Source organism: Hyperolius riggenbachi, chromosome 3 (assembly GCF_040937935.1).
Source record: "Hyperolius riggenbachi isolate aHypRig1 chromosome 3, aHypRig1.pri, whole genome shotgun sequence".
Classification (NCBI taxonomy): Eukaryota; Metazoa; Chordata; class Amphibia; order Anura; family Hyperoliidae; genus Hyperolius; species Hyperolius riggenbachi.
In genome coordinates this window covers 353413462-353539080 of record NC_090648.1, presented here as the reverse complement: position 1 = coordinate 353539080, position 125619 = coordinate 353413462, and the positions used below count along the sequence as shown (strand labels likewise).

General features: G+C 44.4%; 2 protein-coding genes across 2 annotated transcripts; both read right to left on the bottom strand.

Annotated features, from left to right (window-relative positions):
• Positions 1–36718: 36718 nt before the first annotated feature.
• On the bottom strand, positions 36719–37663 carry PFN3 (profilin 3). Its single transcript, XM_068272829.1, has 2 exons — positions 37565–37663; positions 36719–37315 (listed from the first exon to the last, which is right to left on the bottom strand). Exon 2 carries the CDS (start codon positions 37173–37175, stop codon positions 36774–36776), a length of 402 nt encoding a protein of 133 aa, XP_068128930.1. The 5' UTR covers positions 37176–37315; positions 37565–37663; the 3' UTR covers positions 36719–36773.
• Positions 37664–45635: 7972 nt separating this feature from the next.
• Positions 45636–124836, bottom strand: F12 (coagulation factor XII). The gene is made up of 14 exons (XM_068277097.1): positions 124731–124836; positions 105636–105684; positions 105412–105505; positions 100385–100455; positions 96338–96445; positions 84366–84497; positions 81565–81669; positions 81260–81434; positions 78707–78804; positions 76985–77471; positions 56970–57106; positions 48773–48913; positions 48533–48681; positions 45636–46782 (listed from the first exon to the last, which is right to left on the bottom strand). The coding sequence occupies exons 1-14, from the start codon at positions 124788–124790 to the stop codon at positions 46627–46629; spliced, it is 1962 nt and encodes a 653-aa protein (XP_068133198.1). The 5' UTR covers positions 124791–124836; the 3' UTR covers positions 45636–46626.
• Positions 124837–125619: the final 783 nt, after the last annotated feature.

Sequence of the window (125619 nt, the reverse complement as noted above, 5' to 3'; positions counted from 1 at the left end):
GGACAATCAAAGCCGATCACGGGACAATCTAAAGCCGATCACGGACAATCAAAGCCGATCACGGGACAATCAAAGCGATCACGGGACAATCAAAGCCGATCACGGGACAATCAAAGCCGTTCACGGGACAATCAAAGCCGATCACGGACAATCAAAGCCGATCACGGGACAATCAAAGCCGATCACGGGACAATCAAAGCGATCACGAATCAAAGCCCAATCACGGGACAAGCAAAGCCAATCACGGGGCAATCAAAGCCAATTACAGGGCAATCACGGCACAATCAAAGCCGATCACGGGACAATCAAAGCCGATCACGGGACAATCACAGACCAATCAAAGCCAATCACGGGACAATCAAATATGATGTCAGCACAAATACAATTACAGCACAATCAAATACAATGCACTGGGAAGGGGATTGGGGGGGGGGGGGGGGTCTGAGGGTGATCTAAGGGTGTGGGGGGTTGATTAGGTGCCCGCACGGGGCAGACTGGGTCCTGATCTGGTGGGTGGCAGACACAGGGGGTGACGATAGATCAGTGAGGGATTACAGGGGAGAATAGATGTAAACAATGCACTGGGGAGGTTATCGGGGGGGGGGGGGGGGGGGGGGTCTGAGGGCAATCTGAGGGTCTGGGTGGGGTGATCAGGTGCCCCCAAGGGACAGTTTAGGGTCTGCTCTGATTGGTGGCGGTGACAAGGGGTGATAGATGGGTGATAGACAGGTGATCAGTGGGTAAGGCAGCTATACAGCTGTATACAGTATACAGGGGGGGGGGTCTGGGGGGATCTGAGGGTAGGGGGGGGGGGTGATCAGGGGACCCTAGGGGGCAGTTCGGGACCTAACCGAGGGGATAGCGTCGCTAAATAGTGACAGGGAGTGGTTGATGGGTTTTATGGGGGTGCTTGGGTGCAAAATGTGGTGTGCTGGGGTGAGCAGGGGGGGTTCTGAGGGCTGGGGTGGGTGATCGGGGGGGTCTGTGTGTGGCAAAGGTGTGTTATTTTTTTTTTTTACTTATCTATGGGCTGCCTGTTCTCTCTGATGGTCGCACGACGAGTGACCATCAGTGGAGGAGGCAGCCAGTATAATACACTTTGTTACAATAACAAAGTGTATTATACTCTCCTATTGGCCCGATCGCGCTGTTTGAAACCCGCTGGTGCTGCTAATTGGCCGGCGGGTTACGGCGCAGAGTGGGCGGGGCCAGATGCCGGCGGTAGATCGCGTCATGCTGACGCGATCTCCGCCTAACCACGCCTGCCTCCGCCGATGGGCGTATTGCGGTCGTTTAGGCCCAGGTTTTGCCGCCGCCCATCGGCTGGGGGCGGTCGGCAAGTGGTTAAAAAAGGAACTCCAGTGAAAATAATGTAATAAAAAAGTGTTTCATTTTTACAATAATTAAGTATAAATTATTTAGTCAGTGTTTTGCCCATTGTGAAAGCTTACTTCTCCCTGATTTACATTCTGACATTTATCACATGGTGACATTTTCACTGCTGGCAGGTGATGTCAGTGGAAGTAGCTGCTGCTTGCTTATTTTGTTCAATCTGGAAACTGCTGTAAACAGCTATTTCCCACAATGCAACAAGGTTCACAGACAGGAAACTGCCAGGACCATGGTCCTCACAGTTTCCTGTGGGAGGGGTTTCACCACAATATCAGCCATACAGAGCCCCCGATGATCCATTTTGTGGAAAGGAATAGATTTCTCATGTAAAAGGGGGTATCAGCTACTGAAGTTCAGTTCTTGGTTACGGTTTGTCTTTAAGTCCTTAAATTAAACATAAAATTATGAAATTCAGTTCTATGTTCTACTTACCTTTAGTAAAACACATTATTATTTATTAGATTTATATAGCGCCAACATATTACGCAGCACTGTTACAATAAATAGGATTACAGACAATAACAGGGGTGACAGAACAATACAGGTAACAGACCATAGATACAGTAGCAAGAGAAAAAAAAGCAATCCCAGGAGCAGCTCATCCAATATTCTAAAAACAACTTTTAATCATCTTCATTAAAAAAAGACAAGGCTTTGTAATGGCATAAAAACGTAGTATAGAAATAATACACCAAGATTACTTATCCAGTCACTGCAGCAGCAAGGAAGTGCGGAGGTATAGTCGACGGCCGTTTCGCCCCCAAATCAGAGCTTTCTCGAGACCGAACACCCCATGTCGTAACAGTGGGACTTTATAGCGTGCATTCCACCCATTCACCAATTGCCACAGTGGTGCTCCACCCTTTAATTCAAACTAACCTATCATATAAGAGCTGATGAGAGGCAAGACAACGCTTACCTGTAATGTGGGAGGGGTTCCACTCACCCACGTCATCTCACCTGTACATGGGCGGTGACCACCAGCGTGGTCGCGTAATGAGTGACGCCACAGCGGGTCGCTGTGGCGATGACACGCATATCGCGGCCATATTGCTGCCCTGCGCTGGCTCTCGGGCGCTGTCACGTTGAACGTGACGTAACCCGGAAATGGCGCATCGATCGCAGCCACACCGCCGCGTCTCGCGCCGCGTCCCACTCGTGGAGCGCAGTGCGCTCCATGCAGTGACGTGCGGCAACGATCAATGCGCACAAAGAGATGGGCATGCGCATATGCGTACACTGTGGGTGGCTGTTAGCACCACCTGGTGGCCAAATGGTGACACAGCTTGGGGGAAGTGAAAAGGTATTTTTTGCAACACATAAAAGACCCACTTGGTTCGAAAAGGAACATACAAACAGACATACAAATTACAAAAGGAAAAGAGCATGTGTTAAAATAACCAGGCAATCAACCTGAGCGAACTGCTTCTGGAGTTATGCTGGTAATATGCTATACATACATCCCATATCATTATATAGGGTGTCTCAAAACAGAGACACACCCTGGATGCAACTCCAGGGGAATGTCTCCTATATCATAGACTCACCCCTAACATTTCATGGCAATGAACACATATGCATAGGTTAAGTGATACATAAAGGGACTCAAATGTGACCAAAATTCAGGGCCAGGAACTGGAACCCTGCGCAGGTCACTATCATTGTCCTACAAGCATATAAATACATACCAGTCATATATAAGGAGAGAAAGTCAAACTGTCAAGCTGTATAGGCTATCAAGAGCAGGCAGAACTAGATAACACCCTGGTGGACTCAACGAAGGACCTTCGGTGAGGAGAAAATTCCCCACCGAGTGCCCAATTTATCATGGTACCACCTATTGTAAGAAGATAGCCATATCCAATTTATCATTAAAGCCCATTGGGCCTTCAGTTTGAAGCCTCATAATCCACTTGCTTTCAATTTGTAAAAGTACACGGTCTTGATCAACCCCACCTCTGGAATTTGATATTATTTTATCCACTCCAAAGAACTTGAGACAGTCTGCGTTGGCATTATGCTTTTCCCTAACATGGTCTATCAGCCTCTTCGCTCCTCTCCCATTTTGAATAGATTTGTAATGTTCTGAAAACCTTTCTTTTATGGCTCTCGTGGTTTTCCCAATATATATCAATTCACATGGGCATGATATTGCATACACTACCATCTCTGTCTGGCAGTTAAAGTGTTTACTTCCGTACCATTTATTCATATGCATAAAACCTTTACCATTTTTCACATATCTACAGTAAATGCATTTACTACATGGATACGTGCCCACCACCCTTGACTGATTCAACCACGTTCTTTTTTGAGGGAACTTGAATTCACTATGCACAAGCTCATCACGTAAGTTCTTACACCTTGTATACGATATGCAAGGGAATTCCTGACATTTGTATTTTAATAGAGGATCGGTCTGTAAAAGACTCCAATTTCTTCTTATGGAGTCTGCAATGATGTCTCCTACTGATGAGTGTGAAAAGTGCATGAAAAAGCCATTTCTTTTCTTTTTTTGGCTAGGTTGCAGTAGAGTCGACCTTTCAACACTGTGTACACGATTCAAGGCCTTCCTCAATGTTTCATCTCCATATCCTCTCCTAGCAAATCTATCTTTAACTTCTGTTATTTGTTTGATTCCTTCCTGTGTGTCTGAATTGTTTCGTTTCATCCGGACCATTTGGCTGTATGGTAAACTATTTTTTAATTGCTTAGGATGGAAACTTTCTCCATGTAGAACCATGTCTGAGGCCGTACTTTTCCTAAAGGTTTTTGTAGTAATTTGATTGTTGATGACTTCAATTTTCAAATCTAAAAATTCAATACTATTTCCACCCCAGTTCGAGGTTAAATGGAGGTTCACATCATTCAGGTTCAGAGCCGATATCCAACTATCAAAACTCACTCCGTTTGCCTGCCCAGATAATGAGAATATCGTCAATATATCTGGCCCAGAGGCGGACCCGAGCGGCAACTTCCCCCCCCCCCCCCTCCCGGAAAATATATGTTCAAGTTCCCAGTGCCCCATGAAGAGGTTGGCATAGGTGGGGGCCACCGGGGTCCCCATCGCAGTGCCAACCTCCTGATGGTACCACTGGCCGTCGAAGAGGAAGGAGTTACCGGTCAGGACCGCCTCCAGGCCAGACAGGACGAATTTATTCTCCTCTGGGCTCTCCTGAAGCAGCGGTAGGAAGTACCGAACTGCCCCTAACCCGTCTGCATGGCGTATTCTGCTATATAATGAGGTAACATCTATGCTTGCTAATTGAAACTGATCTTCCCATTCTACTTCCTGAAGTTTGTTGAGCACTTGTGTGGAGTCGAGAGTGAAGGAGGGCAGTGCTTCTACCAATGGCTGTAGTTTAAAATCCAAAAAGCGTGACAGATTTTCGAAGACTGATCCGATGGCGGAGCAGATTGGCCGGCCTGGGGGGCAAGATAGGTTTTTATGGATTTTTGGTATACAGTATAATATAGGCTTTCGAGGGTTGAGGGGGATCAGCTTGTTGGCGGAAGTCCAGCTCATCACTCCTTCCTCCACAGCATTCCTCAAAATCGATCTTAACTGACTTAGATATTTCTCAGTTGGGTCCCCTCTGAGTTTAGCGCCAACATATTACGCAGCACTGTACAATAAATAGGATTACAGACAATAACAGAGGTGACAGAACAATACAGGTAACAGACCATAGATACAACAATACAGGTAATAGCAATAAGATACACAACACAAAACAAAAACGCATACAATTAATGATCTCATAAGTTTATATTCCCTTCCCTGTTCTGGACAATTGGAAAATGTTAGATACTTACTTAGGTAGCAGGAAGCAAGATGGATAGTCCAGAGGCTTGGCAAGGCCTGCGTGGCTGTACTGTGCCTGCGTGGCTGTACTGTGCCTGCGTGGCTGTACTGTGCCTGCGTGGCTGTACTGTGCCTGCGTGGCTGTACTGTGCCTGCGTGACTGTACTGTGCCTGCGTGACTGTACTGTGCCTGCGTGGCTGTACTGTGCCCCATGAAATTGTGTGCGTGAAAGGACTGACAGCTTCTTCTATATCTTCACACGCTGTATACATTTTTTGTATATATTGCAAATTTTCACGTTCATATTCTTACCAGAAAAAGGAACTTGTCATGTTGTTAATAGGCAGAACATGTAAATTAAGGCCTTTGCAAAAATTTGCATAAAAACGCATCTAAAATACCATGCTTTTTTTATTTTCAGAAAAATCGCATATGATTTTCCTGACATGAAAACGCAATGCTATAGTGGAAACGTTGCCTTAGAGGCAGATAATCAGCAGGACAGCCAGACAACTGGTATTGCTTAAAAGGAAATAAATATGGCAGCTTCCGTATACCTCTCACTTCAGGTTCCCTTTAAATCTTTAGTTTTATGGGCATTGGAGGTTCACGTCACCTCCTTATTGAATGATAATTTAGTCCATAGCCATAACCATGTTTGCCTGCTTTTACTCGTACCAACATAGTTCTGAATGTATTTACACATCACAGCAAGCCTGCAAATAAAGCTCTTTCATAATGTGGACTTTCATAGCATTGCTATTAGAATATCTAATGATTTGGCATGAGTTATTATTAATGCAGTGTGTCACTTCTTTGTTTTGGGGCTGGATAGCTTTAGACACTAATGCCAAGCTCTATGTGGCAAGCCTGGTGATGACTTTGAAGTTGACACACAAAGAAACATTAGAATGTGTTTTAATGAGTCATTATAATAATGTTTGCCTGGAAGTGCTAGTGATGGAATATTCACATTTTTATCATCTTGCTTTTCAATTTCCCGACATTTTGTACACTCAAAACAGATGGAGGATATTTCGGCCACAACGTTAAAACCACTGACAGGTGAAGTGAATAACAGTGATTATCCTGTTATTATGGCATCTGACAAGGGGGTATATTCATTAACTGTCGGAAAGTTTGCTTGGCAATTCTTACCGTTATTTACTCTGAGTATGAAGCACGCATTGTGCAATTAGCGCAACTCACATAACCTAGGTAATACAAACATCACTGGTGTAACTCATGTTACCCTAGTAACACTGAATCCAAGAAGATCGCACACCTTACGCAGGAATGTTGTCGGTGCTGGACCTAGTATCCATCCAATACAGTATTCCAAAGAACTGTCGGCGTGGTTTGCAGGAACTCACAGGTTTATTGTTCCATTACACACAACATGCCATCTGACTGTGTAATGCTGGGCATACACAGTGCAATTCTGCACTGGAATCGAGCTGCTGGCTCGATGCCGGCGCATCCCTGCTCGTCCGCGCGGGCGCTTGGATCGATTCCCGCTCGTCCCCGCGGGCAGTTCCTTATCTGCTCGTTTCTTCCATTGTCCGCCCGCAGGGATCATGCGCAGAATCGATCCGCCGCGGTGATTGGACAGGTTGAATATTATCAATCGAGCCATCAGCGGCTTGATTGATAACTATCGCGCGGTGTATGCCCAGCATTAGACAGTCCATCCTGTGCCTTGACAAAGGGAACCCGCAATGGACCTAAAACAATCGTCGTGTGTGTGTGTGTGTGTGTGTGTGTGTGTGTGTGTGTGTGTGTGTGTGTGTGTGTGTGTAATGGAACAATAAAACTGTGTGAGTGCGGACTCTCCTTTCATTTACTTTACCCTAGTAGCATGTGTGTTTATGTAGGTAACGCAAGTTGCACCAATTGCATAGTGTGTGCTATCTGCTCTGTGGGAGTTATAGTAAATTAGCTGAGCGCTCCCTGTCCTTGTACTGACTGTGAATACACCCCAAGTGGTGTTATATATAAGGCAGAAAAACTGTCTGTTCTTAAAGGAATTGTGATGGAAGGATTTCAGAGACATTGACCAGGGTAAATTTGTGAAGGCTAGATGATTCAGGTTTTTTTTTGGGGGGGGGCCCGTGTTCCCATTTTAAAGTGGTTAGTAATACCAAAGTGGTCAAAGAAAGGACAATCAGTTAATAACTTAAGCAGCAGGATCATGGGAGCCCAAGGTCTACTGAGCGTATGGTAGCCCATATGGCCCAATCCCACAGATGAACTAGCATACCACACACTGCTGAAAAACAATACAGGCTATGCGAGGAAGGTGTCAGAGCAAACAGTACATCACAGCATATAGGCTACAGAGCTGCAGACCAGTAACAGTGCCCATGCTCACCCCTGTCCACTGCCCAAAGTACATAAAATGGGCACAATGGACACAAGAGAGCACATGAGGGTCAGAAATGGACTGTGGACCCATAGAAGTAGGTGATCTGGTCTGTTTATTGTCATTTTCTTTGGCTCCAAATGCCATACATTTCTATCCCATGGAGGCCACACCTCATGCCTAGTGCTTCCCCCTCCCAATATAGTACTCCTGATGCCTAGTGCTTCCCTTTTACTCCCCAATATAGCTTCCCTGGTGTCTAGTGGTCCCCCCACCACTCCCATATGACCCCCCCTTGGGGGTCTATGGCTCCCCCCCCCAATTTAGATTCTCTGGTGGTCTTAGGCTTCCCCCTATATCTCCAAATATAGCTTCCATGATGTCTCGTGGTGTCCCCCTTTCTCCCCATATTGCTTCCATAGTGGTCTAGGGCTTCCCCCAATATATCTTTCCTGGTAGTCTAAGGCTCCCCCCCCCCCCATACAGCTTCCCTAGTGTCCTAAAAGTTCTCTGGTGGTCTTATTGGCCCTTGTCCTGTGGTTCCCTAGCTCACGCTATACAGAGTATCGGGCGCAATGATAATAGTTATTTTCTCCTCCTGGTGGTCCAATGATGTGCATCTTCCTCTCAGCGCTCACTTTTCACTCTAGTATCTGTCATCTCAATCTCCTTCCATCACATGTAATCTCACGGTGCAGCAGGAGACCCAAGCACTAGAATGGAAGGTAAGCTGTGATGGACACACATCACTGGAGCCTGGAAGAGGTGATAGAAGCACTTCTACTGCTGCACCCAATACTCTGCATAGACTGAGTTGGGGGAGCACAGGGCGGGTGGCGCACAGGACGGCGAGTGCCTTCGGACAGTGGGGGGGTGCCACAGGCCACTGGACCATACCTCCCAAACCAGGACATTCCCAGGCAAATCAGGATGATTGGGAGGTATGACATTGATTCACTACTTGACCTGCTTTTGCTAGTATGGGGTCTGTTAGGGTGGGGAGGCTGAGCCGCTTGGGTGAAGCAAAGGTTTCCACTTTTCATATTGGTTTTGGGGCTGTATTGAAGATAGCGCAATTCTCAGCAGAAATTGAAACCTTTATTAGAAGTAGCCCCACTTTATAGTTGACAAGATAATGGCCCTATTTGGTCGGTCCAAAAGAAGGATCAGCACAAGCCTACCATAGGTACGACCTTACACATTTTTTCTCTAATAGCAAGAAAAGTAATTGTGGACAGATGGAAAAAAGGCACTCATCCAGGCCTCTCAGAATAGAGAGCAGAGATAAATTTGTTTCTTACCATAGAATCTACTGTAGTTCTGAATCTGATCATAAAAAGATAAGACATAAGAACTTAAAAAAGAAAAGACTGGAGAACTTGGCGAAAATAAATTACTAACTACTTTAATGATTAATTAAACCTGCTTCTGGCTGGATAGTGTAATGGTTAAGGGCTCTGCCTCTGACACAGAAGACCTGGGTTCGAATTTCAGCTCTGCCTGTTCAGTAAGCCTGCACCTGTTCAGTAGGAGATCTTGGGCAATTCTCCCTAACACTTCTACTGCCTATAGAGCGCGCCCTAGTGGCTGCAGCTCTGGCGCTTTCAGTCCGCCAGGAGAAAAGCGCGATATAAATGTTCTGTGTTTGTTTTGTTAATTCTTCAGTACACCAGATTCTTTCTTTCTTTTTCGGATTTCTTTTTTTCCCCTTCTCTCCTTTGCTAGGTTTCATTTTTCTTCTTGTTCGTTTTTCTCCTAGTGTTTCTTTGTTTTGGCTCTTATTGATTGACTAATTTTTCTTTGCTTGTCCAGCATGATGCATTAAAATGCTTGGGACAATGTTGCAAACATTTGCCCAGGAACGCAGGAGCATGGCGGTGAAGTCAATTATTTCAAGAATGTCCTATTAAAAAAAGGCTTGCTATAAACCAGCGGTTCTGGATGCTTGCTTGGCTTCACAAGGGCAAAAAGGGATAATTTGCATATTCAGTAGGGCATTGTGGGTAACCACAAATGTTCACTTATAACTGAATTATTGCAAATTTCCTTCTGTTTTAAGAAGGCAATTACACCAAGCTTTGCTTTTTTAGTAGGAGGGCTTTTTGGTTCCTTTTATCCCCCTATACATTCCTAGTAGTTTGGGTCACCCTGAGCTGCTTGGTTACTCTGTTGTTCTCGTCCAAGCCCTATTTCATACAGCCTTATCAATCCCTGCCATGTACTGATGAGGACCAAAAGTCCGAAACAGGCTGTCTACATGTGGGTTTGGTATGGCTGTGTAAAACTTAAAGCTATAGGCTTGCTATAAACCAGCGGTTCTGGATGCTTGCTTGGCTTCACAAGGGCAAAAAGGGATAATTTGCATATTCAGTAGGGCATTGTGGGTAACCACAAATGTTCACTTATAACTGAATTATTGCAAGAAGGCAATTACACCAAGCTTTGCTTTTTTAGTAGGAGGGCTTTTTGGTTCCTTTTATCCCCCTATACATTCCTAGTAGTTTGGGTCACCCTGAGCTGCTTGGTTACTCTGCTGTTAAAAAAAGGGTTACACTCTTCAGTGCAATTTAACCTCCCTAGTGGTATGGAAGAGCCTCCGATATCCCCCTCTCCTCCCCACCCCCCTTCCACCCCGTCCCCGGCACTTAGAGGAAAGAAGATTCACTCACGTGGCCTCTGGACCCTCATACACGGCATACAGCTCTGGTCTGTGTACAATTCCGGGACGAGGCTTGTTGACATCATCAAGCCTCGTTCTAGTACTTTACACAGACCGGAGCGGTATGCGGTGGAGGAGAGTGTGGCTGCCGCTGGACAAAGGCTACAGTGAGTAAATCCTCTTTCCTCTAAGTGTCGAGATCTCTGGGGAGGGAGGAAGGGTGAAGCACCTGACTTCCTATGCGGCATGTATACCTGGCTATCTATGCTGCGCCATGTAAACCTAGCTACCTATGCTGCGGCATCTAAACCTAGCTACCTCTGCTGCGGCATCTAAACCTGGCTACTATACTGCGGCATCTAAACCTGGCTACCTATGCTGCGTCATCTAAACCTGGCTACTATGCTGCGGCATCTAAACCTGGCTACTATGCTGCGGCATCTAACCCTGGCTACTATGCTGCGGCATCTAAACCTGGCTACCTATGCTGCTGCATCTAAACCTGGCTACCTATGCTGCGGCATCTAAACTTGGCTACTATGCTGCGGCATCTAAACCTGGCTACTATGCTGCGGCATCTAAACCTGGCTACTATGCTGCGGCATCTAACCCTGGCTACTATGCTGCGGCATCTAAACCTGGCTACCTATGCTGCTGCATCTAAACCTGGCTACCTATGCTGCGGCATCTAAACCTGGCTACTATGCTGCGGCATCTAAACCTGGCTACTATGCTGCGGCATCTAACCCTGGCTACTATGCTGCGGCATCTAAACCTGGCTACCTATGCTGCTGCATCTAAACCTGGCTACCTATGCTGCGGCATCTAAACTTGGCTACTATGCTGCGGCATCTAAACCTGGCTACCTATGCTGCGGCATCTAAACCTGGCTACCTATGCTGCGGCATCTAAACCTGGCTACTATGCCTCGGCATCTAAACCTGGCTACCTATGCTGCGGCATCTAAACCTGGCTACCTATGCTGCGGCATCTAAACCTGGCTACCTATGCTGCGGCATCTAAACCTGGCTACCTATGCTGCGGCATCTAAACCTGGCTACCTATGCTGCGGCATCTAAACCTGGCTACCTATGCTGCGGCATCTAAACCTGGCTACCTATGCTGCGGCATCTAAACCTGGCTACCTATGCTGCGGCATCTAAACCTGGCTACCTATGCTGCGGCATCTAAACCTGGCTACCTATGCTGCGGCATCTAAACCTGGCTACCTATGCTGCGGCATCTAAACCTGGCTACCTATGCTGCGGCATCTAAACCTGGCTACCTATGCTGCGGCATCTAAACCTGGCTACCTATGCAGCGGCATCTAAACCTGGCTACCTATGCTGCGGCATCTAAACCTGGCTACCTATGCTGCGGCATCTAAACCTGGCTACCTATGCTGCGGCATCTTTACCTGCCCCAGTGCCTTCTTCCATGTCCCTTGGCGGATTTGTTTCTCTCTCAGCGATGACATGTTCCCTGGCGATCTATGTTGATGACACCAGGATCACGCAACGTCATCAACATCTTGTGGCAAACACTTTTTTTTATTATTGAATTCAATATTTAAAAAAATTGATTACAAAAAAAAATGCTTGAAAATTATTTGAAATTAATTGAACCTCTTTTTGCACAGAAATCCTGGGAGAATTAAATGCCAGGGAGGTTAAAGGATACATCCGGTGATTAAAAAACAAGCAAAAAACTTTTACTCACCTGGGGCTTCCTCCAGCCCTTGAAAGACTGTGTCTCTCGCCACAACTCCGCTTTCAGACAGTCTCCTGGGGCCCTCTCTGTAGCTCGCACTGCTCACAATTGCGCTCTTGTAGCTGGGAGTGTTGTGTGTCGGTGCAGAACACTGCCAGCTACTGGAGCACGATCACGCAGCGCAGAGGCCGCTGACCTGGCCCGGTTAGAAGCTGCTACAGAGATGGCCCTAGGAGACTGCCTGAGAGCGGAGCTGCGGCTAAAGACACACAGTCTTCCAAGGTCTGGAGGAAGCCCCAGGTGAGTAAAACTTTTTTCTTTCATTGCCAGATGTATCCTTTAAAACATTAGTGAGGAATAAAGTTAACTTAACCGAAAAAAAAATCAACATATTATATATGTTACTTTAAAAATGGAACGTTTCTCCACTTGCAGGTCCAATTCCAGTCAAGCAGTTCATAAGATATCCAGGTGAGATGCTGTTGGAGTGAAATGTGAGTTACCGTATATAAATGCTGAACACTGCTGTACCATTTAATGATGATTTTACTAGGCACTCGCGGTATACGGCTTTCTTTTCATAAAAGTGACTTGCATGGAGTTTCAGATATGCTCATGGGAAAGAGAGTCATGCGTTTGAGCTATGCTCTTTTGTGTGCATCAGTGCTGTGAATAGAAGTGATGGCAGATTTAGTGCTTCACAAACTGTCTGTTTTTTTATGATTTATTTTATATAACACATCTGGCTTTATTGTATATTTATACTGCCAGCAGCGCTTTTGAAAAGGGCAAAGCAGGCAACACATTATACAGAATAATAATGCAACTAGGATACAAAGCAATACATAAATGTCTGCTCCTTGACTGCTGCCAAACATCGTATGACTCACATCCAGAGATGAGCAGGTCTATTTCTCCTGTACTCAAATGCAGAGCAGGATCATCCACCATACCATTATAGGCCCGGCATTACCAGAGAAACCAAAGATAATTTACAGGAGACCTCAAAATCTTGGAGACAAGATAGTAAGAAATTGCATTAGGGAGCTAAAACCACCAATGTTTCCGGCTTTAAAAGGTTTCTTTCCCTGCAAAAAAACGAAAGTTTGTAGGATATGTGAATTTGGGGGACAGAAAGTTACCACCTCTACCTCAACTGGAAAAAGATTTGTCATTGATAAATTTATTACATGTAACTCCACAAACGTTGTGTATGTTCTGGAATGCCTGTGCGGCATGCAATATCTGGGCCTCACGGGCAGTCGTGTTAAAGAGTAACTGTCAGGCTGCAGAAGCTAATTTAAACCTCTATTCTCCTGTGTTAAACAGTTTAGAAGGAAGTTCAAAAGCCATTAGTGAAGATAAACATTTCAGTTACCTTTGATGTGTGCTTATCTTAAAGTCTGTTATAGACCCATAAAGACGCAAGCCGCAGCTAAACTGCAAAGCATTCTGGGGCCCTCCCCTCGGCTGCTAATGAGACGGTACAGGAGCTTCTAATCAGTCCAGCGTGATAACACTGATAAATCTCGGGGCAGAGTACACTGCAAGTCAGCTATTGTTCCTAGCCACATGGCTCATTAATATTCACTGCACACCGTGTTGTTCAAGAACGAGCTTATCTGTGATCAGAAGCAGGCAGGACATGACGACACATTTGGCTTCACAAACATGGAGCCTGCCATGAGCTGTCAGGAGCATCTATCTCTGCATATACTATATACAAATTCTGTGAAATCCAAACGTGGACAGTGAAATGCATATGTAATGTAAGTACAGCCAATCTTTAGCTACTGATATATGTGTTTATTTTCTCTGAGACCCTATACCTAACAGCTCCTCTTTAAGAAGAGGTGCTCTGAGCATATTTATAATATTGGACACCCCGATAAAAAAGTACATAGTGTCCCTGAGCATTTTTCAAAATTTTATAACAATAATCCTGCTGGGGTTAAGTGTTATGGAATAGATCTAATAAAACCCCATTGGAGGGGTGGCAGTGTGATCAAAGGATTATCGCAGCTAGAAACAGTTCTGTCTACCGCTGTCAGAACTGTCTACCGCTGCCATTGTCAAATGTTGCTTGGTCCCAAAGTGAACGGACGCTGAGAGATCGTGCCATGCTCAGTGTATGTCAGTGATCCTGTATGGCATTGCACAACAACCGCTGCCGGAAGCATTCTGGTGGGAAAGCTACTATACAGGGAGTGCCGAGTGGACACAGCATGCACAGCTTAATCAAAAGTACAAATAGGAAGAAGAGCAGCACAATCATGGGGAGCCCATCCAAACGGGGACCATAAAGGAACATGAGATAAATAGCATCTCAGGTTATATAATTACCGGGAGCTTGGGCCGTGGGCCACTGCTTTTGCATGCACAGTTTAAAAGATACTTTAGTCCTAATTTAAATCTAAAAAAGGCGAGCTGTGTGTGGGGAGGTGTGCGTGGCCCAGCATCTGCCTTCGTTCACCCGCTATTCCTGCGGTTGTCATGGTCAGAGCAGTCGGCGCCCTTGTGATTGCGCTCCCTGAAGACCCAATGTGCTGTGCGTGCACACGCGATGACGTACGCAGTGCACACAAGCTGCCTAAGAGGAAATACTACACATTCGCAGCGCACTATGTCCGGGTCTAAGAGCGCCGACCCCTCTGACCAGGGCAACCCCAGGAATAGCAGGCGAACATTGGAAGGTGCCGGGCCACGGGAGGTGCCGTAAGCCTATACATACACACGCACGCACACACACACACACACACACACTGAGTTATCCTTTATTATTAAGATAAAGCAGGTATTAACATTCGCAAAAACAGCATGGGTGGGGTTGGTGTACACAACATTACAGTTCATAAATTGACATTATGAAATGAATACACTTACAACCACTTTAGATCATCAGATGCTCCAGTGATTCATCCGTGATGCTCCAGCTGTAAGCTAATGCTGCTATATCTCCTCACAGGTCCTTCAGAACTACTGCCTGTCCTCTCCACTGCACTGTCCCTTGGATCGCTGGGATAATCTCGGGCAAAGTGCACTCTATCTCCTCCTGAGTCCCCCGCTTGTTCTTGGGGATCTTCCTGGATGTCGGCGGCAGGTATCCGTCACTGCGGCGCTGCTCGTGGCCAGGGGCTCTTAGGTTCTGGGGAATTGTTGACCCTTCCACTAGTAGACGGAGCATTACCCAGACGTGGGGTCTAAGTGACCACGGATCTTCACCACCGACCCGTGAGGGAAGATGGACTTAGCTGCCTAGTGCCCACCAGGTCACTTCTGGGATAACTCCAACTGGTGGTTTGTAGTGGCTGGATGGTGTGTAGTGGTGGGATGGTGTAATGGTTAAGGGTTCTGCCTCTGACACAGGAGACCAGGGTTTGAATCTTGGCTCTGCCTGTTCAGTAAGCCAGCACCTATTCAGTAGGAGACCTTAGGCAAGTTTCCATAACACTGCTACTGCCTATAGAGCACGCCCTAGTGGCTGCAGCTCTGGCGCTTTGAGTCCGCCAGAAGAAAAGTGCGATATAAATGTTATTTGTCTTGTCTTGGTTAGTAGAACAAGGCACCCCAATGTGGAAGTCCAGTAATACTGAAGATATAGGTAGTAGTATTGGAGGTTTGCAGAGTCCAGGTAGGATAGTGGAACTAGTAATATGCAAAGTAGTCGATATCTAGGCTAGGGTCGAGATAGGCAGCAGGCAAGAGTAGTCGGTATCCAGGCTAGGGTCGAGGCAGGCGGCAGGCAAGAGTAGTCAGTATCCAGGCTTGGGTCAAGGCAGGCGGCAGGCAAGAGTAGTCATTATCCAGGCTAGGGTCGAGGCAGGCGGCAGGCAAGAGTAGTTGGTATCCAGGTCAAATCGGGACAAATCAGAGAGGTCCAGAGTAGTCAGGCAGGCCGGGTCGCAGCAGGTGTATCAGTAGGTAGCAGGATAAGGCAACAGCAGGGAACCCACACTAGCGGTCAGAAAGAACAGCACTGGACTGAAGGGAGGACTGGCCTTTTATACTTCATGGACGGCAGATTGACACGTAGGTACGTGCGCCACGCATGTGTACAAGTGGACGCGATGCTCCGTGCATGCATACCTAGAGCCACGTCCGGCGAAATGCAAGCGTGCACACACCCCCCGCCACAGGATTCAAACTGCGGCAAGTGACGTGCGCGCTCACTATACGAGACGGACGCTAACTCCGTGCTGCAAGAATGTGAGTATGACATTGCCCCCCCTTAAGGGCAATCTCTGAGTGCCTTCTGGTTTGGGCTTCTCAGGAAAATTTATGTGAATAGTCGAGGGGCATGGATAATTTGTGCCGGCTCCCATGAATTCTCCACAGGATTAAATCCCAACCATTTGACCAAATACTGCACAGTTCTTCCCTGCCTCCTGCTATCCAGAATCCTCTCCACTTCAAATTCCTCACTGCCGTCAACCAAGACCGGTTGAGGGGGTTCTACAACTCTTCCCTGAAAGAAATCCTGAACTACCGGCTTCATGAAATACTGGATGTATTCGTAAGGAATCTGGCAGATCAAGCTTGAAAGCTACATTATTAATCTTCTTGAGCACCGTATAAGGCCCAATAAACTTTGGTCCCAGTTTCTTGGAAGGACAGCGAAGTTTCAAGTTTGTCGTGGACAACCAAACCTTATCTTCTGAAGAGAACACCGGAATCTCTCTTCTTCTTTTATCCACCTGAGTCTTATGCCGGGCATACATTGATACAATTATGCGCCGGATCGAGCCAGCGGCTCGATGCCCATGCATCCCAGCGCGTGCGCGCGGATCGATCCCCGCTCGTCCCCGCTGGCGCTCCTTATCAGCCGCTCGATTTCTCCGCTATTGTCCGCCGGCGGGGATCGAGCGGGGAATGTATCCGGCAGGTCAGCGGACCTGTCGGATATTATCAATCGAGCCATCAGCGGCTCGATTGATATGGACTACAAATGCCGTGTATGCCCAGCATAAGCCCTTGCCTGAACTTTCTGAAGATTTTCTTGCAGCTGCTGGAAATTCTTAGATAACCAAGTAAGTCTCTCCTGAACCGCAGGAAGAGAACTGTCTACTTTAACATCAGGAAGGGTTGTTGGGTGGAATCCATAATAAGAAAGGAAAGGAGATTGACCTGTAGAGGAACGTACTGAGTTATTGCATGCAAACTCTGCCACCGGCAACAAAGAGGACCAGTCATCTTGAGCTGCTGAAGAGAAACACCTTAAATGCTGTTCCAGAGTCTGGTTAGTTCTTTCGGTCTGTCCGTTGGACTGAGGTTGAAAACCTGAGTATAAGGAGGAAGAAATCTTTAATCTCCTGCACAGCTCCTGCCAAAACTTGGAAGTAAATTGTTAACCTCGGTCAGAAACAATATCCGAAGGAAGTCCGTGAAGTCTATTTCCTTGATGAATAACTCAGCGGTAACAGCTGCAGAAGGAATATTCTTTAGAGGAAGAAAATGGGCCATTTTTGTAAGTCTATCAACTACAACAAAGATGCAAGTATTCCCTGAAGACACCGGTAACTCGACAATAAAGTACATTGTGATCATATCCCACGGGTGGGAGGGAATGGGAAGCGGAGATAACAAACCCCAAGGTTTCATTCTCAAGCTCTTAGATCTTGCACAGACAGGACAGGCATGAACATAACTTATACAATCCTTCTTCATTTCAGGCCAACAGAATTTTTTCTGAAGAAGCTCCAGGGTCTTAGACACACCTCCATGACCTGCCAACAGATGATCATGACAATTTTGCAGAACTCTGACCCCAAGATCTTGGGGAACAAAAATCTTGCCTTCCAGGTAAGGTAATCCCTTTTGCCATTGTATCCTAGGGAGCTCATCTAAAGGGAGAGAAGTAGCTGCCTGTTTAATTTGAGAGATGAGATCCGTTTGGATCAACAAAAAGTTATGAGATGAGAGAATGGTATCTGGAGTTTATGGAGACTCTTCCCCTGGAAACATCCTTTAAAGTGCGTCTGATTTAACGTTTTTTGATCCAGGTCTATAAGTCAAGTGAAAACTCTGCCCCTTCTTTGATCCAGGTCTATAAGTCAAGTGAAAATCAAATCTTGAAAAGAACAATGCCCATCGAGCCTGACTAGGACGAAGACGCTTTGCAGTTCGTAAATATTCAAGATTACGGTGGTCTGTATAAATAAGAACAGGATGCAATGCTCCTTCCAAGAGATACCACCATTCCTCCAGAGCAAGTTTGATGGGGAACGGCTCTCTGTCTCCAATATCGTAATTTCTTTCAGCAGGGTTAAAGGATACCCGAACTGACATGTGACATGATGAGATAGACATGTGTATGTACAGTGCCTAGCACACAAATAACTATGCTGTGTTTCTTTTTTTCTTTCTATACCTGAAAGAGTTAAATATCAGGTATGCAAGTGGCTGACTCACTCCTGACTCAGACAGGAAGTGACTAAACAGTATAGTTATTTGTGTGCTAGGCACTGTACATACACATGTCTATCTCATCATGTCACATGTCAGTTCGGGTATCCTTTAAGTTTCCTAGAAAAGAAGGCTACAGGATGCAGCAAGGATTGAGGCCCAAAACGTTGAGATAAAACTGCTCCAGTAGCATTCTCCGAGGCATCAACTTCCAGAACGAATGGTTGACTTGGGTCCGCATGACGAAGGATAGGAGCTGAGGTAAACAGTTCTTTAAGGCGATCAAACGTCATTTGGGCTTCAGACGTCCACTGAAAAGGTTGATGTGCTTTAGTTAGCCTTGTAATAGGAGGTACCACTTAAGAGAACCCTTTAATAAATTTGCGGTAATAGTTAGCAAATCCTATGAACCGCTGGACTCCCTTCCTGTCTACAGGGGCTGGCCAATCCAGTATTGCTGAAATCTTCTGAGGATCCATAGATATTCCATCCGGAGAAATGTGGAGGCCAAGGAATTGAGTTTGATTATTTTCAAAATCACATTTTTCTGGTTTGGCATATAAACCATGCACTGTTAGTCGACCCAGAACCTTTCAAACGTGAACTCGATGTTCTTCCAATGTATTGGAATAGATCAGGATTTCGTCAAGATAAACAATCATGAATATATCCAAGAAGTCCCTGAAGATATCATTAACTAGATACTTGAATGTTGCCAGGGCGTTACAAAGCCTGAAGGGCATAACAAGGTATTCATAATAACCAAACCTAGAACGAAAGGCGGTCTTCCATTCGTCCCCTTCATGAATGCGTACCAAGCTATAGGCCCCTCGAAGATCCATTTTAGTGAAAATCCTGGCATCTCTCAATCTTTGAAACAGGTCAGGGATGAGAGGTTAAGGGTACCTATTTTTGATGGTAACTTTGTTTAATTCCCGGTAATCTACACAGGGGCGAAGTGACCATCCTTTTTTTTTTTTCCACAAAAAAGATGCCTGCGCCTGCTGGGGATTTGGAAGGCCTGATGAACCCCTTGCGAAGTTTTTCATCAATATATTGTTTTAAAGCCTGGGTTTCGGGCTCAGACAGAGGATAGGTATGACCGAAGGGAATCTCAGCCCCAGGAAGTAACTCAATTGGACAGTCGTAGATTCTGTGCGGTGGAAGAGAATCTGCCCCTTTCTCATCAAAGACGTCTAAGAAGTTGTGATAAATTGAAGGAACAAGATCCTTGGTAGTTTCATTACACAAGACATGACCAATGTCTGGGAGGCAGTAACGGGTACAGTAGCTGGAGGAGAAGGATACTTTGCCAGAAGACCAGTCAATTTGTGGATTGTGTGCCTGGAGCCACTGCATTCCCAGGATAACAGGAAACAGAGGAGTAAGAAGTAAATCCAAACTGAGGAATTCTTGATGACCAGATTGAGTGAGGACCAGGAGAGGTAAGGTTTCCTGGGTAACTGATCCAGTACTAATAGAAGATCCATCGGCAAGCAGAACAGGAAGGGCTTGAGTCTTATTGCGAAGAGGCAGTTCAAGTTGCTGGGCCAAAGAGATGTCAATAAAACAAGAACAAGCCCCTGAATCAATAATAGCTTTTTTTTTTTTTTAATATCTTTATTTGTACAAAATTTTTCAACAAGCAATACATAAAAACAAAATCTTACATTGAGGAGCCATTACCAATTTCTTTTATCTGAGCACAGGTGCACCACATATTTTCTTACTAGGCTTCATATCCACAATTCAATACTCCATATCTTCCTATTATTATATCTGCGTATTCTTCCCCCCTTCTCTCTTTCTCCCTCCCCCCCTCCCTACAACACTCAAGTATTCAAACAACCCTTTCATAATACTTCCTCATACCATTCTCCCCTTGCACATCTTCCATTCACTCATATACCGGGTCAGTCCAAATATGACTCATTCTACATTAAGATAGTTTCCAGTTTCTGTCTTAGAAGCCACCGGACCCTACACCATTTTCTCGCCCAACATTTCTTTTTCATATTCTTCTAGCTTCTTAAACTGCTCCCACGGAGCCCATATGTCATCATGCGCCCCTCTTGTTCCCTGCACATGACTGGTCAGTTCTTCCATTTTTTGTATTTCATTTATCTCCCTAAACCATTCCTGTATATCAGGGCTCTGTGTTGACTTCCAGTGTCTTGCTACCAGGACCCTAGCTGCATTAATCAGAAATTTAGTCAATGAGTTCCTGTATTGTTTGCTAGACCAGTCATTACAGTGGAGAAGGAAAAACGCTGGATCCTCCGGTGTCTCTGATCCACTAATCTGGTTGACCAAGCCCCTAACCTCCCCCCAAAATTTCTTAATTTTACTGCATCCCCAGAATATATGTAACATATTTCCATTACCCTCCCCACATCTCCAACACAACGAGGAGGCACCTGGGAACATACCCCTCAGCCTATCTGGTGTATAATACCATCTGGTAAAAATCTTATATCCAGCCTCCTGTCCTTTCGTTGAAACTGCCGATTTGCTAGCCAGAGATGTCACCTTTTTCCATTGTTCCTCCGTAAAGTTTCTCCCCAGTTCCCTTTCCCACTTCTCCCTCACTTTTGAGGTATTATCCCTCCTTCCTTTAAGGATCTTATAAATTTTCGACAAACTCCCCTTTATCAATCCTCCTTCTCTACATAATTTCTCGAATGTGGTTAGCTCCCTACCCAATTCTTCCCTGGTTCCACAGCTTCTCAGATATGATTTTATTTGAGAATATTTCCAATCATCCAAATATCCCTTACTCCTTATATCTACCAAATCTCTAATCGGAGTCCACTCTGCATTTACCACAATATCCTTGGCCCTTAATATCTGCTCCGTATTCCAGTGTGGGTAGTTCTTATGATCCAACCCTGCCGGGAAGCTTTCATTACCAAAAATAGAGATCAAAGGAGTGGGCCAAGGCGACATCTCTGGTATATTTCTCCATTTACGAAAAATCTTCAACGTATTCTTAATTAATTCAGTTCCCTTTTTGTGAATGCCACTACCACACTTCTCGTGAGTCCAGGGAATATTGAATCAATAATAGCTTTAACTTATTTCATTCCTCCTGGACCCTGTAAAGAAAGAGAGACACATGAGCGGAAGAACCCATCTTGATACTACTAGAAGTTTCATTAATTCCTTGGTCCTTACTTGAAGGTCTTACAGGGCAGGCCTGTCGAAAGTGTCCAGAGGCTCCACAGTACAGACATAGGTTAGTATAGATACGACGTTGACATTCCTCAGTGGACAAAGGAGCTCTGGCTAAACCAATCTGCATAGGTTCCACTGCATCATTAGAGGAAGAGGAAGAAGTAGGCACTGGGGCAGGAGGTAGTGGCAGGGGAGACGGATATAAAGATCCCCAAGCAGAACGAGGACCCACTGAACGTTCTCAACAAAGTCAGAGAAACTGAGAGCCCAATATAGTGTAGTATGTTCAGCATAAATATAGTAAAGATAATTAGTGAGAAGAGTATACTCACTCACAATTGTGGGTTACCACAAAGGCAACCACTGTATAGGCAGGTGAGGAGATTAGACCTGTCCTCACTCAGGATTAAGAAGTCGCTCTCTGTAGATCAGAAAAGGGGTAGATCACCCCTCCACCAGGGGTGGACACGGTACAGCAAACGGTGAACAGAGGCGCCAGCAGGGTAAAAATGGATAAAACCTTTAAAATTTGCTCAGTCCCTGAGGCGCTACTTTTGCTACTGCTGAAATTCTGTTTGTCCCCACGTTGATTGCCTGATGAAGCGGGTGTGGCCTGTGAAACGCGTTGCACTTTTGGGGTACTATATAATAAATGTGATTACTATTAGACAGACAGTCTTTCGTGTCTGTTTTATGGAGGCAAGTCCACCGCTTCCTCCAAGCAAAGGTTTTATCCACTTTCACCCTGCTGGCGCCTCTGTTCTCCTTTTGCTGAACGTTCTTGACGTCTTTCACGGAAACGACGGTCTATGAAAATAACAAGTTGGACTAAATCCTTCAAGGAATCAGGTATTGCGACCCGAGGCAGTTCGTCTTTCAACTGTTCACTGAGACCCTGTCGAAACTGAAATTTCAAAGCTGCATCATTCCATCCTTTGTCATTGCTCCACCGACTGAAGTCAGAGATATAGTCCTCCACAGGCAGCTTGCCTTATTGCAAAGAAGACAAAGAAGATTCGGCAGAAGCAACATGACCAGGATCATCATACAACTCTAGCTTTAAAAAATTCGGCAACTGAAACAAGGGCAGGATTATTCTGTTCTCGAAGCTGCAAGGCCCATGCCAATGGTTCAAATTGAAAAGAAAAGGTTTGCACACCTGGTTCACACATGAACAATCACATATAATATGTATCAAGTGGGTGCTGAGTCAGTAAACCAGACTGCTGAAACAGTCCTACAAATACATTTAGAGAAAATTAACTCGCACACCGGCCAGAGTAAATTGCATAAAGATTTGTATTGAAAAGATAGTGACAAGTAGCCTTGTTAGGGCAAATAGCACATGTAATACAACAACACAATAGTAGTATACAGTGGGGTATAGTAGGGTGAGATAACACAATCCCCTTTGGGACATATAGCCTGCATGGGCAGCGTAACACACAATGAAGCTATAGTAGCATACAAACAAAATAGCAGAAGTGATACAATCAAGGTATAGCATGTAGCAATGTAATGTCCCTTAGGGGTGAGTATACCCTGACAGCGCCGTTTCGGGGTGTCCCTTCGTCAGAGGGTATAGGTATGAGGCTCCTAAGGCTGCTGCCTTGCCAATAGTTCCCCTTGGAGAAGAGATATTACAGTACCCACTTTAATAAGTTCGGATGTATATGTCCGTGGCTGTAAAGAGAAATACAAAAGACAGGCTCCCTTGAATACTGCAAATTGACTGCGGTCCCCAGAAAACCGATCAGGGAGAGGAATTTTAGGCTGAGGAGCCGATTCCAGGACTGGAGCTGGCAGAGGAAGACTAGGAGCAACTGGAGGAGGAGCTGTCAGGGTTCGGATCTGGCCATGAAGTTGGTGATGATAACCTTGTTGAACTTCCTGTACGGAAATTCAGAGATCTGCTGACATAGTTGTTCAATGGGAGACAGTGCAGAGTCCGGACTTCCAGAGGCGTCCATTTTAGGGCTGTTCATATCTGTTAGGTTCAGGGGAATTGTTGACCCTTCCACTAGTAGACGGATCGTTCCCCAGACATGGGGTCTAAATGATCATGGGTCTTCACCACCGACCCGTGAGGGAAGATGGACTTAGCTGCCTAGTGCCCACCAGGTCACCTCTGGGATAACTCCAACTGGTGGTTAGGAGAACAAGACACCCCAATGTGGAAGTCCAGTAATACTGAAGATAAAGGTAGTAGTATTGGAGGTTTGCAGAGTCCAGGCAGGATAGTGGAACTAGTAATATACAGAGTAGTCGATATCCAGGCCAGGGTCGAGGCAGGCAGCAGGCAAGAGTAGTCGGTATCCAGGCTAGGGTCGAGGCAGGCAAGAGTCGTCGGTATCCAGGCTAGGGTCGGGGCAGGCAAGAGTAGTCGGTATCCAGGCAGGGGTCAAATCAGCAGAGAGGTCCAGAGTAGTCAGGCAGGCTGGGTCACAACAGGAGTGTCAGTAGGTAGCAGGATAAGGCAACAGCAGGGAACACAGGAACCCACATTAGCGGTCAGAACGAACAGCACTGGACTGAAGGGAGGACTGGCCTTTTATACTTCCTGGATGGCAGATTGACGCGTAGGTACGTGCGCCACGCATGTGTACAAGCGGACGCGATAATCCTTGCATGCGTACGTAGAGCCACCTTTGTGAGTATATGTGTATTCTTATATACTTTAGTCTCCCTATACCTAACGATACTGCACCATTGGACTCCTGATCTCTCTCTACTTCTCGTTTAGGTGCTCTTGGTGCCTACAAGAACCACCGATCCCCTTCTACAGATCAAATACAAGGATCTGAAAATAAGTTTTGATATAACTGAAACAGGATATGTTCATACAATAATAAAAAAAAAGTTTTACAAAAGACAAAGCTTGATGAAGTTACAAAAAAAAACTTTTTAAAGTGCTAATATCGCTGCTTTTTTCCTCCTATTGCGTGGAGGCATTGCACTGCTTTCACACTGACATATGCTTGCTATGCATGAGATTCTGTGATTGGGAATCCGCTTTATGACTCTTTTCAGATGAACTTTATATTTCAAGCTATGATTACTCATTAACCATCTATGTCAGGTTCATAACTGTATGTTGTAGCTTTACAGCCTCGCTACAGTTTTTTTCATCATAATGCTTGGATATATGGACTTGCCTCTATACTGATTCATGCCTGTCAAGTATGAGATTCTGCGAGTGGGAATCGGAACTCTTTTTCACAGCTTCCAATTTACTTAGTGGCATGCTGAATTTGTTGGATTTGCCATATTGTCTACTCCGTTACCTGTGCTCGGGAGGAATACAATCTGAACTTTATTGACACATTGTGGCAACAGGAGCTCCGTTTTTTTCGGAACATTTTTGACAATACATGGGTATCTGTGGACTTGGGGACTGCAGCCCGATCCACTTTTTTGCACATGCTTGTGGCCTCTTTTTAATGGATATTTATGTTTATGTATGTCTTGTATGAATATTTGTTGGTCTAATATTTCTATATTTCTAGTGATAATATAATAAAAATTGTCTCTATTTCTTTGGTTTGTTATTAGTCTCCTAGGTTATTGCACACGCCATATTGACTTTTTTTTTTATACAAAAAAAAAGACTTTCATTATACAAATGTCTGGAAGACACAAATATACAGTGCATCCAGAAAGTATTCATAGTGCATCACTTTTTTCCACATTTTGTTAAAGCATTATGCCAAAATGGATTAAATATTTTTTCCCTCAGAATTCCAAACATAACACTCCATGACAATGTGAAAAAAAGTTTACTTGAGGTTTTGGCAAACTTAATAAAAAAAAAACAAAAAAAGGAGAATGCACATGTACATAAGTATTCACAGCCTCTGCCATGAAGCTCAAAATTGAGCTCAGCTTCATCCTGTTTCCCCTGATCACCCCTGAGATGTTTCTTCAGCTTAGTGGGAGTCCACCTGTGGTAAATTCAGTTGATTGGACGTGATTTGGGAAGGCACACACCTGTCTATATATGGTCCCGCAGTTGGCAGTTCATGTTAGAGCACAAACCAAGTATGAAGTCAAAGGCATTTTCTGTAGACCTCCGAGACAGGATTGTGTCTCAAGGCACAAATCTGGGGAAGGTTGCAGAAAAATTTCTGCTGCGTTGAAGGTCTTAATGAGCACAGTGACCTTAGTCATCTGTAAGTGGAAGAAGTTCAAAACCACCACGACTCTTCCAAGAGCTGGCTGGCCATCTTAACTGAGGCAACCAAGAACCTGATGGTCACTCTGTCAGAGCTCCAGAGGTCCTCTGTGGAGAAAGTAGAACCTTGCAGAAGGACAACCAGCTCTGCAGCTATGCACCAATCAGGCTTGTATGGTAGAGTGGCCAGACGGAAGCCACTCCTTAGTAAAAGGCACATGGTGTCCCACCTAAAGTTTGAGAAAGGGCCCCTGAAGAACAATGCTAAAAAAATTCTCTGGTCTGATGAGACAAAGTTTGAACTGTTTGGTGTAAATGCCAGGCACAAAGTCTGGCAGAAACCAGGCACCGCTCATCACCAGGCCAATACCATCCCTACAGTGGGGTCAGCTGGATAGTTTAATCCTAGTCCTAGTGGCTGCAGCTCTGGCGCATTGAGTCCTCCAGGAGAAAATCACGAAATAAATGTTCTGTGTCTGTCTGTCAGTGAAGGTTGCTGGTGGCTGCATCGTGCTGTGGGGATGTTTTTCAGTGGCAGGAACTGGGAGACTAGTCAGGATAAAGGGAAAGATAACTGCAGCAATGTACAGACATCCAGGATGAAAACCTGATCCAGATCACTCTTGAATTTGGGCGATGGTTCGACTTTCAGCAGGATAATGGCACTAGGCACACAGCCAAGATATCTAAGGAGTGGCTTCGGTTACCATCCTTGAGTAGCCCAACCAGAGCCCAGACTTGAATCCGATTGAACATCTCTGGAGAGATCTTAAGGCTGGGTGCACACTTGGCAGTGCGTGCAAGGTCTCGTTTTCTGTCATGTGCGCATGTGTGTTTTTATTGCGTTTTGCGTGTTTTCTGGGGGTTTGCGTTTTCTTCATGCACATGCGCTTTTGTGCATTTTGCATGCGTTTTTCATGAGGTTTTTATATGCTTTTTATGCAAATCACTAGGAAGTGAACAGGAAGCAGAAATACATCAGAAAACATAGTAGTTTTTAAAAAAACGCATATAAAAACGCATACAAAATTCAATACATTGCGTCACCATTGACTTTCATTATGTGCAGTTTTTATGCATTTTTGAAAATATGCAACAAAACCCGTCTTTTAAAAACGCATACACATGCGTATTTTCATGTGTCCCATTGACTTAACATTATACGTGTTAATGCTGCGTTTTACGCAACGATATAGTTTCTGCTTAGTGTGTTCCCAGCCTTAAACGGCTGTGCACTGATGCTTCCCATCCAACCTGATGGCACTGCAAAGAGGAATGGGCAAAACTGCCTAAGGATAGTTTTTTATTTTTAATAAATTTGTCAAAACCTCAATTCAACTTTTTTCACGTTGTCATTATAGAATGTTGTGTATAGAATTCAAAGGGAAAACATGAATTTAATCAATTTTAGATTAAGGCCGTAGCATAATAAAATGTGGAAAAAATTATGTTTTGTAAATATTTGCCGGATGCACTTTAACCTTTTCGGGACCGGACGCCTACCCCCCCTTAAGGACCAAGGCATTTTGCGCAGGAGGGGGGTGCGCGCGTTCGGGGGGGTCAGGCGGCCGGATCCCTTGTGTGGCTGGCTGAATTGGTGTCCTCCCATGGTGGCCAGTGCCCCCCCTTCTGCCAGCAGCCTTCACTTACCTTCCAGGCTCCAGCGATGAGCCGCACGGGACCCTCTTCTCCGGCCGGCATTTCCGTTCTGTCTGACGATCAGTTCCGGGTCGCGGCTTGATGACGTCATCAAGCCGGGACCCGGCACTGACGTCAGATGGAGCGGAGATGCCGGCCAGAGCGGAGGGGGGTGCCGATCGTCGCGGGAAGTAAGTGGATCCTCTTCTTTTCCCCCCCTGCCGCCGCAGCTGTCAAAGTGATCACTACGATCCGACGGCGATCGTAGTGATCACGTGATCAGCAGCCATACGCGATGGCTGCTGATCACTCGGGGGAGATGTCTGCTGTCATATGACAGCTTAATCTCCCCCTCCGGGTGCGCACGATCGCGTCGGGAGCGGAAATTGCGGGCCGGCGTAGATTCTACGCCGCATCAGGCTAGAACAGCCACAAGTGCGGCGTAGAATCTAATGCATGCGGTCCCGAAAAGGTTAAGGACCGAACAAGGTGTTTCATTTCTCTGTAATTTACTATGTGATTCACAAAGTGATTGTAATGTATGCAAGCTTGGTATAGAGTAATAAAAACAAAAGAATCTTGAACCAGGTGTTGAGAAACAGAATGTCCCTGTGTGCCGCCATTTTGTTCAGGCTGGTCATACTGCATCTCAGCTGAGATGGATGGTGTTAGACTCTGTCCCTCCTCTAAGAAGAGGAGGAGATAGAGAAAAGGTATTGCTCCGCAAAGAAGTGGAGTGGATAAGAAAATTAGATTGTGTTAGCCCTAGAGGCTTGAATGAATATGTAAGTTATAAGTGTTTTCTGTGATTTCTTTTTTTTTTTTACAGGAAAGAATAACTGGTGGGATTACATATGCTGCAGGAAATATTGATGATCCCTTCACTGTTTTTGAAGGGTAGACGGTATAGTATTTCCCTATATAGGAATTGTACATATTGTTTATTTCTGTTTACTAATGATGTAAGGTCAAGCACTTGGGTGGGACTTCCTGTTGGGGCAGTCCTATATATGGGGTGAAGTTGTGTGGGATGGTACACTTGAGGAAGGGTCAGGTGACCTGTAACATGTATGTGTCCATGCTCGAATAAATCACAAACGAAAGTTTGAAGCCTGTGGAGTGCCTTTTTCTACTGTGTTGAAAAAATATACTAAGCCTGGTGCGTCCATGGTCCTGGAGCATCTTTTAGATGTTATCACCCAATTATTTGCCCCTTGTACCTCACGTGTTCTTCTATGCCCCCATGTATCCTCTTGTGCCCCCCATTTGTCCCCTTCTGTTCCTCATGTCCCCTCTGTTTCCCTTGTCCTCCTCCACTCCCCCTGCATAGATGAAAGCAGAGGCAGCACGTCTCATCTAATCCATTGGAGCCCATGACGATCAGAGACCTCTGATCGCGTGAGGAAGAGGTCTCTGATCACTGCGGATTCCGATGCATTAGGTGAGATGTGCTGCTGCTGCTGCTTTCATCTATTCAGGGGGAGTGGAGGAGGACACGGGGACAATACAGGGAGTTCCCAACAACATCGCAGTGGGTCGGGGGGTTGGAATCGGTGGGCGTTCGTAAGTCGGGGACTCCCTGTATTTGGCGTATAAGACGCAGTGACTTTTTCTCCCCATTTTGTGGGTGAAAAAGTACTTCTTATATTCCGAAAAATACGGTATTTGAATAATTATGTAACTGCAGACACGAGTGTTTCCAATTTGAATAGTAAGCTCTAAAAAATAAATGAAAAAGTCCACCAATTAGCACCCTCCTCCCCTTCCCAACTAGGAGAATGAAACAAGAAAATCCAAAAATGGTGGTCTTTCATCTTAGAGGTGCCTAATTCAACTTTTTGGGATTTTCATGATTGTATACAAGATTCAGATTATAATAGTGAATGTGAGTTTAAATCTAAGGCAAAGAACTTCTTAGCGGTATAATGTTCCCATTATTGTTTAATAGCTCTCTAGTTATATACCGTCAGTCATAATATTCCATGGTTGAAGGAGTAAACTGGAGGCAATGACTATCATACAGATTTAATTAATTCATTACAATCTACTGATTGCCATTTCCTAGAAGTCATTTCCTAGAAAAACTCTTTTCTAGTTTTAACTTCTAATTGTTTTGATGTGTTTGAGCTGGTCTTTGTTACAATAGAGTCTTATAAGGAAACAGCAGTCATGAGCTTAGTGATACAATAAATTTTAAATGTAGTGACGACTGACGAGCATGCTGAAAGCAATGACATGCATGTGTTTTAGGCATATTGTCAAAAATATCAGTGAACTAGTACATCATGGGCTGGCATGCCGCATACACTAGCCTATTTCTGTCAGTACACGCAGGGGTTAGGGCAACTATAGGGGAGTTTTCAGCAAAGCATAACATCACCAGAAAGCTGGGTTATAAAGCCTGTCTACCTATCTATATTCTTAAGGTGGCCATACACTCGTTAGAGTAGCAGCAGATAGATCATCAGATAGCTTTTCTGATCTATCTGATGTGTTTAGGAGCATTTTTTACTAGGAACAGATTTCCAATTGAAAATCGATCTAATGACATTTTTTTGCCATCAGATTTCCATTAGGTCCAATGCATATTGATAAACAATCTCATCAGATTGACCTAGATCTTACAGCATGTCGAAATCGGACACAATTCGGTCGGGCCCGATCGTTCGATCGGCTGCTAATCGGCTGAGTGTATGGGCCCTTTTAAAGTTGCTTGCACCACTCCCCTCAAACTTCCTCACTCATGCTGCAATAGCCAGGAGTAGGAATGACACTCAAGCCACTCCCTCCCATTGCTGATAGTTGAAGGGAAGGTGTGGCTATTACAGTCACTGCCCCCTCTATGTACTTTCCTGATCGGGCTCTAGTTTCTGATCCGAGAAGCAGGAAGTTCAGAGCGACAGTGGTGCAGAGAAGGCAGATGGGACTTCCACCTCCTGGAACATGGAGGAGGTTGAGTGTATGCTGCCTGTAATCCTTGCCCACTGGAATGCTGCAAATGAAGGGGGAGGTGGGGGTGAGGGAGCACATATGCAGGCACACAGTGACTTGAGGAGAGAGGAGGGAGGTATGACATAAGTCAGGCTCCCATACCAACACCCTAGCAGCTCTGAGCCCAGAAGATGGAGCTTACTCAGCCTCAGCCTTGTCCTAATGCTGGCTGTACATACAAATCTGTAAGCATAGCTTTTATTTTGTTGCCAGCACAATCTCCATTGTAGGACAAGGAGTCTCACTCACACAACTACAAAGTAAATGTTTATATTATGCAGAACATTTAACAGGAACCTGCTTTAAAGTGTTAAAATGTAAAAAAAATTGCACTTGCCTAAATAATCTACAATGGGATTCATAAGGATGCATGCATACAAGTGTGGAATAGTGCAGGGGCATGCATAAGTGCTTATTTCTGTAGTGAGCAAGCAGATATACGTCCCAGTGATAAATAAAGCTCAGCTCAAGGAGAAGTTGTTATTGTAGTTTTGAAACTTTTTATTATTTTTTTTGCTGTCTTGTGTCCCTATCTGTAAAAATTTCTGTCACTTCCTGTACAGGCAGGAAATTTGGAAAACTACAAGAGTGACATAAGCAGCAACAATTAAATCACTGTTTGTAAAATGGGGAGGATTTATTATACCCAAATAGTTTTCATTGCTGTCTTCCGGTTTTATTTTGAAAGCTACATATATCCTTGTAGGTGTTTAATGTTTTCCCTACTTTTTGAAAACTAACATTAAAAAGTAACTCTAGAATATGGCTTTAACTAGAACAAAATCTGCTTTCTTTCATGTGGAGACTGTTTAATAGTATAATATAAACAAAATAAGGACACCGTTCCCTCATGAGTCATCCTGTTACACCTTTCTCATCTCCATTCACAGCACATACTGCTTGGCTATAGCTGAGTACAGTGACTGTGCAGTGGTTGTTGCCCTATCAATCTAATAACGATTGTTAAAGGTGATATAATAGAGCAGTTGCTTTAGGCCTCATATCCATGAGCAAAATTATAGGCAACGTCCTGATTATTTCAATTGATTTTCCAATCTGTCTGAGATTGATTGGTCAATGGCTATTCCAGCCAATCCTTTGTTCCAAGCAAGTTCCCGTTGAATCCTATTGCATCAATCAGTCACTTGCATGTGCACACAGTGAGACATGTCAGGTTGATATGTATTTACCAGCACATCTGTTTCCCCAATCCCAAGCTGACCTCATCCTAGTCAATTACTAGAGTACTGATAAAATTATTATTTATTGATAACATATTATAACATTTATTAATGACATATTTGATCTGTCTGCAGAAGACTTCACTTCCAGATAACAGACAAGCCTATCATTGTGATCAGATCCTTTGCTGATCAGGAAAGAAGGCAATTTTTCTCTATGTGGAAATTGGTGCCATCTGGTGGAGGAAGGAAAGAATACAGCAGAAACTCACAAAAATAGGATAGTTGCTATTGTCCTTATTATATACTAGAGACAAATAATCTTGCCCATATGCAAATTTCATACAAATTGCATTCAGTTTAGGACCGAGAAATTCAAAATCTGCAGGAAGTCCATTTGATTGGCCCAATTTCAAACAGCATAACATTTGCATTCAATTTGCGTCTTATTTACTACCTCTATTATAGTGGATATCCGGTGTATAATACATATTCAATGGATCATCTTCTCCGGTAATGTTATAATTACCCGACGGTTCTTCTTGTTGTGTGCCAGCTTCAGACATGTAGCCTGCCCTAATGAAAAACAACATTGGGTTTTCTCTATCTCAAATAGAACAGTGAACCCAAGCCCCCTTGAAAGTTAGATACTTAAGGTAGAGGGAAAGCTCTGGGGAAACTCGCTCTGGCTAGAACTCAGCAGTGTGGGCTGCTGTCACCAACCAAACTCTACTGAGTCCCTCCATTTGGCTGTAAATGTCCAAGTAGCACCCGATGAGTTGCCGTAGCAATGAAATGTTGGGTGGAGTCTGGCTATGAGGTTAGAGCTTCAGCGTGGCTGAGCCCAACTTTGCTTGTTTCTATGGCAGTAAGTTTGTGGGGCCCCGAGTGGGTAGCTTAGGAGGGATAGCTTAATCCATTGCTCCTCTTGCAAGGATGGTCCGGCAGAGGTGGCATATCTTGATACCCCCACTGTTGTTTGTGTCTTAAAGTGCTAGCGCACATTTTTAAATATTTTTAATAAAAAGCCCTGAGGGTATTTTTATGCTGTTTGGAGCTTTTTTACTTTGTTAGTTGTGCTGGAAGACTCTCTACAGGACGGAGGAGGACGGCAGACGGAGATTGCCTGAGAGGCTGGTGGTGGCCATACACCCAGCAAGCGCAGATAGACCGTGGAGGTCTCCGCATCTGGTGAGTTTTTACCCTTAATTAACATAGAAGCGGCCGCGCTAGTGAAGTATCCAGGTTGTGATACTACAGAGGCGGCTGCTAGTTAAAGGATCTAAAGAAAGCAACCCGCTTAACAAAATACGGCACGTTACGCTGCAAGGAGCGAGCGTAGCCTCCATAGCGGCCGCTAATTGTTTTGTAACGAGTGCTGCTAAAGCAACGCTCATTATTCTGGTTGATGAATCAACCCTTTTATCTATTTTTACCGAATACCGTAATACTTCACTTGCACGGCCGCTTCTATGGTAATACTAATGCTTCTGCAGCGTGCTGCAAGATTTTGGGGTTCCTGACCTGAACTCTTGCACAGGACAGAAGGAAAACACATAGAAATGCACCCTGTATGTATTTAGAGAGTTTAGCCCAGGCATGGGCAAACTTGGCCCTCCAGTTCCGGTTAAGGAACTACAAGTCCCACAATGCATTGCAGGAGTCTGACAGTCATGACTCATAAAGGCAAATGCATTTTGGGACTTGTAGTTCCGTAACAGCTGGAGGGCCGAGTTTGCCCATGCCTGGTTTAGCCTGTCTAATTGTCCCTCATCTGTAACTAAGCACAAGCTGTAATTTGATCCCACAGCTGTGTTAGCTGATTGCCACGGCAGAGAAGCTAGTTGGTAAACACACAACAATACGTCTGCTTCCATGAAAGCAGGAAGTAGACACAAATCCTGCAATAAATCTACAGTGTATCAGCTGCAACAAAGGCATTTTTTTCTTTAAAGGTTATTATGCTGATGCTTATATTTTAGAGCAACGAGGGAGTTCTGAGTTCAGGTCCGCGTCAAGCTTTTGCCAGCCTCATGCATAGCTGTAATATCCCACACAAGCAGTAGCATAGCTTAGGAGCTCTGGGCCTCAGTGTGAGTTTTACACAGGGCACCCTCAAGCACTCTATAAATAACAATTGATATATAGCACCAAAACCTTCCAGGGAAACTGCAGTGTCAGAGAGAGCTGTAAGCTGGGGAGGAGAACAGTCTATTAATAGTTACAACTAATTATGCACATATAGAGGTGATCATTGCCAGCTTAGCACTAATAAAGGTCTAATAAATTGGTTGAAGGACTGGGCCTCTCTAATCCAGGGGCCCTGGTGCGGTTGTTACCTCTGCATAAGGGAGGAAGAGGAATACAGACACTGCCATGTTATTTCTCTTATAAACCATTACATAGTTACATAGTTATTTTGGTTGAAAAAAGACATACGTCCATCAAGTTCAACCAGAACAATGCCAGTTTCCTGGCTGTCGTGCTGAACTTTTGACTTTGTTGTTTGAGTCACACACCTGCAACAAGCATTGGTGTCAGACCAGAGTCAAAGCATCTGATTTGCATGCTCATTCTGGTCACTGTGACCTAACATATTCGGGGTAGAGGCCGTAAAGCGTCAGCACAGAAGTCAGGCACTGGCATTCTTTATTAGAGAATATACATGGCAGCCTCCATATTGCTTTCACTTCAGGTTCCCTTTAAGAACACGTTAACTAGGCATAAATGCTCCTATTACCTGGTGTAGATCCGGTACTCTCCCTGCTGAATTAGACTCTGTACCATACCTCTCAATCATTTCACAGTTTAAAAAAATATACATTGGTATAAGGGTCTAATAGACCTCTGAATGCTGGACACTAGCACAGTAAAGCAGCGAAACACCTATTCCTAATAAGATCTCCACTGATGGAATCACTGGGGAGTTCCCAGCATTCCTGGCTGAAATGGCTACTGGAGCAGTGACATGTTATATTCATTTTTTAGTAAAAGTGGAGTTTTACTTTTTAATTCATTTTGTTTTGCTGGTCACTCGCTGGCAGAATGAATCTATCAACAGTTCAAGTTATTTGGTTATTTATTGAATGGTATGTGCAATATTACCCTGTGTTTATTTCATATCCACGAAGTAAACAGATATAGGATGTTAGCTGGAGATGTTTGCACAAGCAGAGATGAGCAGACATGAGTCTATCATAATAAAACGTCACTACTCTCTATTATCTCAGTGATTTCCTGCACTGTTGGTAAATTGTGTTGGCCAATTCTGCCAGATTAGTCTGCCAATGTTTGGCTATCACACAGGATTGTAGTAATACAGCATCCAATAAGCCAACAGTTCAGGACTTGTTGTGTTAATGATGCTCTTGCACCATCTAGTGGCTAATTTATATAACTTCATAGTCTACCAATATTTAATGTGAAGGATTATGCAATTCATAGATCAGGTACCTATAATGCTCACTGCACAAATGTTACTTTATATACAGACATGCATCATCGTCCATTATAGAAGTATAGTACCCATTATATGTACAAGCTTATTAATTATTTTGCTTGTCTACCATTTCTTGTATTTTCCCACTAAAGATGCTTATAGAATAACTGTACTTACAGAGCTTAGTTTCAGGTCTATATAACTGGCTAGATCAAGTAAATACATTAGAAGAATTTAAACTCTTTTAACTGACTATTCAATATAAGGGCTCATTAAAGGACCCTTGAAGTGAGAGGGATTTGGAGGCTGCCATATTTATTTTCTTATAAACACTATACCAGTTTCTTGGCATCCTGCTGGTCTCTCTGGCATCAGTAGTATCTGAATTGCACACCTGAAACAAGCATGTGGCCAATCCAGTGAGAAACATCTGATCTGCATGCTTGTTCAGGGTATGTAGCTAAAAGTATTAGAGGCAGAGGATCAGCACAACAGTCAGGCAATGTGCATATTGTTAAAAGGAAGTAAATATGGCAGCCTCCATAGCCATCTCACTTCAAGTGTGTTTTAAGCCCAATTTTACATGGAAGACCTAATTAACTAAATTAAATAAATGTTAATGTTCACAGACAGAACAGACATAGCACATAGTGTTATACAAGGTGCGCAACATGTGAAGTGGATCCCCTGTACCTGCCAATCCACTTGCATTTCTTATTTTTTGCTTGTTTCTATATATTATATGGCCACTATTACCGGGCTGGATGTCTGCCTCCGAGACAGGCTCTGCCACTTGTTCACACTGATTACGCATCTGAATACCTGGGGATTCGGATGCGTTGTCCAGAATTCAGAAGCAGTGCTTCAGAACTTTTTCACACACACAAATTCGGATGCAGCCTATTGATTTCAGTAGGCTGAGATTCCGGATCCATATTCGTGTGCATAATATCTGTCTCTATCAGCCCTATTGGAAATGGGCCCTAAGACTATTACACTTGAAAGATGCCTGTTGCTTCGGGAAACAATACAGTAATGATCACTAAGCAGAAGTGCTGCTGTGCGTCCTGCCAACACATTCTCGCCTAGCAAGTTGCAGAGGACACTTCAACAGTGAGTGGCCAAGGATTTTCTAACTGAGTGGACTGCTGAAGAGGATGCTGCCAATGCCTGGAGGCACCTGTACACATGGATTGTCACCCACCCAAAACAACCATAAACTATCATTACGGGGGAGGTAAATCTATCTTGACATACTGTATGCTGGGTACACACGTTAGGTTTTTTCGTGCGATGTTGCGACCCAATAGTTTTTTCGGCACGATTCCGAGCTCAATTCTCTCCTCTTCATTCGTTTTTCTTATCTTTTTCCATTTACTGCCCTGAGAAATCGAGCGCGGAAACGATCAGGAGCAATATCGGACATGACGGATTTTATCTGTCTGATCCATCTATCGCACAGAAAATCGTACCGTGTACCCAGCATAAGACAGGGAACACAAACAAATTGCGCGCGTTTCATAACATCCAAAATCGCACTACAATGCAAGTCAACAGGATGACTCACTTAAAATACGATTTTTGATACATAAAAAAAACAGCTTGCACCATAAAATCCCACACTGGATGCATTTTCTGACTGACGGAAGTGAGAGCTGCCATGGATGACGCAGGTATTAAAACCCACATTAAAACGTAAAATCATGTATGGGAAAGCTGCAGTCAGAGGCAGGTTTTTTTGCACTAAAAAAAATAAAATGCTACAAGAAATAATTCTTCTCAGTCAGGAATAATTTGTTTTACTGGCCCCTTTTGTATTTTGGAATAGAATACAACGTTGCCTTGTTTTCATTGCAGGCCCCTCAGAATATCATATACTGTCTTATTAAGAATGCCACCATGCACACCTGCACTCGCCATCAACACAACAAGCACTTCAGGGGTCATGCCAATGCAGATCGGCCTCTTATCATTTCCTTTTGTAATTAAATCCAACAGATGTTCATCAGGAGCAAAAAGATTGTCCCGAATCACACAGCATTTCTTCCCAGCGATGGTGAGTCCTGTCTGCAGGAATGTACTCCGATCTTCTCCAACAATGATCCCAACTTCTTGAGGGGTGATTGAGGCCAAGAGTCCTCCTGGTTTAGCAGCCCATACACACGTGTAGTGCTCATGGCCAACAATGGCAAAATCTTCTGTTGAGTTTTGTGAGAGGAAGGTGCTGGAACAGGTTCTCCAGTCCATCATGGTGCTCTCTGAATTAATTTTCTTCACCAAAGATCTATGACTGACTGTAGGCTGAGCGTGTAACAGAAGCTGTGGCCTTGCTGCACTGATGGTTCTGAGTCAGAGGTAAGGATCCAGACTAAATATCATCTGCTGATTTCCTGTAACAACATTTCTTCATGTCAGTATGTGATTGGCTGGCTATCTAAATACAAGTGTTTACATTTTAGAGCTGGTATGAGGCACAAAAGGTGACCAGGGGGAAGCTCCCCTATGGAGTTTCCCTTTGACTCACCTCAACCATATGAGCTCTCTAAATAATAACTACCGAAACAGTAATTTTGTGTATTTGGCTTTCAATCTAAATTATTTGAATGAGCTAATTATTAAAACATATTCTGTATACTAACCAAAGGTTGTAAGTATGCATGGGATCTGCGGGCAGCAGCTTAGGGTCCAATAACATTTAATCCGTTGCTGTCAGTTATAACTGAAAGACAACTGATGTACAGCCCAGGTAAACATCATGTCTATATTCCCCTATGGCATACCTATAAAAATGGCGCCTAATAAAAATAGTTCCAGAGAGTTGCAGGTAGTAGAATATCTATAAAATGACCAATATTTTACTACTTTGATTCCTATAGTAAAATAGCAGTCATTTTTACTGATATTTTACTATGACCTACAAAAACAAGGCTGGGGGAGGGCAAGCGCCATTAAACAACAAGTGAATATAGTGTGTGTAGAAAGGATCAATAAACATCATGTAAATACCAGAAAAAGGAAATCCTTACATGACTACACCACACCATAATACTAAATGAATACAAGCTTTTTTGTTACAAAAAAGGAAGGAAGCATGTGAACTGTGCAGGTGGCGCAGAGATTGATTAATTCTGTTTTCGGGTCAAGGCTCCTGACCCAGGGGAGGGTCAGGGCCCAGTCCGGACCCTTTAGCTAGGAGTTTGATGAAAACGGGTGAAAGAAGGACGTAGACGGCATCCCAAGAGGTTTATGCTGCAAAATAAGCAATTACATTTTTTACGATTCTCACCTCGGATATACTGTAAGCAGGAGCCGTTTTCAAAGGGTCTCTAAACAAAGTCAGAGAACTTGTAGAAGTTTTCCACGTGGATGATGCATCATCTGCTCCATTATGGTACCCACAAAGAATGTCATCAGTCACAAAACTAGCAAAGCTCACTATATCAACAAAATTATCTTTTGTTGTGCCCCTTTAATAAACTTTACGTTGGTTAGTCTAAGAATATATTGAAGTACAGGATTCAGAAACACATTCAACCATCTGATTGGCACAGAGGGATTACAATTATGGTAAACAATACTATATACAGTATATAGTAAAGTATATATCATTTTAGCCTATGGTGCTGTCTAGTTTGCCAGTAGTAAAGATGGTGACTAGCATGACGAGTATCAATCATTTCTGACTATCTCTTCTATATTTTACTTTCTCACTTTGCAATGTATTGATTTATTTTTTCCCCCTTACCACTGTTACTCGGTAAAATTCCTCTTTGAGAGTTAACAAATTAATTGATAGAGTTTATAGTTTTGTAGCTTTCCCCTCCTTTCTGCAGCACAACAAATGATCAGAACAAAACAGAAGCCACTGATTTAAAAATCAGGAATGTAGCTATATATTTGCAGTCAACTATTTTTACTGAATAAAAATTCCCCTTTTTTTTCAGACCACTGTAATAAAATGTTTATTTCTTTATTTAAAGAGGAACTGTCGCAAATACTTAAAATTTAAAACACATACAAATAAGAAGTACATTTCTTCCTGAGTAAAATGAGCCATAAATTACTGTTCTCCTATGTTGCTGTCACTTACAGTAAGTAGTAGAAATCTGACATTACCGACAGATTTTGAACTAGCCCATCTTCTCATAGGGGGGTCTCGGCGTTTTCTTTATTTTTAAAAGCACTTAGTGAATGGCAGTTAGACAGAGCAACTGCCAAAATAGTGTGCAGTGAGCAGGGAGGCTGGCCAACCTCTTGTATAAAGATTTTTCAGGGAGTGTCTTTATAAAGAATAAAGGCCATGCTGAGAATCCCCTATGGAGAGATGGACTAGCCCAAAATCTGTCGGTAATGTCAGATTTCTACTACCTACTGTGAGTGACAGCAACCTATTAGACAAGTAATTTATGGCTCATTTTACTCTGGAAGAAATGCACTTCTTACTGTATTTGTATGTGTTTTCAATTTTAAGATTTTCACGAGAGTTCCTCTTTATAGGTAAACCGTTTTTATTTAGCGCACCTAGCCTGCCATTGTTCAGTATTGGGATTTCAACATTAACCCACTGGAATCTCTAAGTACAACTAATAATCATTCAGAGCTGATTCACACACCTGCTCCACTCTACTGTGGTCCAGACAGAGCACGAGATGCAGACAAACACAGGGCTCTCAGAGGGATGTTGTTCTATGGAAAATGATTAAGAGTAGGTTATACTCTCTCCCAGAGGACCTTTCTAATCCCTTCATGATCTGCTTATGAAAGATCTCCGAAAATGTATTTATAACTCAAATTTAATGCAACATGGGCAACAGAATATGATTTTGTAAAGATAAAATGCAAAGCCAGAGGTTATCCTCTGAGAGAATCGTATGGCAAAACACTTCGCCGTGGGATATTGCTCATCACAGCCTAGAGGAATCGATCTGCTAAACCATTACGTTCTGCAGTACACGTTGTCTAGTTGTCTATCCCAGAGGCATTGTTGGTCAAATGGGGTATTTGGCCAACAATGCCTCTGGGATAGACAACTAGAACCCTGCTGTCTCTGTTACTAATTTAAATGTTTTACATGATATTTTAAAGGATAACTGTAGTGGGAGGGATATGGAGGCTTCCATATTTATTTCCTTTTAACCTCCTAAGGACCGCCTAACGCCAATGGGCGTGATCAAGGCGGCAGCCCTAGGACCGCCTAACGTCAATTGGCGTCAAGCCCTAGGGTGGGGATTTTCAGGAGATTCCGCATGCCGATGTGCACGCATCTCCACATGGATAACGGAGCTCCGCTCTGCCATCAGTCTCCCAGCGGCGATTGCCGCTAGGAGACTGTTAGACAGCGAAACCACTGTCTTTTAGCAGGGTACAGCGCTGCAATCTATGGCAGCACTGTGCAGGGGACAGCCGTGTGACACGGCTGTCTCCCTGGGTGGCACAAAAGTGATCGGCTGTCATAGGCTGAAGCTTATGACAGCCGATCACACTGATTGGCTGGCTGTGGGAAGGAGGGGGGATTACAAAATAAAAAATAAAAAAATAGGGAAAAATATTATGAAATAAATCAAATGTTTATAAAAAACACAAAACAAAACTGCAGAGCGATCAGACCCCACCAACAGAGCTCTCTGTTGGTCTCTGGAGAAAAGGGGGGAGGGGGGAATCACTTGTGTGCTGAGTTGTGCGGCCCTGCAGCAAGGCCTTAAGGCTGCAGTGGCCCTTTTTGTGAAAAATGGCATGGTCTTTAGTGGGGTAAAGCCTGTGGTCCTGAAGTGGTTAAACAGTACCAGTTGCCTAGCTATCCTGCTGATCCTCTGTCTCTAATACTTTTGGCCATAGACTCTGAACAAGCATGCAGCATATCAGGTGTTTTTGACATTATTGTCAGATCTGAAAAGATTAGCTGCATGCTTGTTTCTGGTGTGATTCAGAATCTACTGCAGCCAAACAGACTAGCAGTATTGCTAGGCAACTTTTATTTAAATGGAAATAAATACGCCCCCATATCTCCTCTTGTTACAGTTGTCCTTTAACCACTTAACGACCGCCTAACGCCGATAGGCCTTTCCATGTCAGTTCACGGAGGGTGTCTCCGTGAACAGCCTGCGAGCCTCCGATCGCGGCTCACAGGCTAAATGTAAACACGCGGGGAAGAAATCCCTGCTGTTTACATCATACGGCGCTGCTGCGCAGCAGCGCTGTAAAGGAGATCGGCGATCTCCAGCCTCTGATTGGCCAGGGATCGCCGGCATCTGATAGGCTGAAGCCTATCCTAGGCGGCGCAGGACGGATATTCGTCCTACGCAGCACATAGCGAGAGGGGGAGGGAGGGAAGGGCAGAGAGGGCGGAAATCGCTGCGGAGGGGGGCTTTGAGGAGCCCCCCCCCCCCCTTCAAAACGCAGATAGCCGATCAGACCCCCGCAAATCCCCCACCCCCACACAGCACAGATCACAGCAAAATCCCCTGGTCCTTAAGTGGTTAAGCTTTCACCACATAACCTGTCAATCGTTGTTTATCTGCTGCAGCTTATCTGCAAACAGAGGGTTGGAACATTTCCCTCAACGATCACACAGCAGAGGAGAAAATATTCACGAACGACCAAATCAGTTAATTTTGGAGCAGCGCTGCGCCGATGATTTGGGCGCCGCCATAGGCCGTAATGAAAATTACAACCATAGCCGCACTCAGTGACTAATATGGGCGCTGGCAGCAGCCGGAGCTCAATTTAGAAAAAAAAACAAGGTAAATCGGCCCAAATCATATGTTCCCCCCCTAGTTGCTACAACTCGGAGGGGAATGGTATGGAGGGATGGGGGCAATAGTATTTAGCATAGACTTTTAGTAGGAGCAGGGTAAGCCAACTTTCCACATCACCCTGTGCCCAAGTTTGCCTGTGCCATTTTAAAATGTATGCCTAATAACAGTCTTGCTTCATCTCAATGTAATTTTTACCGTAGGCTATGAAATGGCACCAGGGTAGAAACTGATGACAACAGTTAGGGCTGGTTCAGAAGGGCATCTGCTCGCCATCTTGTTTGAATGCCAATGTTTTTCCAAACACAAGCATCAGCCGATTTTCAGTGAAGATTTTAACACTGTTTAAAGTCCTTAGAGGTTGTTTTATATTTTTCTGTTTGTAAGCTTGAGGACCACTTGAGGACCGTGGGCTTTACCCCTCTTAAGAACCAGACCCTTTTTTTCCATTCAGACCACTGCAGCTTTCCGGGTTTATTGCTCGCTCATACAACCTACCACCTAAATGAATTTTGGCTCCTTTTCTTGTCACTAATAAAGCTTTCTTTTGGTGCTATTTGATTGCTGCTGTGATTTTTACTTTTTATTATATTCATCAAAAAAGACATTAATTTTGTCAAAAAAATGTTTTTTTTAACTTTCTGTGCTGACATTTTTCAAATAAAGTAAAATTTCTGTATACATGCAGCACGAAAAATGTGGACAAACATGTTTTTGATTAAAAAAAAAACAATTCAGCCTATATTTATTGGTTTGGGTAAAAGTTATAGCGTTTACAAACTATGGTGCAAAAAGTGAATTTTCCCATTTTGTAGCATCTATGACTTTTCTGACCACCTGTTATGTCTCATGAGGGGCTAGAATTCCAGGATAGTATAAATACTTCCCAAATGACCCCATTTTGGAAAGAAGACATCCCAAAGCATTCACTGAGAGGCATAGTGAGTTCATAGAAGATATTATTTTTTTGTCACAAGTTAGCGGAAAATGACAGTTTGTGACAAGAAAAAAAAAAGTTTCCATTTCTGCTAACTTGCGACAAAAAAAAAATGAAATCTGCCACGGACTCCAAAATGGGGTCATTTGTGGGGTGTGTTTACTGTCCTGGCATTTTGGGGGGGTGCTAATTTGTAAGCACCCCTGTAAAGCCTAAAGGTGCTCATTGGACTTTGGGCCCCTTAGCGCAGTTAGGCTGCAAAAAAAAGTGCCACACATGTGGTATTGCCGTACTCAGGAGAAGTAGTATAATGTGTTTTGGGGTGTATTTTTACACATACCCATGCTGGGTGGGAGAAATATCTCTGGAAATGGCAATTGTTTGATTTTTTTTTTACACACAATTGTCCATTTACAGAGATATGTCTCCCACTCAGCATGGGTATGTGTAAAAATACACCCCAAAACACATTACACTACTTCTCCTGAGTACGGCGATACCACATGTGTGGCACTTTTTTGCACCCTAACTGCGCTAAGCGGCCCAAAGTCCAATGAGTACCTTTAGGATTTCACAGGTCATTTTTGTTTCAAGACTCCTCCTCACGGTTTAGGGCCCCTAAAATGTCAGGGCAGTATAGGAACCCCACTAATGACCCCATTTTGGAAAGAAGACACCCCAAGGTATTCCGTTAGGAGTATGGTGAGTTCATAGAAGATTTTATTTTTTGTCAGAAGTTAGCAGAAATTGATTTTAATTGTTTTTTTTTCACAAAGTGTCATTTTCCGCTAACTTGTGACAAAAAAATAAAATCTTCTATGAACTCACCATACTCCTAACGGAATACCTTTGGGTGTCTTCTTTCTAGAATGGGGTCATTTGTGGGGTTCCTATACTCCCCTGGCATTTTAGGGGTCCTAAACCGTGAGGAGTAGTCTTGAAACCAAATGTCGCAAAATGACCTGTGAAATCCTAAAGGTGCTCATTGGACTTTGGGCCCCTTAGCGTACTTAGGGTGTAAAAAAGTGCCACACATGTGGTACCGCCGTACTCAGGAGAAGTAGTATAATGTGTTTTGTGGTGTATTTTTACACATACCCATGCTGGGTGGGAGAAATATCTCTGTAAATGACAATTGTTTGATTTTTTTTACACACACTTGTCCATTTACAGAGAGATTTCTCCCACCCAGCTCTTCATAGGGGATTCTCAGGATTTATTTATTTTCAAAAGCACTTAGTGAATGGCAGTTGCTCTGTCCAACTGCCAGAAAACTGTGTAGCGAGCAGGGAAGCTGGCCAGTATCATTGTGTAAATCCTTTCTAGGGAATATCTTTATAAAACAATAAAAGCCTTGCTGTGAATCCCTTGCTGTGAATGAAGAGATGGACTAGTCCAAAACCTGTCGCTTCTGTCAGATTTCTACTACCTACTGTAAGTGACAGCAACATAGGAGAAAAGTAATTTATGGCTCATTTTACTCTGGAAAAAAAACGTACTTCTTTTTTGTCTGTTTGCACATATTTTAAATTTTACAATTTTTCGCTATAGTACCCCTTTAAGTTCGCTGTATGCTGTTCTTGTGTCACTTCCTGTAAAACAGCATTGTGGGCTCTGCCAATCAACATTTGCAATTGTTTGCTGTCGCTTGTTGGTGTTTTCTGATGTTCAACCGCAATGCCAGCAAAAGCAACTGACCTCTCATTGTACACGTAGCGTCCAAGATGAGATAAGACAACGGGATCTACCACGTTGATATGAACAGCGCCAACTGCTGTTGTTTAAAAAAACGCTTCTATTCACTTGAATGGAACAACCTTAGATTCCTTTTCAACAATGCTTTTGTCAGCAGACAAAAAAACCTTGTGTTTTCCACCAGTATGAACCAGCCCCAACCCAATGTCCTGAACCCAGTTAAAGGTCCAAGATGTCAGGACCAGATGAATGTGTACTTGCTTTGTGAGACCTCTGTTGCTGTAGGTCTTTAAGATGCTTAGCAATGGTTCTGGTCTACATAACAGTGACCTACGTATATCCTCCTAGCTTTGTTTAGTTAGCAAGTAAGCAGTATATTTATATGTAAAAAAAACTAGGGAGAAAAACTTATACCTCTAGAAAGTTATTCACCTCCGCCAGGATCCTTTGTTTTCCAATTGAGATGCTGTTGAGAGCAACTGAGTTGAAATCAATGGTGGCCCTTCTCCTTGCCCTGAATTGCCTGCCCATTTACACCACTTCTACAACTTCTATTCATGCTAAGGCTGGCAGTCTCAACATACTACTCACAATGACATCATCACATGTTTGCACACAGAGGATATGTGGCAAAAAGAGGGGGCCATCGATCCCCTGAGAAGGAAGCAGCCCTTACTGCTTCTCATGAGAGATGGGGGAGGGAGAGAGTGTATGCTCTAATAGACAAATAAGGAAGTTATTTTTACACAATGCTAATTTATATACAGTAACTGTGCTTCTTCCTGGAAGTGAACAAAAAATGACTTGTTAATATTGTCTAGACGGAAATAAGGATGTCTGTAGTTAGTGTTGAGTGTTTAGAGGAATTTTCAGGCCAGTTTTACATCTATTATTTGCGTTGGAGTGGGGATGTGATGCCGCTGCTGCATGCCACCACAATGCAATAAATGACAAACCTATGACCCTGACAGGGTCATATGCATAGTGCCGCCCCCGCTCAGTGACGTACTGCTTGCTGGAAGTACGTCACTGGGATTCCCGCTAGTTCACGCACGTCATTTACACTATGCGCATCGCCCATATAATATACCATTACCCCAAGCACCCTGCGGTAACGCGCTGATGCCCTTGCATCAAATCGGACACTCCCAGCGCACTGCAAGGCACTGCAGTAATTGTGAAAGTCTCCATAGACTTTTATTGCTTTTGCAGCCCCTTGCGGCAAAATAGGATAACATAACGCAGGTTTAGCCTGCTAGTGCAAAGGCATGCATGATTTGACACAATTATGTAAATTGCATGCTACAGAAAGACAGTTACAACAGCTTTGATAGAGATGTTTATTTATATACTATAATATTATATCCTGCAAACTAAATTGAGAAAATATTATGATAAGTATAATCTACTGCATGTAGTGCACAGATAGGGGGTACATTATAAAAGGGCGTCTGGAATTTTGGGCACCAAAGAAAGCCAATAGTAGAATATCTGTAAATTCTACTATTAAAGTGTAAAGAAGGATCATTACTATAGCTAAACCCTTACTCCCGCACAGGACCCTCCCTCCTGACAACTAACCCTAACCACAGCCCCCCCCCCCCCCCCCACACAAACACCCTACCGGAGGCCTAACCTTTACCAACTCCCCCAAGCCTAGCGTTGACCACCCACCTGCTGCCAATCGTCCATTGAAATAGTGGCATGGGGGGGGGGGGGGGGGGTAAACATCAGGGACTGGACCTAGTGCCAGCTATTTATTAGGCGCTGCCACTACCACTTTTTCAGTTTGCACCTATGACGATGCTCAAAGTTCAATCGCTAGCGGGCGTCCAAATTTCCTGCTACCAAAAGGCGACATGACTTGTCCTTTTGCCACAGTAGGCACAATACAGAGTAATGCACACTGCACTGCTTCGCATCCTTCCCACCACTAACCAGGCTCCTCCTTTCCCTGAGATTGAACAATTTTTACCACCTGAAAGATAGCCTCTTCAGTTTCCTCCTCACTCTTGTATTTTGTTTGTTTGTTTGTTTTTTGCTATTATACCTTTCACTTGACAGTTATGATTTTCACTCAGTAAAAACAACTGGAAAATGATTTTGTTATGTGTTAGTTTCAAGCTGCAATGCAATACAATGTGAACAGTATGAAGAGGATAATTTTTCGACATCCATTGTATATACAAACAAGCAGATCATTATGTAACTGGTTTTGGTAAAGTTAGCATCAACTTGAGCAAGTTTTAAACGTAAATTTCTCCACCAGTAGTCGCAGAATAAGCAGTTCTGGGATGGATTCAATGCCTTGGAAAACTTAAACCATGTTGTTTATGATCCAGTCAGTGTACTTGGAGACATCAGTGTAGATACCAGGCTTGTTCTCCTCAGCACAGCCAGATCCCCAGCTGACAATGCCAAATAGATGCACTATGCCATCCACTTCACAAACCAGGGGGCCTCCTGAGTCTCCCTACAGAGATAATGTATAATAAGAAGCAAGTCATTTTTTTTAAAGTATATTACACTTTACTGTACTTTGCACCTGACAATGATCATCTCTGTCAAGAATCCATCATTATACTTCCAAACTTTTTGAGATAAGAAAGAGTGACACTTAAGCCACACACTTAATCACACCCCCAGCACACCCCCTAATCACGCAAACCACAAAGATTTCAAAGGAAAAAATATGTTGTTTTATAATTCAAACCACACAGGTCCTTTTTTCCTGTTCCTTTTCCTTCGTATTAACATTTGAAAATAAAACAATATATACATTTAAAGGATGGGAATAAGTCAATTAAACACATTTTTCAGTAGGAAAATTAACATAGATCTGTATGTCAGTCCTGAAAGAGGGACACATGAGGAAGAAAGATGCACAGAGGGTTTGGGTTCCCAAACAGGGACTGTCCCTCCACAAGAGGGACAGTTGGGAGCTATGTTCATCATGGGTACAGCAGTTCCCGACCCCCTCGGCCAGCGATCCACTTGGTGAATTGGCTAAGGGATCTTCCCTCCCATTCGCCCGCATGACATCACTCCTGCTCTACTCCGTCGGCCCTCTGCCCCCAGAAGAAAAATCTAGTTCTGGCAAGTTGATTCCATAAATTAGACTTTCTGTGATTTAAAAGAACTGTTAAAGAGTAACTGTCAGGCTGCAGAAGCTAATTTAAACCTCTATTCTCCTGTGTTAAACAGTTTAGACAGAAGCCAAAAAGACATTACTAAAGATAAAGATCTCTCTTACATTTAATGTGTGCTTATCAGCACATCTAAGCTCCTAAGGAGGACGCAAGCCGCATTCCATACTGCAAAGCATTCTGGGGCCCTCCCCTCGGCTGCTAAGGAGAAGACGGGATCAAGTTTCAGCAGCTTCTAAAGCAGTCCAGCCACAGCACAGATAAATCTCCGGGAAGATTACTCTGCAGCAGTCCGCTATTGTTCCTAGCCACATGGCTCATTAATATTCACTGCACACTGTGTTATTCTGTACTAGCTCCTCTGTGATCAGAAGCAGGCAGGACATGACGACACATTTGGCTTCACAAACATGGAACCTGCCATGGGCTGTCAGGAGCATCATTCTCTGCATATACTATATACAAATTCTGTGAAATCCAAACGTGGACAGTGAAATGCATATGTAATGTAAGTACAGCCAATCTTTAGCTACTGATATATGTGTTTATTTTCTCTGAGACCTTATACCTAACAGCTCCTCTTTAAGGAGGTGGGGAGGTTGAGTGTTTTTTACCTGGGGTCCTTCAGCGTCCTTCCAGTCCCCTCCATTGTGCCACTGTCACCCCAACTAAAATCCGTATTTGGTCGTAGTTGTGGACTATGGGGCATGCACGGTGCCGGCCACGTACCTTGTCAATCAACCATGGCTGGGAGTATTCTGAGCATGCGCAGTTGCAAGTTTTACATACTGCACATGCACAGAATGCATGGGGAGCATGATCCAGGAGGTGTGCGAGGCTGGGACAGAGCATAGGGTGATAGCACCATTACAGAGGGGACTAGGAGGTCACCAATGGATCTCAGATGCTACGGGGGGCTGGAAGAAGCCCCAGGTATGTAAAAATATACTTGTTTCCAACACTTGAGATTTACTTTAAGTCACATAACTAGAAAGTATTTTGATTGGCTGATGTGAGTAGAAAAAAATGCTTAATCTCCCCCATACTGTATGGGTTTAGAATGTACTAAGAACGTACCTGGCATGCATCAACGCCTCCTTCCATAAAGCCAGCACAGAACATTCCTGGCAAAATCTTATCACCATGAGAAAAAGGAGATTGGCATTGTGCCAAAGGAAGAATTGGCATGTGGGCTTCCTGGAGAAATAATGCATAATAATCAGCTCCTGCAGATACAAAAGGAAAGAGATATGTGGAACTTTCCCTGAATCATTTTATATTATTGCAAATGTCAGCATATTTCAGATGTCTACTCACCATGGTACTGGTGTCCCCAACCAGCCACTTCACAGTGCTGTACAGATCCAGTTGCCTTGGTAATTTGCTGTAAACATATGGGCTGTATAAACTGGGAGAACTGTGCACAGACTCCATTCACATCTTGCAGTTTCATTAGGGCTGAGGAGAGAACCAAAGCAGTCAACAGAATGTGGTAAATTATTAGAGGATAGTGTACATAAGGCATACTCTGAACTGTAGCACCAGATTCCCAAAAAAATGATCTCTGCTTTAGATATGGGGGAAGCTAATTTACAGCACATTTTCTTGTTAATGAATCCCTACCAACCCCAAATAAACACGCTTAACCACCTTAGCGGTATGGACGAGCTCAGCTCGTCCATTACCGCCAGAGGGTGCCGCTCAGGCCCTGCTGGGCCGATTTACATGAAATAAAGAGCAGCACACGCAGCCGGCACTTTGCCAGCCGCGTGTGCTGCCCGATCGCCGCCGCTCTGCGGCGATCCGCCGCGAGCAGCGGCGAAAGAGGGTCCCCCCAGCCGCCTGAGCCCTGCGCAGCCGGAACAAATAGTTCCGGCCAGCGCTAAGGGCTGGATCGGAGGCGGCAGACGTCAGGACGTCGGCTGACGTCCATGACGTCACTCCGCTCGTCGCTATGGCGACGATCTAAGCAAAACAAGGAAGGCCGCTCATTGCGGCCTTCCTTGTTTATTCCGGGCGCCGGAGGCGATCAGAAGAACGCCTCCGGAGCGCCATCTAGTGGGCTTTCATGCAGCCAACTTTCAGTTGGCTGCATGAAATATTTTTTTTTTTATTTAAAAAAAACCCTCATGCAGCTGCCCTGGCGATCTTAATAGAACGCCAGGGTGGTTAAAGAGACACTAAAGCAAAAAAAATATATATTTTATAATGATTTGTATGTGTAGTACAGCTAAGAAATAAAACATTAGGAACAGAAACATAAGTCTAATATTGTTTCCAGTGCAGGAAGAGTTAAGAAACGGTAGTTGTTATCTATGCAAAAGAGCCATTGAGCTCCACGACTTTCAAAGTCGCAGAGAGCTCTGTGTTCTGAAGCTTGTTATCTCAACTGTCAGTCATTGTATTTTCTTTTTCTCTCCAGAGGACAGGTCAATAGTTCACTTGGCTGCTCTGTAAAATCATTTAGAATGCTGAGTAGTGTGTAAACTGCAAATATTAGAGACTGATGCAATGTTATAAAAACACTATATAACTGAAAATATAAATATGAGAATATTTTCTTTGATACTAATGTTCTAGTAAATATCTGTACTACACAACCAATTCAGTATATCATATATTTTTTTCCGCTTCAGTGTCTCTTTAACCTTTCAAATCTCCTTTGCCAACCATAACCCTCCCCACAGCCCTAACCTTGCACATAAACTGAACACAAACTCCTAATGAAGATAATTATCATTATCATACCTCCCAACTTTTTAAGATAAGAAAGAGGGACACTTTATGATACAACCCTGCCACACTTCTAATCATGCCTATGCCACACCCCTAGTCACTGATATAAGAAAGAATTCAGAAGCGAACATAAAACATACAACATAAAAGATAGAAATAACATTAAGTGTCAGTAGAAAAATGTATTTACATAGATCTGTACACGAGTTCTGAAAGAGGGACACAAGAGGAAGAGAGAGGGACAGAGGAATTTAGATCCCAAAGAGGAAATTGTACCTCAGAAAAAGGTACATTGGAATAAACAAATGGGGGTACAAAATATACAGTTATGCCCTTTAATTTGTGTAAATGTTTGCTAGCATTCACTAAACACTGAAATTAGTAACATCTAGTTTATTTTAACCTAATCATAACTAATAACCCTGAAATAACCCTATCCTGTCCATAAAAGTAACCAAAACTGCAAAACAGACCCAGGGAATTGGGATATGTGACTACAACCACATAGACAAAAAAAGTAGTGACATTGTGTAAAATGTAAATAGGAGAAAGTGATGATCAGCAAATCCTAGAAACCCTACATTTAATAGAAAGTGGTACAAGGACTATAAAGCAAATTATAAAAAATATTGTTTTATTAAAATATATGCTCAATTTGATACCAGCAACTCATTAAAAAAAACAAGCATGTTTGCTACAGTGTTGCAATACCTCTTCTTAGAACAAACCTCTGAAAACTTTTAGAAACTGAGGAAACCAAATGCTGAAAGGAAAATCTCCCATTCTCAAAGATTTCTTCCGATTCTCAAAATGTTTTAAATTCTGGTATGTGCACTGTAGATAATAAAATCCTCAAATTATTTGTGGTTTTATGTTTCACCTTTTGTCTGTGCTTTGTTTCACAGAGTGGTGTTCCCCTCCCCATCTTTGCCTCAGACAGACCCAGCATCTCCTGGATGCACTTTTTTATATCCAGTCATGTTGCTGACTTGTTAATTTACTTGCTAATTAGTCATTAATTGTTAATTGCCAATTAGTTGTAATTTGTTCAGGCCCAGATTTATATTACAGGAGCCTATAGGCACTGACGTCCTGGCAACCTAGACTTTGCCCTCTATGAACCTACAAACACCGAATCGCACTGCAAGTGTGCTGTCTGTCCCAGCTGTCACTTCTGCCTTACTTCTCTTGCCGTCTCAGGTAGCTACTGGTGCCCCTTAGTATTAGGTAGCTAGAGCTATCCTCAGTATTAAATAGCTAAAGGTGCCCCAAGTATTAGATAGCTAGAGATGCCCCAAAGTGAAGGGAGATCCGGTCAGTGGAATGCTGAGACCCAGGTGAGTATCCTCTCATTTACACTCTACTCAGGACTTTGCATAGGTAGGGAGGAAGGCACTTGGGAAGGGGGGTGAGCCGCCTTTCCATCATCAGGCGCCTGTAGGCACGTGCCTACAATGCCTTATGGTAAATCCGGCCCTGAATGTGTTGCATCAGGTGTTGTTTTTTTTTATCCTGCATAACACAACTGTTCCAGTCTTTTGCTGCCCTGTAAGTTTTAATACATTGCTAGCAACAGATTCAAAATGAGGATATTCAATATTATTGATAAAAAAAATACATTTCTCAGTTTCAGCATTTGATATGTATCTTTGTACTGTCAAAAATATGGGGTTTAAATAATTTGCTAATCATTGTGTTCCCTTCCTTGCTAGCCAATCATGACGATTAACAAGGTTGCCTAAACTTTCGCATCCAAATGTATGCGGCATGCAGTCCATTTTTCCCCTGCATGCAATTCGGATGGCAGCCTATTGACTTCAATAATAGCCTGTGATTCCCCATCTAAATCACATGCAGGGAAACACTGCAAATTTGCAGCAGTGGATATGGGCCCTAAGAGTTTCAGGGATAATTTACAACACTGATTAAACACTGCATTATTCAGCTTCAGCTGCCCAGCGACTGGCAATCAACTGCCACTTGGTTGTTGTGCATGCAAAAGGCCATCTAGAGGGAGAATTGGGGTCAGCAGTTATCAGGTCATAAATATCGAAAGGAAATCCCGCTGTACCATTGGCTTAGTTTCATACACGTGAGCTTTTATCCTCTGTGTCTACTGATGTCGCAATAAAGATTGGACTTTGAAACCAAGCCAATGGTGCAGCGTGATTTCCTTTCGATATCCATGGTTTGAAGCACTTATCTGCTCCTGATTGGATGGGTATGTATAGGGTGGTTGTAGCAGCCGTTTTTCTTGTACAGGGAGTGCAGAATTATTAGGCAAATGAGTATTTTGACCACATTATTCACTTTATGAATGTTGTCTTACTCCAAGCTGTATAGGCTCGAAAGCCTACTACCAATTAAGCATATTAGGTGATGTGCATCTCTGTAATGAGAAGGGGTGTGGTCTAATGACAACACCCTATATCAGGTGTGCATAATTATTAGGCAACTTTGGTAAAATGGGTCAAAAGAAGGACTTGACAGGCTCAGAAAAGTCAAAAATAGTGAGATATCTTGCAGAGGGATGCAGCACTCTTAAAATTGCAAAGCTTCTAATGTGTGATCATCGAACAATCAAGCGTTTCATTCAAAATAGTCAACAGGGTCGCAAGAAGCGTGTGGAAAAACCAAGGCGCAAAATAACTGCCCATAAACTGAGAAAAGTCAAGCGTGCAGCTGCCAAGATGCCACTTGCCACCAGTTTGGCCATATTTCAGAGCTGCAACATCACTGGAAGGTGTGCAATACTCAGGGACATGGCCAAGGTAAGAAAGGCTGAAAGACGACCACCACTGAACAAGACAAACAAGCTGAAACGTCAAGACTGGGCCAAGAAATATCTCAAGACTGATTTTCTAAGGTTTTATGGACTGATGAAATGAGAGTGAGTCTTGATGGGCCAGATGGATGGATTGGTAAAGGGCAGAGAGCTCCAGTCTGACTCAGATGCCAGCAAGGTGGAGGTGGAGTACTGGTTTGGGCTGGTATCATCAAAGATGAGCTTGTGGGGCCTTTTCGGGTTGAGGATGGAGTCAAGCTCAACTCCCAGTCCTACTGCCAGTTTCTGGAAGACACCTTTTTCAAGCAGTGGTACAGAAAGAAGTCTGCATGATTTTCATGCAGGACAATGCTCCATCACACGCGTCCAAATACTCCACAGCGTAGGAGGGGGTATAAAAGAAGAAAAACGAATGACATGGCCTCCTTGTTCACCTGATCTGAACCCCATTGAGAACCTGTGGTCCATCATAAAATGTGAGATTTACAAGGAGGGAAAACAGTACACCCCTCTGAACAGTGTCTAGGAGGCTGTGGTTGCTGCTGCACGCAATGTTGATGGTGAACAGATCAAAACACTGACAGAATCCATGGATGGCAGGCTTTTGAGTGTCCTTGCAAAGAAAGGCGGCTATATTGGTCACTGATTTGTTTTGGTTTTGTTTTTGAATGTCAGAAATGTATATTTGTGAATGTTGAGATAAAAATAAATAATTGAAATGGGTATATATTTCTTTTTTGTTAAGTTGCCTAATAATTATGCACAGTAATAGTCACCTGCACACACAGATATCCCCCTAAAATAGCTAAAACTAAAAACAAACTAAAAACTACTTTCAAAAATATTCAGCTTTGATATTAATGAGTCTTTTGGGTTCATTGAGAACATGGTGGTTGTTCAATAATAAAATTATTCCTCAAAAATACAACTTGCCTAATAATTCTGCACTCCCTGTATTTATCAAGTCATAAGCAGCTATGGGGTTACTTCAAAACTGCCACATGTACCATGACATCTGCCTAATGACCTACTAAAGTTGGTGTGGCACTAGGTAAATATTAAACCACTACCATATGCATGCTCATGAAAGCCAGCATACACACAGGAGCAGGTGACAGTTAATGCATCTACCACTGGCAAGCGTTCATGTGAGGTGCACATGAGTCAGTTTGAGGGAAAAAAAACAGTATGTTTTGTTGTAGGTTACAGACTACCCAGCAAGCTCACGGTGAACCAGAACTCCTAGGAGTGTGTAAGGGGATACAAAAGGACCAAAAAGCCCTCTTACTAAAATGTCAAGAAAAACAAAAGTTTGCCTTCTTAAGCACTTGAGGACCGTGGTCTTTACCCCCCTTAAGGACCAGGCACTTTTTTTCCATTCAGACCACTGCAGCTTTCACAGTTTATTGCTCGCTCATACAACCTACCACCTAAATGAATTTTGGCTCCTTTTCTTGTCACTAATAAAGCCTTCTTTTGGTGCTATTTGATTGCTGCTGCGATTTTTACTTTTTATTATATTCATCAAAAAAGACATGAGTTTTGGCAAAAAAATGATTTTTTTAACTTTCTGTGCTGACATTTTTCAAATAAAGTAAAATTTCTGTATACATGCAGCTCGAAAAATGTGGACAAACATGTTTTTGATAAAAAAAAAACCATTCAGCCTATATTTATTGGTTTGGGTAAAAGTTTACAAAAAATGGTGCAAAAAGTGAATTTTCCCATTTTCCAGCATCTCTGCCTTTTCTGACCACCTGACATGTTTCATGAGGGGCTAGAATTCCAGGATAGTATAAATACCCCCTAAATGACCCCATTTTGGAAAGAAGACATCCCAAAGTATTCACTGAGAGGCATAGTGAGTTCATAGAAGATATTATTTTTTGTCACAAGTAAGCGGAAAATGACACTTTGTGACGACAAAAAAAAAAGTTTCCATTTCTTGCGACAAAAAAAAATGAAATCTGCCACGGACTCACTATGCTCCTCTCTGAATACCTTGAAGTGTCTACTTTCCAAAATGGAGTTATTTGTGGGGTGTGTTTACTGTCCTGACATTTTGGGGGGGGTGCTAAATTGTAAGCACCCCTGTAAAGCCTAAAAGTGCTCATTGGACTTTGGGCCCCTTAGCGCAGTTAGGCTGCAAAAAAGTGCCACACATGTGGTATTGCCGTACTCAGGAGAAGTAGTATAATGTGTTTTGGGGTGTATTTTTACACATACCCATGCTGGGTGGGAGAAATATCCCTGTAAATGACAATTGTTTGATTTTTGTTTTACACACAATTGTCCATTTACAGAGAGATTTCTCCCACTCAGCATGGGTATGTGTAAAAATACACCCCAAAACACATTATACTACTTCTCCTGAGTACGGCGATACCACATGTGTGGCACTTTTTTGCACCCTAACTGCGCTAAGGGGCCCAAAGTCCAATGAGTACCTTTAGGATTTCACAGGTCATTTTTGTTTCAAGACTACTCCTCACGGTTTTGGGCCCCTAAAATGCCAGGGCAGTATAGGAACCCCACTAATGACCCCATTTTAAAAAGAAGACACCCCAAGGTATTCCGTTAGGAGTATGGTGAGTTCATAGAAGATTTTATTTTTTGTCGCAAGTTAGCGGAAATTGATTTTAATAGTTTTTTTTCACAAAGTGTCATTTTCCGCTAATTTGTGACAAAAAATAAAATCTTCTATGAACTCACCATACTCCTAACGGAATACCTTTGGGTGTCTTCTTTCTAGAATGGGGTCATTTGTGGGGTTCCTATACTGCCCTGGCATTTTAGGGGCCCTAAACCGTGAGGAGTAGTCTTGAAACCAAATGTCGCAAAATGACCTGTGAAATCCTAAAATGACCTGGGAGAAATATCTCTATAAATGACAATTGTTTGATTTTTTTTTTACACACAATTGTCCATTTACAGAGAGATTTCTCCCACTCAGCATGGCTATGTGTAAAAAATACACCCCAAAACACATTATACTACTTCTCCTGAGTACGGCAATACCACATGTGTGGCACTTTTTTGCACCCTTACTGCGCTAAGGGGCCCAAAGTCCAATGAGTACCTTTAGGATTTCACAGGTCATTTTTGTTTCAAGACTACTCCTCACGGTTTAGGGCCCCTAAAATGCCAGGGCAGTATAGGAACCCCACTAATGACCCCATTTTAGAAAGAAGACACCCCAAGGTATTCCGTTAGGAGTATGGTGAGTTCATAGAAGATTTTATTTTTTTGTCACATGCATTACAAGTGTATTATACACTTTGTATTCGGCGATCCGGGTGCTAGTAACCCGCCGGCGCTTCCGAACAGCCGGCGGGTTACAGCGCGAGGTGGGCGGAGCCAGTCCCCGGCGGCCGATCGCGTCACGAATGACGCGTCGCGCCGCCCATGCCCCTACAAGGACCGCCGCCTCTGTGCATGCGGCGGTCATTGCGGGGTCCACTTCCCGGCCGCCTCTGTGCGTTGGGCGGTCGGGAAGTGGTTAAAACAGAAGGTATTTGCGATAATTCAGGTTGGAGTGAGGCTATTATGTCCCTCATGATGCATCACTGCTGAATGTGCAACTCATCCCTTTTTTGTCCTGGTAAGCTCCCTGTTAGCTTACAGGGCCAACAAAGGTGGATTTGCATAATCACCAGTGATGCATCGTGGGAGACATCACATGCTCACTCCAACCTGCATTATCGCAAATACCTTCTGTTTTAAGAAGGCAAACTTTAGTTTTGTTGTATGGAAACCTGTCTGCTCAGACAGTGTCATTATCAGTGTGGAAGGACAATAGAACTCCATTTTATTTTGGTGCTTTGGACTTGAGTACAGTAAATCTGAGTACTGGGCCAGGTCCTGACACTTTGAAACATACAAACAGATCCCTCAGCACCAATGCACTCTTGTGGCCTTTCTTTTAGAATCAGGAGTAAAGTAGTTCCACATTCAGTTACATTAATCAACCATATCAAGCAGATGACACATTACCTATATCATTCTGAAAAGTAAATTCGGAGTACTGCTGATGAATAATGTATTTCTGCACTTGGAACACTGCTGTCCGCTGGTCTGTTGTGTTGAATAGATTCTGTCCAAGCACCACAGTGATATCCTTCAAACTGGGTCTGAAAAATAATGCATGCTTAGAAAAGCTGATGGTTCACATTATGAAAACAATAAGCCACATTCTAAGCCTTGTGTTTGAAAATGTCTGGAAAAGTAATTATCCATGTTCTTCAATGGTGTAACTAATCTGAGAGGGCAGTGCATTCATTCCAAGGGCCTTGAAGCCAAATCAGGCCAAGTCCTTAAAGAGGAACTGTTGCGAAAATCTTCAAATTTCTCCCAGAGTAAAATGAGCCATAAATTACTTTTCTCCCATATCCCTGTCACTTACAATAAGAAGTAGAAATCTGTCATTAATGACAGATTTTGGACTAGCCCATCTTCTCATACAGGGGTTCTCAGGGTTTTCTTTATTTAAATGCACTTAGTGAATGGCAGTTGCTCCGTCCAACTGCCAAAATAGTGTACAGCGAGCAGGGAGTTTGGCCAGCATCTTTGTATAAATCTTTTTCAGGGAATGTCTTTATAAAGAGTAAAGGCCATGCTGAGAATCCCCTATGGAGAGATGGATTAGCCCAAAACCTGTCTGTAATGTTAGATGTCTACTACCTACTGTGAGTGACAGCAACGTATGGCTCATTTTACTCTGGGAGAAATGTACTTCTTATTTGTATGTGTTTTACATTTTAAGATTTTCGCGACAGTTCCTCTTTAAGGAAGTGCGTTATCATGCATTGTATGCTGACTTTCTGTTTGCACATGGAACTGCTACTATGAAGGAACAACTGGTGATGTCAACTTTTAAATATAGAAAGATTGATTCAGGAACTACAGACCACAGACTATCTATGTCCTAATTTGAGACCATCCTCTGTGTGCAAATCAGCTATTAGCCTTTTAGAAGTGTTAGCAAGGCCAGCTTCCATAGGGGCAAACTGGCCAATTGCCCTGGGCCCCAGCGTCGGCTGAAGGTCACACCCTGTGTTGCCCCCGATTGACAAGGCATCCACAGGGTCTTTGCCTGGGGAATGGCTCACCTGACTGGCCAGCATGCTCCTCCTCACGCTGTGTTCTTTGTCTTTGTTCTTGCGGGCACCTCTTCTCAGTGACCTGGCAGGAGTTACATGATTACGTACATGAGAACCCTAGAGATTCTTAGGAAGATTCTCATTGGTCCACTAGCACCGGCAAGAGCTTTGTAGGTGCTTTGCTGAGGCTCCAGTGTTCTGTATTAGCAGTCAGAAGCGGAGCAGAGTAGCTGAGCGGAGCAGGTGGATGTCAGATGAGCTCCAGGGTGCCTGGGGCTGAAGTGGCAGTGAGCAATGGGTGCAGGAGAGCTCCCATGGGATCGAGGTAGCAGTGCCATGGTGCTGAAGGACAGCTCCACCACGCAAAACCTCACTCCCCATTGCCCAGCAACCCACGAGCAACGCTCAGACAAATAGAGTCAGGCTCTTTTCGCTTAGGCATCGCTCAGGTGAAGTCAGCAATTAAATTTTCTGGTAAAACCTGTAGAGATGTCCATTGATGAGAAGCTTGTAAACTGCCAGCTTCTTATCACCTCGAATCGCATATGGCTCACTGTCTCTTCAGCCTGCTAGTAGACATAGTTCACAAATGAGATGTGGTCTCTGTAATTTAGATATCAGACATGTTCTTGAGCAATGGTGGATGATTAACTTGGAAAATATGGAAGGACTTGCAACATGGTCTTTACAATAAAAAATTTAGCAACTCCTACCTCCAGCAAATCTTTCAACCCTAGTCCATGCCTTCATCACATCACGGCTGGACTATTGCAATGCAAAAGATGGGTTCGCACATGCTCTCATGTCTTGACTTGATTAATGCACCTCCCTTTTCTGTGGCCTACTTGCATATTTTAATAATAGATAAATAGTGTCCCTCTATAAGAGACGAGTTGCTGCACTTCTAGGGCTAAGGGTAGCCAATACAACATTCACCTTTATCTTCCCCAAAGAAGCTACCCACGCCCGCGGTGGGTAGCGAATACATAGCGCGTTCGACCCGCCACCTATACCTTGTCATTGAGTTAAACTTTAACCCTCTACATCACAGTCAGCAGACACATGGCAGCTAATCAGGCTGCATTCACTCACAGACCCCCGCCCCCCTTATAAAAACGCATTGGCCATGTTCTCAGTCTGCTGATGCTGCTGTAGTGAGAGGAAGGGAAAGACATTTTGAGCTAGGGAAAGTGTTAGGCTGTGGTTAGCTTGCTCCTCGCTGAATTTTGTTGCTGAAAACACCCCACAAAAGCTCTTTTGAGAGCTAATATTCTTCTGATGTGCTTATTTATTTGTGTGTGACACAGACAGGCATAGATATAGCCCTGTCTGTCGCAGCTGGGCCTAGATGCTGCACTGTGCCAGGCCCACCACACTCTGTATTACCATTGCATATCTTTCCACTGTATTTGTGATTTAACTTACTAAAGCATAGCTGTCTTTGTGCATGACACTGCATAGATAGAGCCCACAGACAGTTGCCAGGCCAGCTGGGATTTGTAGTCCCACCACTGGCAGCACACTGTATATCTTTTCACTGTATTTGTGATTTAACTTACTAAACCATAGCTGTTTTTGTGGGTGACACTGCATATAGATACAGCCCACAGACAGTTGCCAGCCAGGCCAGCTGGGATTTTTAGTCCCACCACTGGCAGCACACTCTATTATATCAGTGCATACCTTTCCTCTGTACCTGTGTGACAGCACACTCCATTATACCAGTGCACACCTTTTCACTGTATCTGTGATTGAACGTACTAAAACCATAGCTCCCTTTGTGGGTGGCACTGCATACAGCCCACAGAGAGACAGGGACAGTTAGCTAGGCTGTTCTTTATTGCTGAAACCACCCCAAAACAAAAACCCTTTTGAGGTGTGTGTGTGTGTGTGTGTGTGTGTGTGTGTGTGTGTGTGTGTGTGTGTGTGTGTGTGTGTGTGTGTGTGTGTGTGTGTGTGTGTGTGTGTGTGTGTGTGTGTGTGTGTGTGTGTGTGTGTGTGTGTGTGTGTGTGTGTGTGTGTGTGTGTGTGTGTGTGTGTGTGTGTGTGTGTGTGTGTGTGTGTGTGTGACGCACTGCATACAGGGTAGGCCACAGTCATTGCTGGGCCTTGCAGTTCTACTGTCTTCTATCTATTACAAGCCAGCACACTGTCTATCATAAGCAGCGCTAAGCTTGCAACTTTATTTGTGATTTAAAGTACTATATAGGATATCTCTATGTGTGTGTTAAAGTACATAGCCCAGTGATAGTGATACAAACACAAACACACGCACACACAGCTGCTGTGTATTTGACACTGATTGTGTGCCTCTTTGTGATTACACACACTGTCTACCACTATTGAATATTGTTAGTACTACTGCATACCCCCACCACCACCACCAATATGGAAAAAATAACAGGCAGGGGCAGGTTACCCGGCAGGTCTGTTCAAGGTCGTGTTGTTGGTGCAGTTTTGGAAGTGTCTGATACAAGAGAAGCTGTGGAGGATGATGATGATGATCCTGCCATGGATGTCAAGTGGATTCCCAATAGACAAGACCAACAGGGGGACAGTTCAGAGGGGGAGTCAGAGAGGAGGAAACGAGTTGCTGTAAGAAGCAGGGGGAGCTCGTCAGAAACAGCTCGTGGCAGTATCCGGCGGCATGTATCGCCACCTAGGGACAGCCAGCCAACACGCCCTTCAACATCAGCTGATGCCACCACCACAACCCACAGCTCACCAGTGTGGAGTTTTTTGTGTCTCTACTTCAGATTACAGCAATGCCATCTGTACTCTCTGCCAACAAAAATTGAGTCGTGAAAAAAGCATCACCCACCTAGGGACATCAGCCTTACGGAGGCACTTGATCAATAAGTACAAACACCAATAGGATGAGCACATGAGGAAAAGCAGCACGCAAATGCAAAGCCACCCTCCGCCTCCTCTTCCTCCTCCAGGTGCAGCATCTTTAGCCGCTTTATCCTCTGCTGCCCATGCACCTTCACAGCCACCCTCCTCCTGTCTGCCTCTCACCTTGAGCAGTTCCTGCTCCTCTGCCCACAGCACCCAGGTGTCCATTAAGGAAATCTTTGAGCGGAAGAAGCTGTCTGCCAGTCACCCCCTTGGCCGGTGTCTGACGGCTGCCTTGGCGGAACTGTTAGCCCGCCAGCTGTTACCATACAAGCTGGTGGACTTTGCGGCATTCTGAAAATTTGTGGCGATTGGGACACCGCAATGGAAGATACCAGGCCCTAATTATTTCTCAACAAAGGCGATACCCAAACTGTACCGTGATGTTGAAAGGCAAGTGGTGCCATCTCTGGGACAAAGCGTTGGGTCAAGGGTCCATCTGACCACAGATGCCTGGTCTGCAAAGGATGGTCAGGGCAGGTACATTACTTATACGGCATGTTGGGTCAACCTGGTGACCGCTGGCAAGCATGGAGTACCGGGCTGTGCAGCGGACTTGGTGGTGATATCTCCACGGCTTGCAGGCAGGCCTGCTGCCACCTCCTCTACTTCTCCTCCTACTCCTCCTGCTACATCCTCTTCGCTGTCATCCTCCTCGGCTGAGTGGTACTCTACTGCTGCGTTCTCCTTTCAAACTGCACATCCCCAGGGCCTATTCCGCATGCAAGGTACGACGGTGTCATGCAAGATTGTGACAACGGCAGCAATCTCATTTCGGCTTTAAGTTTGGGCAGGTTGACACATGTGCCCTGCATGGCACATGTGCTGAATCTTATAATGCAAAGATTTGTGTGTAAGTTCCCAGGCTTACAGGAGGTCCTGAGACAGTCCAGGAAGGTGTGTGGGCATTTCAGGCGTTCCTACACGGCCATAACACGCTTGTCCGATAATCCGTGCAGAAAGAACTTGCCAGTGAGGCTCTTGATTTGTGAAAGCCCGACTCGCTGGAATTCAATGCTCCTCATGTTTGACCGCCTGCTACAACAGGAGAAACCCGTCAACGAGTATCTGTACAACTATGGTCAAAGGTCAGGCTCTGGGGAGCTGGGGATTTTCTGGCCGAAGTACTGGACACTCATGCATAATGCCTGCAGGCTCATGTGTCTGTTTAAAGAGGTGACAAACCTGGTGAATCGCAGTGAAGGTGCCATCAGCAACCTGATCCCATACGCTTTCTTCCTTGAGTGTGCCATGCATAGAGTGGTGGATCAAGCTGTAGAGGAGCATGAACAGGAAACGGAGAAAGAGTTGTTTGAAACATCACCAAAACCAGATTTGTCATCAACACCTGCAGCATCACAGAGGAGGGGGGAGGAGGAGTCGTCTGGGGAAGAGGAGTCAGAGGAGGAAGGTGGCTTTGAGGAGGAGGTGGTAGAACGACCACAGCAGGCATCGCAGGGGGCTTGTGCTTCTCACCTTTCCCGTGGTATTGTTCATGGCTAGGGGGAGGAGGAGAACGTCCCTGATATCACTGAGGAAGAGCAAGAGGAGATGACTAGTAGGTCAGCATCCAACTTTGTGCAGATGGGGTCTTTCAGGCTGTACAGCCTGTTGAGGGACCCCCGTATAAAAAAACTCAGGGAGAAAGACCTTTATTGGGTGGCAACGCTACTAGACCCTCTGTATAAGCACAAAGTGGCAGAGATGTTACCAAATTACAAGAGGGCAGAAAGGATGCAGTACTTGCAGAACAAGCTGGCAAGTATGCTTTACAGTGCATTTAAGGGTGATGTCACAGCATAATGGAAAACAGGTGCCAGTAATCCTCCTCCTCCTCCCATGTCCACGCAGGCAAGGACAGGATGCTCTAGCAATCAGATGGTGATGTCGGACATGCGGACTTTCTTCAGTCCAATGCCTCGCCTCAGCCCTTTGGGATCCACCCTCCAAGAACGCCTCGACTGGCAAGTAGCCGACTACCTGGCCTTAAGTGTGGATATAGACACTCTGAGCAGCGATGAACTCCTGGACTATTGGGTGCGCAGGCTTGACCTTTGGTCAGAGCTTTCACAATTTGCCATCAAACTTCTGGCTTTCCCTGCCTCAAGCATCCTGTCAGAAAGGATCTTCAGCGCAGCAGGAAGCATTGTCACTGAGAAGAGAAGTCTCCACTCACCTAGGTCAAAAACAGTGTTCAGCACCTCACCTTTATTAAAATGAATGAGGCATGAATACCGGAGGGCTACTGTATGCCCAAAGACTGTAAGTCCCAACACAGCATCTCTGCCTGCACGCTACTGCTGCCTGCCCGAAGACTAAGTCAGTCCCCACACAGCATATCTGCCTGCAGGGCGCTTGACTGCCTTCTCTGCCACCACCAACAGGGCCCAGGACTCCAGGTGGATTCCTGAATTTTTAAGGCTGCTGCTAGCAGTGGAGCAGCCAAAAAGAATAACAATTTTTCTGGTGTGTGTACATGCCTAATTTTTCTGGCTGCACTGTGGCTGCTACAACAAAACAAAAGGCATGTACATGTGTAAATTCCCCTTTGTGATCGTTACCTTGCCATGGTGAAGGGGCTTGCATATCACAATGAAGCAATGACCTATATGAGTGTGTTAGGGGGCACACCCAAGATAATAAGGTCATTGCTTCATTGTGGACAGACCAAATTCGATCAGCTGGACAGTCACTGTTGTTCTGTCATTGAGCTACCTCAACCCGACCATATGGGCTGGAAAACCGACATCGCGTGCACTCTCGCCATCGTGCGCACCAGCACAGCCATCACTACACAAACAGCTGTTTGCGGTGCGTTACACAGTAAGTTTGGTCTGTCAGTGTGAAGCAATACACTACTTACACTACCTGATCCATGTATACACACGCAAGATGTTTTAAAGCACTTTATGCCTCCAATTTAGGAATGCAATGTGATTTCTGCCCTTTAGGGATTATAACCCTGCTCTGCGTCAAATCCGTAATTTTCCCAGGGACTTTGGTGTTTATCTGTTAGGAATCTGGTCATGCCACTTCCTGCCTGCTGGTGGCAGCATTGTGTTGAACTCTGAACTTCCTTTATTCCACCAGCAGGTGGCTCTGGTGACTTTGTGCATCCTGAGCTATCATTGTTCCACCACTAGGTGGCTCTATGCTGTCTGGAGACAGCTCTGCCAATGCATACGTTGCTCTCTATGGACTTGGCTTCAATCATGCAGCAGGTGTGTCCTCCTTATGAAATTTGAAAGTTCAAAACGCTCTACCCCCTATGTAACAAACCAGTGGGTGCAGGATCAGGTAAGCCACGCTAGTCCACAAATGTACACAGAGGGATCCGCAAACCGACCATTGGTTGAAAAAAGCTGGTATTCTTTATTCAGGAATTCCACATGACAAATGCGATAAAACCACAAGGTTCAACAGTTGAACCTTGTGGTTTTATCGCATTTGTCATGTGGAATTCCTGAATAAAGAATACCAGCTTTTTTCAACCAATGGTCGGTTTGCGGATCCCTCTGTGTACATTTGTGTCCTCCTTATACAGGTCCTTCTCCAAAAATTAGCATAATGTGATAAAGTTCATTATTTTCTGTAATGTACTGATAAACATTAGACTTTCGTATATTTTAGATTCATTACACACAACTGAAGTCGTTCAAGCCTTTTATTGTTTTAATATTGATGATTTTGGCATATAGCTCATGAAAACCCAAAATTCCTATCTCAAAAAATTAGCTTATTTCATCCGACCAATAAAAGAAAAGTGTTTGTTTTTAAAACAAAAAAAGTAAACCTTCAAATAATTATGTTCAGTTATGCACTCAATACTTAGTCGGGAATCCTTTTGCAGAAATGACTGCTTCAATGCGGCGTGGCATGGAGGCAATCAGCCTGTGGCACTGCTCAGGTGTTGTGGAGGCCCAGGATGCTTCGATAGCGGCCTTAAGCTCGTCCAGAGTGTTGGGTCTTGCGTCTCTCAACTTTCTCTTCACAATATCCCACAGATTCTCTATGGGGTTCAGGCCAGGAGAATTGGCAGGCCAATTGAGCACAGTAATACCATGGTCAGTAAACCATTTACCAGTGGTTTTGGCACTGTGAGCAGGTGCCAGGTCGTGCTGTAAAAATAAAATCTTCATATCCATAAAGCTTTTCAGCAGATGGAAGCATGAAGTGCTCCAAAATCTCCTGATCGCTAGCTGCATTGACCCTGCCCTTGATAAAACACAGTGGACCAACACCAGCGGCTGATATGGCACCCCAGACCATCACTGACTGAGGGTACTTGACAATGGACTTCAGGCATTTTGGCATTTCCCTCTCCCCAGTCTTCCTCCAGACTCTGGCACCTTGAATGACATGCAAAAGTTGCTTTCATCTGAAAAAAGTACTTTGGACTACTGAGCAACTTCCAGTGCTGCTTTTCTGTAGGCCAGCTCAGGCGCTTCTGTCGCTGTTTCTGGTTCAAAAGTGGCTTGACCTGGGGAATGCGCACCTGTAGCCCATTTCCTGCACACGCCTGTACACGGTGGATCTGGATGTTTCTACTCCAGACTCAGTCCACTGCTTCTGCAGGTCCCCCAAGGTCTGGAATCGGTCCTTCCCCACAATCTTCCTCAGGGTCCGGTCACCCCTTCTCGTTGTGCAGCGTTTTCTGCCACACCTTTTCCGAGTACATTTGAAATCGGCGCCGGTAGCCTTGGGCGCAGGATACAGCGGTATATGGCTGATCCTGCTTCTTGCACAAGTCCGGGCCATTTTAATTACTATTCCCCCTCCAGGCCGCCATGGATAGTGGGGGAATGAATTAATTCGGCTTCCAGCGATCACTGGAAGCCGAATTATTGTGTTTTTTTAAGCAACTTCGGCTCCGTCTTCTGACGGAGCCGACGTTACTCACTGAGCGCTGCTATAGACTGATTGCCATTATAGTCTGTGGCGGCGCTGGCTGTGCCCAAATCTAGCAGCGCTGAAAAGCACTGCACCGCTTATTCCTTCCCACAGACTTCCCACTGAGGTGCCTAGATACAGCACTTTGGGAATAGCCTATTTGTTCAGAAATTTATTTCTGTGTCTTACCCTCTTGCTTGAGGGTGTCAATGATGGCCTTCTGGACAGCAGTCAGGTCGGCAGTCTTACCCATGATTGTGGTTTGGAGTATTGAACCAGGCTGGGAGTTTTTAAAAGCCTCAGGAATCTTTTGCAGGTGTTTAGAGTTAATTAGTTGATTCAGATGATTGGGTTAATAGCTCGTTTAGACAATCTTTTCATGATATGCTAATTTTTTGAGATAGGAATTTGAGGTTTTCATGAGCTGTATGCCAAAATTATCAATATTAAAACAATAAAAGGCTTGAACTACTTCAGTTGTGTGTAATGAATCTAAAATATACGAAAGTCTAATGTTTATCAGTACATTACAGAAAATAATGAACTTTATCACAATATGCTAATTTTTTTAGAAGGACCTGTATAAGAGCCCTGCAAGGAGCAACCTGTGCCAAAACTTTGTGCTCGCTAGCTTGAGTATCTGGACAACCCTGGTTCTCTGGTATTCTGTATTCCTATATCTGTTACACTGTTACTGAACCTAGATTCTGTCTGACCTCGATTACTTGCTCCTTTTGTACCGTGATTTCTTGATTGTTGCTGAATTTATGCTTTGTTCTGACCATGACTTCTGCCTGCCTTCTTGTACTGCGATTGGTTTATATATTGTATATATATTCGTCCTGTGTATATGTGTGGATATCCTGTATATATATTTAGTTAGATAGATAGATAGATAGGGCAGCACGGTGGCATAGTGGTTAGCGCTCTCGCCTTGCAGCGCTGGGACCCTGGTTCGAATCCCAGCCAGGGCACTATCTGCAAAGAGTTTGTATGTTCTCTCCGTGTCTGCGTGGGTTTCCTCCGGGCACTCCGGTTTCCTCCCACATTCCAAAAACATACGGATAAGTTAATTGGATGCCCCCTAAAAATTGGCCCTAGACCACGGTACTTACACTACATAATATAGACATATGGCAATGGTAGGGATTAGAGTGTGAGCTCCTTTGAGGGACAGTTAGTGACAAGACAATATATATATATATACACTGTACAGCGCTGCGTAATATGTCGGCGCTATATAAATACTAAATAATAATAATAATAATGATAATAGGGTTTTGGGGGTTTGTGCCTTGCCTGGTCTGTATGGTGTATGCATGTGGTGGTTGCCTCCTTGTATATAGTTGCCACCGCATTTCCTGTGTTGTACATAGTTTGTTATACATGTAGTCGCATTGAATTTGCATAATGGTGTATGCACAATTGTAAATAAACATTTTTGCATAGTATTTCCTTGTCTTAGTGTCTGTGTTGCTGCAAACTGTGATCAATCCCAGTTTCTACGTTCAGGTTTGTAACAGTATCCCACTCCGCCATGCCCCCCTCCAGGTGTTAGACCACTCGAAACATCCTTTCCATCACTTTTGAGGCCAGAAACAGTGTTTTGTAGTTTTTAAAATTTGCCTGCCCACTGAAGTCTATTGCGGTTTGCCGAGTTCACCGGTTCGCAGATTTTTGCGGAAGCTTGCGTCCGTGGTTCGCGAATCCAAAATTTGAGGTTCGAGTCATCTCTATCTACCAGTCCTTTCACAAGTCAAGATTCCACAGGTATGGCAGGCAATAGGTCATGTTTTTAACTGACTAGATAGATGTTCAGTGCTATGTAGTATTCACATGGCATCACATCGCATGAATTTAATCCATTTTGGAATAAGGCTGTGACATAACAAAATGTGAAAAAAAATTGATGCGCTGTGAATCAGGCCCATATTTTTAGTGCATTCTCAGTGCTGAGCTCCTGTGGCTTAAGGGGGCATGCCGCATCTCCTGCTGGCTGCAGTCTATCATCATCTTTCTCCCTCATGCTGCGTACTGGACAAGTGGCAATGCAGGGGGGAGAGGGTAACGCCCAGCCCGGCTGCAGAGAGAAGCTTCACCCGCTGCATTGTTGGAGGATAGTGTTGTCCGGATGATGAACGATTCGGATCTTTGATCCGAATCTCTTTTGTGAGTCGAATCATCTGGATCATCAAAATGAACGATTCGAATCAAAAAGGGGGTGGAGCCAGGAGCGGCACGCCCCCCTCTCTCTGCGGGCAGTGGGGTCCTGGTAGCAGAGCAGAGATGGATCGCTCAGTTGGAGGGAAGCTAGCCTTGCAGGGACAGGTAGATGAGAGAGGGGACATGGGTGCCACTGCCAGATATGTGTAGAGCACACATACTGGCTGTAATGTGCTACTCATTTTAGGCTGTCTGTACCTTAGTTGTGCATAGTGAACAAATGGGAAAGTTTTGGCTCATAAGCACAGCTCAGTAACTTTGCAGACAGTGTGCTGGGCTAGAATGACAGGGCAGGCACTGTGATTGCAGTGCAATATGATCCTCCTGCACTCGGCTCTAAACAGCTGCACTTCAGTTCTCCCTACATTTATGAGTGTTCAGGTGAGAAAAGGGGGATGCTTTCTTTCACTGTGAGATGCTAGCATTCAGAGTAGACAGATGAACATATAGGTGAAATATATTTAAAGCTATTGTATGATTACAACATGTGGGTAATGTGTGCAAAAAAACATTTCTGCTCTCTGCTCACCCCTCTTCGTGCACCTCCTCCCTTCTCTGTCACCCCCTCCTTTTTTCTGTCCGCCCACCCCCTCCCCTTCTTTGTCCGTCCACCCCCTCCCCTTCTCTGTCCACTGCAGGGAAAGTCCTGTCCTGCTAGTCATTTCATCCCCTGAATGCTTCCCTAGTAAAATGATTCGCGATTCGGATCAAAGATCCGGATCTTTTCAATGATCCCATTCGAATCATCCGAATCATTGAAAAGATCCGGACTTCCCATCTCTATTGGAGGAAAGCAACGGGAGCGGTAGCCAAGAGGGAAGGAGCTAACGGCCAGCCCGGTTGCAGGGACACTGCAGAACACTGTGGGAGGAGAGTGGGTAGGGAGTCCGGTAACTCCGCCCAGATAATGACCGTAGCTAAAACGTTTTTTAAAGCTAGCAGCACTATAGGGAGAGGGGTAGAAGAGGTCCGGGTATTGCTTTAGCTCAAATTAAATCCTTTATTGTACAACATAGTGCAAAGTAATTGTGTGTAAACTCACTGAATGCAACAGGAGGAAGGGTACCTGCGGGGATGGCTGTAAGTGTCCAAAGAAAATCACAGCCTCATGTCTGTTTCACACTCCTGTATTTCTTCCAAAGCTCTGTGCATGAGAACCTCTAAAGAAATGCAAGAGTGCAAAAAGGACAAAGGGCCGTGATTTCCTTCGGATAGCCACCACCACAGGTACCCTTCCTCCTGTTGCACTTAAGTGAGTTTATCCACACGCGCTTTGCACTATGCTGTTTAAACAATAAATTATTTATTTTAATCTACAGCAATGCTGGGATCTCTTCTGCCTCTCCCCTTTCAGTGAATTAAGGCTGGTAGGCTGGGCATGTTATATACCTCTGCCTTTTTTAAGTTTCATTTTTTCATAATGTGAAATTAAACTAAAAATGTTTTGAAGTGCAACGATGTTCACCCTACAATCTTAGTTGTTTTTTTGCAAAACTCCTTCCTTGCCAATATGTATGCTGAGGTCCAGGGGAGGACTGGGACCTTTTGGCCTGGAGGGAAAACACAAACTACAGTCCGGGTTTCATGGCAGCCTCAGCCTAAATGACGTCACATGCGCCCCACGTGCTATATACCGGTAGTCACATGGTCATGCCAATGCAGAAATACAGCAAGGATACTAGAGGGACAGCATGACAGGTAAAGTATAAATGCACAGGCACCGTGGGGTACATAATAGATTTTGAGGGAAAATGCCGGGGTTTCCATTGCGTACATAGTTTGTTATTATTGCACTTAACGAATACATTGGCCCGAAATTTCCCAGCATCTCAAATTGATACATTCAACTACTTTCCACCCAAAATAAGTCAAATTGTTGATTGGGCATGCTTGTGGCGGCACAGACTTTCATCCGATTGGATAGTTATCGAAGCAGTTGGTGGATCGGCCAGCCCTAAATCATTAAAGGAGAGGCAGCCTGGGGGGAAATCTCCCCCCTTCCCCCCTGGCCAGCAGGGATGCTCGGATGTGCCTCATCCACGAATTCGGCAATCCGCGTGGTTGCAAAAAAAAATCCGCATTCGGCCCCGCCGCATGCGGATTTTCGTCCGCGTCCACGCAACCACGCGGATTTTTTCCCGTGAATGGTGTAATCACGCGTGGATTCACGCCCGGAGGCGGATTTTCTTTTAACGTTAATAACAAAGCCCCCATACATGCTACAGTCCCCCAAATAGCATGGATTATCGAGGTGATAAGGGGCAACATAACTTCAACATAAAAAATTCCCCACATTTTTTTTTTCTAGAGAAAATGGATTTTAAAGTGAAATCAACACTTTAAATGGGGCTATTAATTGGTAATAAGTGGTTTTAAAAAGGGATATACGCGTTAAGCAGTCAAAGAGGTGAAGGCGAGTTCCAATGGCACTTGGCGGCGAAGGTACCGCTGGAGGAGGATGAGTGGCTGACGGCAAAAAGGCTCCAGAGAGGTTTTTGTAATTTTTTTTTTGTTTTTTTTGCAGCAATTAGCAATGACATCGCAGCAGAGTTGTCAGTGGACACGGGCAGTGTGAACGCAGAGTGCAGTGGTGGTAGCGACTGAGTCAGGAGAAGGACTATGCGGGCGGTCAGTTCAGCAGCACAGAAGGACCACGGCAACATACTGGTGGTAGTAGTAGCAGCACAGCGTCATAGTGCTGGCCAAAAAATTAAATGCACCCGGTGACCCGGGCAGTGTGAACGCAGAGTGTAGTATTAGTAATGTGTAGTAGTAATTGGAGCAGCGTCCGCATGGCGCTCCCCTCCTGCACCAGGGAGTAGGGAAGCAGCTGTGATGCCATGGCCCGGGCCAGCAAGCCATTTAGTTTGCGGATCCGCCTGTGGCTTGGAGGCAGAGGCTTGGTCAGACCCTGAAAGGTGTCGCTCAGCAGGGTCTGACGACGCTGGGATGCAGGGGAGACAGAGGAGAGAGACGAACACTGGCTGCCAGCCTCAATGTCTGTGTCCTGAGTAGCCGAGGTGGAAGAGCGCTTGCGTGCTACTACTGCTGCTGCTGTGGGGGATTCACGACCCTGAGGGAGGGATGATGCTGCTGCGCTGGTGGGCCTTCTGCTCTCAGGAACCCCTGCCAGCAGTGCCTGCTTCCTCTTAAACTCCGCATACTCGCGGCAGTGGCGGCTTCTCAGGTGGCCCTGGAGGGATGAGGTACCAATCTTGCTCAGACTTTTCCCACGGCTCAATCTTTTGCTGCATAACCTGCACACAGCATACCTTTTGTCATCAGTACATTCCTCAAAGCAATCCCACACTGGTGACTTTAATTTACTGCGGCCCCCACTAGCAGAGGGTGCAGCGGAACAATGTGTGGTAGTAGTTGCCGGGGGTTGCATGGTGGTGGTGCCGGCTGAAGCAGTGTCCTGTCTACTTCCTCCACGCCCACTGCTGCCGATGCCCCTGCCTGACATATGGCGATATCCTTGCCTAGGCCGAGGTGACTCGTCATCCTGCTCTGCCTCTGACCATTCTTCCACGGACTCAGCAGGCTGCACATAGTTAGGGTCCACAACGTCGTCAGCAGCAGCAGCATCATCATAATCCAGCTCTTCCTCTGACTCCCCCGCCTCCTCTTCTGTCCCTACATCCCCAGACACAGACCCCTCTTCTTCATCACCAGAACTCCACAACGCTTGTGATTGTGGCCCGATCTCAATCTCTGCCACATCAGTCCCCAGTAAGTCCTGAGCTTCTTGCATCAGCAGGTTCCCAGAAGCCGGACTGAGGGACAGAACGCTGTCATCCTGGGAGGGCTGCTGACCAGTGGGTGCTGGGGTGGATGTCACAACAAGCGTGGGACGTTGGCTGCTGCTGCTGCTTGGAGTGGTGCTCACAGTAGAGGTCTGGGAGGAAGTCATGATGTCCATGAGTACGTCAGGTTCCATTTGCTCAACCACCACACGGGGACCATAAACTTTAAAATATTTGGACAATGGCGTCCGCTGACTCAGCCCAGGCTTTGCTGCCCCCCTTTCTGCTGCATCACGACCACGTACAGCTGGGCGTCCTCTCCCTGGACGTGGAGCAGTCCCAGAAGTGGCTGAGGCAATTGAACTCCATTTCCTCTCACCCCGCGAAACCCTGCCAGACATGTTGCTAGTAATGAATCACTGGATGCAGTGGGCACAGTACAAGGTCACTGAAGGATGCAGTGGGCACAGCAGTGGGCACTGGATATACAACTAGGTCACTGAAGGATGCAGTGGGCACAGTACAAGGTCACTGAAGGATGCAGTGGGCACAGCAGTGGGCACTGGAGATACAACTAGGTCACTGAAGGATGCAGTGGGCACAGTACAAGGTCACTGAAGGATGCAGTAGGCACAGTACAAGGTCACTGAAGGATGCAGTGGGCACAGCAGTGGCCACTGGATATACAACTAGGTCACTGAAGGATGCAGTGGCCACAGTACAAGGTCACTGAAGGATGCAGTGGGCACTGGATATACAACTAGGTCACTGAAGGATGCAGTGGGTACAGTACAAGGTCACTGAAGGATGCAGTAGGCACAGTACAAGGTCACTGAAGGATGCAGTGGGCACAGCAGTGGCCACTGGATATACAACTAGGTCACTGAAGGATGCAGTGGCCACAGTACAAGGTCACTGAAGGATGCAGTGGGCACAGCAGTGGGCACTGGATATACAACTAGGTCACTGAAGGATGCAGTGGGCACAGTACAAGGTCACTGAAGGATGCAGTGGGCACAGCAGTGGGCACTGGATATACAACTAGGTCACTGAAGGATGCAGTGGGCACAGTACAAGGTCACTGAAGGATGCAGTGGGCACAGTACAAGGTCACTGAAGGATGCAGTGGGCACAGCAGTGGCCACTGGATATACAACTAGGTCACTGAAGGATGCAGTGGCCACAGTACAAGGTCACTGAAGGATGCACTGGGCACAGCAGTGGGCACTGGATATACAACTAGGTCACTGAAGGATGCAGTGGCCACAGTACAAGGTCACTGAAGGATGCAGTGGGCACAGTACAAGGTCACTGAAGGATGCAGTGGGCACAGCAGTGGCCACTGGATATACAACTAGGTCACTGAAGGATGCAGTGGGCACACAAGGATGTCACACTGTGTAATGAGATGCTCATATGCCAGCGAGCGAGCGAGCAGTGGGCACTGGGCACGGCACAAGGTCACTGACAGAATGAATGAACAGCGCTGGCAGAGAGTGGCGGCGCCGGCGGTGTGACTGGCTGCCTGCAAATAGTACAAGTGTATAAACTGTCACTGGAATATACAAGTGAACACTGCAGCTGCACTAACCTGCCTGCCTGCACTCTACACACAGATAATCCCCACTCCCACTACACTGCAGCACTGAACCTGCCTGCACAGCACTACACACAGTTAAATAATCACTAGACTCCCACACTCCCACTACACTACACTGACTACAACTAACTACAGCAATCACTCACTGACTAGCTAACTGTGTACAGTATAAGAGCAGTGTTAGCAAAAAAAACGCTTTGTTTTTAACACAATAAATGCACTTGCTCAAACAACAATGGCCTGGAGATAATCCTCTCAGCACCACAGTCTAGCAAGGACAGAGCTTTTCCATCATGGCCGCCGCTTTATATTCAGGAGGGGAGGGCATAGCTCCCCTCCTGTGATTGGTTGCTAGGGCTTGGCTGGGGCACTCTGATTGGCCTGCAATGTGTCACTTCCGCATAGTTTGATGCATTTCCGCAAACCACGACTTCAGCGCCGGGTTTCACGAGCGTGAATGCGGATTTCTGTCCGCATTCACGCGTAGCCGAAGCAGATTTTCGTGGTTGAAAATCTATTCACGGCTTAGCGTGTCCGAGGCGGAATGCGTCAAAATGGTCGTGAATCCACGCGTAAGCGTGATCACGACCTGGCGGTGAGCACCACTGCTGGCCAGTCCTCCCCTGCTGAGGTCCTAATACTTTCAGGCAAGAACGTAACTAAATTGATACGCCCCCCCTTGCAGGAGATACGGCCCCACACAGACACACACAATATTAACCACTATCACAGGGGCCCGCTCCTTTACATAATGCAGAACAGCAGCTGAACCATACATTACCATCTTCTGGCAGCAGGGCAGCTCCTCTGCACTCCATCTCAACTCTCCCCTGAGTGACATGTGACAATCATACAGGGACAGGAGCCGCATGGTGCTGTACAACGCTTGTACAGTGAAGAGGAGTGCAGAGGAGCAGTCCCCCTGCCAGAAAATGGTAATATATAGTTCCACTGCTGCTCTGCTTTAGCAACAGGAGTGCCGGCTATTGTTATGACACTGCTTTCAGGTCCTCATTTAGATAGGTTCCCCTCTCTCACTCTGATCCTTGTTTGTGGGTCTTACTGGAGGCCAGGGGCAAACGCAGGATTTTTAAGGGGGGGGGGGTTCCTGAAAGGTCCAGAAGCACGTATGTCCCCGAGTGCTTCCGAATACAGGTGGCTCCATACTGCCCATGCACAGAAGTGCGCTGGCGTATTACGGAGCTTCCTATCTTTGGAAGTACTCAAGGACACGAGTGTTTCTGAGGGCTTCTGGTAGCAGCAAATGTGAACGGGGTACAGCGCTGGAACAACTCCCCAAGAGAGGAACAGGAGATAGACTTAGTTTGGACAATTCAGTGGAATATGCTACATAGTGTCACATAGCGCAAGCGATACCCATATGATGCAGGGATATATGCATCTTGCGGAAGATGGCGGCGCTATATAAATACTAAATAATAATATTTTGCCTCACCAGGATTGCACTTTTATTTAGCTTTCCTGTATGCCAAGAACACACAGCCAGCTCTAGGGGAAGAGGGAAACAAAGGTGAATGAAGGAGGCTGGTGCACACCAAGAGTGCTTCTGAGCGTTTTTCAAATCAACAGTGATTTGAAAAGCGCTTGACTAATGTTACCCTATGACAGTGTTCCCACAGCAGCGTTGTGATTTTTTCAAAATCGCAGGTATACTGCATGTAGCATGTTTTTGAGCAATTCATTCAAAAATCGCTCTGAAAATCACTTCACAAAATCACACTCACAAATTGCTAGCGATTGCTATTGTCATTTTGGCGTGCACTAGCCCAGAGAGAGGAGTGGAGAAATTGAGAATAGCCTGAGATGGAGCAGAGAACTTATCTGTATTGCAGTCCCACATCAGACAGGCTACTTGCCTGTAATCCGACTCCTGTCCCTGTCAGTCTCTCACACAAGTCAGAAAGAAGCCCTCCTGGAGTCTAGGGACTGTCAAAAACTTTTCAGCTTGTTAAACACCTTACCCACACATGCAGTCATTATAACAATGGGGAGAGACCAGACAGATGTTTGCCCACGGACCCTGAGTCCAGGCAAGCTCTGCATCATGCTGTGCATATTTACCAGCTTGCCTGCACTCTAATTTCATCATGTCGGACACTTCTGTGCTGTGGAGAGTCCAGGACTCCATAATCAACATTCTCTCACTGCAGGCTGCATCTTCTTGTGAGGGAAGCTGGTCTGCCTCTCTCATTCTATTAGCTGGAGGGAAGCACCAGAAGTAAGAAGGGAGGGAGAATGAGGCTGTTTATATTATGCGGGCTTCCCTGGCTGAATACACAGCTCAGTGCAGGGGGGAGGTTCCAGACACCCGGAATAGCCCCCTCAGTTTGCCAGTGGAGGCAGCTAGATGGAAGTTTAAAAAGCGGCGCACACTTTGTCCACTATGCACTGTCAGCGCTGCTGCCCAGCTGTGCATAGCAGCCGCTGCTGGGAGAGCTTCAGAAGTGTGCATGGTCAGAATGTTCACAGCAGCTGCTTTTCACAACCGTGCAGGAGTACTAAAATATAGGAAACACAGAGTGGACACAGTGTGTGTTGTTCTTTTGGCTGTCATTCAACTGCCTCCAGTCAGAGTCACAAAACTGGGATTAGAGTGGGGCAACAGAGGTGTGCCCATCCAAACGGTGGTGGTGGGGGAAAGGGGCAAAAGCTTTTCTGCCCTGGCATGATAGAAAGGCCAAAAATTTTCCTGCTGTGAATACTTTCTGGATGCACTGTATTTATTAATTTGACACACAGGGGAAAGAAGGAGACACGATGGGGATAGAAGGGGACATACTGGGGACACGGGGGCAGAAGGGGACATATTAGGGACACGAGGGGCAGAAGGGGACATGGGGGACCGAAGTGGGCAAACTGGAGACAGAAGAGGATACACTGGGGACAGAAGGGAGCACATGGGGGGCACGGGAACACAATAATTGGGGGAGAACATCTCCAAGATGCTCTTGGAACATGGACACAGCGGGTTTAGTATATTTTTTCCCTGTAAATCTAGGTGCGTCTTATATTCCTGAGCATCTTATACGGCAGCAAATATGGTAATTACAGCTCCTACGCCTGGCACACACTTTCAATTTTGATTGGCCAGTTTTACCACCTCCATTTAGTATGAGAGCCAAGAGATACTAAATACTATGAACGGATTGTGTAGGTAAGCGCCCATACTACATTGAGCTGGTAAAATTGTGCTATCATTAGCCAATCAAAATGTAATGAATGTACCAGGCTTTAGCATGATTAAGGGTGCGTTTACACTATGCACACAGTTCCTGTGCAATTGTATGGGTATGTACACTGTGCTGTAACAGACCATGTTATCCACATGCACTTTCTACACATGCTATGAAAATGCACATTATAACATGCAGAGCATGCATTGCACTCTGCCCGCATTGCAGCACAGGCATTCTGCAATGCACATGAAGTAAATGTAGCCATAGCCTTTCAAAGTTTCAGTCAAGCTCTGCAAATTGCAATTCTTGTCCAACCACAGTTTGCATTCCAAATCTTGTGCACATCACTAGTCCTTACCTTTGGTCTAAACAGTGGGCTGCTGTTACAACCCAGCATGAGGATATGAGAGATCCACCACAAAACTGGTTTCCCATATAGATGGCTGCCATGTATGGATGAGCTGCAGGGAGTGCCACCATTCCCCCAACAATACGCGATGTCATAGAAGGACTCTTCAGGAATCTCTTTCCGCAGTCTGCAGGTATTCCATGGCCGACATCTCTGCTCTGGCTTGGTTTGGTAGGGGGGGCAGTGCTCACAGGATGACTAGATGCTTGTGTTGGCAAGGGTGCTGGAGGTTTTCTGGTTGGTGGGAGAGATATCTTAGTGGGTGGAAGGGGTGCTGGAGGCTTTTTAGTTGGTGGGAGAGGTCTCTTAGTGGGTGGCAGGGGTGCTGGAGGCTTTCTAGTTGGTGTGAGGGGTCTCTTAGTGGGTGGCAGGGGTGCCGGAGGCTTTTTGGTCGGTGTGGGTGGCAGTGCTGGACGTGATGGCTTACTTGTACTGGCTGGTGGAAACAAAAACATCTTATTTAAATAAGAACGAACAAACACACTGTATTTTTGGTATATATACTGTTCTTGTAAATATTTTGTTACTAAGATATGCAGCTTATTTTTCTGGTTTATCATAAAAAAACAGAAATTGGAAAGGCAGACCAGGCAGGACAGGATATGTTTTTTTTACATATACTTACAGTATAGGTAGCCAGGTATTGGTGCCACCAGTGTAGGTAGCCTGGTATAGGTGCCCCAATTAAAGGTAGCCTGGTATAGGTGCCCCCAGTATAGGTAGCCTGGTATAGGTTCCCCAGTATAGGTAGCCAGGCATAGGTGCCACCGGTATAGTTAGCCTGGTATAGGTAGCCAGGTATATGTGCCCCCAATATAGGTAGCCTGGTATAGGTACCTCCAGTATAGGTAGCCTGGTATAGGTGCCTGGAACCAGGAAGGGGTGAGTTGTTCCCTGCCCACTGTGCTAATTTCTGGAAGGAGGAGCACTGAAGGGGGCCCGAGGTGAAGAGGGGAGAGTTTGGACCCCCTTCCTCTGCTGCTGGGTAAGCCGGCTGCTCCCCCTCCTGTGCTGTGCTCTACTCCTGCCCCTAAAAATGGCCCTGGGTGGTCCCCAGAGCCACACCCCAAAGGATTTTCCCCACATGCCCCCCCCCCCTCACGACTGCATCCATTGCAGGGGTGATTTCTTATGCCCCTGATCATCATGATGTCACTCAATGGATTATCAGTAGCCACTTTTATACATAAACTCTAGCTGTCTGCTATGTTGCAGCTCATTTCCATTAGGGGGAATTCACATCATGCTCCTGCATGTACTGTAAATACAGATGGGGATTTCAATAGGCAGCCTCCAAATTTGCATGCAGGGAAAAAAACGCAGTGCCTGGCATGCAGCATTTATGCACATACCGCATCTCAATCCCCAGAGTCATGCATGGCACGGCTGGAGGGAAACAGGTGCGTACTCGCATCGGTGCAGGTGCCTCACATGTGGAAACTAACCCTAATGTCATGTGGTGATCCATTTTCTAAAGAGGGCTCTGAAAAGCCCCAAAAAGTTTTTGTATTAAATATACGTCACTTGATGTTTTTTATCAGTAAGTGTGTAGCCGTTTCTGAACTGTTGTGCTGCTGTACTATAGCACATACAATCTATTGCCCGATTCCACTTTTTACTGTATGGTTCAAACTGTTGTATACAAGGAAGATCCCTTTGGCCCCAGTATACCTGTAGTAATGTGGCAGCGAGGGATATTACAGTGTTCCCAGCTTAGCACCATATCTTTCTGCATGAAGCACCAGGGCTCTGTGTCCTCATCTGGGTTCCTGTAAAGAGAAAAATACAGAGTTTGAATTAGTAAAAGACTGGTTTAGTAAAGCAAATGAAAGTTCCATGATTATGTGCAGAGTAACCAATAGAAACCAATCCAAATTAATCTCATATCAATGCTGTTCAGCATTGTCTGATTACCTCAGTTAGAACTGGACACAGTAACCTCTTGCACACTACATGCAATTCTGATTTTTTTTTTTTTGTATATGAACCGATTTTTGATTCTGATTAGAAAAAGTACTGCATGCTGCTACGTTTTTTAATCAGAATCAAAAATCGGACCGTGTAAAAAAATCAGAATCGCATGTAGTGTGTTAGAGGCCTAAGGCTTGGTTCCCATTTGGAATGGAGCAATGCAGCCCATTCCAACCAGTTCCTTGTCCGCTCCGCTCTATTTTCTCCTCTGGGGGATGCGTGTTCCTATGGAGAGCATAGCAGGAGAAACTTTGCCTTCCGCTTCCTGCAATGCAGCAAACGGATCAGTATTAAAATACAGTTGGAAGCAGACCCTATTTTTGCATTCGGATCCGTTTTCTGCATTTTGCTACACTGCAGAAAGTGGGTATGTTTCCTGTGCAAGGGGGAAGCGACCTTGATATATGAACAATACGTATACAGATATTGTTCTATCATTACACATGACACTATAGTAGAGACATTACCCATCACAAATAAGAGTTCTATTATTTAATACAAGGGTCCTTATTCAATTCTCTTTTTCTCCTAGGAGATAATTTTTTATCTTCTAAAAGTAGGTGAGAAAGAACTGTCAAGATTATTCTGAGAGAAAAATGTAATTAAATAAATGTGAAAATGTGCAAAGGGAAAATGGGGGAAAAAACCGGCACCAGTACAAACAGCCTGGAATGTGGTATGGAAGATATTACAGAGTTGGGCCCAGTTATAAAGATGTGACCTATAGACATAAAAAATATATGTCAATGTTAACTGCTCTAAGACCGCTCCACGCCAACGGGCGTGGCCGCGGCGGCAGCCCCAGGACCGCCTAATGCCAATTGGCGTCAGGTCCTGGAGCCGGCTACTGAAGGAGATCGCGCGCAGGCAGTGCGCGCATCTCCTTGGGGGGGGCGGAGCACTGCCCCGTCTTCAGTCTCCGAGCGGCGATAGACTGTTAGACGGCGTGATCGCTGTCTATTTACACAGTACAGCACTGCGATCAGCAGCAGCGCTGTACTGGGGACAGCCGTGTGGCACGGCTTTCCCCCTGGGGGACAAGAGAGCCTATGACAGACGATCGCCGTGATTGGCTGGTGGTGGGTGGGCGGAATAGTGGGGTGAAAAAATGGATATATTTAATAAAAATAATGACAATAAATATTTACAAAAAAACAAACAACTGGGGGGCGATCAGAACCCACCAACAGAGAGCTCTGTTGCTGAGGAGAAAAAGGGGGGGAGGGGGGAAATCACTAGTGTGCTGTGTTGTGCGGCCCTGCAGCTTGGCCTTAAAGCTGCAGTGGCCAATTATGAAAAAAACAGCCTGGTCTTTACGGGAGTTACCACTGTGGTCCTCAAGTGGTTAAAGTGAACCCAAGGGGAAAATAAACTGATGAGATAAACAATTATATTTATCCTCCTACTCCTAAAAATGACTTTTCAATCATCCCATAGTTTATTTTATATTTAAAGTGTACAAGAGATGAGTACATGTACCAGTTTTATACATACCTGGGGCTTCCTCCATCCCCATCTGCACAGATCGCTCCCACGCCACCTTCCTCAGTCTTCTCCCTCTTCGGTAACGGGTCCCGTAAGTTCGGTCAGTCCCAGCCAGTCGACGCATGTGCAATGTGCTCTTCCGTCTCTCTACAGTGGCTAGGAGGTACTGAGCAGGTGCAGAATGCTCCCAGCCATGGAATCGAGACGGAGGAGTGCACTGTGCATGCCTTAATGAATGAGGACTGCAGTGTGGGAGCGATCCATGCGGATGGGCCTGGAGGAAGCCCCAGATATGTATAAAACTTGTACATGTACTCCTCTCTGGTTTCCTGTAAACATTTACAAAGTAGGTTGAATGGTTTACTGTCTCTAATCAGTGGCAGCCTATTAAGTGTCCCAGAGTGAAAATACATGAACTATTGACCTTGTCCTCTCTCCTCCTTGTCCTCAGAAGTTGTATTCTGTCAGGAAAACTTTTATGGTTGTAATTTGCTTATCAGTCATGTTTACTATATTCCCAACAAGGTACCGACAAGACAGAAGCTGTCACTTCCATGCCTAGAAATTAACTTTTTCAGGCAGCAAAATAAAACAAGTTAAACAGCCTGGTTATTAATATGTTTTGTACTATACATATACATGTTTATCTCATCATTTCACATGTTGCCTCGGGTACACTTTAAGCCTATTGTCATTAGCATTAATTACTGTTATTTTGAGTTCTTTGTGGTTTTAGCACTGTCTATGAAGACTTGATATCAGACTCACCTGCAGTAAGAATGATCACCTATGCCGTGTTTCTTTTTATGGTGTTCGCTGTATTTAGCAATCGCATCCTCAATTACGTCAGATTCCCAGTTCATACATGCTGCCCCCGTCACTGTGGTATTTGCTGTACCACTATAGCTTTCGCCATTTCCCGAGATGCAATTTTCATTTTTATCTATAAGACCAAAATGAGTGTGCGAGAAGCATGCAATGATACTGAACACAGTAAGGTGGTGATGAGGATGGCAGTCTGCTTTATAAATGTAGACACTGCTTATGAGATGAAATAGCAGTGTTGTACTTACTTATCTCACAGTGATGTCCTATGTACCCCACGGTGCAGCCACAAACCTTGTCATGTCTGTTTTGCATGCAGTGTCCTCCATGGCGACATGGGTTCTCAGAGCATGCTACAAGATCAAACAAGAAATGGAATAGACATAAAATCTCTACAGGCTCTAGTCTCAATGGTCAATTTATAAAGAACCAACGTATGGTATGTACAAAGAGCTTGACAGGGACCAATGTCACTTTCCGATTTTTGCCAATGCCAATTTCCTATTTCTGTTTTTCCAATTTTCTGAATTCCGTTTTTCCAATTTCTGATTCCCAAGGAGTATTTCATTTGCCATTATTTTTTTTTCAGAGAATTAAAAAAAATGACAATAAAAAAGCAAGTCAAAAAAATGTAAATTGGATAAACAGAATCTTGTGTTTTGTCTAACATTACCATTATAATCTACTTTTTGTAGTAAAATTTAGCATTCTCTGATTTGTCCAATGCTTCCGAGTTCTGTAATAGGGCTAAAATTATAGCGTTGCAGTAAATTGGATTTCCGCAGAATACCGATTTACGTTTTCCAAAATGTTGATTTCCAATCGGAAATGCGGAAACTTCAATTCCACGGAATCCAAATGAGCATCTCAAGTCCTGGATGCTTTGTGGTCCTATGTAAAGGTCTTAAAGGAAACCAGAGACGATGTATACTTACTGTTTTATACATACCTGGGGCTTCCTCCAGCCCCATAAGCACGGATTGCTCCCACGCTACCGTCCTCCGCTGCCTGCAGCTCCGGTACCGGGTCCTGTAACTTCCTCCAGTCGCAGCCAGTCTGCGCAAGAGGAAGTGTGCTTTTTATGTATCTCTTCAGTGGCCACTGGAGAGATGCGTAAGAGTGCACTCCCTCATAGCATGAAGCTAGTTGCATGTACCATCACATGCCTATAGAAATGCTACAGTATGACTATAATTTGCTGTAAAACCAGAGAAACAACAAGGCATAAAGGCACATATGAAATTACCATATGAACTTTGGTTTTACCTAACAGGCTGTATAAAGACTGTCCCTTAGGGGAAGTAAACTGAGAATCTGATTGGTAGCTATGGGAAGCTAGAGATGTTTATGTTTTTCAATCAGACGCTTTGATGAACTAGAAAATGGCTTAAATTCATAAAGCCTTATCACATTTGGTAAAGCAGAAAGCAGCTGATTTTACCGAACATTTTGTGAAATGTCAATTCATTAGGGCTTTTTACCGCATGGAAAACTAAAATATTGACTAGTCAGGTAAATTACCAATTTGTAAGGTAAATACCTCAATAAATGTCAATTCACAAAGATTAGATATGCGGTAGAACCATGGGAGATGTTTGGTATTTATATCCAGCCTGGAGCTTTCGGTAATAAACAAACAGCCATTTGATAATGCTATAGGAAGGAGGAAACAGAGCAGAGAAAAAATGTAAATTAAACAAATTATTCAGAAAAAATAAGAAAGTTAATAATAAAAACATATTTCTTACATTTGACAAAATTATTATGAAGTAATTAAAAATACCGGTAGTTAAGATACTAATAGTTTTGAGCTGATACAGATATTATCTTAATTTTATGCAGCTTGGACTTGCATTTTATTTGTCTGTATAATTTAAAAAAATGCTCTCTATATTACATCTTCCATCCATTTTCCCTGCACTTCCATTCATAATCCATCAAATACCAAATTAACCCTTTAGCAGCCACATATAGTAAAACTATAAGTGCGCTGCAGGGCCACATTTTTATTTTTTTTGCTGCTGCTGGGGAAGTGTATTTTCCCCAGCCTGGCAGGTTATGCAGAGCGGACGGCAGGGAGCTGTCATGGTTACCTGTCCAGACACCTGGATCGGCTTCTCTTCTTCTCCACCAGCGGCAGCGCTGCAATCCCAACATGTCTTCAGAGTCCTGATCACATGGTATGACGTGATTGGAACTCAGAGGATGGTGTCAGAGTTGCAGCCACACTCGGCAGTGGAAGAGGGATGATTAAAAAGCATCCTCCATCCCCCCTCTTGCACCACTGAATGATGCTGTAATGCTGATACCATCCTTTGGGCCCCGATAACGTCATATCATGTGATCAGGACCCAGAACAAAATGTAAGGAGAACCGCCAGTGGAGGAGAGGAGAAGATTGCTGATCTGGACAGGTAACTATGACAGCTCCCTGCTACCTGCTCTGCATTGCTTCATTAGGCAGATGATTTTAGGAGGCAATGGATGCCCTGCCACGAATTGTCTGAAATGAGACAACCTGGGCTGCAAAAAAGTGAAATACCGCACAATTCCTACAGAATGAAATACTGTGTGTGGTAATCATTTTAGGGAATTTTCATGCAGTTTTTGGTAAATTACCAAACTATTACCACATGTGTGAAAACCTTAGTGAATCTGGGAAAAGTCCAAAATACCACATTAGGTCAATCTCAAAACATGACAGACAGTTTTGCCGAACTTGTCTTAGTCAATTGAAGCCATTCTTGTGGTAAACTACCAAACTATTACCACGTGTGAAAATCTTATTAAATTTGGGAAAAGTGTAAAATACTGCATGTCATGAGGTAAACATGACATTTTTGCCGAAGGTGTCTTAATGAATTGAAGCCTTTGCTGTGGTTTGGGAGCACTGGTTTTAGAACTAGACAATCACTGTCATTTGGAATGATATTCCTGTATAGCCATTAGCACACTAATGCACACCTGGAAGGCCAGGCAACAATGCAGCCATTCTGTATATTCTGCTTCTTCTCAGTATGAGGGCTCCTATGTGTGTGCTTTCAACTCACGTTTCCCCATTGTTGGTTTACAGACGATGCCTCTCTCTCCACAGGTACACTCTTCCAAGATGGGCGGGAAATATCTCAGCCAGGTTTCCCGAGGCTCAAAGTATTGTTGCAGTTTTTTGTCAAAGCACTTGTCTAGAAAATGAAGAGAATTATGCAGCATCTGTGTAATGTATGCGGCTTTCATAAACTATTCCATTCTTCCTTCTGCAAGGAAGCACCACAATATCGCCATCTCTCTCAAGTTATTTTATCTGTAATTGTTGCTTGGCTGTAAGAGTTATCACAGCTGTCTGACATTTCGTTTTTTAAGGACACCAATGAAAATAAACTCGGCACATGATGACGAATAATCAGTGGTTGCTGTCAGATAAATTTCCCTGTCAATATGATTTGCAGCTCCAGAGATAAAGGTAACTGTAGCTGTATGCAAATTGTGACTAAAAAGCAAAACAAAAGTTTGCCTTAAAACAGAAGGTATTTGCGATTATTCAGGTTGGAGTGAGTATATGAAGGGTCCCACAATGCATCACTGCTGAATATGCAAATCATCTCTTTATATTGTCTCTGATAGCTAAACACAACTTCAGAACCACTGGAATGCAATGATGTGTCAAATTGTTAATATTATAGAGCCAAACTAATCCAACATGCCTACAGACTGTTTTGGATTGGTTAATCCTCATCAGTGCATGGCATAATTATTTTTATTTAGTATTTATATAGTAGGACACCTCAATGCTCACTCCAACCTGAATAATCACAAAGGGCCAGTGCACACCAAAAACCGCTAGCAGATCTGCAAAGCGCTAGAGGTTTTTGAAGCAGATTTTCAGAGCGATTCTAGGCATGTTTAGAGAGATTTTCTAAACATACCTAGCGTTTTTTGGATCGTTTTTGTGTAGCCGATTTCATATATTGTTACAATAAAGGTGTTAACAGCTTCTGTAACAAAAACACTTGGAAAACTGCTCTGATCTAGCGTTTTTCAGAGCGGTTTTCCACCTTCCCCCGAGTTTGCATTTGTGGAAAAACGAACACCTCTGAAATACATTACCCAAGCAGTTTTCAAACCGCTAGCATTTTTAAAAAACACTCCAGAACCTCTCTGGTGTGCACCAGCCCAAATACCTTCTATTTTAAGAAGGCAAACTTCTATTTTGCATAGCATTTTAATAAGGAGGCTTTTTGATGTCTTTCAGACCCTTAAGGCTCATACACACATCAGACCATAGTCTTTTGAAAATGAAAGATCACAGACCAATTTTACCCCCTTCCATGTACAGTGATGGGAAAAACTATTTTCCCCCTTCCTGAGTTCTTATTCTTTTGCATGTTTGTCACACTTAAATGTTTCTGCTCATCAAAAACCGTTAACGATTAGTCAAAGTTAACATAATGTAATACAAAATGCAGTTTTAAATGATATTTTTTATTATTTAGCGAGAAAAAAAACCTCAAAACCTACATGGCCCTGTGTGAAAAAGAAATTGCCCCCTGAACCTAATAATTGGTTGGGCCACCCTTAGCAGCAATAACTGCAATCAAGTTGTTAAAAAATAACTTAACTGTGGTTTATCACACCTGAGTTCAATTTCTGTAGTCACCCCCAGGCCTGATTACTGCCACACCTGTTTCAATCAAGAAATCACTTAAATAGGAGCTATCTGACACAGAGAAGTAGACCAAAAGCACCTCAAAAGCTAGACATCATGCCAAGATCCAAAGAAATTCAGGAACAAATGAGAACAAAAGTAATTGAGATCTATCAGTCTGGTAAAGGTTATAAAACCATTTCTAAAGCTTTGTGACTCCAGCGAACCACAGTGAGAGCCATTATCCACAAATGGCAAAAACATGGAACAGTGATGAACTTTCCCAGGAGTGGCCGGCCGACCAAAATTACCCCAAGAGCGCAGAGAAAACTCAACCGAGAGGCCACAAAAGACCCCAGGACAACATCTAAAGAACTGCAGGCCTCACTTGCCTCAATTAAGGTCAGTGTTCACGACATTTCAGCAAAAGAACATCATACCAACAGTAAAATATGGTGGTGGTAGTGTGATGGTCTGGGTTGTTTTGCTGCTTCAGGACCTGGAAGGCTTGCCGTGATGGAACCATGAATTCTACTGTCTACCAAAAAATCCTGAAGGAGAATGTCCAGCCATCTGTTCGTCAACTCAAGCTGAAGCGATCTTGGGTGCTGCAGCAGGACAATGACCCAAAACACGCCAGCAAATCCACCTCTGAATGGCTGAAGAAAAACAAAATAAAGACTTTGGAGTGGCCTAGTCAAAGTCCTGACCTGAATCCTATTGAGATGTTGTGGCATGACCTTAAAAAGGCGGTTCCTGCTAGAAAATCCTCAAATAAAGCTGAATTACAACAATTCTGCAAAGATGAGTCTGCCAAAATTCCTCCAGAGCGCTGTAAAAGACTTGTTGCAAGTTATCGCAAATGCTTGATTGCAGTTATTGCTGCTAAGGGTGGCCCAACCAGTTATTAGGTTCAGGGGGCAATCACTTTTTCACACAGGGCCATGTAGGTTTTGAGGTTTTTTTTCCTCACTAAATAATAAAAACGATCATTTAAAACTGCATTTTGTGTTCAGTTATGTTATGTATATCTTTGACTAATAGTAAATGGTTTTTGATGAGCAGAAACATTTAAGTGTGACAAACACATGCAAAAGAATAAGAAATCAGGAAGGGGGCAAATAGTTTTTCACATCACTGTAGTATGAGAGCAATACCTACATAGTCTATTCTATGGAGCTGAACTCCCCATCAGACAGAAATCTTTGCAAGATGCTGCACACAAAGATGCTGTAGACATTCAAAATATCAGTATCTGCAAAAGATCTGTTCCTGCCAAAGATCCGTTCCTGCAAAATGCATTCATAGTCTATGATATCTGCAGATCATCATGCACACCTTGTTTAACAGACATTCATCTGCAGATCAGATCCACCAGGATGGATTTTCAGATCTGCAGATGATTGTCTGATCTGCAGATGAATGTCAGTTAAACAAGGTGTGTATGATGATCTGCAGATCTCATAGACTATGAATGCAATTTGCAGGAACTGATCTTTGGCAGGAACAGATCTTTTGCAGATACTGATCTTTTGTGTCTTTACAGCATCTGTGTGTGCAGCATCTTGCAAAGATTTTTTCTGATGGGAAGTTCAGCTCCACAGAAAAGACTGGAGGTATGGCTCTAATACTACATGGAAGGAGGTAAAACTGGTCTGTGATCTTTCATTTACCAAAGACTATGGTCTGATGTGTGTATGCACCCTTACACGCTCCTAGGAGTTCTGGTTCACCATGAGCTTGTTGGGCAATAGGGATGATCAATGAGATGCAAATTGTTCCAAAATTATGGAAATGTTTATGCAAATGTATGCAGTAACCCAGGTTTAAATTGATTGGTCCATTTTCAAGCTGCATATATTTGCATAAAAACTTGCATACATTTGCATAAACTCAGAACAATTTGCATATCTGTGATCATCCCTACTGGGCAATCTGTAACTGAAAAAAGGTGATATCATCCACGTATTTCCCCCCTTCCTAGCCCACCTGGTTGTCCTTCAGTATGATTTGAAGCCAGGTCGATAAGCAAGAGGAAGGCTTAACAGCTCAAATGATTTGTCTTTTGCTTTGAATTGCAAGGTGTCTCTAAAACTCCTCATTTTGACATGAAAATTTGAGGGTGGAACTTCTGAGTCATTATTCACCATCCACTGAATTTTTAGCTATAAAATGGAGTTTTTCTTTCGCAACCTCATTCTGTTGAAGGTTATAAGATTTTGTTTAGTTAGACTGGTCAGGCACGCTGAACAATCGCTAATAGCACAAAATAACATGCAATATATGCTCAACGGGTGCTCATTCACAATAAGGGTACCATTTGTACACTGATCAGTCTAAAGGTAGCCATACATCTAGCGATGTGTGGCCAGATTCGACCAAAAGACAAATCCCTCTCTTATCGAATCTGATTAGAGAGATCTGTCAGCTGCCCATACACCACAGGCGGATTCCCGATCAATTTCATGCTTAAATTGATCCGGAATCGGCCCTTGCTGCTGTCCCTCTATTATTATTATTATTATTATTATTATTTATTGTATTTATAAAGCGCCAACATATTATGCAGCGCTGAACATTAGTTTAGGTTACAGACAATATTTAGGGGTGACATACAGCAATATGACAATACAGGAATACACGAAAACCAGAGCACACAGCACAGTATGAGTACAAGGTAATGCTTAGTCAGTCACTGGAGGGGAGCATGAAGATTAGGCAAGTTAGGTTCACTCAGATGCCTAGCATGAGTTCACAGTAATGGAGGTGCATGATCAGGTAGGACACAAAAGGAGGAGGACCCTGCCCATTAGCCTCTCTAATGTAATGTCCCCTGTGCTGTATACATTACCTTTCCATGACCTCCGCTTGTCCCCCGCAGAAGAGGATAATGCACCCGGAGCAGCGGGGGACAAGCAGTGGCCGTGGACAGGTAAAGTATAAACTTTGGCACGGTGGGCATTATGGGGGGACATAGCGGCAAAGCGCACCCAACCAAACAACTTTGGCCCGACATCTTGCAGCATGCAAGAAACTGGTCGCTTTGTCGGTCGGGCATGCACTTGGCGGCACCGATTTTCATCCAATTTGATTTCAAGTTGCCCGATGTATGGCCATCTTAAGACATTATAAGAAAACACACATTCACCATTGTAGTATTGCTCAGAAGAACTTTATAGAACAGTAATGTTTACAATATATACAAGGCCAATAGATTCAGATTTTTTAATGGATACAAGTGTAAGAAAGCCAAACCAAATAGCATGTCATTATCAAGCTTCAACTTAACCTCCTTGCCGGTTATCCCGAGCTGAGCTCGGGGTAACTCGCGCAGGAGGATTGCTCTGGCCCTGCTGGGCCGATTTTCGAAAATAATTTTCCTACACGCAGCTAGCACTTTGCTAGCTGCGTGTGGTACGCGATCGCCGCCGCTACCCGCCAAACCGAGCCGCGCCCCCCCCCCACCCAGACCCCTGCGCAGCCTAGCCAGGCAGCGCTGAGGGGTGGATCGGGTTTCCCTCTGATGTCCCGACGTCCAGGGAAGCCCAGCAGGAAATCCTGTTCTGAATGGGATTTCCTGCTTACTCTGATCGCCGGAGGCGATCGGAGTGGGTGGGGGGGATGCCGCTGTTTAGCGGCTATCATGTAGCTAGCGCTAGGCTAGCTACATGATTTAAAAAAATAAAAAAAAAAGTGCTGCTCTGCCCCCTTGGCGCAAGAATTGGACCGGCAAGGGGGTTAATAACTACTCTGTATGACTTATGTACAGGGTGGGCCATTTATATGGATACACCTAATATGGCCATTTATATGGATACACCATTTTATGTGAATGGTGAAGTTAACAAACAAAACCACCGCTATTGGTCTGACACTAACCCACATTGGATAGATCCCTCCACGGCTGTTGGAACAAAAACATTTACGGTATGGTATATGGGGTGTATATGTTGCGGCCAGAACCCGAAGTTTGGCCACTTCTAGTTCTGGCCGGCCACTTCGGGTTCTGGCCGGCCAATGCGCGAAGTGGCCGCTGCGCTGCGGCCAATGTTGAAAATGGAATTATTCCTCTGACATTAATGTATCTTCTGGCCGCAGCGCAGCGGCCAAACGTAGAACAGCTTAGTTCATTTAATGCAATTCAGCCGGCGGCAATGTAACAATTCAAGCCGCCGGCTTTTTCTCTGCCTCTCTCTCCTCCTCTTATGGGCAGCAGGCGGGGACACGTGTGTCCCCGGGAGTCGTTCGTCGCACCAGGAAAGCAGAGCGGGGAGGCTGCAGACATCGCTTCTGCCAGCACCCGCTCTGCAAGAACGGCAGGATTCCCCTGCCGCGACGAACGACTCCGGGGGGGACACTCGTGTCCCCGCCCGGCTGCCCATAGGAGAGAGCGAGATAGGCGGGAGGGGGGGGGGGGAGAAGGAGAGAGAGAGATGCAGAGAAAAAGCCGGCGGCTTGAATTGTTACATTGCCGCCGGCTGAATTGTATTAAATGAACTAAGTAGTTCTACGTTTGGCCGCTGCGCTGCGGCCAGAAGATACATTAATGTCAGAGGAATCATTCCATTTCTAACATTGGCCGCAGCGCAGCGGCCACTTCGCGCATTGGCCGGCCAGAACCCGAAGTGGCCGGCCAGAACTAGAAGTGGCCAAACTTCGGGTTCTGGCCGTAACATATACAGTGGTGTGAAAAACTATTTGCCCCCTTCCTGATTTCTTATTCTTTTGCATGTTTGTCACACTTAAATGTTTCTGCTCATCAAAAACCGTTAACTATTAGTCAAAGATAACATAATTGAACACAAAATGCAGTTTTAAATGATGGTTTTTATTATTTAGTGAGAAAAATAACTCAAAACCTACATGGCCCTGTGTGAAAAAGAAATTGCCCCCTGAACCTAAAAACTGGTTGGGCCACCCTTAGCAGCAATAACTGCAATCAAGCGTTTGCGATAACTTGCAACGAGTCTTTTACAGCGCTCTGGAGGAATTTTGGCCCACTCATCTTTGCAGAATTGTTGGAATTCAGCTTTATTTGAGGGTTTTCTAGCATGAACCGCCTTTTTAAGGTCATGCCACAACATCTCAATAGGATTCAGGTCAGGACTTTGACTAGGCCATTCCAAAGTCTTCATTTTGTTTTTCTTCAGCCATTCAGAGGTGGATTTGCTGGTGTGTTTTGGGTCATTGTCCTGCTGCAGCACCCAAGATCGCTTCAACTTGAGTTGACAAACAGATGGCCGGACATTCTCCTTCAGGATTTTTTGGTAGACAGTAGAATTCATGGTTCCATCCATCACAGCAAGCCTTCCAGGTCCTGTAGCAGCAAAACAACCCCACACCATCACACTACCACCACCATATTTTACTGTTGGTATGATGTTCTTTTGCTGAAATGCTGTGTTACTTCTACGCCAGATGTAACGGGACACGCATCTTCCAAAAAGTTCAACTTTTGTCTAGTCGGTCCACAAGGTATTTTCCCAAAAGTCTTGCCAATCATTGAGATGTTTTTTTTAGCAAAATTGAGACGAGCCTTAATGTTCTTTTTGCTTAAAAGTGGTTTGCGCCTTGGATATCTGCCATGCAGACCGTTTTTGCCCAGTCTCTTTCTTATGGTGGAGTCATGAACAATGACCTTAATTGAGGCAAGTGAGGCCTGCAGTTCTTTAGATGATGTCCTGGGGTCTTTTGTGGCCTCTCGGATGAGTTTTCTCTGCGCTCTTGGGGTAATTTTGGTCAGCCGGCCATTCCTGGGAAGGTTCATCACTGTTCCAAGTTTTTGCCATTTGTGGATAATGGCTCTCACTGTGGTTCGCTGGAGTCCCAAAGCTTTAGAAATGGCTTTATAACCTTTACCAGACTGATAGATCTCAATTACATTACTTTGTTCTCATTCGTTCCTGAATTTCTTTGGATCTTGGCATGATGTCTAGCTTTTGAGGTGCTTTTGGTCTACTTCTCTGTGTCAGATAGCTTCTATTTAAGTGATTTCTTGATTGAAACAGGTGTGGCAGTAATCAGGCCTGGGGGTGACTACAGAAATTTAACTCAGGTGTGATAAACCACAGTTAAGTTATTTTTTAACAATCACTTTTTCACACAGGGCCATGTAGATTTGCAGTGTTTTTTTCTCACTAAATAATAAAAACCATCATTTAAAACTGCATTTTGTGTTCAATTATGTTATCTTTGACTAATAGTTAACGGTTTTTGATGAGCAGAAACATTTAAGTGTGACAAACATGCAAAAGAATAAGAAATCAGGAAGGGGGCAAATAGTTTTTCACACCACTGTACATGAATCAGGTGTATCCATATAAATGGCCCACCCTGTACTTCGATTGCCCTGAAACATTTACTGCCACAGGTTTCTTCCATCTCTATTTCCAAATTCTTTTAATATGCTGGCTTTGTACACATTTTAAAACACACCTGAACTGGGAGGCACATAGAGGCTGCCATATTTATTTATTTTTAAACAATGCAGATTGCCTGGCTGTCCTGCTAATCCTCTGCCTATATTACCATTAGCTATAAACCCTGAACAAGCATGCAGATCAAGTGGTTCTGGATTAGCCACATGCTTGTTTCAGTATGTGATTGAGACACTATTGCAGCCAAAGAGATGAGCCGGACTGCCAGGCAACCAGTATTGTTCAAATGGAATTAAATATGGCAGCCTTCATATATTACTCAGTTCAGGTGTGCTTTAAACATTACTTTCCTATTAAACATCTTATGAACAGTATTACAAATTGTGGGTGTCTTTTCTTACATTGCCTTAATTACAAGATTTTTTGCAGACAGCTTCCTGTCTTTAAATTTCTCATCCCCACTGACATCTGAGTTTTATCTTTTTACTTGCACTTGCTCTTGAATTGAACCATCTATTGATTCCTGAACAGCAAGCTGGTGAAGGGGGAAGCAGCAGGAGCAATGGAGGAGCCAGCACTTGTGGCAACTCACAGAGATGATTGAGCAGATGGGGACCCTCTTAGATAATCCCTTCCACAATATTGTACAATTACATTTTATGGCATGTACCCTATATAAGTACAGACTAACCAGCAAGCTCATGGTGACCCAGAACTCATCTGGGAGACATCTCGAGCTCACTCCAACCTGAATTATCGCAAATTCTTTCTGTTTTAGGAAAGCAATTTTTTGTTTTACCCTATATAAGGCAGGCAGGCTACCTAATGGTAGTGCTGTATAACCTTTTCTTATAGGTACGGAGAAAAAGGGAGTTTGAAGAGGACAATTGTGGAAAGGAAGAGGTTGCAGTTAGCATTCATCACAGTAGGTAGGGTTAAGGTAGGGTTAGGCAAGGTAGGTGGTCGGGACATGTTAGACATTGCAATGGGCAACAACAAAGGATTAGGATATGCGCTTTGAGTCCTATGGGAGAAAAGCGCTTTACAAATGTTATTGTATTGTATTATTGTATTATTAGGCAGCACCAACCAATACTAGCCGATGTGCTTTAGGTCATGTACCTACTTGCCCAAGGAAGATTGACAAGAACAACACAAAGAGACCCAGCACGGTTTTCCATGTCTTTTTCAACTTTTCATGCATTAATGTTTTGATGCTGTAATGGAATAAAAAGTTGAAAATGATTTGGAAGGCAGTGCTGGGTCCTTTCAGCTTCTTTTAGTAATGTGGATAAGAAAGCAGAATATTACAGTTTCTGTCCTCCTCACTATATCTGCACCCAGTTATTCAGCGATTGGACATTGTCACTGAACATACATGTATGCCCACTTGTTTTAACCTTCCCCATAGACTAAATTTTACTCCACAATACCTATACTCCCAAGATTATCCTAATAGTATCACCCAGCTGTGAGACAAGACCACACTTAGGCTATGTTCACATTATAAATCGCCAGCGCTATCGCAAGTGCTGAGCGATTTATTGAGAGGTGTTTTAAGCTCTTTTCCCTGCGCTTTGTGCTTAGAAAAGCACTTTTGCAGGGCGATTAATTTTTTCACTTCCTGACGTCAGTCAGGAAGTGAACTCTTTTTCACCCAGAAATGAATAAATACAATGCATTTATTCATAGAAGCGCTCGGGAAATCCCTATACAAAGCGCTTTTTCAAGCGCTTTGCGATTTCCCTATACCTTCCATTGAGCCAAAGCGCTCAGAAAATGGTACATGTAGCGCATTTGCGATTTCAATGAAATTGAAACGTTTACATGTGAACCCTGTCATAGGAAATCATTGCAGAAGCGCTTTTGGGTTGATTTTTAAAATCACCAGGGCTTAAAACAACCCGCAAATGCTCATAGTGTGAACGAGCCCTTATACTATATTTTTTTATGGGCGGTATGTAATATGTTTCATAACCTTATCCAATGATACACTACACTACATTACAAACCTTAGTCTCTGCCTTTGGACCATACCAAAGTGAGAATCCAGTCCAAACATGAAGTCTCACTGAAAAATTAAGTGATACCTTTCACATGGGGATACAGGCAGCAATTAAAACACCTTTTACCACAGGGTAAGGAAGGAATACAGTGGGTTGCAAAAGTATTCGGCCCCCTTGAAGTTTTCCACATTTTGTCACATTACTGCCACAAACATGCATCAATTTTATTGGAATTCCACTTGAAAGACCAATACAAAGTGGTGTACATGTGAGAAGTGGATTGAAAATCATACATCATTCCAAACATTTTTTACAAATAACTGCAAAGTGGGGTGTGCATAATTATTTGGCCCCCTGAGTCAATACTTTGTAGAACCACCTTTTGCTGCAATTACAGCTGCCAGTCTTTTAGGGTATGTCTCTACCAGCTTTGCACATCTAGAGACTGAAATCCTTGCCCATTCTTCTTTGCAAAACAGCTCCAGCTCAGTCATATTAGATGGACAGCGTTTGTGAACAGCAGTTTTGAGATCTTGCCACAGATTTTCGATTGGATTTAGATCTGGACTTTGACTGGGCCATTCTAACACATGGATATGTTTTGTTTTAAACCATTCCATTGTTGCCCTGGCTTTATGTTTAGGGTCATTGTCCTGCTGGAAGGTGAACCTCCGCCCCGTCTCAAGTCTTTTGCAGTCTCCAAGAGGTTTTCTTCCAAGATTGCCCTGTATTTGGCTCCATCCATCTTCCCATCAACTCTGACCAGCTTCCCTGTCCCTGCTGAAGAGATGCAACCCCCGAGCATGATGCTGCCACCACCATATTTGACAGTGGGGATGGTGTGTTCAGACTAATGTGCAGTGTTAGTTTTCCGCCACACATAGCGTTTTGCATTTTGGCCAAAAAGTTCCATTTTGGTCTCATCTGACCAGAGCACCTTCTTCCACATGGTTGCTGTGTCCCCCACATGGCTTGTGGCAAACTGCAAATGGGACTTCTTATGCTTTCTGTTAACAATGCCTTTCTTCTTGCCACTCTTCCATAAAGACCAACTTTGTACAGTGCATGACTAATAGTTGTCCTATGGACAGAGTCTCCCACCTGAGCTGTAGATCTCTGCAGCTCGTCCAGAGACACTATGGGCCTCTTGACTGCATTTCTGATCAGCGCTCCCCTTTTGTTCGGCCTGTGAGTTTAGGTGGATGGCCTTGTCTTGGTAGGTGTACAGTTGTGCCATACTCCTTCCATTTCTGAATGATCGCTTGAACAGTGCTCCGTGGGATGTTCAAGACTTTGGAAATCTTTTTGTAGCCTAAGCCTGCTTTAAATTTCTCAAGAACTTGATCCCTGACCTGTCTTGTGTGTTCTTTGGACTTCACGGTGTTGTTGCTCCTAATATTCTCTTAGACAACCTCTGAGGCCCTCACAGAGCAGCTGTATTTGTACTGACATTAGATTACACACAGGTGCACTCTATTTAGTCATTAGCACTTATCAGGCAATGTCTATGGGCAACTGACTGCACTCAGATCAAAGGGGGCCGAATAATTATGCACACACCACTTTGCAGTTATTTATTTGTAAAAAATGTTTGGAATTCTGTATGATTTTTGTTCCACTTCTCATGTGTACACCACTTTGTGTTGGTCTTTCATGTGGAATTCCAATAAAATTGATTCATGTTTGTGGCAGTAATATGACAAAATGTGGAAAACTTCAAGGGGGCCGAATACTTTTGCAACCCACTGTATATCAACAGAGAGGTTTGTATTACTGTTTACATCCCTATAGAGAAGATTTCTCTTCTACCTGTTCTCGTGACAGTTTCACTAATAACAGGAAGTAGAGGGAAATCTTTCCAGAAGGGAAACAGCAGGCAATACAACATTGACAAAGGTCAAAGCTCTCCTTTATTCTATCCCAATCTAAAACAAAATCACTTTAATGTATTCCTCAACAGGTGATATTTGTGCTATTGGCATTCCATCTCAGCTTACCTTTGCTGCAGTCCTTGCCAGTGTATGGCTCATTGCAGTCACAGCTATGGCCTCTTAAAGTGTTTTTGCATACACCTCTTGAGCCACATGGGTTACTCTCGCAGTGATCTGTGAAAACATGATAAAATGTAATTAAACTGTACACTATATTAGGCCTTGTTCGACACAGAGCTCATTTCACACTTAAATGTTTGTGAGGCAGTGATGGGCGCATAGCAACTACCAACTACCCAAATGGTGCATGTGAGGGTCGGACATCAACCACCCAATACCCCGCATGTGAGGTCCTCCTTATCAGTACTCACTGCACTGTGCTGCCTGTTAGGGAATGGCACAGATGCTGGATGCACAGTGCCATCCATCAACAGTCTGAATAAGGCCTTAGTTTTGCAGAGAGTATTTTAAGAAGTTGCTGCATCAGAAAGGAGCACTGGCATAGTCTGGAAAGATAGCTTAACCTTCCCAGCGTTCAATTTCCCCAGGATTTCTGTGCAAACAGTGATAAAATTTATTTTTAAAACTTTTTTTTTCCTGTAACTTGCCAAAATGTGTCAAGCAAGGGTCTAGTATACAGTGCAGGAGAGTATTGATGTGTATGCATGTTTATACTGTTCACAGCATGTTTTTTTGAACGGACATTTCTGTCCATACCGCTAGGAGGGTTAAATATTCTTTGTCTTTCAAGAGTGGGGGTCTTTATTACAAGGCACTTCTTCTTGTGATTTTACTAATCTGGTATATTTGATCATGTATGCAAAACGCCCCAAAGGAATTTATGTTGGAGAAATAGGACAAACTGCGTGAGCGTATGAACCAGCACAGGTTCACTATAAAAACAAAAAAGCACACAAAAATAATACTGATCTCCCAGTGTCTACACATTTTGTTCCAAGGGACACACTTAACCATTTCATCCCCCGGGTATTTTTCACATTATGCATCAGAGCAATTTTCACCTCCCATTCATTTGCCAATAACTTTATTACTAATCACAAAGAATTGATCTATATCATTCATTATTTCGCAGTTTTCATCCATTATAGCTTTAAAATAATACATACTACCATAATTAAAACCTATGTATTTTATTTGCCCATTTGTCCCGGTTATTACACCATTTAAATTATGTCCCTATCACAATGTATGTCACCAATATTTTATTTGGAAATAAAGGTGCATTTTTTTCAGTTTTGCGTCCATCCCTATTAACTAGCTTATAATTTAAAAAATGCTCGTAATATACCCTCTTCAAGTGCATATTAAAAAATTTCAGACCCCTAGGTAACTATCGATGTTTTGGGGTTTTTGTAATTTGTTTCTGTTTTTTTTTCATTAAAATTTTTATTTGGGTAATTTTTGGTGTGGGAGGTAAACAGTTAATTTTAAATGTAGTAATGTGTGTTTATTTTATTAAAAAAAATTATGTAGATGTAGTTTTACTATTTGGCCACAAGATGGCCACAGTGAATTTTTTTTTTTAGTCCTGGAAGCTTCCAGGAAGTATAAGGAGGACGGGAAATTATGTTCCCATTCATCGATCTCCGGGCTAACGGGAGGCGTCATGGGAGCGCGCCGCAGCACAGCAGCAGCCGCCTGAACATGACAATCATGTCCAGGCGGCATAAATGGTTAAAGTGAACCCGAGTTGAAAATAAACTGATGAGATAAACAATTATATTTACTCTCCTACTCCTAAAAATGACTTTTGTTTAAGTATCCTAGAGTTTTCTATTATATTTAAAGGGCAATTGAAGTGAGAGGCATATGGAGGCTGCCATATGTATTTCTTTTTACTCAGTTGTTTGGCAATCCTGCTGATCTTCTGCCTCTAATAGTTGTAGCCATAGACCCTGAACAAGCATGCAGCAGATCAGATGTTTCTGACTTTATTGTCAGATCTAAAAAACATTAGCTGAATGCTTGTTTCTGGTGTGATTCAGACACTACTGCAGCTAAATAGATCAGAAGGGCTGCCAGGCAACTGGTATTGTTTAAAAGGAAATAAATATGGCAGCCTCCACATCCCTCTCACTTCAGTTTTCCTTTTAACATTTACAAAGTAGGTTAAATATTTGACTGTCTCTAATCAGTGGCAGCCTATTAAGTGTCCCAAAGTTAGAAAAAGGCCAATTGTTCATGTATTTTATCTCTCCCTGCCCTCATAAGTTGTATTCTGACAGGAAAACCTTTAAGGTTGTAAATTGCTTATCTGTGATATTTACTATATTCCAGAATCTGTCACTTCCTAGAAATGAACGCTTTCAGGCAGCAAAATAAAACATATAAAACAGCCTGGTTATTAATGTGTTGTACTGTACATACACATGTTTATCTCATCATGCCACATATCGCCTCGGGTACACTGTAACCTCCTTAGTGGTAATCCTGAGTCAGGCTCGAGACGGAAAGCCACAGAACAGGGTGGTAATCCCGTGCCTGAGTGAGTTTCATGCAGGAGCGGCTGCAGACCTCTCTAAGGTATGTTGTTGTTCTTGTTTTTAGGGTCTAAAAGCTTGTGAAAAAATTGTATGGCTTTTAGACCTTAAATCTGGAATTAATCATAAAGCCAGGGGTTAAGTGACTTCCTGGTTACTGTACTAAAGGGTGGCTTCAAGTCACGTAGAGAAAGACTAATAGGAGAGAGAAAATGTATATGTATCGGTATCGAGTTTGTAGAAGGCTTATTAGCTAAAAGCTTACTCTTTTTCTTTTACGTTGGCCATTAAATGGTATCGTCCTGATTCGAAACCTCTTGCTTTGACTGATGGCTAGCAGAGTACAATACTCTACTGCTACTACCTGGAGAACATACGTATGTCAAGAATCTTGGACTGAGCATTTAAAATAGTCTGTTGTCCATTGTCCAGTTTCCAGGTTTGGATTATGATGGAACATGATGAGCATTTCTTGAAAAGTTAGTAAATAGACTGTGTGTACACAGAATTGGACAGCCCCATTGTAAAAATCAAGAAGTGTGCTGGTTCAAAAGAGCAAACAATCAATTCCCAAAATTAGAAAAGACCCCTAAACCAGATCATTTCACAAATATATGTTAATTAATCAGCTTTATCCTCATCCACTATTTTTATTTCATCAACAAAACCATCTAAAACCATATAGTTAGGCAGCTTTATAAATGTCACAAATGTAATCACTTGGTGGCTCATGATCTGAGCCACATCTGTGCTAAACCCTGGTTTATGATAAAATATCTGTAAACACAATACATATATTAGTAAAAAATAAAACAAAAGTGCATGTGCAAATACAATAATATTCAAATACAAAAATGATAATTATAAGTGCAAAAAGGAAAACAAGTGAGTAAACATGCATAGCCATCCTCTATGCCGTTATTATGAGTAAAGGAACAGCATATAAAGTGCTTCAACATGTAGAAGTTGATGTACTCAACTAAAGACCCGGGTTCCCCTGATCCTCCAAGTTGTGGCATCTGTCTGCTAGGTGCAGAGGCTACCCACTGCCTACTGCACTTTAGTTGCAATAGCCCAGAGGGAGCAGCTGGGAGATGTGATTGCACAATGTGCCGATAGCTGGAAGTGCCAGTCATTGAGTTCTGCATTGGTGGTCAGGTAGCTATAGGTATCGGAAGGCTTTAATGAAGTGCCAGGGGGTGTGAAATAAACAAGTGACTGTGTACTGTAGTTGCACCCGTCCCTAAAGAAGTACCAATTCAAACTGAATAGCATGGTATGCCAGGATCCTTTCTAGTAAGGCATTGTGGCAGGCTGGGTGCTGCAATGACCTTTGGACAGCACCCACAAAATCCTGGGAACCAGGACAGAAGATATGGTATGACCTTACTGCTGGATCGTCTCTATCAATTTAGCAAGTATTTGGAGTATTTAGGGGGAATGGGGTTTCAGTATTTTAATGCAGAGCAGTACACAGATGTGGTGGCTGTGGTTGCTTTATGTAACACAAATAGCTTGATAATGTATACATTGTGGGAGAAGCCTTCATACTTTGATTTGGCAATATTATAAGAGTTCACCTAGAATCAAGGCTTATTTGTTCAACTCATACCTTTGATATTATGTCCCTCCGAACAGAATGACCAGCTTCTGTCCTTATCCAAGTTTCTTGTAAGTGAACACCTATTGGAGATAAGAATTAGGAAAGCAGCTGTGAAACAGCTACAAAAAAAAAGTAAATCAAGTAGAAATGTAAAAGTAAATTAAGTAGAAATGTGCACCGAGGGCAGAAAACTGAGCTCAGAAATCAGTCAAAAGTTATCATTCTGTTTTTGGGGAAGCAGTAGACAGAATCAGTTTAAAATCGATCCACAAATTTTGAATCTTGTGTTGTCCCCTTGAAGCTGGCCATATATTATAAAATTAGGTCTATACAATCTTGTCTGATTTTACTACATCTTTGTAGCATGAAGGTCCATCTACACAATTTGGTGAGAGTATACCGGTATTTAGTGTACCAAACATGCAAAATAGCTGTCTGTGTGTGTTTCCCTTAATTTAAAAGTTAAAGGGAGTCTGAAGCCATGAAAAACAAAAAAAAGCACACCAAAAAAAATAAACCGATACCTAAGGAGAGGAAAGGCTCTGGGTCCTATAGACCCTGCCCATTCCTTTCCTAGTCCTGTTGTTCCTGCGCTGGCGCCCCAGTTAGCAGTCTCCGACCGATCGGTCTGAGGCTTCGGATTTCTTCTGGAGTCCAAGTGCTCTCGAAGATGGGCCACTCCATACTACGCATGGGCAAGTACGCTGCCTCATGCGCTTGTGCATGTGCAGTATGGAGCCATCCATTTTTATGAGCACTCGGGCTCTCAAAAACTTCCAAAGCCTTCTGCGGTGGCAAATTGGAATGCGTGGGCCGTGAGAAGAATGGGAAGGCTCATTAGGACCAAGAGCCTGCCCTTTCCAAGTATCTGTTTTATTTTCTAAATTGCCTTCAGAAATTAAGGACCGGGCTCACTTTCAGAGATCTGTGCTGAGTGGGCTCTCCAGTCCACAGCACAGATCGTGTTTGAGCCAGGGCGACCAGACTTCCCCCCCCCTTTCTCCCCACTAGGGGGATGTCCTGCAGGAGGGGTCTGATCGCCGCCGGCTATTGTGGTTCAGCGGGGGGGGGGCTCCTCAAAGCCCCCCTCCGCAGCGTTTTCCGCCCTCCCTCTCCTTACCTCCCTCTCCCTCTTGTTATGGACAGCACAGGACGGAGTTCCGAGCGCCCGTTTCCATGGGAAACTACTAATGACCTGCCGCTGCCTATCGGCGTTAGGCGGTCGTTAAGTGGTTAGAACTCTAGCAAAAAACAAAAGGAATTTAACTTACCTGGGGCTTCTACCACCCCCCAGAGACGTCCTGTGCCCGCGCCGAGACAAAAGCTTTGAGTGCAAATGTTAATATTTGACAATATCACTGCGTGATGCTGCATGGCCACCTTATAGACCTGTCCGTACTTGAAGAAGAAACCATAAACTTCACATACTTGTCACTGCTATGTTTTGTTCGGTTTCCCTGTGGTACATGCCTGATTAAAGGATTGTTACCTTTTTTCTGTGGTAAGGAAAATAATCAAACATCGTTTCTGCCGTGCTGGAAAATTCACTTTTTCTGCGTTTGTGTTTAGCCATGCTTAATGTTTACTTCCGTGACTGTAGAGATAAGTGCTGTAATCTCTATGGTGACTGTAGGTGGCAGCACACACTACTGAGTTCACTTGCAGTAGTAACACATTATTATTATTATTGTGTATTATATAGGACAGAAATCTTTGGTAGCACTGTAGTATATATAATCATGCCACTAACTGGGGCGTTACTAGAGGGGAGCAGCCCCTGTGATTGCAGGGGGGCCCCAAGCTGTAAGGGGGCCTCAATATCTACTTTGGTTCCTCTGATATAGGAGTCCATACTTTAGATCAGGTGTTTTTCTGTCTACACTTACTATGGATATAAAGATTGTGATCTCCACACTTGTTTTATGACCCTTGCAAGATGGGCCCCAAGGAACATTGGGGGCCCCATTAAAGTTTAGCTTTGGGGCTCCATGATTTGTAGTTCTGTTCCTGGAGGAGCTGTCATTGTTTTGCATTACTATTGTAGTCTAAGATCAATTTTTGGGGGGTAACCAATAAAAGTACTAGCAGCTATTACAAATTAAATATATTCACCAACTCGCTCATAAATCTAAGCTTAAAAAATAATGTGTGAGATAGAGGCTGTAACATAAAGCTCTGTTACAGCACTGTAACTCACCCAATCGCCGTAAATATTATACATCAGAAACTCCGCCCCCTTTCGTGTAATCGCGCGCCTGTACCCTCATCGCAAGATAGCTACAACGATTGCTTGTCGCTCCAAAAAATCACCAGTCCTCAGAAAAATTACTATAAAAAAGTAGTGGGTATGGGCATTTAGTTTTACAGGCCAGTGACTGCAGTCTGATTAGTCGCATCAAGGTGGGAGTGGGCCAACACAGGCAGGGGTGGCCACAGAGCTCCAGACCTCTAGCGGAGTTCCTCTATTCCTAAAATGGGACCCTCTTTACAATATTAGACATAAATGTTGAATATTTCTCACGGCCGCTCGGCCCTTCTTGTGCAAGTGTGACCGCACTGCGCAGGCATGAAGAATTTCACGCACCTGCACAGTAGTCGCTTGTGCATACTTTTTTCTCCATACAGCTCCATGCTACTGCACAGGCATGAACCCACTGGCGCCTGCACAGTGCGGCTGCACTGATACTCGTAGGGAAGTGTGGCTGTGGAGATGAGAGGATCTGGGCCAGCAGCAGAGGGGTCTAAGGATCAGGGAAGCCTTTGGAGGATCCCGATGCTTCATTCTACTGTGGTAAGTATCTAACTTTTTTCTTTGACTACAGGCTTGGTTTAAAGTGGACCCAAGCTCTTGCAAACAACAGACGGAAAAGTGTTCATTCCACATAGAAATGCTGTAGAAATCAGCTGCACTGAGCTGTGTTTGTTTATTTAGCTACAGTTGAATGTAATTATCTGTAGTATTGTGTTATCAGTAAGCATGACTCACAGCACCTCCTCGCTGACTGTACAGGAAAAGACAGATGCTTTAACCCTTCCTTTGCTCCCTGAGAGTTCATCCAATACATTTTCAGGGCTTTTTTTTAGATTTCTGTACATTGTAACAAATATTTTTTCCCTGATTGTTTTCTTACTTTGCCTAATCTTTTAGAGCAGAGAGGAAGTTCTGAGCTCAGATACACTTTAACCTCATTGCCGGTCTAAAAAATCCGGCAAGGAGGCAGCGCCGCACTTTTTATTTATTTATTTATTTTTTTAACTCATGTAGCGAGCCCAGGGCTCGCTACATGATAGCCGCTGAGCGGCGGCATCCCCCCACCCACTCCGATTGCCTTCGGCGATCAGAGTATGCAGGAAATCCTGTTGAGAACGGGACCGGGGAAGCCCTGCAGGAAATCCGTATTTCCTGCAGGGCTTCCCCGGTCGCCATGGCGACGGGGCGGGATGACGTCATGGACGTCGGGACGTCATAGGGAATCCCGATCCGCCCCTCAGCGCTGCCTGGCACTGATTGGCCTGGCAGCGCAGGGGTCTGGGGCGGGGGGGAGCGACTCGGCGCGGCGGATCGGCGGTGATCGGAAGTTACAAGCAGCTAGCAAAGTGCTAGCTGCTTGTAACAAAAAAAAAATTATGCAAATCTGCCCAGTGGAGCCTGAGATATCCTCCTGCGCAGGTTACCCCGAGCTGAGCTCGGGATAACCGGTAAGGAGGTTAAAGAGGAGCTGTCAGCCATACTATGTCAGACAAAAATCCCACATATATAAGTAGATAAATACTTGCTCTTCTTGCATAACATATGTATTGCACTGTCCACGTTTTGATTTTAGTGATTTTTCTACAGTAAAAAATCCTTCTTACCATTTCCTATTTTAAGTGTTGCTATTTTGGGCTTGATTCACAAAGCGGTGCTAACCTACTTAGCACGTCTAAAGTCTTTAGATGCGCTAACCAGGGTGCTAAGTAGGTTAGCACCGGATTTCTCAATCAGATCGTGTGCTAACTTTGCGCGCGCAAAATCTTATGCGCGCTAAGTCCCATAGGCTTTAATGGGCACTTCGCGCGGTGCGCCCCGGCGCTCTGTGCAGTGCGCGCGTAAAGTTTTACGCGCATAAAGTTTTGCGCGTGAAAAGCTCGTTTAGACGTGCTAAACAATAAAGAAAGACACGGCACTCTGGAGCTGTATGCAGCAACAAGCTGTATTGGAGCAGGCGATAACACTACATGTTTCGGGCGGAGCCCTTCCTCAGGTGGAGAAAGGGCTCCGCCCGAAACATGTAGTGTTATCGCCTCCAGAGTGCTGTGTCTTTCTTTATCGTTCTGTCCATGGTTGTGCAGGAGGGGTGTACCTGCTAGACGCTGAGCACCGGCTGGACGATTGTGATATCGTTTTTTTTCCCAAAGTTAGGAGGAGTTTCTCTGTTTAGACGTGCTAAGGGGGTTTTCACAGGCGTGCTAACAGTTAGCACCGCTTTGTGAATCAAGCCCTTTGAAGCCAATCCTGATGTCATTTCCTCCCTTACTCTCCTCTGCCTGATTTGCCCGCCCTTCACTATAGAAAGTGCATTGTCTCAGTATGAGAAATATTGGCCAATCAGAGAGGAACAGAGGTGTGGGAGGGGAAAACAGGAGGGAAAGAGGCTTCAGCCAATCAGGCTGCATTAGCTAAGTCTGAGGGGAAGTAGAGAAGAAAAAAGGACAACCTAGCATGCCCTGCAACTTCCTTTTTGTGTACCAAATTTTCTGTGTACCAAATAAGAGTCAGGTAAACTGGGGAATGATCATTTATCAACAAGAAAAGTAATAGTAATTTTAACTTTTGGATTGCCTGGTTAGCATCCTTATTACTTGTTTACCAGATAAAAATAAATAATTGATTTTTGATTTTATGCCCGACAGTTACACTTTAAACAATTTGCATGATTCAGCATCAAATCAGGATTATTTGCATTTCACTGACCTAAGATGTGATAAAAGGGCTCTACTCTGTGCAGAAAATTACTTGTGTCTCATCTATATACTGTATAAGTAAGCAGCCTTACCATGGTCTGAGTTTTCCCTTTTGGATACAAGTGTGGTACATCATGCGGCCATGAAGGAATGGAAAATGGCATAGCTGTCCACTCTCTGTTAACACTGAAGGATACACTTACAAAAATCAATGAACAGCAAACAAAACAGGGCACAGATTTTCATACAATGTTTGCAAGTTATGGAGGACACACAGAAGAACAAGAATAGGTAATAGCAACTATTTACATCTTACCTAATCCACTTAATATGGCAGATTTGTGTCTATGCCTTTCTCTATGTGGCTAGAATAAAAAAAATAGATAAATTACTTAGAATAATCCATACCCTCCCATAAAAGGAAATATTTTATGTATATCGATTTTGGAAATTGCTTTATGCTTTATATATATAGTAATCACCTATGGATATATTTGGTCTCTGTTTGTTATTTGGAACATGACCTCTGTCCCAAAATAAACAAATATTTCAGCCTGCGGGGAGATACCTGCTCGGTGCACTGGTTTAAAGGGGAACTGAAGAGAGAGGTATATGGAGGCTGTCATGTTTATTTCCTTTTAGACAATACCAGTTGCCTGGCAGCCCTGCTGATCCTCTGCCTCTAATACTATTAGCCATAGCCCCTGAACAAGCATGCAGCAGATCAGGTGTTTCAGTGGTTCAGACTTATAAGTCTGATCTGACAAGACTAGCTGCATGCTTGTTTCTGGTTTTAATCAGATACTACTGCAGAGAAATAGACCAGCAGGGCCGCCAGGTAACTGGTATTGATTAAAAGGAAATAAACATGACAGCCTCCATATACCTCTCTCTTCAGTTCCCCTTTAGTCGGTGTTTAATTAATGCTGGCAAATAGAACAAGAGGGAACAGACTTTTTCTCAGAAATAAAACATGCAACGATATTAATGTTTCATATCTACGTGAAGGAGAATATGAGGAAAACATGGTTTTATTAAAATAAAACTAGTCGATCAAAGTCAGTGAAAACGCACAAATATTAGAAAGTGTGTCTTAATACACGGATGGATCAATCCGTGTAAAAAGGTCTCTTTATATTCCTGGGCAAAGAACCCTCCCTTAGGCTTTGTTCACATCTAAAATCGAAACCGCTGACGGATAGAGATCGCCCAAACCTCCGATTTTAGGTTCGCGAACCTACTGCGAAAGTTAGGTTCGCGCGAACTTTCGCGAACTGCAATAGACTTTAATGGGGAGGCGAACTTTGAAAACTAGAAACATTTATGCTGGCCACAAAAGTGATGGAAAAGGGGGGCATGGCGGAGTGGGATACATGCCCAAAGTCCCGGGGAAAAATCTGGATTGGACGCAAAGCAGCGTTTTAAGGGCAGAAATCACATTGAATGCTAAATTGCAGGCCTAAAGTGCTTTAAAACATCTTGCATGTGTATACATCCATCAGGGAGTGTAATTAGAGTACTGCTTCACACTGACACACCAAACTCACTGTGTAACGCACCACAAACAGCTGTTTGCGTAGTAACGGCCATGCTGAACTTGTGCGCACCATGGCGAGAGTGCAGGCCGTAGCGGTTTCCAAGCCCACATGGTCGCCGGGCTGTGGTAGCTAAATGATAGAACAACAGTGACTGTCCAGCTGATCAAATTTGGTCTGTCCACAATGAAGCAACGACCTTATTATCTTTGATGTGCCAGACCTCCGAGACACTCATATAGCCGGCGGTCATTGCTTCATTGTGATACGCAAGCCCCTTCACTGCAGCAAGGTAATGATCACGAAGGGGAATGGGCACATGTACATGCCTTTTGTTTTGTTGTTGCAGCTGCACTGCAGGCAGAAAAATTAGGCAGGCATGTACACGCACCAGAAAAATTAGTATAGCGGCCACTGCTAGCAGCGGCTTTAAAAATTCAGGAATCCACCTGGAGTCCTGGACCCTGTTGGTGGTGGCGGAGAAGGCAAGCAGCCTGCAGGCAGAGATGCTGTGTGGGGAGCGACTTAGTCTTGGGGCAGGGAGCTAGTCACACAGCGTGCAGGCAGAGATGCTGTTTGTGGGGACTGACTTAGTCTTCGGGCGGGCAGTAGCCCTCCGGGATCCATGCCTCATTCATTTTGATAAACTGAGGTACTGAACACTTTTGTGACTTAGGCGACTTCTCTTCTCAGTGAAAATGCCTCCAGCTGTGCTGAAGGTCCGTTCTGACAGGATGTTTGAGGCAGGGCAAGACAGAAGTTGGATGGCAAATTGTGACAGCTCTGGCCACAGGTCAAGCCTGCGCACCCAGTAGTCCAAGGGTTCATCTCTGTTCACAGTGTCTACATCCACACTTAAAGGGGAACTGAAGAGAGAGGTATATGGAGGCTGTCATGTTTATTTCCTTTTAATCAATACCAGTTGCCTGGCAGCCCTGCTGGTCTATTTCTCTGCAGTAGTATCTGATTAAAACCAGAAACAAGCATGCAGCTAGTCTTGTCAGATCAGACTTATAAGTCTGAACCACTGAAACACCTGATCTGCTGCATGCTTGTTCAGGGGCTATGGCTAATAGTATTAGAGGCAGAGGATCAGCAGGGCTGCCAGGCAACTAGTATAGTCTAAAAGGAAATAAACATGACAGCCTCCATACACCTCTCTCTTCAGTTCCCCTTTAAGGCCAGGTAGTCGGCCTGCTGGTCCAGGTTTTGGTGAAGGGTGGATCCGGAAGCGCTAAGGCGAGGCGTTGGACTAAAGAATGTCCGCATGTCAGACATCACCATGAGATTGCTGGAGCATCCTGTCCTTGCCTGCGTGGACATGGGAGAAGGATTACTGGCAGTGGTACCTTTATTGCGTTGTGCTGTGACATCACCCTTAAACGCATTGTAAAGCATAGTTGCCAGCTTGTTCTGCTTGTGCTGCATCCTTTCTGCCTTCTGGTGAGTTGGTAACATGTCCGGCACTTTGTGCCTATACCGAGGGTCTAGTAGCGTGGCCACCCAGTACAGCTCATTCCCCTTGAGTTTTTTTATACAGGGTTCCCTCAACAGGCTGGACAGCATCAAAGACGTACTATCCATCTCCTCTTGCTCCTCCTCAGTGACGTCAGGTAAGTCCTCCGCCTCCCCCCAGCCATGAACAATACCATGGGAATGTCGAGCAGCACAAGCCCCCTGTGAGTACGACACCTGCTGCGATTGTTCTTCTGCCGCCGCCGCCTCCTCCAAAGAAACACCTTCCTCATTATCCAAGTCTGACTCCTCTTCCCCACACGACTCTTCCTCCTCCTCCCCCCCTGTGCTGCCGCAGGTGTTGAGGAAACATCTGATTCTGATGTAAATTGCTCCCACAACTGTTCTTGCCGTAACTGTTCCTCTTCACACTCCTCCACAGCTTGATCCACCACTCTACGCACGGCACGCTCCAGGAAGTAAGTGTACGGGATCAAGTCGCTGATGGTGCCTTTACTGCGACTCACCAGGTTGGTCACCTCCTCAAATGGCCGCATGAGCCTGCATGCATTTCGCATCAGTGTCCGGTTGTTGGGCCAGAACATCCCCATCTCCTCAGATTGTGTCCTTGTACAGGTACTGGGTGACGGATTTCTCCTGTTCTAGCAGGTGAGAGAACATGACTAGGGTCGAATTCCTGCGAGTCGGGCTATCACAAATCAACTGTCTCACGGGCAAGTTGTTTCCTCGCTGAATGTCCGCAAAGCGTGCCATGGCCGTGTAAGACCGCCTGAAATGCCCACACAACTTCCTGTCCTCTAAGCCTGGGTACCTTGACACAAATCTTTGAATGACTAGATTCCGCACATGTGCCATGCAGGGTACATGTGTCAGCTTTCCGAAATTCAAAGCAGAAAGGAGATTGCTGTCGTTGTCACACACCATGTTGCCGATCTCCAGCTGGTGCGGGGTCAGCCACTGATCCACCTGTTTGTTAAGAGCAGCCAGGAGAGCTGGTCCAGTGTGACTCTCCGCTTTGAGGCAAGACCTGTCTAATATGATGTGACACCATCGTACCTGGCATGCAGCATAGGCCCTGGGGAGATGGGGCTGTGTAGCTGGAGAGGAGATCGCAGCACCAGTAGAGTTGAACTGTCACTCGGCCAAGGAGGAGGAGGACGACGACAGCAAAGAGGATGTAGCAGGAGGAGAGGAGGTGGCAGGAGGCCTGCCTGCAAGCCGTGGAGGTGTCACAAGGTATTACAATGTGCACCTGTCACACACAGACAGGTAGCGGACAGGCACAGTGACACTGCGTGCGCTCAGTTCACGTAGGTAGGTGGGTGCACTGTGAACAACAGGTAGGTAAGTATATGCAGTACTGGGTATTACAGTGTGCACCTGTCACACACACAGGTAGTCACTGAATGTGCTGGGCCTGGCAGTGGCACACACACAATATGAATTATCAAGGCTGTCTATGCAACACAAGTGTCAGTGGGACACATAGAAAAAAAAATAGATCACAAGAACAAGATTAGCTCTCAAAAGAGCTTTTTGTGGGGTGCTATTTTAGCAATAAGTATCAACAAGAGCAAGCTAACAAGCCTACAAGAGCCTAACTAATCTTTCCCTTTCTGCAGCAGCTGTCCCTTCTCTATTTACTGCAGGCACACGAGTGAGTAAAATGGCCGGCGATGCCTGCCTTTTATAAGGGGGGGGGGGGGGGATGGCTCAGGAGGGAGTGTAGCCTGATTGGCTACAATGTGCCTGCTAACTGTGATGTAGAGGGTCAAAGTTGACCCTAATGGTGCATTATGGGGGCGAACCGAACTTCCGGAAAAGTTTGCGGTTCTCCGCGATCGCGAACCCCTGGAAGTTTGCCGGGAACCGTTTGCCAGCGAACCGTTCGGGCCATCTCTACTGACGGATGCGTTTTGAGAGTGAGTTTTTTCCCCCTCTCGGCGCTTACCTTTGCGCTACGATTTTGTGTAAAGTGCAATTTCTTTTTTCACTTCCTGACGCAAGACAGGAAGTGAACTCTTTGACCCGGAAAAGAATACATACAATGTATTTATTCTTAAAGGCGTTAACGCAATCACTGCAAAAGCGATTTTGTGAGCGTTTTGCGTTTTTCCTATACCTTCCATAGGTGCAGGCAGCGCTTTGGTCAGCGGAAAGCTGACAAAACGCGCAGATATGAACAGTCCTATAAGGATTCATTGCACAAGCACTTTAAGGCGTTTTTCAAAATCGCTGGCGCTTAAAAAAAATAGCGAAAACGTCCTAGGTGTGGATAACCTCTAACAGCTCAGAGTACCTAAAAGTGGTAATTGCTCTTGCCAAGTGGCTTTCTAACTGGAACATCACAAGAAGTGGATGCTGGACAGAGAGTCTCAGGAAGGTTAAAGCAGGACTCTAATTCAACTAACTTAAAGTGTATCTGAGATAGGGCAGGCGAGAAAATGTATACATACCTGGGGCTTCCTCCAGTCCCCTCCGGCCTGATTGATCCCTCAACGCCATCCGCCAACTCTCCGTTCATCTGCAATCGGCCCCACTAAGTTGTCTAGTCAGGGCCAGTCAGTGCAGGCTCAGTCTGGACATGCACGTTCTCCTGTCATGCTCCTGTGGCCAGGTGGCGTATGCACAGTTGTCTCCAGACCGGCAGACTTACCGGAGCCGACTGTGGATGAACAGAGAAGCGGAGGAGGACGGCAAGGGAGCGATCAGGCTGGAGGCGGCTAGAGGAAGCCCCAGGTATGTATACATTTTCTCTCCTTTCCCATCTCAGGTTTACTTTAAATGATGCCGGTCCCACTGTAACTCTAAATACTGGACAGACAGAAACTTGATTAACTTTTCTTCTTCACTTATTTTATTCCCTTTTATTTATGTGAGTGTGTGTGTTATTTTTGTCATCTTTCTATAATCCTTCAATACATTATTTTTACTTTATTATGTTTAAATTATATAAAATAATGTCAGGCTATCTTCTGTATTCACAGTATTGAATTGACCTGTGAGTGTTACCATATAAATATTGTGTTTTGCATAGAGAAAAGGGTTAAACAAACGTGATTTTGCACAACTGTTGCTTTCAGGCCATGTCCCTGTGGTGGCACGTGGTGGCAAGCAATTTGATTGTATGTGTGTGCCCCATATTGCTGCTGCTCTCAGCTGGTACATAGATTGTGATGTAAAATGCTGGAAAATGTATGTGCAGGGTGAGGCTGTGGAAGGAGTGGCAGGGCACTTTGTAACAACAAGCACCATGTATTAGAAATGGATTTAGATGAAATGGGGCCCTAGATAAGATAGCAGTTTTTGCTCACCGCTCATGGTCACCTTTTCTTAGTAAGGTTTGGTGGGGTCTAGCAACCACCAGGCCTCCAAACTCTATCCTGGCCCCAGGCAACTGCCTAGAAGTGCCCTGCGGATGATCCGGCTCTGCCGTGTATAGAGAACTGAATGGTAGCTTCAGTAACTACAGGGTCTGTATTTACAAAGGACAGTACGCTGCCTAAAAACTAGGAATAGTTGGAAAAGTCCCAGCAATCTGACCCCGCAGTACCTTAATTCAAGTTATTATTAGCAGGTTCCTGTTTTTACATGTACTGTATCTGATTTAACCTGCCTGGCGTTCTATTAAGATCGCCAGGGAGGCTGCGGGAGGTTTTTTTTTAATAAAAAAAAACTATTTCATGCAGCCAACTAAAAGTTGGCTGCATGAAAGCCCACTAGAGGGCGCTCCGGAGGCGTTCTTCCAATCGCCTCCGGCGGCCAGAAGTAACACGGAAGGCCGCAATGAGCGGCCTTCCGTGTTTCGCTTACCTCGTCGCCATGGCGACGAGCGGAGTGACGTCATAGACGTCAGCCGATGTCCTGACGTCAACCGCCTCCGATCCAGCCCTTAGCGCTGGCCGGAACTTTTTGTTCCGGCTACGCTGGGCTCAGGCGGCTGGGGGGACCCTCTTTCGCCGCTGCATGCGGCGGATCGCCGCACTGCAGCGGCGATCAGGCAGCACACGCGGCTGGCAAAGTGCCGGCTGCGTGTGCTGCTTTTTATTTGAGCCAAATCGGCCCAGCAGGGCCTGAGCGGCAGGCTCCGGCGGTACTGGACGAGCTGAGCTCGTCCAGACCGCCCAGCAGGTAGTTGAATAGCTCTTCATAGTCAAAAAACACTCTCTCACCAACTATGAGATTGTCGTAACACAAAAATTCCTTTGAACTCAACCATAACGGCAGGATTAGCTCATGTGTTTTCAGGTATGAATTCCAGTAAAAATACAGCACAGTGTGTTGGGAATCATGCTACATATGAAATTAGAATTTGCACCTAGACCTAAGGTTAGAGATGGCCAGAACGGTTCGCACGCGAACTTATTAGCGCAAACTTCGGTGGTCCGCCTTCGCAAACGAATGCAAACTTTATCGCGGTTTGACCCGCCCCCTATACTACATCATTAGGGTCAACATTGACCCTAAACATCACAGTCAGCAGGCACAGGGTAGCCAATCAGGCTACACTCCCTCCTAGAGCCCCCCCCCCCTCCCTTATAAAAAGCAGGCAGCGTCACCCATTTTACTCACTCGGGTGGCTGCAGTAATTAGAGAAGGGAGAGGTGCTGCAGAGACATTAGGAAAAGCGTAGTTAGGCTTTTTAGGTTGCTCTTTCTTTCTGATCTTTATTGCTAAAAAGCACTCCTCATCCTCAATAGCTCTTTTGAGAGCTAATGTTGTTCTTGTGATCTATTTTTTTTGTGTGTGTGTCCCACAGACACTTGTGTTGCATATACAGCCACACTTGTGTTGCATATACAGCCCTGTCAGTCAGTCTTAGCTGCTGGACCTTGGCCCCTTGGTAATTCCTACTGTGCCACTGCCAGGCCCAGCACATTCAGTAACTACCTGTGTGTGTGACAGCTGTACATTTGTAATATCCATCACTGCATATACCTACCTGTTGTTCACAGTGCACCTACCCACCTACCTACGTGAGTGCATGCAGTGTCACTGTACCTGTCCGGTACCTGTGTGTATGTGACAGGTGCACATTTGTAATACCCATCAATCACTGCATATACCTACCTGTTGTTCAGTGCACCCACCTACCTACGTGAGCACACGCAGTGTCACTGTACCTGTTCAGTACCTGTGTGTGTGACAGGTGCACATTTGTAATACCCATCACTGCATATATCTCATGGTGATGTCGGACATTAGTCCAACGCCTCGCCTTAGTGCTTCCAGATCCACCCTCCACCAACGCCTCGGCCGGGAGGTAGCCGACTACCTGGCCTTAGCTGTGGATGTAGACACTGTGAGCAGCGATGAACCCTTGGACTACTGGGTGCACAGGCTTGACCTGTGGTCAGAGCTGTCACAATTTGCCATCCAACTTCTGTCTTGCCCTGCCTCAAGCGTCCTGTCAGAAAGGACCTTCAGCACAGCTGGAGGCATTGTCACTGAGAAGAGAAGTTGCTTAAGTCACAAAAGTGTTCAGTACCTCACTTTTATCAAAATGAATGAGGCATGGATCCCGGAGGGCTACTGCCCGCCCGAAGACTAAGTCAGTCCCCGCACACAGCATCTCTGCCTGCACGCCATGTGACTGCCTGCCCCAAGACTAAGTCCGTCCCCACACAGCATCTCTGTCTGCAGGCCGCTTGACTGCCTTCTCCGCCACCACCAACAGGGTCCAGGACTCCAGGTGGATTCCTGAATTTTTAAGAGCGCTGCTAGCAGCGGCCACTATAATAATTTTTCTGGTGCGTGTACATGCCTGCCTCATTTTTCTGGCTACACTGCAGCTGCAACAACAAAACAAAAGGCATGTACATGTGCTAATTCCCCTTCCTGATCATTACCTTGCCGTGGTGAAGGGGCTTGCGTTGCGTATCACAATGAAGCAATGACCGCCGGCTATATGAGTGTCTCTGGGGGGGGGGGCACACCCAAGATAATAAGGTTGTTGCTTCATTGTGGACAGACCAAATTTGATCAGCTGGACAGTCACTGTTGTTCTGTCATTGAGCTACCTCAGCCCAGCGACCATATGGGCTTGAAAACCGTCATGGCCTGCACTCTGGCCATGGTGCGGACCAGTCCAGCACGGCCGTCACTACACAAACAGCTGTTTGCGGTGCGTTACACAGTGAGTTTGGTGTGTCAGTGTGACGGAGTACTCTAATTACACTCCCTGATTGATGTATACACATGCAAGATGTTTAAAAGCACTTTAGGCCTCCAATTTAGCATGCAATGTGATTTCTGCCCTTAAAACGCTGCTTTGCGTCAAATCCGGATGTTTCCCCGGGACTTTTGGCATGTATCATACTCCGCCATGCCCCCCTCCAGGTGTTAGACCCCTTGAAACATCTTTTCCATCACTTTTCTGGCCAGCATAAATGTTTCCAGTTTTCAAAGTTTGCCTCCCCATTGAAGTCTATTGCGGTTCGCAAAAGTTCGCGCGAACCGAACTTTTGCGGAAGTTTGTGTTCGAGGTTCGCGAACCAAAAATTGGAGGTTTGAGCCATCTCTACCTAAGGTTTCTCCTAGGAGATAATTTTTTATCTTCTCTTTAAAATAACTTTTCAGCACATTGCAATTGGAAAAGTACCAAAAGGTAGGTGAAAAAAGTACAATCATAATTATTTTGAGTATGTTCTTGCTTGCTGGTGGTTTAAAGGGCATTTTACTAATAAAGTGTAAAAATATCAGCTAGGACATGAAAGTCCAAAGTCTGGCCTGGGCGCTAATTGTGGCCCGCTGAGCATGTTCTAGTGGCCCCCAAAGCTGTCTAAAGTTGTTAATTCCACCCGCTCGCTTCCTCCTTTGCTCGCCTGTAAGTTATCAGCACCCACTGTAGCAGTAGCAGCTACTGAATAGCAGCCACCATTATGCCAGCAGCAGTAACAGCCACTGATTAGCAGCTGCCACTGTGCTAACTGCAAAGGCATATGGGATATAAAAATGTCTTATTGACAACATGTCACGGACATACTGTACCTAACGGCAATCAGCAAAAAGTGTGTTTAATTTTACTAGTTTGGTCCTTTTCACTCTCAAGAATGGCGATGTGGCTTGTGGCCTAAAAATCTGGACACCCCTGACCTAGGAGAAAACTCAGGTGTAAAAGCTGATTACATATGGGCCCATATGACCTTTATCAGGTGCTCACTAATGATGGGAATGGGAATCCAAAAATTATGTTTTACATTTGTACTGTAATGCATACCTGAAAGAAAATGCATTAATCCTATCATTATGGTGCAATCCAGAGAAATGTCTTGTTGAAGTGAACATTTGCAATCAAACCTTCTTCTACTACATCTCATTGCAATGAGACTAATGGCTATTGTGATATGGTAGCAGAGGGAGAGCATACCGAGCCGCTATGCAGTGCGTTATGTGCGAAAGTAGCCTCAAATAACCTTTCAGCATTTTGTAATCAAAAAAAGTACCAAAAAGAAGGTGGAAAGTACAATCAAAATTATTATCTTGCTTGCTGGTACCTTATACTGCATTATATTTCCAAGGTGTAAAAATATCACCTAGTAGAAAATTCAGGAGAAAAAGTTAATTGCAATATGGGCAAATAAAATGCTTTTTAAACCACCAGCAAGCAGGAAAAAAATGAAAATGATTTTGATAATACATTTTTATCTACTGTACTTTTTGATAGTTGTTCAGTTGCAAAGTGCTGAAAAGTTATTTCAAGATTCAAGAACTTTATTGTCATTGTGTAACACAACGAAATTACTTTTCAAAAGAAGTTGAAAAATGATCTAGGAGAAAACTTAGGACAAAAATGTAATTGCATATGGGCTCTTGTGTGATTGTTTTTCTTAGAAGCAGAAGATGAAAAATTATCTCCAAGGAGAAAACATGGTAGAAAAAGTGAATTGAATAAGGGCTATAGCATTTTATGTTGAAATACACTTTAAGATCTTTTTGTGAAAAACTTGTGAAGTGGTCTACATAGCTCAATGATTACAGTCCTAGAAGAACTGCATTTTAGTAAAAAAAAAAAAAAAGTATGCTCCCAGTGTATTTCTTTAATTTGCCTTATTGCTTTTTAAAGGACCACTGTTGCGAAAATCTTAACATTTTAAATTTTTGTAAACATATACAGATAAGTATGTTTCCTCCAGAATAAAATGAGCCATAAATTACTTTTCTCCTATGTTGCTGTGACTTACAGTAAGTAGTAGAAATCTGACAGAACCGTCAAGTTTTGGATTAGGCCATCTCCTCATGGGCAGTTCTCAAAGTTTTTTTTATTTTCAAAAGCACTTAGTGAATGGCAGTTGCTCCGTACAACTGCCAAAAAACTGTACAGTGCGCAGGGAGGCTGGACAACATCTTTGTATAAATCATTTTCAGGTAGTGTCTTACAAAGAATAAAGTCCATGCTGAGAATCCCCTATGGAGAGATGGACTAGCCCAAAACCTGTCGGTAATGTCAGTCTTCTACTACTTAATGGAAGTGGGACATAACATAGGAGAAAAGTCATTTATGGCGCATTTTACTCTGGAAGAAACGTACTTCTTATTTGTATGTGTTTACATATATTTCAAATTTTATGATTTTCGCGACAGTGGTCCTTTAAGGTGGATTATTGCATGTTTCCACAAAGTAGTATATCGTTTTGATGTGTCAATAAATACAATACATATATAAAACACAGTTGTTGCCATTAAAAATCAAGTGAAATGACACGTAGGACCTTGCAGGGACAAAAACATTTTACAGAAATTCTGCTACACCCGAATGCTATGTTTTATACCACCCATGAGTGCATTTGTTGGAAAACACACACTGCAGCAAGAATTTGGTGCATTGGTGGGAACCGCATCATAAAAAACAATGGTACACAAAGCTCCATAGTACAGAACTTAGGTGTTGGTTGTTCATGTGTTAAAACGGCAAACAGCAAGAGATAAGATTGAGCTATTGCTATGTGACTATGTTAAATGTTATGAGGTATGAGATAAGCATGACAAAGATTTCAGCATCCAGGAATCTATACAGCTAGTTACAGTCAACAAACCCGATCTTCCAGTTTCCCAGATTGATAAATTTACACTAAATCTGACCTTACTGTGTCAGCAAAACTGTTTCCTCTTTGTACGTTAAACCAACAAACCAAAAATATAACTTCATTTGGTGAAGGAAATTTACTAACCTTATTCAGTCGGATCGCTCATCTAGGAAAACGTGAACATACTTTAAATCACTGGACTGTACAGGGACAACTCTGGGTTTAGTACTCTGGGCCATCCCGCAAAGTAATAGTGGAGGGCTGGATCCATGTGGCTTGAGAACTATCAGAGTTTCTGGCTCATGAAACTGAATTACAACTGAAGTGTAACTAAACATTCCAAATTCATTTCTGTGTGGAGGAGTGCAGGGCAGTGCACACACTGGCAGTAGACAGACAAAGATGGTGAAGCACACAGAGTGGGTGGTAGGATAGGTTACAGCGTTTTAGCAAGCACAAAGTGGAAGTTTGGTATGGATTATGGAAAACTGAGGATAGATGTATAGGTGTCAAACAAGTCACAGTCACACACAGGAGGTGCCTGGTATCCAAAAAGCTAGGCAATAACAGGTACACAATCAAGGTCAGTCCAGATGGCAATCAAACATGAGGTCAAAGGTCAGACGTGATGCAACACGAGCAGTCTGATAGCTGCACCCAGCAGATTGGCACACTGGTGACGAAATGTTATGCACTGGATTGGAGCAGAGCTTTATTGGGACAATAACAACCCCTGTAGTACTACAAAGCCCAGTAGCTTATTGGCGGCAATATGAAAAGAGTGTGCCAATTGGCCACTCATCAACTACTGTTTAATAATTCTGTTAGCAGCGGCATGGGAGAGAACCATATGGGTGTGTGGCATGCTGCCCATTTAGAAGGCTGACCATTGGAGATGCCACCTGGTTGGGAACTCATCAAACGGCACGAGCCCGAAGTGAAAGCCAGCTGTTCAAGATGGCTTTTGCAAGAGCTGGACTCACAGAAAGAGGCTAGGTGAGTTGGCTACAGAATGGAAATGTAGGTTTGAGTTTATTGGTGAAAACAGCAATTATATTCAGGAAGGGGGGAAGTAGTAGCTGGATTCAGTAGCAATGGATGCAATGCAAACTGAACCAAGGCAGAACAAAGCTGAAGTTAGGAGCAAAAAAGTGAGCTGTGGGGAAAATAATGACTATCTGCCTGTGGGGATTGAGTACAGAATTGTTGGGGAGCACCGGGCGATGCACAATCGGCACACTATTCCTGGAGAAAGACTTATACACAGACATAGAGACTTCTCACGTGATGTCTCACCATCCACCATATGCTATCTGCTCCACCACCCTCAGCATAATACTAAGCACTGGGATAATCAAGTCAGAATAATCAGTAACCTGCTGTGGGTGGGTGAGTAGGCAGCATCTGGCTGCCAATAATAATAGTGACAAAGCAACGCAGCAGGTCCAAACGTCTGTGCAGAGCACTGTCAGTAGCAACTTCTGCACTCCCAGCCCCACAAGCAAGTTATTACTAGTCTCCAGCCCGCTCACCTACACAGCTCTTTCCCCAAGCAATCCTTTCTGCCTTCCTCTCCTAACCCCTGAATATGATTTGAGTGGGTGGTAAAGCAAAGCATCTGCATGGAGGCAGACAAACAACACATGCAAATATGAGACTATGTTATAACAATGCTTTCTCATTTGTATTCATGAAGCACAAAAGTAGTTTCATGGTGTCCAGACTATCACTATGTAACTATCTTTATATATCACTTATTTTACTGTCCTATATACCTGGATATCGCTTGTGGACAATCTGGTCCTTACAGCCAATTAGGGTCTGACTCGGACACTAAGGGCCCACCAGGGAAGTTTCAGCCTGAGGCCTCCCGATTTGTAGCTCACATACCCATGTATTTTGTAAATTCCGCGCAGATGTCAGTGTTGTATAAATACAGAATAATTAGCTAAGACTTTAAACTATAACTATGGTAGGGAATAGATTGTGAGGACAGTCCATGACATGACTATGCATGGGCTGCTTCAGAAATGTTATTGTGAAGGCGGCAGGGAGGGCAATGCAGGTGCTGGATTTACTGGCGTGGGAGCTGGATATATGTGGCGTGCACAGCGAGCTTCAGCAAAAAGGGGGTGTGACCATGCATTGGAACATGGGCGTGGCTATGATGGGTCATGGGCAGACCCAAATGTACATAAAATAAGTAGTGGTGTTATTCATAATGGGTATGCCCAGAAAAACCTAAGATAAACTTTAGATAAAATAATGAAATAGTTATGTAACTTATGATAATTCATCAAGTAGTCACATGCTGCTAAATAAAAATATTAAGTAGTCACACACCTTCAGATAAAATAATTAAGTAGCCAGGTGCCTTACAATGAACAAATCAAATAGCCAGGCGTGACAAGATAAAATAGTCAAGTAGCCAAGTGGACCCTAAATACATAAATGTAGTAGCCATGTTCCCCAGAAAACAGAATTAAGTAGACATGTGCCCATATATATCAGTATTAGGTAGCCAGTGCTGGCTGAGGAGGGCTGGGTGCTGGGCGCTTTGCTGGGTGCTGCCAGGATGCTGGGCTGGGGAAGGCTGGGAGCTTTGCTAGGTGCTGGGCTGCAGAGGGCTGGCGATTTGCTGGGTGGTGGGGTATTCGCTGGGTGCTTAGCTGAGGGCTTTGCTGGGTTATTAGCTGGGGGCTTTGCTGGGCGCTTAGCTGGGGGCTTTGCTAGGTTATTAGCTGGGGGCTTTGCTGGGCGCTTAGTTGGGGGCTTTGCTGGGTTATTAGCTGGGGGCTTTGCTGGGCGCTTTGCTGGGTTATTAGCTGGGGGCTTTGCTGGGCGCTTAGCTGGGGGCTTTGCTGGGTGATTTGCTGGGCTGAGAGGAGGGTGCTACTGGTTGGGGGAAGAGTATGGTGCCACTAGGTGGTAAAGAGGGGAGAGGAAGGTGTCAGTAGTATGTGGGGAGGAGGGTGACACTAGTTGGGAAGGAGAGAAGAGGAGGGTGAAAATGGGTGGGGAGGAGGGTGCCACTAGGTGAGGAGGAGGGTGCCACTGGCTGGGGACAAGGGGTGAGGTGGGTGCCACTGGGTGGGGAGGAGGGGGTAACTGCATGGGCACTGCAGTGCCTCCATCCTTCCTGTTTCCCTTGCAGTGCCGCAGCGAGTAATCTAGGGATGCAGGGAGGGGGACCGACGTAATTCCTCCCTCTCTCTCTCCATGGGCTTCCATCCTGTGTCCCCCCGCATAATTCAGGCACAGCGGTGCCTTTAGCACTCACCTGCAGGCTCCTCTCTACTTCCCTCAGTTAGGAAACAGGTAGAAGAGAGGATCCGGTGGCTGGGACGCATGCTGCAGGTGACAGATAAACGCACTGCTGCGCCTTAACTCTGCAGGGATACACAGGAGAGGGACCCATGGAGAGGGAGGGAGGAATGATTTCGCCCCCCCCCCCTCCCTGCATCCCCAGATTAGTTAACAGGGGCGCAGCTCCCAGCCCTCCTCACAATGCCCAAGTCATCTGACGAGTACTGCACCTGCGAACAACTACTGTGCAGGCGCAGTAGGCACCAGATGACGTGGACGCGAGAGCATGAATGCAGGCACAGAAGACTCAACCCACCAGCGGGGTTGCGATCATCGCGAGCGCCCAGCAAGACCGTAGCTGCGGCGAGGGACTCAGACGGCTGCAGGGGGCTGGAAGAAGCCCCAGATGAGTAAAAAATAGATGTGTGACTTCACATCGGAAGTCCTTTAACATACATAGTAATTTTAATGATAGCATTGCTATTAACTGCTAAAGTCGGCAAGATATGCAAAAATTACAATATGTGAAAATTACGCAAAATTACAAATGGACTATACAAAATCAATTAAACGTCCAAATCATAATTATGTATGCCCATAATTGCAAAAATGTATGTGAAATTTCGGGTAATTGTAATTGGCTGATTATGATCATCACTACTGATGTTTGTATTTGTTTCAATTGTGGGTGTTGTGTTGGCACATTAGAGTCAATAAAACAATTGCATCTATGCAAAATGAAACTAATAATTTTTACTTATGTTTTTGATCAAATCTCATCTATTTATAGAAAAAGGAAGTGGGGAATTTCTAACTGCATTAAAACTGAATCAGTTTGCTTTAAAACATTTAAATGAACATTTTGGATTTCTCTATGATTATTTTACAATCCGTAGTTTAGGAATGTAGCATCCCATATGCATACTTGTATGGCCAGCACTTCAGGACCTGTTCAGGCTGGGTGCACACATAGCCGAAACGCTAGCGTTGCAGAAAACGCTGCGTTTTTGCCATAAATTGAAGTCTATGGGCTGCAGGAAAAAAAAACACATATTAAAAACGCCTATGCGTTTTCTAACCTGCGTTTTAAAAACGCTGTTTTTTTTGCATAATATTCGTAAATGCATCAAAAACGCACATAATAAAAGTCAATGAAAACACAATGGTATGCATTTTTCATGTGTTTCACATGTATTTTTCTATGTGTTTTTTGAAAAAAAATTTTTTTATGATGTATTTCCATTTCCTGCTGTCTTCCTAGTGATTTGCATAAAACGCAAAAGAAAAACGCATACTTGTGAACGGCAAATGCATTAAAACGCACACAAAATGCTTAGAAAACGCATCTGCTGTAAGGAAAAAAATGATAACGCAAACGCCCCAAAAACGCAGTAAAAACACAGCAAAACGCACACAACATTAATATAAAACATGACTTAAAACACAGTCTTTCACGCTATGTTATGTGTGCACCCAGCCTCAAACGGATGGTTGGCTATTCTGCAGCATCATCGGACAGTGAATAGTGGTGCTCTTCTATGGTAAAGATGCAATGCAGAACTAGAGTGAAATAGCTCCACTAGCCAAGTCACTCCCGTGTTCAATAACATCTTATAAATATAAATAGCATGGCAGCACTTTCGATTTTAATAATGTGACCTCACAGTTTGCATTCTTAACATTTGTCAGTCCATTACCAAAGCCTAACTTAATCTTCTAATGCTAATAACTATACCTACTTTATCTGTACCCTATCCCCAGGCCTGGATTTACCTCACAGCAGCCTATAGGCACAGATGTCCTGGTACCCTAGACTTTGCCCTCCATGAACCTACAAACACCCACCGATCTGCACTGAAAGTGTGCTGGCTGGCTCAGCTGTCACTTCTTCCTTCTTTCCTTTGCCATAAGTAGCTACAGGTGCCTCTTAGCATTAGGTAGCCAGAATTACCCTCAGTATTAGGGCCCATTTCCACTAGCGCGGAAACCGGGCCGAATCCACAGAGTTTCCCCGCAGGCAAATCGCTCGGGGAAACTCTGCTATAGGAAATAATGGCGCCGCCGGGCCGAATCGCTTGCCCTAGCAATTCGGCTGACATTGCCCACAGTTTTGCACGGGAGGCAGCGAATCCCATAGCAGTGCATGACACGGCTTCTAGGATTCGTCTGCGTTCCTGCAGACCCGGAAGTGCCACCGCGCGTCTCCCAGCCGCACGCAGTGGCTAGTGGAAACAGGCCCTCAGGTAGCTCGAGGTGCCTCCGACTGAAAGGAGATCTTGTCAGTGGAATGCCGAGAGCTGGGTAAGTAACCTCTCATTTACACTCCGCTTGGGACTCTGCATAGGAAAGGAGGGAGGCACTAGGGAAGGGGAGTGAGCCGCCTTTCCATCATCAGGTGCCTGTAGGCACGTTCCTACAGTGCCTTATGGTAAATCCGGCCCTGCCTATCCCTAACATCAACTGCAAATCTATGCCAAACCGTAACCAATAATCCTGTTGCCCATCTTCCATTGTCACCAAATCCAGCAATAAATATTTTCTTTAGTACACAGACAAAAATATGTTTCATTTAGGTTAGGTTCACAGTGGGGAGTTGCCCTGCGTTACCTGTATAAACAGGAATGCAACAGAGAGGAAAGGACGCATTGCACATTATGTGTGTGTTGTGTCGCATACAGTGAGGTATACAGCCAATGAAAAGTATGCTTCACTGCCACTGTATTGCATGCTCCATGTTGGAATACCATAGTCCATTGCATCCCATCACACTGGATGTACTCTAAACAATTGCAGTGTGTTACGCTATGTTTTGTTTAACGTAAGCTCTATTAAACTGCACCGCAACGCCCAATTGTAAACATAGCCAGAGGGATGCTGGCAGCACTGATGCTGAAACATTTCCTGTTAATAGTTCCTTTCTTCCTGGTGCAATGTTGAATCCACTGGCCCCAAACTGATCTGCTTCAATCTGCAGTTACCTTTACTAATATACTGTCTGATTACCAATCTTTTTGTACATTTTGCCTGGTGCTTCCATTTGGGGTTCTTTTTCATTTGTTGCAGAGTGATTGTTATTGTTATACAAACGCACCGCAACAGTCCCAGCGTTGTGACCAAATCTGTGTAACATATTTTCCATTGAAAGTATGCCTCACATCCGGGGTATGCGCCATGTTGCCCAGTAATGCACCGTATGCCTATCACTGCTCCTGCCAGTGGTGTAGCTAAGGAGCTGTGGGCCCCAATTCAAGGTTTCCATTGGGGCCCCCCAAGCACTCTATACATAACAATTGATACGGTGCACCAAAACCTGCCAATGGCAACTACAGTGTCAGAGGTGCAAGAAGGGGATGGGAAACAGACTGTTAATGATCACTACTATTGAAAGTATCTATAGAAGTCATTATTATGAGCATTATTAGAGAGCTAATACTGTAGTTGAAGAAAAGCCCTTTGGAGCCCCTCTGGCCCAGGAGCCCTTATGTGGTTGCAACCTCTGCAACCCCTATTGCTACGCCCCTGGCTCCTGCAACAGGATGCAGCGTTTTCCTGCAACGCAATGTGTGGAGACACACACATTGTAAAAGGGGCCTTGTGTTTTAACAGAGCTGACAATCTTAATTTGTGCTATAGAGCTGTATCTCTACCATCTAAATAGAAAAAGAAATGTCTGGGAGGTCTGGATTCAGAATGCCCATACATGGATTAAGAAATGAAGCTCTGGGCAAGATAGCAGTTTTTGCTGTTGATGGTCACCTGGCTTTTTTTTTTTTTAAGATTTGGTGGGAGCTAGCATCCACCAGGCCCCTAGACTCTCTCCAGGCCCTAGGCAACTGCCTAGGATTGACTTGTAGATGCCGCACTAAATTATTAAAGTATCCAATAGGAAGTTTAAACACATGACAGCCCTGGCACAAAGTGAATTATTTATGAAGTGAGTCAATGTTGTTGGAGAACCTCCCCAGGCAAGTTAGTATAATTCAGTCTGCTACATACAGGTGAGATGAAGCACCACTGCGCTGAACAAAATGTAATACACACTTACAAGTGATGATAGAAGGTACTTACTGGGTTATCCCGTGCAATGGCCAGAAAAACCAGCAAGAGTAGAAGAAAGAGAATCCTCATGGTGTCTGCAGAGCAAGTCACTGAGCTCAACTGGTAAAGGCAAAGGTTAGACGGTTTTTAGGATTGTACACAGGAAAAGGAGGTCATTCACCTTTACCTCTGCACCATACTACTAGGGGGTTGAAGGACACATGTTAGTTCCATCTACTGTTTGGGATTTTGCAATAAATTGTCATTATGATAGAACACTTATCATATGAAGCATTTAAAAAAAAAAAGTATTGCGAAAACTGTTTTTCTTTCTTTTGGTCCCCAGTCCCACACAATTTAGAAATTTGGTTAAACAAAGCACAAAGTACTGCCTAAAAGTAAACCTGAACTAAGGAAAAGAGATTTAAAATAAACATACTTGCAAATGAATATTACATACTAACCTTGCTGTCAGTTCCTCCAAGAAGCTCACCATTTCCATCTAACAACAATTCCTTCTAGTTACGACTAGATCTAGTTGTACTTGTCTCTCTGGAAGCTGAAAGACTTAGGGCCCTTTTCCACTATATCTGTAGCTGTCAGTTATAGCTGAAAAGACAACTGATGTGCAAGGTGATGTCCATATTTCCCTATGGCTCAAGTGGGCGATAATACAGGTTAACTGAGTGCTGACCTGGAAGCTGTTACGGGGTTATCCCCATGCTCTAAATTGATGATGGAGAATTCTATCAATCCCAGTGGAAAAACAGGATGCGGGACAGGAGAAAAAGATTGATAAGTAACGCGGGAGGTAAGTATGAAGTCTGTATGTTTATTTTGACTTTTATTTTTAATTCCAGGTTTGCTTTAACCGTTTTTGGATAACGCTAATTGAAATCAACGCCGCTTGGGAAGTGTA

What these genes read in the sequence shown, in the direction of transcription:
- PFN3 (XM_068272829.1), bottom strand. Translation starts at nt 37,175, where the DNA reads ATGATGGACTGGAGAACCTGTTCCAGCACCTTCCTCTCACAAAACTCA.
- F12 (XM_068277097.1), bottom strand. Translation starts at nt 124,790, where the DNA reads ATGAGGATTCTCTTTCTTCTACTCTTGCTGGTTTTTCTGGCCATTGCA. An exon ending in TGCCATATTAAGTGGATTAG is followed by an intron (nt 105,506 to 105,635) that starts GTAAGATGTAAA and finishes TGTATCCTTCAG; the next exon opens with TGTTAACAGAGAGTGGACAG. An exon ending in TTGGGGACACCAGTACCATG is followed by an intron (nt 48,682 to 48,772) that starts GTGAGTAGACAT and finishes TTGTATCTGCAG; the next exon opens with GAGCTGATTATTATGCATTA.